Source organism: Dermacentor albipictus, chromosome 3, assembly GCF_038994185.2.
Source record: "Dermacentor albipictus isolate Rhodes 1998 colony chromosome 3, USDA_Dalb.pri_finalv2, whole genome shotgun sequence".
Classification (NCBI taxonomy): domain Eukaryota; kingdom Metazoa; phylum Arthropoda; class Arachnida; order Ixodida; family Ixodidae; genus Dermacentor; species Dermacentor albipictus.
Window position 1 is genome coordinate 46206213 of NC_091823.1, and position 121896 is coordinate 46328108.

The 121896-nt window shown below is 45.8% G+C and overlaps 4 protein-coding genes and 1 long non-coding RNA gene across 7 annotated transcripts; 2 read left to right on the forward strand and 3 right to left on the reverse strand.

The window, feature by feature from the left end:
- Positions 1 to 7196: 7196 nt before the first annotated feature.
- Positions 7197 to 46747, reverse strand: LOC135898086 (uncharacterized). The gene is made up of 3 exons (XR_010563257.2): positions 46559 to 46747; positions 46195 to 46383; positions 7197 to 7279 (listed from the first exon to the last, which is right to left on the reverse strand). It is a non-coding gene; the product is annotated as an uncharacterized lncRNA (long non-coding RNA).
- LOC139057845 (uncharacterized) lies at positions 17799 to 20012 on the forward strand. The gene has a single exon (XM_070536591.1). The coding sequence runs from the start codon at positions 17872 to 17874 to the stop codon at positions 19972 to 19974; it is 2103 nt and encodes a 700-aa protein (XP_070392692.1). The 5' UTR covers positions 17799 to 17871; the 3' UTR covers positions 19975 to 20012.
- Positions 46748 to 57737: 10990 nt separating the features above from the next.
- On the forward strand, positions 57738 to 86363 carry LOC135898175 (uncharacterized). Its single transcript, XM_065426986.2, has 7 exons — positions 57738 to 58070; positions 58528 to 58736; positions 61242 to 61416; positions 64467 to 64727; positions 65923 to 66026; positions 76201 to 76374; positions 78966 to 86363. Exons 1-7 carry the CDS (start codon positions 57980 to 57982, stop codon positions 79284 to 79286), a joined length of 1335 nt encoding a protein of 444 aa, XP_065283058.1. The 5' UTR covers positions 57738 to 57979; the 3' UTR covers positions 79287 to 86363.
- A 4204-nt stretch (positions 86364 to 90567) lies between these two features.
- Positions 90568 to 113086, reverse strand: LOC135898085 (beta-1,4-N-acetylgalactosaminyltransferase bre-4-like). The gene is made up of 7 exons (XM_065426828.1): positions 112963 to 113086; positions 109478 to 109752; positions 105180 to 105412; positions 101066 to 101256; positions 97986 to 98108; positions 97264 to 97359; positions 90568 to 90855 (listed from the first exon to the last, which is right to left on the reverse strand). Exons 1-7 carry the CDS (start codon positions 112974 to 112976, stop codon positions 90705 to 90707), a joined length of 1083 nt encoding a protein of 360 aa, XP_065282900.1. The 5' UTR covers positions 112977 to 113086; the 3' UTR covers positions 90568 to 90704.
- Positions 113087 to 116595: 3509 nt separating this feature from the next.
- On the reverse strand, positions 116596 to 121622 carry LOC135898083 (uncharacterized). Of its 3 annotated transcripts, none has more exons than XR_010563255.2 (3): positions 121464 to 121619; positions 120460 to 120734; positions 116596 to 117042 (listed from the first exon to the last, which is right to left on the reverse strand). XR_010563255.2 is itself a non-coding variant. In XM_070536592.1 (3 exons), exons 1-3 carry the CDS (start codon positions 121609 to 121611, stop codon positions 117029 to 117031), a joined length of 303 nt encoding a protein of 100 aa, XP_070392693.1. In that variant the 5' UTR covers positions 121612 to 121622; the 3' UTR covers positions 116596 to 117028. The 3 variants fall into 3 exon arrangements, 2 of the variants coding, with proteins under 2 accessions (XP_070392693.1, XP_065282899.1); XM_070536592.1 differs by having other exon boundaries at positions 121598 to 121622; XM_065426827.2 differs by having other exon boundaries at positions 121420 to 121619.
- Positions 121623 to 121896: the final 274 nt, after the last annotated feature.

Genomic DNA, 121896 nt, shown 5'->3' on the forward strand with positions numbered 1-121896 from the left:
GCAGATTCTTTGTTCGGCTGGAGAGTTCGAACTGCTGTGAAAGGACTGCACTCTGCTCGTTGTTGTTGTTTTCTATTCGTTGTCCGTTCTCCTCGGCCTCAACACCAATTACGGCTGCACTCGAGGCTTTTTGTGCGTGACAAAGCAAGTGAAGGAAAATCTTCAGTGACATGTGAACTGAGAATGGGAGAGTTGGCGCCTAGCGGAAAAGAAGAAATGTCTTAGTACACACTGTCGGCGTAATGAACGTTTTGGCTCAATTTTCTCCGGGGCAATGACAGCACAACAATACGTTTTCGTAAGAAATGTACCGTCACAAATCTCGAGCTAAGCAACGCTACACAGGGAGTACGAAAGACGCCATAACGGAAAAGAGCGAATTATAATTTTAGCCATCCAGAGCTCTTCAGCGGTGGTTGGTTGGTTGAATAGTTTCCTTCAACATGGGGCGCCCGCCCACTGGGCGGGATTGGACAAGAATCGGATAGAATTGCAAAGTTAACTAGATAAGTCTAATAAAAATCACTAAGGAAAAGTTAAGAATATCAAAGGCAAAGTAAAATAACGTAAACTTCTCATAATCAGGCAAGGAAATCGTCTTGAATCAAATAGACATTGCTCAGCGGCTGCGCACGCATCCTTTTGACAGATTTCTACGGGGCAGCTTTCCAAAGACTGAATAGTATGAATGGAGAGAAACAACTCAATAAGGCGGAAAGGTGCTGCTAAACTAATTTTCTCGTAAGGATGTGAAACGGCGACGTGTTACTATATATATATACATATATATATATATATATATATATATATATATATATATATATATATATATATATATATATATATATATATATATATATATATATATATATATATATATATGTATATATAGCATTAAGCAAAGATAAGCAGTAGACCAGCTCTCTGACAGACTGCTGAACCAGCACTCAATGCCAGTTGACGGGGGGGGGGGAGGGGGGAGGAGGAGACTGTCGCGTCCGACTGCTTCGCACTGACGTCTGCAAAGAGATGTGGCGAAAGCGCCATGTAACGCCTTTACCTACAACCACGAGTAGTGTAGCACTTGTAGCGCGTGCATTATAGTCGCTAAAAGTGACGTATCACATGCATCAGCGCGAGTGAAAATAAACAGATGCCGTCCTTTCCAAGCATTTTCTTTCGTCAGTATCATTGAATTCTTTGGTCAGTTTCTCCTGCACCCCCCCCCCCTTTTACTCGGCGTTGAATCACGTCCCGTCTCCATTATTATGACTATACCATAGATGACCCCATTAAGTGCAAAGTGCTGTCATATAATTCAGCCAAGCCCGTGGAGAAGCCACATCATTCCAGGCCGAATACAAGGAAAAAAGGAGAAACTGACCAAAACGTTTATTTTAAGAACGTCTGCGGACCAGTGAACATTATGCTGCTGTGGATATGTGTATCTTCATGCATGTAACACTTACCGGATGTCTCTTGGGGTTGTATAACGTTGTCAATTTCTTTTTTTTTCTTTTTTTTTTAGTCCGTGACAGCCTATAGAATGCATTCTTAATGTTCATTGCAAAACGCTGTCCATGGGTAGTGCACGCGCTATTCCCTGTTCCGCTTTATCGCGCTTCGTATTTGAAGTGTGGCAACCAAGATGTGGTCAAACGAGTCCAAAAAGTGCTACTTGCCTCCAGGCGTTAAATTGTTTCCTTTAAACTACACAAAGCAACCCTCCCAATTAAGACGCGTTTAAGGCAAGTAGTTCTGTACCATCGTCAACAAAGTTCTGCCTATGTCCGCATACATGGACTATAAAATGCTATTTTATAGTCTGTAGAGATACCATCTTTTTCTGGGCAGTCCTTCAAGGAAACCACAAAAACGATGTCGATATTAACACCCCTCTCAATTCCTTTCTCCCATTTAAGAGAACCCTGAAACACTCCCAATGGACATGTTCACACTAACTGGACTCGATAGTCTCTGAAAATGTACGATGTGCGACTTGCATGCCGAAAGACCGCTGTCTACGAAACCCTTCCTTCTTTTTCTGTTCTTTTTTTTTCCTGAAACTGTGGCATACGTATGCAAAGACCACAGTCGGAGCGAGTGTGTTTGTTAGCTGCACGTCTGCTTGTTTAAGTATTACCTGCGCGTGTGTATAGGACTTATACAATTGTTCAGCTGCCTTTTAGTTGCTGTATTTTCGCGCGAAAATAAAATAAGAATGCTGCGCGACAAACCAGTTTGATAGCGCGTTCTGCTCCTAAGTACGCATTTCGCACAAAAATAACAAGGTCTTTCTTTTATTTTCTTCTCTTCAGTTTGCGCCATGGTATCTGATGCCCGTTCGAGCAAACAGTCTGCCATTGAATTAAAAGGTTGGAAGTGCGCGAAAGTTCCGGGTGGACTGACAGCAAACTCTTGAAGCGGCCAGTGGACCAGGTGCGCAAATCCTCTTGTATTGCAGACAACCTAGGATCATTGTACTAACACCATATCGCGGCCCATGATCAAGTACTCGAGGAAATCAAATATCAGATTCTCGGATCCCATACTTGAATTTGATTGAAAAACAATTCTATTCATTCTCGAAATGTTGAATAATCGCAAATCTCTATACCCATGGCTGTACGCTTTCATCTCGGATGCCCCCAATTACGTGGATGTTTCCCTTTATAATTAAAAAGTTTCCTCTTATTTGTACAAAGTTTTGCTCTTTCGGTGACTACGTAAACAATGTGCAGCCGCATCCGCAAGCCCATTAAACATGCCCGATAATTACAAATGTGTCCCTAAGAAACACGGCCGTGCGAAGGATACGAAAATGAAACAGCGGTAAACATGTTTCTGCTTCCTCTCATGTCATTGCGTTCGTTCATCGATTAGTGCGCTTCATTGCCCATTTCGTCCCTTGTCTTCAGATGGCGAAAGCGTGAGCAAGCGAGAGACACACTGCATCTGATGCTCAGTGAACAAGTTATAAGTACAGTTCTCCCAGCGGTAGGGAAACGACTAAACACGTTTTCTTGCAGTGTCCCGCGTTTATCGCGTTCGACTCATAGAAAGCGAAGAAACTCAATGAGAGAAATTCAACAAGTCTGAGTATCACCCCCGTTTTTGTTGCAGTAATGCGGTCTAACGGTGTAATTTGGGCCACTCTAAAAGTCGTTTTCAGACTTCAGAAACGCTCCGTGGGCGGAACCGGTCTCACTCGTTAAGTGTGCCGCGCACGTCTCCGCAGAAAAGGAGCGGCTGAGAAGCCATTTACTGCAACTGAGTCGTCTTTCGCAAAGTTCAGACGGTTAGAATGCGCCCGTCAGATGCGGAGGATTCCCAACGAAAGTTAATTATACCACTGAGGTCAAACTTGCTAACGCACGCTCCAAATTAGTTTGAGGATCCCCTTACGCATGAGCGGAAGAGGCCCTTACACTGCAAGCAATTACTGTACCATTTTTATTGCTTTCAGCCCCAATTGTAATTAATCACGAAAGGTATTGTTTTGTGCTGCTGTCTGTACAGTACGGAGCACAAAAATGTGCAGCAGGCTTTTAAACAAGGACAATGCTCGAATCCAGGCTTCAGAGAGAGAGAGAGAGAAACGCCAAGGAAATACAGGGAGGTTAACCCGAGATTATCTCCGGTTGGCTACCCTGTGCTGGGGGAGGGGCAAGGGTGTGCAATAGGTGAGAGAGAGAAGGATAAAAAAAGAAAAGAAAAACCTAAACACACACATGCACGTACACACGAACTGTTTCTGTGGGCACTGTCACGGAGCCCGCAAAGGCGTTCCTAGTCTTACGCAGTGTCACCGTACAGTCCTACGTCACACAGTGTACAGTCACAATTTGTCAGAAAGTCCCGTGTCTTTCAAGTATCGCAGCAGCGCCTTCATAGCAGATCGTGCTGATGTTGGCGTAGGCCAGTTTCCAAGGATCTTGTTTTCTGACATTAGGCGCTTGTCCAGTTTGTCTAGGGTGGCTGAGAGGATCGCTCTTTGTGGGTTAAAACGAGAGCACTGACAAAGAAGATGCTCGATTGTTTCATTGCACCCGCAGACGTCACAAAGTGGGCTGTTGGCCATTCCGATATGGAGAGAGTAGGCATTTGAAAACGCTACTCCAAGCCCTAGACGGACAAGAAGGGTGCAGTCACGTCGTGGAAGCTCGGGCGGAATACGGAGCTGTCAATTAGGGTCCAGGGTATGAAGGCGTGCACTTGTGAAATCCGATGAATTCCATTGGGCTAATGTCAGGTCACGCTCAAGTGCGGAAAGTTTTTTTCGATGCGTCGGCTCTGGAAAGAGGAATGGCAACGCAGTTGACGCTGTCATAGGCAGATCGGGCAGCTGCGTCTGCTCGATCATTGCAATGTATGCCACAGTGACTAGGCAACCACTGATATATTATATCGTGTCCTTCGTCAACTAGGTGGAATTCTCTTATCTCTGCGACGAGCTGCTCATGTGATCCATGGCGCAGTGCTGAGAGTCCACTCTGTAGGGCTGCCTTGGAATCACAGAAGACGGACCATGTGTGGGGTGGTTCGTCCTGAATGAAATTAAGAGCCGCACGCAGGGCTACCAGTTCAGCAGCTGTCGTTGATGATACATGTGACGTTTTTTGCTGTATTTGGACGGGTCGTCCTGGTATCACCACAGCGACAGCTGCACTTGCAGATGTGACTGAACCATCGATGTAAACGTGTACGTGGCCACTGTGCACATCATGTAAAAGTTGTAATGTGGCCTGCTTAAGGGCAAACGACGGCATGTTGGCTTTCTTCATGATTCCTGGTATGTCGAGGAGTATTTCAGGTCTGTGCAGGCACCATAAAGGTGAGAATGGTCTTGCTGCAGGCATGTAGTTCAATGGCAATGAGGTACCGTTGGCATCAATTATACGACTGAAAGTTGTGTGTGGCCTTTCTGCGGGTAGAGTGGAAAGATGGTGAGAAGGTAGTCGGGCTACGTGCCGAATATGCGCCCTGAGAGCATCGGTTGCCTAGTACGTTGATAATGGGTGATCTCGAGCTATCACAATCGTTGCCGCTGTAGACGCACACCTCGGAAGACCGAGACACGTCCTTAGGGCTTGAGTTTGTAATCCCTGGAATACACGCAGGTTTGTTTTGCAAGTGTTACCAAGCACAGGAAGGCTGTATCTTGCGTAACTGAGGAACAAGGGGTTATAAAGCTGCAGCATTGACCGCACCGATGTGCCCCATGACTTTCCACCGAGAAATTTGAGAGGTATTATTGTAATTCACCTCTTTAGGTATGAAACATGCGGGCTCCATGATAGGTCGCGGTCAATAATCACCCCTAAAAAGCGGTGTTTCCGTGCATTTGCAACTGCATGCCCATTGACATTTACAGTGTAACGCTTCATTGCCTTCCGAGTGAATGTAACAAGGCAGCATTTTCTATTTTCGCAAGTACAGTGATGTTAACGTAGCTGCCTTTTGTAGCCGTGCTCGTACCTGCAGTCGTGTTACAGCAGATGCCCAAATGCAGATGTTGTCGGCATATATTGATACTTGAACTGTGTTGGGCAAGCATCTGACTAGGCCAACGAGCACTAGGTTGAATAGCATCTGGCTCAACCCTCCACCTTGCGGTACTCCGCGGAACGTTTGGCGTTGAGTCGTGGCGCCATTCGCGGTCATCACGAAGAAATGCCTGTCGGTCAAATAACTGCCCAGCCACTGAAAAGTGCGGCCACCGATTACGGCTTCATTGGCAAAATGTGAGCCCAGGATGCTCGAACGTTGCTTTTAATTCGGCACGTTCACGTGAGGAGTTATTTTGACCGAGTTAAGCATGGGCTCCATGTTAAGGCGCATTTCCGAATACGGGGGTTAGAATCCCTATATAAGAACTATGACAACGCTTTCCATGATGACATGGGATGACGAGATTTCATATGCAATGGAAAACTTTGTAGTAGCGCACGTGCGAAGAATCAGTTTAAACATATCAGTCAGTTGATACGTGTTCTCGAAATAAAAGTGCCAGCAACGCCATATAGTATGAAACGCGGAAGCGAAGATGCGTACAGTAAAAAGGAAAGAGACAGCAAACGAGGCAATTCATATTTTATGGCACGCGAAAGGGACAATAGGAACCCTCCCCAGCTAGAGAACGAATACAGCCACCGAACACGCGAGCTACTGAATGTTTAGTCTGCGACAAAGCAAAGCAACCATACGTCGAAGATATCTCAAGCCAGAGCGTCAACACCGATGCCTCAAAGAATTGGGCCTATGTCAACGACGTTTCAGAGAACCCGCGTAGACAGCATCCGCCCTTAATGTTTCTGCAGCAGATCTTCCACAAGGAAGCAAACAATGCCGAGGCCAACGCCGTAGACAAGTAAATGCAATGTGCAAAGTCAACATTCGGTCTCCACAAGACCCCCTGGGGAAAATCACGATACCTAGCGTGGCAATCTAGCATGGAAAAGCAGTAGATTTAGCCTTGTTGTTACGCGTGATTCATGTAGTAAAAGGACGAAGTGACTCCGGCGTCTGTTTCCCCACGGTATTTGTAAAGTCTTGTTGATTGACTTGTCAATCAACCTGCATAAAGAACACTTTATATTTTGTTACTGTACCGTGTCTTTGTGCCTACAATGCGGCTGAAAGCGTTGCTCCTCAGGCTCAATCCTTTCTCTTTCCCGAGACTGTCAGTACTCCCCTAAATAGATAAAGGCTTCCTGCTATTTTCCTTACTACCACATACGCATGTGCTAGCGGAAGTTGCTTCTCCTAAGATTGGTGCCTTCTGTACTTCCGGCTTCTCATAAACGTTGTGTTGATGTTCATTTTGTCCGGACGGCTTATAGCGGCAGTACCACGGCGCGCATTTCCCCAGGTACCATGTGGCTACAACAAAAAGAGGAAGAAGCCTGTTTGGGTGTTGCCATGTAAACGTAAGAAAGTCGCGTGCACAGCGGAGCAAATATCTCTTTCCCAGAACAACAATGGAAACTCTCCGAAAGATAGGAAAGAAAGTACAAATAAATTCGAACGTGCGCAGTTTCTAATATTTTTTTATTATTATTGCTAAAGTAGAACAGCTGATCAGAGAGGTTATATCGCTAAAGAAACAAACGAAGAATTTAAGAAGCAGAGGTAGGAAATGAACAAGGCGTTGAGAGTAGAAAGCGGCAGTGTGGCAATAGCTAAGCCGGTGAGTAGAAGTAACAGCCAGGAGGAAGCAGGCACACCAGCGCCCAAAAGGAGAGCTGTAGTCTCGAAAGTGGAATCGATGTGCTCGGTTCTCGAGGAGATTAGGAATGCGATTAGGGACCTAAAGGACACGGTAGACAGCGTTAACCTTAAGGTGGATAAAACATGGAAGCGAAAGTTAATAGCCGAGAAAATGCTGAAAAGCTAGAGGCCCAATGAGAGCATGAAGTACATATGCCTTCGGAAGCCGAAAGCGCTAGAACACTCCCAGGAGTGGTAGGTAGTACAGTCAAAAGAAAAGTGACAGGGGGTGGCAAATCAGGGGGTAGCGGCAATAATAATCGATAGCAGAAAGAGGCAGTGGAACTGCAGAGGATTTCAGCAAAAAAGGAGCGTCACTTGCCCCGATAATCAAAACGGTTGAAAATAGGCTGAAATTAATAATGCTTCAGGAAACTTTAGCGGAGGAGATGGGGCTGTCCGGCTTTAACTCGGTCTGCAAAGGCAAGGAACAGGGCAGAGAAATTGCCACCCCAATTGACAAGAAAATTCCCTACATAGAGCATGATTTAAAATTAGAGTCGAGTAAAATTGAATACATATTAATAGAAATGGTCCTAAAAGCACAGAGGTAAAGCGCAAAGCTTGTTCTGCCTCAATATATATAGCAGTCCCAGAGAGATAAGAAAGAACTTAAGAGCAATTTTTAATAAGGCCATGGGGTTAGCCAAACTGCGCCCCTCATAATAGGAGGGGACTTCAACGCCCCACACCAATCTTGCGGTTACCGCTGGAGTACTAAGAAAGGGGAAAGAATCTGGCATCTCGCCACGGATTTAGGCCTCTCTCTTATCAAAGACCCAGCCTATCCTTCTAGGTGTGGCACTTCCACGTGTAGGGACACTACCCCGGACTTATCTTTCACTTATCAGTTATAACTTACCCAGGGCAGACTGGGTCAACTCTGGCGCGGATTTAGGGAGTGACCATTATATACTGCACATAATGGTGGAAACGATGGGGGTGGAAATAAAGTATTTCGCTTATATGGATTGGGAGCAATTTAGAAAAATCAGAAAAGACAAAGCAGACAGAGCACCCACAGATAAAAAGGGGCATCAGACTACCCGAGTGTGTGGCTCAGCTTAGGGACGACTTGAATGCAGTAACTAAGGCTATAGAGACAGAGAAAGAGGTCGAACGTATTGACAGTAGATTGGCGCATTTGATCGAAGCCAAGCAATCGATTTTACAGAGATAGAAATCACAACGCCTAAACATAAGACTTAGGGAACGAATTGTTCAGCTCAATAGTGATATCGAGAAGCATGCACAATATTTGCAGAAACAAAAATGGGATGAGGAGTGCAAATGTGTAGATGTGCAAATGGAAGGATAAAACGTGGAGGCAATTGGAGTCTACTCAGGCATCTGCTCAATGAAGAAGGCACTAAGTCGAATAGACGTACGGCAGTGGCTAATCTGGTACGCCAGGAAAGTCAGACTGCAAGCGCAGGGAGCATAATGGAGCGATTGGCAGCTAAATACTTGCCTCTCAAGAAAGAGGATCAGGATGCAAGTTATTCCGATTACTTAAGGGTAGAATGCAACAATATGGATTAGGAATTCACTGAAAGTGAGGTACGCACAGCACTGTATAATTTGAATAGTAGGTCAGCAGCGGACCCGGATGGCATCTCTAACAGATCGCTTAATAATTTGGAATACGAATCAATAAAATACCTGACCACATAGATTAATGAATTATGGAAAGATGGGGTACATATAGAAGAAAGGAGGATGGCCACTACTATCTTAATACCAAAGCCGGCCAAACAACTCCACTTGGATAACCTCAGGCCAATTTCGTTAACATCATATTTAGGGAAGACAATGGAGCATGTCATATTGAACGGGTCAACAAAATGTGTGGAGGACAACGACATCCTACCGTATAATCTGATTGGTTTCAGACCAGGCTTGTCCACACAAGTTGCCATGTTGTTAATCAAACATAAACTGCTATTAGCCTAACCAAAGAACACTCGAGCTCTCTCGGTGTTGCATGTTGAAAAAGCTTTTGACAGACTTAAGCATAGAGCAATACTTGAAATCATTTCCCAACTGTGATTGGGCAGAAAACTCTATGAAGTGGTCAAAACCTTTCCTGTCAGTCGTTCAGCTTACCTTAGATTCGGAGATATTAAATCAAAGAAGATGGATCTCGGTGACAGAGGGGCCCCATGCACAAGGGTCGGTCTTGCCGCCTATGCTTTTCAACCTGGCCATGTCAAAAGTGGCGAAGGGATTAAAAGGGATATAGGGCATTTATTTTACCATTTATGCAGACGATGTGACTATATGGACCGCTGAAGGAAGTATGGAGTATGGTTCAGACGGAAAGTGGACTTCAGAAGAGCATTTATGAGGTAGAGTCCATTTTACAAGACATGGGACTCAAATGCTCTGCTGATAAGTCTTGAGCTCCTTGTACTCAATAACAGGAGAAGGGGTAGAAAACCGAGGGGATATGCTCCCGAGGAAGGACCCAGGTTAGTACTAACCACGAAGGCAGGCGAATCTATTAAGGAAGTAGAATCCATTAGAGTCTTAGGGTTATTCCTGGAGGCAAACGGGGCAAACGGAAGAGCAATACAACACATCACAAGCAAGAATGAGGAAGTAATAAGATTGCTAAGAAGAATCACTAACAGACACAGAGGGTTCGGAGAGGAGAGCGCCATGATACTGGTCCACGCTTTCGCCTTGTGTCACTCCTCATATGTAGCTGGGATGCTCAGTTGGACAAAGACAGAGCTAAACAAGTTGAACAGATTCATTAAAAGGCTTGTCAAAACAACAGTGGTGTTACCGATTAAGACGGCGGAAGATAAATTAATGGAACTGGGCCTCCACAACAGAATAGCCGAGATAATTGAAGCTCAGCGAATTGCCCACAAAGAGAAGCTCTCTGAAACAATGTCAGGTAGAGCAATACTCGAAGAGATAAGGTGGTGCCCAACGAAATCCAAAATTTCAAGTTAAGACACAGTAGAATTAGAAGATAGCATAAGACAGCTAATCAAGACGACTCATTTCCCCAGAAGTATGCACCCGCTGCACAACATGGAAAGACGAAAGGAAAGGGCTAAAGCTCTCCTGCAAGAGATAGAACACGACAGAGAACATGCGGCTTTTGTGCTGCATGGGTCAGAGGAAAGAAAGGCTTTACGGCAGTAGTAGTAGATGCAGATGGTCTCACTCAGGATGCTGCTATTACAGGCATGGCTAAAGACACAACAGTCACGGAACAAGTAGCGATAGCAGTGGCTTTAAGGAATAAGTGGACGCGAATTTACAATGACTCTAAGATGGCTATTAGACACCTTACCAAAGGCTTTGTAACCAAAAGTGCTGCCCAGTTGGTCGGTGAGATGGACAGCCAAGAGATCGAAATCCGTTGGTTTCTTGCACACATGGGGTCTGTCGATCCATCTCGGAAAAATTTTAACGAGATGGCTAACGCAGCTGCACGAGGACTTGCTATCCGTGCACTGCGTGACCAGGACCATAATAATATACATGATGAGAACAGGGACCAATTACTTACATAAAATGAAATCACGAAGCATTACTACGTGAACAGAAGGGAACTCCCAGTGCCACACGCTAAGCTCAATAGAGCTCAAGCAGTGACTCTGAAATTGTTACAGACAATAACTTATCTGAGTCCAAACTTTATTAACAAGCTATATCCAGAAAGAGAGGTACCAATCAATTGCGAGAAGTGTAATGGCATCTCTGGATCATATGTTTGGCAGTGCCCTGTGTCTTTCACAGGTGCCTGATATCAGGTCAACCTTGCTTACACCGATGTCAATTCATGTCGGCACGTGAATGCCTTCTATAGTATAGTAGATATAAGGCCTCAGTTAACATGAGATGGAGCGCCATTCTATGCACACACCGCGCACGTGTGCATTTACTCAAAAACGAGGTAAAACAGCCCGGTCGACTGCAGGATTCACACACGATACAATATTAAACGCACAACAAAACAAACAAAACAAACAAACTAAGCCCGTACGAACCGTGGCACCCGTGCAAACTAATGGCATATTCGGGCGGACGTTTGAGAGCGCTCTGGCAGGGCTACGAAAAACAGAAAAACAGCTTTAGAAGTGTATTAGGTGAATAACCAGGTATGACTTTTCTTTCTTGTTTTGCCGGCAAAAAAGCTCGGGTGCTCTTGTGCGCAAATATGTAGCGCTTTCAGAGAGATCTGAAATGAACCCCCCCCCCCCCCATTAGCTGAAAGCTTTACTACTAGGCGTCATGGTGGCAGTGAATTAATGCGCACAGCATAAAGCAGCGTTTGTTCCTATCGTGTTCACTTGATGAAAAGGAAGGTATACAGGGATCACTCGAGAGTATCAGGCTACAAAGTAACTTCATAAAATTATTATTCACTGCGGGTACTTGATATTAAGGATTTACTTGGTCACTATCTATTAATGCGCAAAGCATAAAGCAGCATTTGTTTCTATCATGTTCACTTGATGAAAAGGAAGGTATACAGGGGTAGCGGCGTGACTATCGCCTCCAGCGCCGGTAAAGAAGACGGCTCACGTGTGGTTAGCGCAAGAATAGAACACGCACTCGACCTCGGCCGCTCCCGAGATCCCGCGGCACCATGGCTGGCCGGTCTAAATGAACAGTTATAAACCTCTTCGCGCTGCCTCCCACAAGTCGAATACCGAGCCCAGCCACCTCCAGTGTCAACTCACCGACTCTACAAAGGCAAGAGTGACGTGGCTTCACGTGGCCCGGCAGACGTACCGTGGTTGTAGGGTGTCCGGTAATTCTACATCGACATGCCGGGCGTCTAGTTCATCCAGCTAGACTACCACTTCCGTCTCCACAAGGGTCCAGGCTTCGGCTGCCGCCCCCCAACTCCGACTTTCACTAGGACTTGCGGGCATGCCTCCTTGTTCACTATTTCAGGTCGAGCGCTCAGTCACAGCAGCTCTCGCCATTTGAAACACCGCGTCATTCCGCGTTTGGTCGTCCCGCATGGCCAGCGTCCACCCGTGCCGATCGTCAACACGCGCCGGCCGCAACATGAAGCCTTTGCTCGGTCCGTGAGCCTTCTCCCCATCTCAGAAGCAGCAGCACGACGACTCTTTCCAGCGAATTCACTGTGCCAAACGCAAGCACTTTCGGCTACCCTACAGCCCACTGCTCTCCTTCATTGTGCGTTCACGCAAGTTATTCGTTTTCCGCTCGGTGGCACCTCACTCATCATCCGTTCAGAGGCTCTCACACCGGCTCCACTATACAGGGGCAAATTGCACTCTCGCAAGCATAAACTTCACGATGCCGTCAGCAACCATCGTAACCCTGGTGCTATCGGCATTCGAGATTCGCCGCAAGCAGCAGCAGGCGAGCCTTCCTATGTCCTGTGCTCGCACTTTCCGCGGATGCGTGGCCTACAGAAGTTTTGCATGAGTAGCTCTGCCATCTGGTTTGTTCAGCTCGAGAATCACTTCTACATCAACACCGTGAGTGACCAACACTTGCGCTACCTATACAGAAGTCGCGCGCTGCCAGACGGGCTTCTTTCGGAGCTCTGGCTTCTACTAGGCCCGGGCATCTACGAGGACATGCGGAAGGTTGAATTTTCGCACTACGGCATCCCTGTGGCTGCGACTTACTCACAACCTAAGCTGCCGGAGCTGCCTGGTGCATCTCCAGTGGCCTGCGCTCTCAGCACTGGTGATCTGGCCCTGTACATCCCTCTTGAATTGCGTGTGCTCAACACTACCAACGACGTCCTCAGCGCACGATGCGCCCTGTGTCGAGACTTGGTGTTCCTACGGCACCGCCTGCACATTTCACCTGGACTCTTTAACAGACGCTAGCCCGCTAAGCGAAATCGCGCTTCGCACTAGGAGGGGGCCCTGGAGCGGCGCGACTATCGCCTCCAGAGGCGGCTCGCGTGTGGGTAGCGTGAGAATAGAATACGCTAGAGCGCTGTTGCGACTGGGGAGTTCGAAGACGCGGAATTCACTTTGCTCGTGGAGGAGTAAGTGAACGTGAGGCTGCGTCTGATATTCAGGGCGTTTGACAAACACGTTTATGTTTACATATTTACAAGAAAGTTCAAAGTAATACAGAAGAAAAGTTCGTGATGAAGTTGTAGCAGCCGATGAATCCCGCCGGCCGTTGCTCCTTTTATGCCCTGCGTGGTCATTGTTCTGTCACTTCCCCCAATCCGGCGTCAGGGGACCGATGACTTCAGGTCCCGCCAATCCGGACCTCGGTTGTCCTTTACCTCGGACCTCGGAAGGGAGCTTTGTCGGAAGCGCAAGCACATCACTGGGCACAACCAGGGAAAGGGGTAGCGCATGCTGACTCCGATTGTACACTGACTCCGTCCCCGGCATGGTCATTCCTATTTGGGCGGCTGACAGCTGATGGCCGTATCATTGCGCTAACCGCGTCTCCGGAGTGGACATGCCAATTCGTGCGGCTTACAAGCGATGGCCGTATCCCTGCTAATTGCTCAAACCTCTCTTGAACGAGGTAGTCCAGCGCTGGTCATAAATCATCCGTTTTGAGAACCATTTTGACGAAGCCGTCGATCCGTTCCCCATGATCGCGCGAGCCGTGACCGGAGTGTGTCGCGGGGCGAACGGCCGATCACAACAGCGCTACACCTGAACGGCCGCGGTGTCGGCCGCTTCCAAAATCCCGCGGCACCGTGGCTGGTCGGCCTAAATGAACAGTGGCCACGGCGCCTACCTCTTCGCGCCGCCTCCAACACGGAAGTCACGCGAAAGATAAACGTGGCAGGGGAAGAAAGAACTTCATAAAATTGATCAGTGCAGCTATTCGGCGTGAAGGCTTTACGCGGTTGTGATCCATTAAAGTGAACGAGTCCGCGTATGAGAAGATCCTTTGAAGAGCTTTAACATCAGCCTAGCATGTCGGTGTACATAAAAGCTCGAACGCTTCCGGTATAGTTGGAGCGAGGACTGCTTTCAGAAAGCAGATATGCTATCGGAGGAGCATGCTGTCGATATGCGTACAGCCCATGGCTCGTCGTAATGCAACAGTTTTAGTTTGAAGGGCACAGAAGCCATTAGAAACTTTACTCCAGTACGCTTGTGGCGGAAAAAGGCAGTTGTCGAGTCTAGAACTACCACCCCTAACACAGGAAGGTCGACGGACTAGGAAGACATCGGGATTATCCCAGGTGGGCGATTTTTGAGCCACAAAGGCAGTTTTAATACACTGCCACGCCGGCGGCCTGGCTAACCCTAACTAGCTGGGTCTACGACGCCACTGTTCCCACCACTTCGGCGGGAACGCCGCCTGACTCGGGTGCGGGCGGGCCCCCGCTTCGCCACGAGACGCGAGGATGGACGTCGTAGAAGTGGAAGGGGAGCCAATTTCCCCGGAAGAATATGACGACCAGGGCTGGATTGCGGCTCACGAACGCCGCAGTAACGCCAAGAGACGCCCAGACCTCGATGAACGATCGAAGAACATCGGAGACTCGCCGGTTTCAACGGCGTGGAAAACCAAGAACGCACGAATTCTACAGCGACCAATGGCCCCGAGGCAACCGCAGCTACCGGAGGAAGACTACAAGGTCGTGATCCGCCCGAGAGGTGGGCTCGACATGGCGCAGCAACGCATTGCGTACATAAAGGATGGCGTTCTGCTGGCAGCCGCATTGACACCAGAAAATGCCGGAGAAGATACGCTACGCATCAATCCAAGACAAAACACCATGATCATGAGCACACCGAAACTGGAGAATGCGAAACGCTACAGCCAGATACGGGAAATCCAACTTGGATCGAACACCTACACTACGGCCGCTTACATTACTGCGCCGGAGAACACCTCCAAGGGAGTCATACACGGTGTACCAGAATACGACACGTCTGAAGACGTTGAAAAAAGCCTGGTGAACTGCAGAAACCCGACTATACTACACGCAAGACGCATGGGACGCACCGATTCGGTTGTGATAGTGTTTGAAGGTACGTACGTACCACACTACGTGTACTACCGCGGAGCTGAATATACTATATCGCAAGCAGTACGAGACATGTACCACATGTGGCCGCCTCGGCCACCGAGCTGATGTTTGCCCGACACCGAACAGCAAGAAATGTCGCGGGTGCGGAACTCTCAATCCACCCGAAGATCATCAGTGCGAGCCAAGATGCTTCATGTGTGGGAAGGGACACCTCACAGGAGACAAAAAGTGCCGTGAACGGTTCAAGACCCCATATCTTCTCAGAAAGAGGCAGTGGAAACAACAACAACAACAACACCAACAACAACAACGGAATGAACATCCACCGCAGAAAGCTATGGCGGACAATCGCCCAAGTCGGTCCAGGGAGCGGTCGGGCAGCACCGAATCGCACAAGGGATCGACATGGACCAACAGCCACGGCAGCAGACACCGCGACAGGAGCCGCTCTAGTTCTTTCCCAAGACTCCCCGGTGGAGGCGGTGGCGGCCAGTCCAACTCCAAGTCCCGGTCCAGGTCCCGGCCCAGGTCTGAATCGAGATCGAGAGGATCCCCACTACACGGAACCCCGGAGGGCTCTGACGGGTCCGACGGCAACAAAACGCAGGTGAGCTGGGCAGACACGGTCTCCGGCGCTGCTTCTCCGTCTAATATAACACCTAATATAGAAGGGTCCGCCCTGGAGCAGGAAATGATCCAAATTAGAAAATTGCTAGCCCAAATTACTCGTGAAAATGCTAAGCAGAGGGAGGAAATTCAACAATTAAAGCAAGAAAACGCTAGGCTTCAGCAGAATAGGACACACGAGCCAAGTCATACGCCTACCGCCAGTACGGCACAGACGCCTAGCCGCGAGTCAACGCCCGCTCTCGCGCAAATGACAGGGACGCCGCCCCACAAAAGAAAAGCCGAAGACGCGTCAGACGCGCAAAGCTGCGTCTCAACGCACTTAGAAAAGCAAGTAGAGGGAATGTTTGTGGAGTTAACTAAGACGCTACAACAACAATTCGCCGGGTTACAGGCACAGTTCGTGGAAATTATACAAAGAATAGAAGGCATTGACACCCGATTAACAGTCGTTGAAAACGCGCAAAAGGACTTGAGGCCTGCGGGAGTGGGACCGGTAAAAGCGACCACCAAACCATATCATCGACCCGTAGTGACAGAAACCAGTAAAGTCACCGGGGAGAATCAAACAATTAAACATGGCTCCGCGTAATAAATACATAATATGGCAATGGAACTGTCGCGGGTATCGCAGGAAACGGGGACACCTACAGCAGTTCCTAAGTAGCAAGGAGGCCCCAGACGTCATCGCCCTGCAAGAAACGGGGGGACTGGCTAAATTATCCGGTTACAAAGCATATGGTGCTTCCGACGAGAAGGCGTCTGTTACAACTCTCGTACATAGAAACCTTACGGTCATAGAACACACCACTGGCGTGACCGGTGTAGACCACGTCCTGATTGAAATCATTCCCACGCGCAAGGGAGAAGGAAGCCTTTTCATCTTAAATGTATACAGTAGCCCTCGACACAAGATGAGATTCGGCCCGCTTTTTCGTAAATCCTTAAATTTAGCAGAAAGAAATGCAATGGTAATTGTAGGGGACTTTAATGCACCCCACGCGGCTTGGGGATACCGTTTGGAGAACGTCAAGGGTCGTAATCTATGGCTAGACGCTCAGCAGGAGGGTCTCACTCTCGTAACGGATCCACAGGCACCCACTAGAATGGGTAACAGTGTCAGCAATGACACCACACCAGACCTAACTTTTACTAAGAACACACCTGATGCAAAATGGATAAACACACAAGAAAATCTGGGTAGTGATCACTTCATTGTAGCAACAACTGTACACGCAGGCCCATCACGAAAGAAAGGCAGGAAAATAACAATTGTCGAATGGGACTTCTTCCGTAAAATCCGGGAGGAGGAAGCTGATGAGGTCATACAAGACATCGATATTTGGACTAAAAAACTTCATCAAAGTGTGATACGAGCCACTAAGACTATTCCGGAAAAAGCAGGGATAGCGGAGGCGGACAGCAAACTCCTACATATGTGGGAGGCAAAAAGCAGCATGCAGAAACGCTGGAAGCAGCAAAAACTTAATAGAAACCTGAGAAGGAAAATCGCCATGCTCAAAAAGGAAATAGAGGACTATGCGAATAGATTAAGCCGTCAAAATTGGGAGGCCGCGTGCAACGCCATGGAGAAACAGATAGGGCTACCTAAAACCTGGAATCTTCTGCGTTATCTTTTAGACCCGGAAAACAGCAAGTCCACACAACGACACTGCCTGTACAAAATAATTCACAGATACAAAGGCACGGAAGAAGAACTTTTACAGGAACTACAAAGGCTATACGTAGGAAATACAACCAAAGAACAACAACATCCGTATACTGGTAAGGAGAACCCGTATCTTGACAGCCCCATAACCGAGGCTGAAGTTCGAGCGGAACTCATGAGGCTCAACACGAAATCCACGCCAGGCCCGGATGGAATCACCAACAAGATCCTGAGAAATCTCGATGATGAATCTATCTCGGCCCTCACCAAGTACATTAACACCTGCTGGGAACAGGGTAATATTCCACGTCAATGGAAAACCGCTCGGGTTATAATGATTCCAAAGCCGGGAAAGAAACTTCACCTTGAGAATCTCAGGCCTATATCGTTAACGTCGTGTGCTGGCAAGCTCATGGAGCACGTCATCCTCACACGTCTAACTAATTACATGGAAGATAACGGCCTTTTCCCGCACACCATGATTGGGTTTAGACCAAAACTGTCTACACAAGACATTATGTTGCAAATAAAACACCAAATAATAGACGCGGGACCTCAAACACTAGATACAAAAGCTATCCTTGGTCTTGATCTTACGAAGGCCTTTGATAATATCACCCACAGGGCTATTTTAGAAAACTTACAAGGCCTAGGAGTGGGCCAACGAACCCACGCGTATGTTAAAGACTTTCTCTCCGACCGTGTTGCGCAAATCACAATCGGTGAAGTGAAATCCAAAGAGATAAAACTCGGAAGCCGGGGCACACCACAAGGATCAGTCTTATCTCCCTTTCTTTTCAATGTAGCTATGATTGGCCTGCCAGCAGAACTAGAAAATATAGAAGGATTACATCATAGCCTGTACGCCGATGATATCACCCTTTGGGTAACAGGTGGAAGTGATGGGCAGATTGAGGAAGTCCTCCAAACAGCCATACATACGGTTGAGAAATATGTCATGGATAAAGGATTGAGATGCTCGCCGCAAAAATCAGAATTACTTCTATACCGACCGACACGCAGGGGCCGTAAGAGTTCTACGGGTAAACCAAACATCACGCTTTTTGTAAATGGCACCCAAATACCTATTGTCGACAGCATTAGAGTCCTCGGACTCCACGTATCAGCGAACGGTCACAACGGGGAAACAATCAGAATACTAGAAAACAGCGCACAACAAACACTGAGATTAATTAAGAGAATAGCTAATCGCCATTATGGGATGAAAGAGAACAATCTGGTACGTCTAGTCCAGGCGTTTGTCATCAGCCGCATAGTATATGTAACCCCTTACCTAAATCTCCAAGTAGCAGAAAAGACAAAAATCGACGGCATCATTAGACGATCATTCAAACAAGCCATAGGTTTGCCGATAAACACATCAAACGACAGGCTCCTAGCCTTAGGTGTCCACAACACGCTCGAAGAACTCATAGAAGCCCATACGATAGCGCAATATGAAAGACTCTCACAAACACCTACTGGCAGACACATACTTAACAAGCTTAAAGTAACATACGCATCACAGTATGGCACTAAAGTAGACATTCCCCACGACATAAGAAAGCAGCTTATTATCCCACCGCTACCCAAAAACATGCATCCTGAACACCACAGGGAAAGGCGGGAGGAAAGGGCAAGAGCTATACAGAGGAGATTCCAACGCTCTCAGGACGTGGTGTACGTCGACGCGGCAGAGTACACGGCTACTCAGAATATGTGTATCGTTGCAGTGAACTCGCAAGGTGAGCGTAAGGTCAGCGGATCTATTAAAACTAACAGAGCCGAGGTGGCTGAGGAATCGGCCATTGCTCTCGCAATGGCTTCCACACTGGCCACGATAATAGTCAGTGATTCTAAAACCGCCATTTTAAATTACGCAAAGGGACGCATCTCGCCGGAATCACAACGTATCCTGGCAAACTTTCGCGGTGAGCGGGTGGTCCATATCATCTGGGCACCTGCGCACTCCTCTCTCCCCGGCAATGAGGCGGCCGACACCGTGGCTCGAGGACTCACAAACCGAGCCACCGGGGCGCCGCGGTTGGGGCTGACAGGGGACCGGATGGTTGGCTACAGGGAGATAACTAATCATTACAGATTTGGGAGGGTGCGTTTTCCTCCCGCACACCCATCACTTAATAAGCAGCAGGCGGTGGCATGGCGCCTCCTTCAAACAAATACATATCCGAACCCGGTGTCTTATAATCATTATTACCCAGACCAATATTCGGCCAATTGTAAACTTTGTCAAGAAAGGGCGGACCTGGATCACATTATCTGGGCCTGCCCTCAGGCGCCACGACAGGGCCGAAAAATTCAGGACCGGAAGCAGTGGGAGACCGTGTTGCTCAGCTCGGCCCCCGAAGACCAACTTTTGGCTGTCCAGCAGGCCGAGGATGCCGCTAGAGCTCAAGGGCTTCTGGCCGCCATCTAGGCGGGGTTAGCCCCCCCACGAATCTGCCGGCTATATAAATAAAAGTTATTTCTCTCTCTCTCCAGTACGCTTCATGCCATCCTTCTCTACGCTGTTTATTTATATTTATTGGTTTGGGGGAAAACTTGCGCGATGTTTCTGCGTCAACGCGGAGATTCAGATTACTCGTCACGCAAATATGGTAAATTTTTCTAGGTTCGGCATACACTGTAGTAATTACTGGAAGTTTTCCAAATTCCTGGATATCGCTTCACTACTGCAAAGAAAGCAATCGCAGGCGATAACAAAGAGGAACAACATAAATTGCGCAAACACGTTACGTATCATGAGCAAAGAGAACAAATGACAGCAGACTGGTGCTAGCCGTGCAGGATCAAAATTCAATTTCCAGCGAAGCTGTTTCGTGCGAGCAGATACAATAGCAGTTACAGTTGCCCATAATTAAATCACGTGCTTTAAAACGTTGCCTGTGCATGACTGGTCTGTTTGGAAGGCAGCCCGCATATAAAGCTTTCGAATACTTGTTGAGGAATTTATACAAGGGCAGTAATTGATGCACACGCATTTTACTTCAACAGAACAACGGCCCTGAAGTTCCATCCATTTTCGCAAACTCTGATCCTGGTCGCGTTTACAGTTCCCCCGGGGCAGCAGATTCTGAAACACATTTTGAACGCTGTGGGTAACGTGCGCACGTAATTTACCGCTAATGCCGTAATTTGACCACATATGTTGAACTTAGTTTACACATTACCTATAACCTGCCACTAACTTTAAAGAAATTCTCAAGTAATTAAAGTGTGTACTAAAAAAATATTTATTGGAAATCAAATAGTCTGCATAACAATTTGCCACCACCCCGTTTCAAGGAGGATGCCAACAAATCATCATCATCATCATCATCATCATCATCATCATCATCATCATCATCGGGCACCCGGACAGACCGCGGACGGAGGCTACAGGAGTTGTGGGCGTGCGCAAGGGTTGACTGCCATTATCGGCATGTGAACATTGTCGGCACATTGCCCACATCACCGCCCCCGCTTCTGTACAGTGTTAAAAAAAATTTTAACGTGCGAAAATTTCGAAACAACTACGACGCGGTGTTTCATTTCCAGGCTCACCTGCATTTGTAACAGCCACCTGATTCAGAATTAAAAAGGTGCACTTGGGAATACTCCATCGTTAGGAAGCGGCTACAGAGCGTTTACGTAATTACGCGTTAAAAGGCCTGCGTTGCTGTTTTTAGCTGCTAGCGTTTTCAGTTTTTTCAGTTGTACATTCCTATCCGTGTGGTGACAGTACGCTTCGCGGAAGTTACAATGCCGAGAACTTGTTGCGTGCCTGTGTGTCGCTCGAGTTGCAAGGGCACTCAAATAATCTGACTAAACTAATAACTACTTTTTATGCTAACTAAGTAACTAAATGTACGAATACTAAACGTACGAATTAAACAAACTAATTTTGTAACTAACACTAAGTAATAGCTATCTAATAGCTAACTAAACTCACTAATACCGAACTTAGCTAAACTAAGTATTACCTTACAAAGCTAACTGCTACAATTACTTAATTATATCATAACTGAGGTAACTAACAAATTAAATACGCACACCACGCTAACTTATAACTAATTTCGCATAACTAAACTAACTCACTCACAAACCAATCAATCACTTAATTAATCCATTTTTTATTCTTTCCGATATATATAATGGCATGTTATCTGTATACAGGTGGAACCCCAGAACCCTAGCAAGAGTTGTGGCAGAGGTTCGTTCTTGAACATAAGTGGTCACAAATTAATAACAAAGCAAAAAGTACAAATATTACTGTAGTTTTGTCATAAATGCACGCAAAACTTTTTTTTCGTTAACATGGTTACTATTGCATCTTAAGCAGATCAGCGTGAACAAGTTGCTTATATAAATAAAAGTATTTAGATGATGTGATGTATACGATAAAGCAATCCACAGTTTCGCGGAAATATAAGAAAATGAACGTAATTCATAGTTAGCCCCCATGTAGTGTATGCATAATGGTACAGTTGAGGTAGAACGTAGTGAATCGGTTTTAATTTGTTAACGTTATTGACGGGCATAATACAGCGTTATGTAAGAGTTTGTAAGCAAGTAGCAAAACACGAGATAATAAGCTGCTGTGAGTTGTATGTTTAGTGATCCATAAGCGTATCAAACTGAGTCGAGTTTTCGTACAAAAAGAATAGAACGTGGTTCTGTGTTCTGTGCTACGTTAAGGGGGGTTTCAGCGTTCTCTGGTAGGTTAATCCTTATATTGCTATAGCTTATATAATAAGTGAATGTATGAAAGAATAATATAATTCTAACGATGTCTTTAACGGGAGAATGTAACGTGACCTGTAAAGAAGAGGTATTTTTCTGTAAATCTTAGGTGTTGTTTCATGTTGTTTCATTTCTAAGTGTTGTGTGCCATGAAAGCTGTGCGTCAAGTGGACAACGAGAAGTTTTGCATTACTTACTCTTTCTAAGCATGTGTTAGTCATTACAAGCGAGTTAGTAGATGTAAAATGAGTGTTTTCAGGGCCAAAGATAACATAGTTACTATTAGCGGTATTAGCGAGAACTTTATCTGCATGAAGCCAGAATTATAATTTTGTAGGGCTGTTGTAGCTTTGCCGTATACTTCATTTTCGTTTCTCGCTGTTGTAGATATGTTCGTGTCGTTTGCGTGACGGATGCATTCTTCACATATAACGGACGGTAGAATGGCCCTATAATTGATCCTTGCGGAACACCACTACTCATTATACATCGTGACGATGACAAATCGTTTACATGTACATATTGCTCTCTGTTAGTTACATAGACAAGAGCGTTAGCACACTCCCACGTATCCCGTATGTGTCCTAATTTGGTTAGACAATACATCATGGTCAAGCACATCGATCACTTTCGTGAGGTCAATACAAATACCTTTTGTAAGTAATTTATTTTCTGTATTTAATTTTGTTTTTTCAACGATACTAAGCATATCGCACGTTCTGTTGATTTTCTCGTCCTGTAGCCGTATTGCTCAGGTGTGTATAAGATGTTTCTCAAAAAAATTATTGATCCTACGATACAATGTTCCATCGAAAACTTGGGTGAATGCTGACAGAATGGCGATTGGTCGGTATTTCGCGAGTTTTATCTTGCCACCTTTGTTAAAGACTGGAATTATTTTGGTGACCTTTAATTTCGAAGAAATCCAGCCCGTTTCAAAAATATCATTATAACATGGATTGAGTGTTGAACTAAAAGTGTAGGTGAGTTCTTTATAACGCTTGCAGAGGGAAGGAAAGATTAATTCCCATTTTTCGCGCCTGGAAGGCAAGTGCACGTGTTGTTGCAAGAAATTGTGTTGTTGGCAGGACCTGCGTTGGCAGGCTACCAACAAACCAATGTCATGAAACAAAATACCGACAGCGCATGCATTTTATATTAAATTTTCTCAGACCGAAATATTAACAGTGTGAAACAATAAAACAAACCAGAATATGAAGTTTTTTTTCTTTTCTTTCTTTTTAAGCCGCGGCTGTGCAACACTTCCGGGATCGGCCCACGCAAGAGGCCGCGTTTCTACCAGAAAGCTCGTCTTCGCGCATAGCATTCGCCGCCGGCGTTTCCCGACAAACATTATGGTTACATAAGCTACAGTTGCCGACAAGCGTGAGGAGCAGTCAGGGATTTTTTATGCTACCACCTCCCACTCTTAAAGGCGAAGCTTAAAATTTTCTGGACATTCTCGAATTCCGTCATACTGTCGAATTTGCGATCTGGTTGGTCAGTTCTGATTGTCCCACAGGCCTCATACCGATTCTGTGATTAGCTCAAATGTCCCCATTACAGCATTTGGCTGTGTGGAAAAATTTGACAATGTCCAGAATAGTACCGCTGGTCAGACGCCCGCTTCGGAGCTCCCGCGCAGGCAGCGCTCCCGGACAACGCCGTCAGCTTTCGCCACCGCCACCTTCCTACACCACCGTCTTAGCTGAGTGCCTACGTGTGGCCAGTAGAAGTATCATCATCATCAGACTATTTTATGTCCACTGGAGGACGAACGCCTCTCCCTGCGATCTCCAATTACCCCTGTCCTTCGCCAACCGATTCCACCTGGCGCCCGCGAATTTCTTAATTTCACCACCGCAGCTAGTCTTCTACCGCCATCGACTACGTTTCCCTTCTCTTGGTAGTACCCATTCTGCAACCCTAACGGTCCACCGGTTATTTAACCTACGCATTACATGGGCTGCCCAGCTCCATTTCTTTCTCTTAATATAAATTAGAATATTGGCTATCCTCGTTTGCTCATTGATCCACACCGATCTCTTCCTGCCTCCCTCAACGTTACGCCTAACATTCTTCGTTCCATCGCTCTTTGCGCGGCCCTTAACTTGTTTTCGAGCTTCTTTGTCAGTCTCCAAGTTTCTGCCCCATATGTTAGCACCGGTAGAATGCATTAATTCTACACTTTTCCTTTCAATGATAATGATAAGTTTCCAGTCAGGATATGACGATGTCTGCCGAATGCGCTGCAATTCATTTTTATTCTTCTGTAAATTTCCTTCTCATGATCAGGGTCACCTGTTAGCAATTGACCTAGCCAAACGTACTCCTTCACACACTCTAGAGGCTGACTGGCGATCCTGAACTTTTGTTCTCTTGTCCGGCTATTAATCATTATCTTGGTGTTCTCCATATTAATCTTCAACCCCACTCTTACACTCTCTGTTAAGGTCCTCAATCAAGTTTACAACGAAGGCGCCGAATAAAACAACGCAGGAAGGAAGACAACCACGTAGGCGGGCTATATCGCTGTTTTCTTTGGCGCCTTCGTTGTAATCATGTATAACCAATTCGCCCACCAGCATGTGCTCAGTGACCTCAATCGTTTGTTCTAAATCGTCCCCAGTGTTGCTGAACAGGACAATGTCATCTGCAGATAGAAGTTGCTGAGCTATTCGCCGTTGATCCTTGCTCCTAAGCTTTCCCAATTTGATTGCTTATATACTTCTTCCAAGCACGCAGTGAATAGCATTGGAGAGATCGTGTCCCCAAGTGTGACTAACAGGTGATGGCTAAAAAAGTAATTTATTTCAATTTTGAAGTCTAGGAATTAAACGCGACTTCCTGCTCCGGATTCGTCGCGATAGCCATCGTTAAAATGGCCTTCGTGAAAACAAAATAGTGTAACGTTAAAGACTCCGATGGCGTTTCCTTATGGCAGCTCGTGCCTTTGTCGAAACACGGCGGAGAGAGACGCAAGTGTGCGTCTCCCACTTAGCTCCGCTCTCGAAGAATGCGGACGCACGTGTTGAAGTCATGCAGACGACGGATTAGTTCATTGTTGTTAACGCTTTGGTGGGTCCACGTAAACTCGGTGACGTAGGGTACTCCTGATTCACGTCACTGAAACGTTATCCACCCCTGCTGGCGGGAATCTTGAAATCTGAAACAGTGTGACGCAAATCGCGTGATATCCAATTACTGCGGCCACGATCCTGCATATGCCGGTCGTTATTATGGTATACCCTAATGCTACGCGTTAACCAAGAAGAATAATCACCCGATAATTGGTTGTGTGCGCTCGCTTATTCGACACCTGCAGACTGCATAGAAGAAAGCTTCTCGATTATAAAGGCCTGCCGCGTGCACGCGCTTTCACTTCTAAACCTAACAATGTTGATCGGTGCTTTCGTATTTATGTCTGTATTTTCCTCATCTCCAACTATATATACTGAGCGTTGCATAAGTAGGCGCGCTAACAGTACAATATTAGTCGTGCTAAACCACACGCTGACCTCCGTTCAGATATCGCACGGAGGTTTGCGTCAAGTTTATTATAATACCACGTTTGCGGGCATCACTGCCAGTTCAGTCTGAACTGGGCGTCACCTTCGGCGTTGCCACTAAATTTTTTATTCGATGTCGTTGCATTGGAACCGTGGTGCCGTCTTCCACGGCTATAACGAAAGCATGGCGTTCATCGTAGCCATGACAGAATACGGCACCATTCCTTTGTAGTGGAATCGGCACGTTTTTAACTTGATGGTTGACGTGGATGAGTTAGCAGCGACAGATCACCCGCCAAAAGTCTTGCCGACCGCTCTGATTCGCTGTCGCGGCATTAAAGCTGTCTATGCGGAGTGCGCCGATCTCGCAGCGCATTCTTCTAAAGCCAAGCATGCAAAAAATTGTGCTCCGCTACATCGTCAAAGCGAAATCGACTAACACCCTCGGAGGCAGGTCAACCGTGAACTCATCCGCTGCAATAACATAATTACGACAGAAATAGCTGTATTTGCAGAAACCCATAGATTTGGTCACTTTTCTCCTTATACATCATACTAGCGTTATGCAGCTAAGCGCTGATATAACTTATTTTACTTCAGTCGCACAGGAGTACGTTGTCAAACATGTCGCAATGTAACCTTTTGCTCTTCAGACGCCCCCATAAACCAGCTGCGGGAAAACGTTACGGTGATGTCCGTTCGGTGCAAATGACGAACATTCTTGGCAAGCTCCACTGGCGTATGTTTCCTCACAACTCGGATTAACTGGAGAAACGTTTTAAAAAGTCATTTCACGAAGCTTACTGTTCTACGGTCCCATAGGCTAAGAAGAAGGCGCGGGCTACCGACGTGTTCATCTGCTCTTCTTGGCTGAGCTAAGCGGACCCCAAGTCACTTAACAAAGACGCGATTTGTTTATACTACCGGCAGGCGGGTGCAGTATTATCCTAAGCAAACGGCCATGTGCCGCAGCTACTGAATAGACGTCCTAAGTGTTTCGTCTACCACGAGAGCATCAAAGTGTCTGCGGTAGAACTTCTTTCGCCCCACCAAACCACTTTGGGATCCCCGCACCACGAAAAGCGCGTGAAATAAACGGCGCGAACTGCGGCACTCGTTTTGCGCAAGCGTCAAGGCCGTAAACGAAACAGTGCGTGGCGATAAACACGGCGCCGATCGAAATCTACAAACACCGAGAGTGGTTTCGCCACCACCCTTTCATCTAGCGCCGCAATGCGCTTTCGACAACTGGTCAAAGAAAGTAGGCTGCATTCACGACGTCACGCGCATTTCTAGCTTTATCGGCTATTCTGCAGGCGACTGTTCCCGCAAGCCGCGCCACAAGAAGAAGGAAGTCGAGCAGCGCTGAGAGACGGTTGACGCTTGGAAATAAACATGTGAGTGGCGTCGATGTGGAACGAAAAAAAAAAACGTAGTTAGAGAGGAGACGTTTGCCCATATAGCGTCGCCAGCCAGCGTCACGTGGGCACAGCGAACGCCAATGAAAATGCACTATAATGAAAAGAGAACCGTGGTAAAACAAAAATGTTGAAATGGTGAAAACTAGCGAAAAGGACACTCGAATGCAAAGAAACGATCATAGGAAAAGAAGGTGGCGATAGGGAGGGCAGAGAAAGAGAAGAAGAACTGACAGGCGCCTAACTGCATCGAATTACCTAGGTCTTTGTTTGGACTCCCGAAGCGAGGCATATGCTGGGGGATTTTCGGAGTGATATTCTGTCCGAGCGAAATGCGTATAACCACGTTATACGGCATTTATCGCAAAGCTTGGAGCGAGGCTTCACGTGTCACTTTGTCTCGGGACAGCTGTCGTGGTCCCTGGCATATAATTACGCGCCGCCACCCGCAAGGAGACAAAAAAGAAAAAAATAACTATGCGTCAAGACGAGCTCGACAGCACTCACTTCGATAAGTGTATGCACATATCCCGCTTTCGATACGAATAAAATGCGCCATTTGCGGCATTCGAATATAAGCGACAGCTGTCGAGTCTTCGGTTCCTGGACGCGCCGCCCCTTGTGTATCGTGTACGAGCTCAATCGATTTCAAGAATGATGACCAGGTGAAACGCGTAGCTGGCAATAGGCGATGCTTCCCGATATATGCAACAACGAAATGATATATAGATCTCCACACCGCTTACATATGTAATACGTCTGAGCGTGTACATACAGAGAAAGAAGCATAAAACGAAATAGCACACCATTTATTTTACAAGCCGATAGCTGTAGACCTATTATAGCAGAAAGACGATAACCTTGACACAAGGCTCCATAAACAAGTTCTTACGCATTTGAGGAAGAAACATTCCTCCTACAAAGGGTTTAACCTCGCATGGCAGGTTCCATTCATTTCTCTCTGGAACCTTCTTAGATGCAATTCCCTAACTTCTTTTCTTTTTTTTTCTTGTTCTTTTTTTTCATACTCCTGCCACCCCCTTCTTCACATCAGTGGATGAGCCATCCTGGCAAAACAAATGGTTTATTCATTCGCATCAGCGTCGTCTGCCGTCGCTTGTTGCTATTGTGCAGAAAATGGTCGTTCCTTATAGGTCGCGGAAAGAAATTATTTGCCACAAAAAATAACATTCCAACGCACATTGCAGCATAGCATATCGTGCATGATGAAATACTCTTTCTAGAAACATACGTTGCCAAACAAAAGAATTTATTAGGTAAAACAGAAAATTCTAAAGAGCGCCGTTTTTGCTGCCAGTTGATAAAAACAGCAATAAAAAACGATATATACAAAAACATTTATATCAAAGAAAATTCAGAATATACATTTCAGAGATAAATAACCGAGGAATAGTGTCTGAAAAAATAAATGCTCAGTACACCTCCGTTCTTCGGACAAAAAAGAAAATAAGACCAGTTAATTGTTCATGCCATGCGGTGACGCAGTTCCTGGTTTTTTGTGAAGCATAGGCGCACTCCGCACTTTTCTCACAAACCATCTGGTTTTTGTTCAACATTGCGTAAGACATCTTGCAGTTCCAGTTTTTCGCAATCTTCTGAGGATGGTCCGATGAGAAGTGCAAGGAATACTTCGCTAGTTCGTCTAGATCCATGCACCTCTTCCAGGACCGATCGCTCTCAGCGTAGCTCCGCATCTACAAGATTGTGCATCCAAGCATATTTGTTTGCATTTTAGCAGATTGTCTTTATCACCTGTGCCGAGAAGAAGAGTAGAACCATATATGCCGATCGATGTTCCTGGGGCCGGGGGGCGGCCGTCTCTTCCCCACATTATGTGGGAATGCATATATTGGCCACCGAACATAAACTCGCCCCTGATGCTGGCCTCCGTCATGGAAGCCTTGGGAGGCCGTCCTCGCTCGAGATGACTTGGAGGTCCAGAAGGGCCTCTTAGACCAGGATGAGCGTACAGCAACGGCCGCTGGAGTCCTGGACTAGGGACCCACCCTTTCAGCTCCTTTGTCTTTCCTATTTATTAAATAAAGTTTTTCAATCAATCAACATCCGCTGCTTCACCTGTGCACGTAGCGCAGTGTCGTAGGCCGACACTGCACTACGTTCGGGGTCGGGCTACGTATGGGGAGTGCTTAACGCCAGCTTCACTTTCGCCGCGGGTCGGCCCGGTATTTCACAACCTTCGGGACCGGCCCGCGTAGGAAAAATGGTTGGTCTACGCGCGGACACGATCCGTCATATCCTAGCCGTAGACAGATTCGCTGTAGAAGTGCCTTGAAAAAGGCAATTCCACTTGTCGAAACGATGGCTCCTGTTTTATCTTGTTCTCGTTTTGCTGACACAGTACATACGACACTTGACACACATATCACGCGCATAACGCAACATACAGCATTGCCATTGAGCTACCTGGTTTAGACCAGCGCGTCTCAGAGAAGTTAAGAGCGCCTTCGTAGCAAGATCACATAGTCGGCGCCACTCCACGGTCCAACTACCGTACAGTTCCGAATTGATGCGCTGGTGATTTCTTTTAAGTCCGAGTTGATCACCGTTGCGACTTTGCTTTTCTTGTGGTTTTTGTCCTGAGTGTAGGTAGCGGCGTCTACGTACACTGTGTCATGTCTAGTTGCCAGTGTTCTTTGTACATACTCTGCCCTTGCTTGTCTTCGTGCCATGTGTAGGTTCGGGTCCATATTGCTGGGTATCGGTGCTACTTTGATGGTGTTTCTGTATTCGTCCGGTATCGTCTCCGTGCTTTGTGTCTCCTTTATGGTAGCTTCACCGCCGTATCTACTCAGGAGTCTTCTGCCCATTGCCGATAGCCTTAGTCTTTGCATTTGCGCGATTATCTGCGCTTCTTGGAGCTCCTCGAGACTGTTGTGTAGCCCCAGGGCCAGGAGTTTGTCGGTCGATGTTGACTGCGGTAGGTGGAGCGCCGTCTTGAGGGCTTTCCGCAGGATTGCGTCCGCTTGTTGCATTTCGTGCTTCGTACAGTGGTAGTACGGGAGGCTATACGTCACTCTACTGACCACCAGGCTTCTGACCAGTTTGAGTGTGTCTGCTTCCTTCATGCCGTGTTTTTTCCGTGAGACCCGCGTTATCATGCGGGCCACTTGGTTGGCTGCAGTTTTAAGTAGTGTTAGGGTGTGGGTACATCGTTGGTTCGATTGTATCCACATTCCTAATATCCTGATGAGCGTCTTCTCCGGGATTGGCTGTCCCTCGAGGTGGATGTTCAACTTCATGTTTACTTCCTCTGGGACGGTGCGATTCTTCTTGCCTCGCCATACTCTTAGGAGCTCGGACTTCTCCGTTGAGCAGGCTAGGCCTCTTGCCTTGACATATTTCTCTACGCATGTCGCAGCTTCTTGTAATCTTTCTTCCTTTTCCCTGAGTGAGCCTTTGGTGACCCATACAGTGATATCGTCGGCGTATATGGCGTGCCGTACGCCGTCGATTTGGTCTAGTTGTTGGGCCAGTCCAATCATAGCAACATTGAACAGGATGGGTGAGATGACCGATCCCTGCGGTGTGCCTTTGTTTGGGGTGTTGAACTTTTCGGATCTCAGCTCGCCCAGGCCGATTGTTGCTGTTCTGTTGGACAAAAATGCCTTGACGTAGCTGTGTATTTTCATGCCGCAATTTAGGTTGTCTAGTCCTGTCAGGATGGCTTCGTGGCTTACGTTGTCAAAGGCGCCTTTGACGTCCAGTGCCATGATGATGTGCTCTCCGTTGAGCGGGATATTGCTCAATACCTCTTCTCTGATTTGCAGCAGTACATCTTGGGTCGACAGCCTGGCTCTGAAACCAAACATGCTGTGGGGGTACAGCTCGTTTTCTTCCATATGATTTTGTAGCCTCCTCGTAACCACTCTCTCATAGATCTTGCCTAGACATGATGTAAGAGAGATTGGTCTCAGGTTTTCCACCTGAAGTTTCTTGCCTGGTTTCGGGATCATGATGACTTCCGCGTGTTTCCATTCTTCTGGTACTGTTCCCGCTATCCAGTGTCTATTGAGATATTCGGTTAGCTTTTCGACTAGCTCGTCTCCGAGGTTGCGGAAGAGGCAGCCGTGGCTCTAGCGGCAGCGGAGGGCTACCGATCCAACAGGTCCTTAACCATACTCACAGATTCACAAGCAGCATGCCGCAACTACCTAAACGGCAGAATCAGCCACAGCGCGCTCCGCATCCTCCGCTCAAGTGGCAAAACCGTCAACAACCAGGCCAAACACACAATAGTTTGGGTGCCGGGACATACCGACATTACGGGAAATCAGGAGGCCGATAGGATAGCTCGAGGGCACGCAACAAACCGAGCATCCAACATTCCCGACCCCACTGAGGAACCCGAGCCGGTAGCCCAAAGCTATTCAGAGATACTCAATTACTACAGAGGCATCAGACGAAAATACCCACCCCCTCACAAACAACTAAACAGAGAAGACGCCGTAGCATGGCGACAGCTACAAACGGGAACATTCCCGTGCCTAAACATGCTAAGCAAGATCTACCCCACGCAGTACGAGAGCAAGTGCCCATGGTGTGGAGACAAACCAACCCTATATCATACCACATGGGCTTGCCAGAAAACAGAAGGGCTAGCCATAATAAAAAACCCGAGTGCGGAACAGTGGGAGAGGATGCTATCCAGCGACACCCTGAAAGTCCAACAAGGACTAGTAAGGCGTGCACGCAGGGCAGCTACCCTCAGCGGAGCCCTGGACTAGGGGAACCGACCCTGGAGAGAAGATGGAAGACTCCATCTGATGCCGCAAACATCACTGCAAAATAGAGCATATAAACGTTTTTCATCATCATCATCATCCACGGTCCAAGCAAATGCTGCACTGAACCCTGAGGTCCATTTACTGCGTTGTTTAGTATACGTCCCTTTGGAGTGAAAAGAGGTTGCAATTGCAGATAAATTCTGCTAAGTTCTCTGGTACATTACACGCTGGACACGTTATATCCGCCCAGATAGCTTCGTATGTAAGCAAGTCCCGTTTTTTTCTCCTTGCCCCTTTTATATAGGGAGCGTGCGTCTGCATACGCTTACTTGCCTTATCTATATATAATGTGCCCAGGAGTCCTTACATTGCTTAATAAATAAAGTACGCATTACAAGCACGCACTAACGAAGCAACAGTATCGTTCCCAGGAACTAGCCGAACAGAAAACAGGAAGGATACACGCCAAGCGACACGTGTGGGTCGTTTTTGCTTCCAAAGGTAGAAATGAAGCAAACACCGCCTGAGCTGTTTTTTATTGGCGCGCAATGGGTTTCCGTGTAAACGCAGACCATCGAGAAATGTCAATGTGGAAGGCGGCCAGCATGATCAAGGCGTTTTACGAGCAATTTGTCGAAGCGCAGTGAGCTGGAATCGTCGCCGTTGCTACGCTTTCATTCTTTTTTCAACGCTTCCGTTCGTGTTTTGTGTTAGTCGCGCCAGCTCAACGTTACCCACATGATACTAGCTCCTTTATTTTTCTTGCACCGACTAGACAAGCCTCGTAACCTACGTTATCTTTGTGAGGCGCCAACGTCAGCAGCAGCGTTTCTTGTTTTGCTGCATAATAAGCTCACTCGCGTACTCTGCCGCTTAACTATCAGAAGCATGTTTCGTTTATTTATACGAATGTTTGCCGATGCGACGACCAGCGTTCTCATTTATACACACGTATAAACACATCCGGTGTGCTGGCGAACGCCACTAAAACAACAAAAGCCCCTACGGAAGTGGGAGTCAAACAATATATGAAGTCTGTCGTATGACCCCATATAACTTGCTGTAGGCAAGCTAGCTTTGAGAAGGATTGTTATGTGTGTAAGGAACACTTCGAAGCTTTGTCAGCGTTCGAACAAACAAGATGTAGCTTGTAATACCTTGAGAAAGTTGGAAATCACGTTATTTTATCTGATCATGGGCATTGAATATAACGAATGCTGCACCTCTCTCTCTCTCTCTCTCTCTCTCTCTCTCTCTCTCTCTCTCTATATATATATATATATATATATATATATATATATATATATATATATATATATATATATATATATATATATATATATATATATATATATATATATATATATATATATATATATGTATATAATCTGCTTCTCTTCAATGAGATCCGGCAGTTATCTATCGTTAGAAATTGAGTTTATTTAACTAAATTGTTTGTTACGTGCCAAAACCACGATCCCGCATTTTACCCTCAACGAAAGGAGGCCGCCACGGCCTCGAACTCAGCGGCGCAACGCCACAGCCACTAAGCTACCGCGGAAAGTTGAACATCCATGGTCTGGACCGCAAATCCACAGATGGTAGTTTTGTAGGCGGCTTCTGTGTAAGGCGCTTTCGACAGGTGGTGGCGTCTTGGCTGTCAAAATACAGGATAATACCACAAGAGAAAGAGAGACAAGAAAAGGTAGGCGGGTTAACCACACGTGCTTCTGGTATGCTACCCTGCATGGGGGAGAGGCGCAGTATCTTTACGAGAGCAGCTGGGCGAAAACAGAAAAGGAAAATTGAGCCGAAGTCAGGCCGATGGTCCAAAGGCCAAGGACATGTTGCAGCTGGCATCAATACAGCACCAAGGGAGCTGTATTGACGCTTAGCGCAATCTCATTGTGGCGAGAGAGACTACGCAGGTATTCTGATCCACGCAGATGTATCAATGCACTTAAGAAAAGGCGAAGTTTTTTCTTGGAGCCACCTGGGCCATGGGTGTGACGAGAAGAGCGGTAACGGTTCTGTGGCCGAAGGTTTACAACTTGCTGCGTCTGTCTAAACGAGTCCCGTGAAATGCAGATGAGGCATCGCAGTTCACGGGAGTGTCGACACTGCGGCATATGCGCTTTGTCTGCGATAGGCCAGGGAGTTCTTCATTACCCGGGACAAAGTAGTGAGTACAATTAATTTCGATGTTTTTTGTAACGGTACCAGTCACAACGAGAACAACGCGTCGTATATGGCATGTCGCTTGGCGAACAGAGAAGCGGGTGCGAGGAGAACGTGGTAGTGACGTGTTTGATACGGCTGGATCATGGGATGAGAACCTATGTGGAAATAGAAACCACTAGTTTGGGGCGACAAGTGGTTTTTTATTATCAGCAAAACCCTGAGGTTGGCCGTTATCTTCAACGAAAGTTGTCATTTGGGGAGTTGGTCGCAATTTCGAACTTCCAATACGACTAAAACGTTCACAGTCGCTTAGTCACCTGCGCGATCATGGTGGAAGGCTGCAAAGGCCGTCTGGCGAAAGATATGCATGTATGCCTTATAAACGTTTGAATCACTGCGTTATTGGAAAGCATGAGACGGAGTGACGAGCCTCGCTTGTGAAAGGTGTGCTTCGCTCAGCCAGAGCACAGCCAAGACAGAAACCGCAATATAGAGGCCTAGAGTGCAAAGAGGCTTCAGGCGTGTGGAATAAGGTGATCATAAAGAGTAAGGGACAAAGGTTGGTTCTGCAGCTGGCGGCGGCTCTTACGATTAGATACTGAAATTGGGGCTGTTATTTTTTTTTTTTTTGCAATGAGGACTCTCGGCTGATTTCCTTGCACCAAGAACTTGTCGCATTTAGAGCATTTTCTAAAACAAATCAAAGCAAATCAAAGAAATTTTCAAATCAGTATAAGCGCACTATATTGAGATAGCATTGACGTAAACTTGATAGGGCCTCTTGCATCCAAGCGAGCCAAGTTGTGTAATGTTGAGCAAAGCGGAGCGAGCAAAGAACATTGTGGAAATACTTGGCAAGGTGAGAAGGGACCGACCATGAAATATTGAGGAAATAACAAAAGTAGGCTTCTCCTCACAAAGCTTCTTAGTGCAAAGAAGCCAGCTTTCAAGTGCATGGTACATTTATGCGCAGTCACCTCCGAGCTCTTGTCGAGGTTCGATAATAAGAACTAACGTATGTAATGTTAAAGTTTCATCGATATCAACAATGTCATATGGGAAATTATGAAGATAACAGGTCTGAATAAGCACCCTTGCCGCACACCATCCTGATGCTTCATATGTACTAACAATGTCATGTGGTAAACGAAAAGGATAATCGGACTTTATGAGCTCCTGTGCAGTATACCCTTTAATAAGAGGAAAATTACTGTTGCTCTCCTACACGAATTAAACGTTGCTGTATTCCTCAATTTATGTTACGGTATATCCCGCATCCAACAAGATTTCAATATATCACGGGAATTAATAATAATAATAATAATAATAATAATAATAATAATAATAATAATAATGATGATGATGATGATGATGATGATGATGATGATGATGATGATGATGATGATGATGATGATGATGATGATGATGATGATCAAAGCAAATCAAAGCGCACTCTAGGCCTCTATATTGCACTCTAGGCCTCTATATTGCGGTTTCTGTCTTGGCTGTGCTCTGGCTGAGCGAAGCACACCTTTCACAAGCGATCATGATGATGATGATGATTTATTTCCATCACCATTACATTGATGGAGGGGATGGGAATAAAAGCGATTGACGCTTGTCTAAGTTCCCACCCCCCGTACAGCAGGTCAGCAGTGGCATGCGACGGCACTTCTGTCACGACAGCAAATACGAAGTCAAACAAAGCATTAGTACAAAAACAATTATGTAAAATACACAATCACCAGTGTGTGCGAAATAAATATAAATGGATCAAAAGGAAAGACAAATACAGCAACTGAGAACAAAAACGCTTATGAAACAGCAAAATAACAATAACAGCAACCAAAAATACGCTTATAAAACAATTAGACACAGAGACGTTCACAGATGCCTAAATGTTGGACAATCAAAGGGACGCATCAAGGAGAAAGTAGTTGCGAAGGGTAGAGCAGCTAATGCTTCCTAAGTCTATATTTTCATCAATTAATTTTTTAATTAAGGATGGGAGTTGAAATGCTATAATTTGGCGCCCATAGTTTGTTCTTACTTTTGGTAATATCCAGTGTGGTTTATGACGGCGTTGATATGTGCAATGAAATAATTCAATTGGGGCTAAGTCAGATACATTACTTATGCATCTTCTTTGTTCTACTTTGTAGGTGCGTAGTAGTCTATAAGCATAGAGGCTGAAAACGTCATAATAATAATAATAAGGTTGTAATAATAAGATTTACATCACACGCAAAAACAGACTTCACGTAGTAACAATTGTACGTTCTTCAACTGAACATTATTACCGAAGTTAGGCTCTCGTATATTGCGATGACGTTAGCGTAAAGTTAGTAACAGATAGAGAGAATAGAAAATAAAGCAGAGACTACCTACAAATATTTTTCTAATAGTGTAGACGCAACGTATTACAGTCCATGAAGGACGTCAGTGGAGATCAAGATCCGCCATTTGGAGCTGTTTAACATGCCCTTAAACCGAAGTCCAACAGGTTCCTTGCATTTTTCGGCCATCGAAATGAGACCACCGCGGTTGCGATTCGACCCCACGACCTTCCGTTCGGCACCAGAGCCGCACAGCCACTGGATCACTGCGTAACGTAGCTAAATATAATTCCGGTTTACCAGTCAATGCGTGCTCGGCATTAAATACTGAGCTGCTCAGCAATGCAGTATGCATACAAAGAACGAAATAAAATAATTAAGCCACGAGGGGCAGAAACGCATGTTATAAAACATTTACACGGACATTATTAGTTTAGTATACGTTACCCCGAGTATTTCCAAGGTCCCACAAACTCAGAGCTCTATGATGAGGTCGTAAACACGACAAAACAAGTTAATAAGTACAGATTTAGGAGCATCGGACGCAAGGTGCTTACAGAGCAGTGGCGTCAGCCGTATTTGCTCGTGCGCAGAACTTTGCCCAAACTCTGCTCTTCTTTCGTACAGAGGAACGGCATAACAACCACTAACTTTGGGACCGCTATATTTTGAAACGGCTCATTAATACAAAGCCCTTTATTTTGCCCCAGTGCAAGAAAGCTCGCTATGTCGGCAGTATTTGATTAGATGCTCAGCGCAATATCATTAAAGCAGCGCATCATTCCTTGCCACATTCTGGGGGGGAGGTGTGAATATGCAAACCCCATGCACTGGGAATCGATGTAAGATACGCTTTGTCTGCTGTTTTCGTTCATTGACGTTATCTGGCGGTAATATATTCATGGCATACGACAGTCGTGACGTGATGTCGTGACGTGATGTGAAATGTTACCTTGCCTGCTCCGCTTGTGTTTGTTGTTCAATTGCTCTGCTCGATGCTTTATGCGAGCCTTCGTCTCCTCGGCACTAAGTGCACGCTTCGGCGCCATTCTGCGTTGATAGCGCTGTAGCTCACAAAACTGCCTCCTCTCTCTCTCTCTCTCTCTCTCTCTCTCTCTCTCTCTCTCTCTCCATTCACTCGCTAACATCCTCCCCACATCCTCCCTCTACTGTCGTAAAGTGCGGCAGCTCCTGCACTACATTTGTGGGGGGTCATGCCTATAGTTACGGCGTCCAGTGGGCATTGTGCACATTTCCAAGGTAATTCCAAAGCCCCGCAAACTCAGAGCACTACAATGACGGCGTAACCGCGACAAAACAAGTTAATAAGTACAGATTTAGAAGCATCGGACGCAAGCTGCTCATAGGGTAACAGAGCAGCGGCGCCAGCCGTATTTGTTCACGCGCAGAACTTTGCCCAAACGCTGCTCTTCTTTCGTACACAAGAACGGCACAACAACCACTATCTTTGAAAAGGCTAATTACTACAAAGTCCTTTCTTTTGCCCAGTGCCACAAAGCTCTCGGTGTCGGCAGTATTTAATTAGATGCTCAGCGCATTGTCATTACCGCAGCGCATTCCTTGCCGCATTCAGGGGGGAAGAAACTATGCAGATCCCACGCACTGTGGAAATCGATCTAAGCGAAGCTTTGTCTGCTGTTTGCGTTCATTGACGTTATTTGGCGATGATATATTCACGGCATACGACAGTCGTGACGTGATGTGAAATGTTACCCTGCCTGCGTCGCTAGGCGCCAATCTGGGCTGTAGCCCAGATTGGCGCCCGGAATGTAGCTCAAACAAGTGTCTCCTCTCTCTCTCTCTCTCTCTCTCTCTCTCTCTCTCTGTTCCCTCGCTAACATTCTCCCCACCTCCCCCCTCATTGCTGTTGCGGGTGAGCACGGAGACAAGTGCGGCAGCTACTGCACTGCATTTGTGTGGGGCGTCACGCCAGTTATACGGTGTCCAGAGGGTACTGTGCACATGCGACGTATCGACGCCGCGTCGCTTGGCGAATAATCATTCTGAACCACAACCGCGCAGGCACTCCACGGGGCGCATACCCTTTCTCGCATTCTTTACAAAGTTATTCCTGGGACTTTTGAGAATGACAGCTCATAAACAAACGTCATGAAGGAAAACACAGACAGCCCGTGGCTTTCATGTTATTGTGAGGTGGCCACGTCTCAACCACGTCCTGACGTGGCCTGCGTTAGCGGCGTGCAAGACGACGACGACGACGACCGCAGCAGCAGCAGCGGCTGCGGCGGCGACGGCAGCAGCAGCAGCGGATAGTCGAAGAAAGAGGCAAAGAAAGCTTCGTTTTTAAAAAAAATAGCACCATTTCAGTTTCTGCTGCCGCTTTTTTCTGCTTTAATTCCTACGTTGTCGCCGTCTTGACGCCATTGTATACAGCGAAGGAATGGCAAACGAATGTATGTTCTTAATTATGACAAACGAAGTATGTTCTAAATCTTAATTCATTCCAAAAGCGCGGCTAGACAGGCAACGAATCTGAAGGACGGCGCGCTACCACCCGGAACGCCTCGATAAAAACGCGAGCGCCAGCGCATCCGTTGTTGCTTGGGCCGGAAAAGCGCATCATGCCTTACGTGAATAATCAATTGACTAGCCACGTTTGGCCTTCAACATCTGACAGCAATGATTTTCTTTTGCTAAAAACTAAAGTCTACCGTAGCATTAATAATAAGCGATAGGCAGGACACCCTCTCCTAACTGTGCCCGCATGCGCCGAGGGCATGTGTAGGGATGATTTAGGACGCTTGCCGGGTTCCTTCGGTAAACACTTACGTAGTGAGAGCTTTGCTTTCATGTACTGTAGCAAAGACGGCCGCATTTTGCAAGCAGAAGTATTCACAAGCCTGGTTAAAACTTAGGAAAAAGCAACCACCATTTCTACCCGCCGTGGTTGCTGAGTGGCTATGGTGTTGTGCTGCTGAGCACGAGGTCGCAGGATCGAATCTCGGCGGCCGCATTTCAATGGAGGCGAAAACACCCGTGTGCTTAGATTTAGGCGCACGTTGAGGAATCCCAGGTGGTCTAAATTTCCGGAGTCCTTCACTACGGCGTGCCTCATAATCAGGAAGTGGTTTTGACACTTAAAAGCCCATAATTTAATTTTTTTAACCACCATTTCTCGTGCTAGTTATCCACGCGGCGAGCTTGATAGTATACAAATGCGAGCTTGCCCTCAATCGAAGTTTAAATTGTAAGCATTGAGCTTTTGTGTGTGAACTACGGACTGATAAGAATTATCCGCGAAAATATGAGCAATATGAGTGGTCTTGTTAACCGTGGTCTTTGTTATATATATATATATATATATATATATATATATATATATATATATATATATATATATATATATATATATATATATATATATATATATCAAAGTTTAGATGACAAATATTGAAGTCTCCTGTGTACTATCCTGCATGATGAAGAGTCTTGGAGAAAGCCAAGTGTCAAACAAAGGGTCCGAAGCAGAGGCGAGCGAGGCCCACAGGAGCGTAACTGCGGTACTGTTAGTTTGCTTGAGGAGCGCGGTTACCGGATCCACAAAGGTGAGGCGAGGAACAGTGGGAGAAATAGAAAGAAGGGAGCAGTTTGCGCTGAAGTGGAGGACACCCGGAACGCTAACGCTAACCTGCTTTGTCTTCTCGGTGAAGTCTTCCTTGTTTTGTCTCGTTTTCAGCGGCGCTTGCTTCCAAAACATGCATGAAATATAGCTCACCAAGACGCACCATTAAAGCTCCCGAAAATCGCGTCCCTGCAGATGAGGCTTTCCTTGGAGCCAGACGCACGTATCCGTAATCTGCCTACAAAAGTGAACCCGGCGAAGTGGGTCAATGGCTTTGGCGACGAGTTAACTGCGCAGCGCGAGTTCATGGGTTAGACTGCCGACAGCAGACGTAATCCGACGGGGTTGCAATGGCAAATCACCGTGTACCGAACCTTGGGCGTGTGTTAAGGAATCCCAGATGGTCCAAAATATTTCTAAGTTTTTTTGCTTTTTTTTCGCTACAGCGTGTTCCGAAGCTCCCGAATTGCTTTAGGGCGTTGTGGAGAATCTCTACCTGGGGAGCTCCGATATACATAAATACATGGGAGCCAATAGTAGTTTGTTTTGCACGGCATCCCCTGATGAGGTTTAACGAGGTTTGCTGCACTTAAAAGAAAGGGTTTGCTATCGACAGTAGGGAGCAGTCTTTTTATTTAAATTATTTGTTGTTTTTTACAAACAGTGTTGAGAAGTGAAAAATTTAGAAACACTTGAGCATCGCGTTTAAAACTAAGTAATTAAGCAACAGAAAATGATGTAACAATTTGATGTAACATTTTATTACTGTGACTAAGTTTGGTATGAAGCGATTATTCACTGCGTTCTTGCATATAGCGAACAACTATAGCGAACAGTACACTACACGCACATTTTCAGATACACTGGAAGCATGAAAGCGCCTTATGTTTTCATTTTAACGCTAATCATAGATAAGAAACGTAAGCTATAGAACGAAGTAATAGCATGCAAGTATGTGCCTACGTGCATGCATGTGTTGGAAAGGGTGCAAAATTAGGAGAAGGGGGGGGGGGCGTACGAACTGTAATTTATCTATGTAAATAAAATGGGCGGATGTAAATAAAAGCTGTTAGGAGCCTAAGACCGTAACCGGGGTGACAGTGTCAGGAGCAAAGCGGAAAAGGGGGAAAAAGAAAGATCAAAGCATGGTATAACTTTTATGCAGTTGTAACACTGAGCATTGTGTCATTCTGGTGGGGAATTTGCGTTATCTGTCAAAGAACAGAATAGCCCTGTCAGGCTGTTCTGCCTTTTCGCCGATCACCTAGGCAACTGTACATTTCTTTTTCTTAGTTGCTTGAAACGAACTTCAAACTTCATCGCCGGGAAGCCGACTAAAACAGCGACACTCACCGTAAACAAACCAAAGTCTTATATAATATATAGTCTGGTTAATTTCACGGGAAACTTCGTATTTAGGTAATACCCGCATCTTTTTCTCCTTTAGCGCATGCTTTGAAAGCGTAGCTGCCAAACGCCGCCCCTTGGGAATCTGGTGAGCTCGTAACCATGGTCTACGGCCGGGAACTAGAGTGTACGCTTGCATGTGCATTGCGCGATGAAATCGAAGCGAAAGTTTAATCTTCCGGTGAACGTGCTTACCAAAGCAGTATTGCGTACTTTGTTAGTTCGTTAGTCCGTAGTTCGACGAAAGCTAGTCAGGCGAGGGCGATACACTGTTTGTTCCTATATTGAAACTTCCATTGGTCCTCTACCCAGCGTAGGCTAACGCCACCTGTTTCAAGCTGACCTGTCTACATTTTCTTGTGAAAATTTTCGGACCATGGATAGGAACTCTGTAAAAATCGTAAATAGGTTGAAGGCTGCCCTCGGCGGGCACTCGCGCGGATGTTGAAAGCAACTCTCTGATGTTACTGAAGGAGTAAGCCTGTTATCTCCAAACGACAATTATTCTTCGCTTCGTCCCGAGTTAGTTCTAGTAGTTGCTTCGAGCAAAGCTTCGAGGAAAGCAAATAACCTGTGCCAATCAACGGGAGTGGCAATTAATCACTCGCGTGATTTATCACCTTGGAACTTGCTGAGCCGTGCTCCCTGCGTGGAAGGAATAGCCCGTTGTGTGTGTGTGTGTGTGTGTGTGTGTGTGTGTGTGTGTGTGTGTGTGTGTGTGTGTGTGTGTGTGTGTGTGTGTGTGCGTGTGCATGCGCGCGTGTGTGTGTGTGTGTGCGTGCGTGCGCGCGTGTGTGTGTGCGTGTGTGTGTGTGTGTTTGTGTGTGTGTGTGTGTATGTGTGGGGTGTGTGGGGTGTGTGTGTGCGTGTGTGTGTGTACGTGTGCGTGTGTGTGTGTGCGCGCGTGCCATCTCTCTCTCTCTCTCTCTCTCTCTCTCTCTCTCTCTCTCTCTCTCTCACTGGCAAACCTTTCGTTTTATGGCTGCACCATACAAAAGAAAATATTCTCCCGTATACCCTTCTCCAGGCGTTAGCACTTCACCGAGTGTGAGCTTCGACGCATGGTGCCCAAGATAAACCTTCTCCTCTCTTTTAGTCCCTTGCTGCACCCCACCATGTGACGATATCATCAAACGCTTCCTCTATTTGAGCATGCACTCCGTGCTCATATTTGCCGACAAGCGGTCGTCCGAGATTGAAAGGTGGGGCAACTCTCTGGGGGGCCTCGATGCAGTCTGCACATTTGCGTACCCTCGCCCTCGCAAGAAAGCGACGCTTCGACATTCACATGAGCTGCGCTGGTGCTGCCATCAAGGAACAGCTTTTCTTTACGCACGCTTGTTCGTTTGAGCAAGCCGCCGGCCGATGGCGCAAGTGCTAGGATGAATGATTTCGACACGTTTGGAACCCTTCTTTTTCATTGGGGTGATATCCATGCTGTCTTATAGTAAGGATTGGAAGACGGCCGAAAATAACGCCGGGCTGACGCTACATTACCACTGGCACAATAAGTTCTAGCGTCTTAAAAGCAGCAGAAATAGCGAAGTTCGCTCCCCCTGTAGGTTTCGATTTACGAATGACTCTCGGCCTGCATGTCTAGCGTACGGGTCTTATATAGTCTAGAAAATCGACTAAATTATTACCGACATCTATGGCAGCTATTATGTCACCCTGAATGAGTGTTTTAGCTGACAACCTTCTTTATGTAAAATTTAACTTAATACAGCCAAGGAAAACTCGTTCTCAGTGCGGATTCTCGCTCTCGCGCTACCTTCGTTTTCCCGTAACAATATGCGGATGTCTCGGGTCGTATTCTCGATCACACTGAAATGCTCTGGGGCATTGAGAACAGTTTTCGGCATGTTTATGGGCATCTTCCTTCTAGTGTGCCTTGATTCGCTAAGAAAGCAGAAGCGTACACGGCCACAGGAATGATATACCTTCGACCTTCGATGTTCGCACGTCGCATCGTTCTCGAGTACATTGACTCGATGTGCGATGAGCTTTTCGAGGGGACGCCCTGGACCAGCTGATGTCAAGGGAGTGTGAAATTATCTGCCGAAGAGACCGCTCGAGAATCCGGCCCCACTTCTCACCTCGGATGTTATTCTGGACGCCGTGAAAGAAGTAGCACTGGACCCTGTGGTTGAGTTCGCCATCATGTGAGCTCCGATTGGATCACGGAAAGCTAGGCCCTCTCTGATTGGTTCAAAACACAAGCGCGGCGGAAATCAAGATGGCCGAACCCGACCCTTTCCGTAAGTTCACTACCTGCGTACGCAATACTTTTGTAATCAGCTTGTGTGATCCCCGTCGGTGACACGCCGTGCAACGGCGCTAGTTTCAGCCCACACACATTGGCACAGTATCAGAGGACAGTTTATTTCTCTGTGCGCAAAATGAAGTACATTTCTTTCAACTATTCGACGACTACTAGCGTTTAGAATAAGCAACAGTTCACGCCGAAACATCAAACTGTTTAATTCATGGGGACGTTCTGTTCGCAGCGTTGCTTTGTACAGGGTCAATTGATAACAGTACACAGAACGGCCATCATGCCACTGACGCCTTTGGTTTGCCGAGTACACACTGGTCGTCGACTTCGTCACCGGGATCGGGAGGATGTGCTTCGGTTCCTCACCGCACGGTGGGCTTTATATGAGTGCTCGCAAACAACGCTGCTCTCCCACAGTGCGTCCTTTTCGTGCACGCTATATTGGAAAAATCGCTGGCACCAGCACCAGATCTCTGTACGCGCAACCACGGTCGCGCTCCTGTCAGTAAATGGAGAGGATGCGCTGGCGATCGCTGCCGCTGAGGCTCCCAGCATCACAAGTACGGATGCTCGAGAGAAGGCCGCATTGAAGTGACCCAGCGTACCAGTAGGCCACGCGAGAGCAGCCGCCGACAGAAGCGCTAAATGCCGGAAACAGGAAAGAATCAGTGTTCGAAAGCGTGCTCTAAAGAAACAGTTCGGTAGTTATCGCTACGGAACCGGTTTGCATCCCCTGGGGCCGTATTTTGTAAGAATTCTTTTGGGTTTTTCTTTTTTCCTTCGGCAGTTGCTGACATGATGTAAAACCTTCCTTACTGCCAGTGTCGGCCTCTATAGCTCAGATAGATGACAAGATATGAACGGAATAAACGGAAAATAATTCTTACCATTACGGCCCTTGATGAGATGATGCGATGCGCCATATGAGTTCCCACATCTCCAACGGATATTTTCTGTCTAAATTATTCAGGCTGAGGGCAATATTAGTTACAATATACGCTTCATAAATATCTAGACACTGAAACGTAGCGGTTCTTCTTTATTACTTGAGCAAAATGAGTGCGCGTTTGTCGTAGACAGTTCATGGAAAATAAATATTCCTGCACAACGGCTTTTAATGACGATCGTGTGCGTCTCATTCATTCATGATAGTTTTATAACAATTATATCGGCGAAGCTTGCAACTGGAAATTCTGCGAGATGTCAATGTTCGTTTCCTTTGAACCCATTAGGCCACGTGACCTGGCATGGCAATTGTATTTGTCACGGATAGAACATCTCGCATAGTCACATTCTGAAGCTCGCCCATTCGTGTCACAGCTCCCACTGTGGGTCAATTGCACATTTTCCTGCATGTTTCCTGGTTTACCTAGGAGGCAAAAGTCTCGTGGCCGAACTTGAAAGTACCAGCGAACACCTCTATGCCCCACCTACACCTAACGATCATACTGGAGAGGAAGAGAACTTACAAAGTAATTGAATACCCTTTAACAAGACCCCACTGCAGTGTCAGCATGATCTGCCGTCTGCCGATTCTGTCCTCCATCCATCCACCCCATCTTCAGTCTATGCCGAATGACTAATAAATCCGCACAACCAAGCGGCTATGTGTAGAAAGGTTGCGGGCCGAAACTCTGCGTACATTGAGTACTGCGTACAATGCCAGCCAGTCCCATGTCTGGCAAAAATTCGACAAAGTTACGCGCCATGAATGGTGGCGTGGTGGCCTTATAGCTTTGCGCTGCTAAGGCCGAGATAGCGGGATAAAATCTCTGCCGCGGTGGTCGTATTTCGATAGGGGAGAAATGCAAGGACGTCCGTGTAACTGGCACCAGTTGAGTGCACTTTAAAGAAGCCCAGGTGATCAAAATTATTCTCTAAGCCCCCAACATGGCGTGCCTCATATTGATATGGTTTTGGCACGTGGAAACTTGGAATATAATTTTATAAATTGTAAGTTGTCACGAAACAATGAAGATGCGTGCGGGCGCGCTCGTGTCAACATAAAATTCGTTGAAGTCGCACCCCGGTAGTCATGCGGGGTTGGGCTTGTACACGTAAAAGAGGTTGCTTGATACAAGTAGCTAAAACGAGTAATAGCGCATACGCCGGGATCATCGGTTTCCTCCTGTCTGTCCTGTTCCCTCTATCTATAGCTCGTTAACATATTTACGAATTCTCACGTGCAGGAAACCAGAGGTATTGTAATAAAAACATCCGCATGCTGAGTAGACAAAGCGCACAGCGGTGTAAGTGTTGATGCTGACGCCGTTCTTGATGTCTGATGCATGTTCTACTGATAGTATATCTATACTAAATGTCTACTACATTAGCTAGTTTTCTTCTTTGTTTCTTTAATAAAGATGGTCGTAACAACCTCCACCCCTTTTCCGCTACACAGGGTCAACTCAAGCTCACCGGCGACGTTCTCTTCCCAGGCTGGTCCGACAGCACCTGCATGCCCCGCACACGAGGCCCAGTGCATAGCCGAGCAACAGATGCTGGGCGCACCGATAATAGCGGTAGAACGGCGTGACCAGCACCAGGACCACTGCCAAGACGTAGCTGCACAGCAGGCGCAAACTCCGGCGGACCGCGATAGGGGACCTGCAGTGCACGGCCTGCTCCGTTATTGAATCTGCCGTGAAATCGTACACTTCGCACCACCAGCGTGGCGTGGGAATAGTGGGAACAATATCATTGAAGGAATACATGAAGTGCACTAATCAAACAGGGAAGATGAAGAAGCAAGCACAGAAGATTCAGCGGATCGACGCTTTACCGGAGCACCGAGAACGATCCCCGAACAGCAGCGCTGCATGGTCGCGACATTTTGCGACGCTATATTCAACCAGGTTGAGCTGCAATGTTTTGCTGCACGGCAAAAGCATACTAAATGCTCACTCACACTAGGCCGACACGACACCGATTTCAGTCTGCCGACTGTCGGCGACAGCCTTTTTTCCTTCGTGTCGGCGCATCTGTCACACTGTACCGACGCCGACAATCTGCCTCCGCTCGGCGGAGAGCTCCACGTCGGTGAGGCGCCGACACGAAGGTAGAAAACGCTGTCGCCGACAGCCGGCAGTCCGAAATCGGTGTCGGGTCGGCCTAGTGTGAGCGAGCGTTAACTGATATAGGTACAGCTCGACCGATTCGTTAACAGTATCGCGTGAGCGTCGACTGGCCGGCGGGTCAGCGATTTCTTACAGCGCGAAGCAACGAGATCACCAAGAGTAGCGCATGCGCACCAAGTTACAAGAAGCGCTAGTTTCGTCCGCTAGGCTCTTTCCACCTAGCGACACGACACAGCCCCTGGCACCACTAACTAGGTGCATGCTTAAATGTCCTCCTCGCCCACCGCTCCGCAGCAGCGGGCGAGGAGGACATTGAGGCACCCTACCATTAACTCGATGTGAACTCCCCAGCTTATCGCAGACAACGGCTTCCAGTGAACTTGGGTGTGCGTGCGCTACTGTTGCTCATATGTTGTCGCTTCGCGTGATTAGAAAGTGCTGAGCGGCCATGCACGCGCCGCTGGCGCGGTTCTGTGTATTTACGCCACTGCGGAAACCCTGACGCTGGATGGTATGAGAACACAGCGGCACAACTCAAAGCGTTGTCATCCACACTGCTTATGGTATCTTCGACTGGTCGCCTGTATGCCCCGAAGCAGAGTCGGGTAGATCGGTCGTTTCCCGAGCTCAAAGGTAGGGGACAAGCGCGCAAGCCGAACGTGCGACTCGCTCTCGGAGGAAGAAATTGCTGATGCGAAACCACGTGACTACTGCCAACGTCCGATGTTTCGCCTATCCAAAGCTTCCGGCACTGCCGGAAAAACCGGCGGACGTGCCGGCGGGACGAACGTTCGTCGAGATGCCAGCATGCAGTGGCCTAGGTTGCCAAGGTTACGTGGGCCGTCGCCAACAGCAGCGACCCGGCGCTGCGATGACGTTGCAATCTCGATGACTGCTCCGACGACAGGGCTTGGAGCGCCTCAGAGCGCTCCAAGATAGAGGAGAGCAATCGAGAAGAACAAGCCGAACGCAGGGCGCGCACCCTCTTTCAACAAGCCGAAGACAACGCCGCTCGCGAGAGCGCTCCAGAGCGCTCAGAAACGACCAGCCGAAGATAGCATTAGTTTAAAGGGACCCTGAAACGATTTTGGCGATTTTCTACAAACGTACTGAGTCGTTAGAGTAGGTTCTTCTGATCATTAATTGATGCATCTAAGTGCTCTGCGTAAAGCGTGTAATTTATTATAGGGTTTTAAAAATACCCATCGCTGCCGATCGCAGCGCACTGCTCGGCGGAGTTTTAAGCCGCCCCTACCCATATGATGCAAATAACCCATATTACGTCACATGGGCGAGCTATCTGGCTGACCAGGGCGCGTGGTCGGTAATTTTTCCAACTTTATGGTGAACAAATGATGCTCGTAATAGTTGGAATGTTAGTTACTTTGTTTTTGTAAAAAAGAAAATAACTTAAAGAGAATACACAAGAATAGTTTTTTAGTACACTTCAGCACTTCCGGCACACAGCAAGTGTCGTCTGCTTGTGTTACAACGTACTCCATTTTGACGAGAGCTCCGCGGTCAGAGTCGGTCTCAGTCTTTTCGCGAGCACTATGATTCGACTTTGTTGCCTTGTGGACTGCAAACCTAGCGACCTGCAAACCGCGAGTCCAGTATTAGGGCAAACGCAAGCGCAAGGGGACAGGGTCTGGCCGCTTGACTGTGCCGGGATGAGCCACTAGATGAGCAGAAGGGCAAATGTGAACGGTCTGCACGGTGCAGCCACCTGGTGGCACAGAGCTCAACCATACACAGTAGCAGCAACGAAGTGTATTCTTTGCTGCTGGTGTGTATTTTTCGCAGGAGTGTAATCATCAACACGTTGATTTAAAAATGCTTAAAATGCTTTACACTTGGTTAGAGCAATATTAGCGCTTTGTTTGACTGGTTAAGCGCTGCGCCAGCAATTGTCTGGACCGTGCAGACCAATCAGGCTGCTCACGTACGTCTACGCTAAAGTTCCTTCATCAGCTTTAGTTTATGCCTCCAGTCATTTGCCGAAATGACCAGCTTGCCTGTTTTTAGCGGAGTACCGGACACGTTCGGCGCTACGACAGAATGCTCGCAACGCACGCTGCTTCGATAGCTCTCGGTACAGTGCTCTAGAATATGGGGTAGTGGGTTCAGGAGCCGCCGCGCTCCGTGCGATGCGGTGAGGCGGCGAGTGTCGACAGGTCCCGGATCTAAGCGGTGGCGCTGTTGTAGCGTGGGCTGTAGGCTCGGCGCGCCCGCCCGCGCGGCTAGCAGTCCTACCCAGCTGCCTGAGTACACAGGGCTTTAAGTAATTAATGACATCGCGCTTGAGCCAGGATCTATTGGAGAACTTTTTCGGTATCGTAAGGCAGTCCTGTGGATCTAACGATCACCCTACACCAACCCAATTTTTTGATTGTAGTGAATTGTCTTTCGTTTTATAATCTAGCGAGCGTAGTGAGATCAGGAAACGCCGACAGCAATGAGCCACTTAGTTCCTTGCTGGATAGATATGATGCCAACAGTGCAGAGGAAGACATTGACAAACTCATAGAGTCGGGCAATCTCTCATTGGCTGAAGGCAAACTACGCCAAATATCTCCAGATCACAGCGGTTATGTCATTGAAAACAGCGATGACCTGCTAATACACTACATGGCAGGTTATGTAGCGCGCAAGTTCATTGCACGCAGTGACTGTGTCGAATGCAAAAACTTGCTGCTACAGGCGCCAAATGAGAAAAGCCAGGACAATGAGTTCACTGCAATTTGTGACAAAGGAGGGTTGCTCTACCCGTCCCGCGTGCTTTTTTTGACGGTGAGAAGGCTGGAAAACCTTTTCACAACTTTTTTTAGTCAGGAAAGCCTGTGCAGTAACAGAATAGTAGATGTTATGGTGCTGGGCAAATCTCAGATTTCATGTGGTGTAGGGTGCAGCCAGCATTCAGAAGCGCTCACAGCCAGCATTGTCAAGTTTTATGTTTTGACAAGGTTACATTTTTATGTTCAATCAATCAATGAGTCGCGAGAAGCTCGAAGGAAAAAGAAGCTTCATGCTAAGATGGGCAAGTGCTCATAGTCGCGCGGCTAAATTCAAGAATATGTTTCACATTGGGCATAGTTGGAGCGCTGCAATAAAGGAGTGCTTTATTTTATAAAAGTTATTTTGTCTTGTCTTGCATTCATCAGCGTTTATACATCGGCGGCAATTGACCCTTCGTTTTGAAGAAAAAGAAATGCATGCATCAGAACAATTAAAGCAGGGGCATGCATACCACACTTAATATTATCGCATTCGGATATAGTTCGCGGTACACACAACGGTCTCTAAGTGAAGCGTTTTTTTTTTATTGCGATTTCTCGTTGCCCCGCCCCTCTACTAAAACACTTCCGATGGCTCAAGCTGGAGTACGCTCGGCCACGCTTGCCGACAGTTTCGAGTGGGCGGCTGGATAACCCCGATGATCTATAGAATGTTTACTCCTCTCCCTTTACTCAGCCTTTCCTATGGGCGGCGATAATACTACTATGCACTAACGTTGAAATATGGGAGCCGTACCTGCAAAAGAGCGCGATCAGCGTTGCGAAGGATCAACGGGGCCGCTCGTCCGCACGACCGCGCTATCGGCTGTTGGCTACTACTATATCTAATTCTCTTGATTCGCCGACAATATCTGTGTACAGCCTCACCTATTTGTAGGACCTCTTTTAAAAGACAGAGCCTTGTTTATTTCTGCGACAATTCTATACACAGTGCGCAGCCACGGCGCAGCGCGCCGCATCTCATACAGCCTATGCTCTGGTGGCGCCATCTGGTATCGTCGACACAAGCCGCCTCACCGGCGGCCGCTCCCTGAACCCACTACCCATATTCTAGAGCACTGTACTCTCGGTCGACGGCCAAGCGGCTAGCGGAGAGGTCTCGCGCGGGAAGGGGCGTGCTCCTAAACAACCGGAAGTGAGCGATGTGACGTCGCATCGTGACGCTGAACCAGTGAAGGCGGAGCTTAGCGCCGCTCGCTCGGCGAGCGAGTTGAGGAGGAAAAGCATAGCTAGGGAGGAGGGTAACTTCTAATCGCTTGCAGCTCCATTAATACGTAACGCTTCACTTAAATTGTGGTGCGAATGTTGTACTTAATCTGTACCCTACGCGCCTACAAAATTTGTCCGAACCGTTTCACAAGATGCGAACGCTAAAATGTTGCCGGCGCGCGCGCGCGTACACGCGTTCTTCGAGCGCCAGTGATTGGAGTTGCGCCAATTTAACCGATGTTCTGTCGGTCTTAGCGGAATTAAGCGGAGCGCCTTTAAAGCGCGGAGCTAAAGGACGCCTCTCCCGAGTAATTTGGTTTTCAAGACGGTGCTTTCAATATTTCACTTAAGAGGAAGCTTTAGCTCGGGTGATCCTATCTAAACACATGTAAAAGGAGAATTCGTTTTTCTCGACAACCACTGCGCCAAATTTGACGAGGTTTAATGCATTTGAAAGAAAATCTTAAAATATAGTGACTGTTCGTTTCGAATTTTTGATTTAGGTCGTCAATGCCTTGTTAAAAATTGGCAAAAACCGAAAATTTTCAGGAAACGAAACAATCAACTTTACAACTCTCTAACTCAGCAACGAAAAATGACAATACAATTCTGTAAATTGCATCTAATAGTACATCTAAAGCGGACAAAATTGATATGTTACACATGAATCTAAAAAAAATTCAGTATTATGGAAATACAGCTTTTGCAGAACCCTTGAACACGAGGTAACAAATTGACGTATTATATAACATGACATACTGAATTTGTGCGATTTCAGTGATCTAATGAATGGCGTTTATAGAACCGCGATATCTGTTCTTGGTGCAGAGCTATGAATTTGTAAACTTCGTGGTTCTATTCTTTTTTTTTCAAGCTCAGTATTATTGAAAATCTTTTTAACGAAATACAGGACGTAAAACGAAATTCCACTACCAACAGTAACTATAATATAACTTTCTCTCGCGAATGCAGTCAATTTCATTAAGACTGGCCCAGGGGTTATCTCAGAAAAACTTTTCTGCGTTTTACATGGATTTGAATAGGCCGCGTCGGAGGTGGGATATATATATATATATATATATATATATATATATATATATATATATATATATATATCTTTCCAGCCGTCGTCCAACGTGCCCGCCTGAGCGGGAGTAAGAGAGGCAGCGAAGGAAGCAGGCTGGACGCAGGACCCAAAACGGTGCGAGCCAAGATGGCGACCTCCTGGAGGCATACGCTGCTCGTGGCCATACTAACGTGACTGCCGCTCTCTAGGAAGGCGGCCAGGCGCCGGAGCCTGCAGCCCGACAGAAGTACGTCTTGTCCCGAGCCACACCAGACATTCCTTCTAGGAAAGCTTCTGACACCTGCAGTCGTATATTGTATCCCCGGTAAACTGATATCGACGGGTGCGTTGTAGCTCGCTCTTGACCCGCCACCCCTTTGGTGTGATAAACTTAGAGCAGCACAGAACCAGCAAAACGAACTGGGATTTTGCCCTGCATTTCAGCTCGCACAGCGCGCACCGCTTCTGTGGCGAAAAGCGGTGACGGCCGCAGTGCACTCGTACAAACATGGAAAGAGTGCTAGCGACACTATACAGGGAAGTAAGTTTAGCTGTATTAGTAACTGTATCACTAAATGGGTGTTTTCGCATTTCGCCCCCATCGAAATTCGAAAACACCCGTGTGCTTAGATTTAGGTGGACGTCAAAGAACCCCGGGTGATCGAAATTTCCGGAGTCCCCCACTACGGCGTGCATCATAATATATCCTTAAAACCCAATAATTTAATTTTGTTTTTGTTTCGATATGTGAAATTTGGAGTACCCAGCTGGCCAATAAGCCCTATGGTATGCTGGAGGCATCAAAGTAGGCAGATTCGAGATGCAATAAGCAGCCTAAAGTACTCCATCATTACTTTGATTACGGTACATGTAGTGATTGCGACACTAAAGCTGGTCACTCCTGGAGGCTTGTATATTTAGTAGTAATTCCAGAACTATTCGTTAAAGTTGTTCTTTCAGAGCGAAGGTTTCCCTGCCTCTTATCCGGGCGCTGCTACTGTGGTCTTGCTCGTGCGCGCCGCTGGGTTTCTTTCAACACCACCCACATCCCAGCCGCGGGCCGGGATGCGTAGTTTGTGCGTATGGCATGTGCTGCGCTTGCTTTCCTATGCGACAAAAATACAGGTGCTGGGCTGTGGAGGTCGTGTGCTGGGCTGTAGTAGTGTAAACATTACCATCGTCCATAGCCTGAAGAAAGCGCTTGGGTCTGGCGTCTCAACAGGGAGTACCCTGGTCACGTATGCAGGAGGAGCACGTAAACACGCGCCAGCAAAATGGCTGCAAAACATGCACTGAGCGTCGAGGACACCGAGGCCCGAAAGAAGCGTCGCGCGGAACAGGAGCGTCTTCGCTACGCAGCGAAACATGGTGCAGACCGCGAATTTATGTATACAATGTATTAGAGCACTGCAGGGGTCTGATCTTCCGGCCCGGGCTCGGGCCGCTTTATGAAGTACGAGCTCTGCTCAGGCCCGCGATACCAAGCCCGGGCCCGGGCGTTCAGTACTACGCTTAGCTAGGGCCCGCGTGCGTATGACCAGGCACGGCCTGTAAGTAATATATATATATATATATATATATATATATATATATATATATATATATATATATATATATATATATATATATATATATATATATATATATATATATATATATATATATATATATATGTATGTATATATATATATATATATATATATAAACGAGGAGAAAGGGGGTTAACCGAGGGACCCGATAATTATTAGTCATATAATGAGAAGCCAACAAACACTGACACCAAGTACAACATAGGGGAAATTGCATGTGCTTAATAAAGGAAATAAAGTAATGATAAATTAATGGAAATTAAAGTGGATGAAAAAACAACTTGCCGCAGGTGGGAACCGAACCCACAACCTTCGCATGTCGCGTGCGATGCTCTTTCATCCACTTTAATTTCCATTAATTTATCATTACTTTATTTCCTTTATTAAGCACGTGCAATTTCCCCTATGTTGTACTTGGTGTCAGTGTTTGTTGGCTTCTCATTATATGACTATATATATATATATATATATATATATATATATATATATATATATATATATATATATATATATATATATATATATCTTAAGCGTTCAGGAAAGCGGTACAGGAATGTTGATCCAGTATCAACAAGTTCATGAAACGTCGATACACGGACGCCTTAATGGTGTTGCGTTCAGAAGTGAACGTCAACATTTATTATGGGTATCTTGCGCTACCACGAAGTTACCAACTGATACAAAAAGTTAAAGGTGCATCAGTTACTACCTTTTGTTAACTTCGCTTATCAATGTAAGAAAGTATTACCCGTGGGTAAATTTGCGTGCGCTAAAGCTTCACGCAGGCGACACAAAGCTGCCGCGGAGTGACGCTATAGAGCGATCGAAATACTCTACCGATCTTACTCTTGTCATCCGACAAATTACTGCGCAGCAATTTTAACACAGCTCGAGCGAGGCTCTTTTTAAACGTCGGCAAGTTAACCGAACGGCAAGAAGCTTCGCGGGCCCGTTTCATATACCCCAGTACATTAAACTTCAACACACGACGGACACGTTTATTTTTTCCTGCCTGGAAGTGGCGAGGTTTACCACGTGTCAGCATCGATTATACTTCCAGCAAATGTAGAAAATTCTACCCATAGGAGTTGACGCGTAAAGTTTAGCTGTATAGTTGGAAAATTCACTTTATTAAATATTTCCATTGGTGGTTTAGAAAGATGAGCAACACAGCATAACAGAATAAACGGCTGACGAACTGATTTTACATCGAATTTGATTATTTCTGTAACGCACGCATGATGGCTGGCTGGGAATGCACTCTGACGACACCTGTCTCGATTGTCGCATGTGGGTCTGTATTTTTTTTTCTAATATAAGCATATGAAGATCTGTCTCGTTGTTGTTGTTGTTGTTGTTGTTGTTTTTTGTTGTTGTTGTTGTTGCTGCTGCTGCTGCTGCTGCTGCTGCCTCAAAACATGGCTCGCACCCACAGGGGGATTGACTACACTGGGTTGATTGAAAAGTGCATATAATAAAGTATCAAAAGGGGGTAAAGGCATGCATTCAAAACGAAGCATTAGGCAACTAAATGCTAATAGAAAATTATAGATGACCTATACATAAATTTAGGATAAAATGAAAATTAAGCAAATCGTCCCAAAGTCGGTACCTTAACAGCGAAACCTTCCTGAAGCTTCAATGAACTTATGTGTAGCAGTAATCATTGACCCTTGGCTTGTGCCTAATTGACAAGCGCCAAAGGACAAGATTCCAGGTGCAGTAAGCGCTATAACACCAGCTTACCAGTTGGAAATAAGAGGATCATTCTGCGGAGGGAGGAGAAGCGGTGGCAAGAAATAAACAAATGGTTCATAGTTTCTGGTACATTGCAAAAAGAGCAGAGGTTGGTTATGGATAAACCACATCTATGGAGGTAAAAATTTAGGCGGGGAATTGTACAACATAAGCTTGTTAAGGTCATCTCGCATTGCTGTGAAAGGCATTTGCACGTGTTCCATCGCAAATTTAGGTGTCCGAAATCACCTGCGGAAAGTAGAGATGAATCACCACAATTTGAAAATTAAAAAAAAAACGTTTAAATCTAGCACCTGTTATCTGGCTCCTGGACCATTTAGTCATGAGGATGCGAGCGAGTGAGCTGATTAATTTGAAAAGATTCCACTATGACAGAGGATCCAGACAAAGCGAACTTCAGACAAATAGTTCGGGGCAAGCGTCGAAAATGTACTCAGAAGGTGTGACCGATTATTAGAAGTTAAATGAGCACAAACCCAAAACGCATCAGTAACAACTATTACTTTAAAACTTTGTGGAGCCAATTTTCTCATAGCGAGAATAACTGCCAGAAATTCTGCAAGAAATATTGGGACCCTTCAGATACAATATTTTCGTAAACTAAGTCCTTTCTTGGCACGAAATAAGCATTGGGAGGTTTCTCTAAAGGTATTAAAACAATCCACGTCGATTTAGTATTTGCCTTTAGTGTCTGTTCAAGCCTTTAAGCCTCAAATTTTTTTGGTCATCAATAAGTTTTCAGACAGTCACGGCGACCGAGGTTAAACATGCATGCTTTAAAGCTTTCGTGATCTACCACGAAACGGATGTTTTGTAATTCGCTGTTTACCATGAACCATAGAATTTCTTTCGGTTTTGCTATCCATTTGATATCTTGCACAACGTATTTCGCATGTATGAAAACGAGCAATAGTGAACAACCTAAAAATTATGGTCTCCAAGACTGGCTAACGCCACACAGGCTTCATTGCCGGGCCAAGGTCTCGGAGGTCAAGCAAAGCTGCTTTTTTCTACGTCGCCTTTATGAGTTTGCATAATGTTTAACAAGAGTTCCCCAGACTAACTTTCTACCATGAGCACGGTAAGCCGTAGCATAGAGCTGCACAACGTCACAATACCACGGCTACGGTGGCTGCCACGGTGCTTCGCCGTGGAACCGAAACTAAAACTACATTGGGCATTTCTCGAATATTAGAAATAAAATAAAATGCATGTAATCAAAGTAAGCCTAATTTTTATAAATATTTATTTATTTATGACTATACAAGATATATTTGTTGATTTTTTATATTTTCAGCCATGGGTAGCCAAAATCTAAACCAGCGCATGGCCAGCGTGTAAGCCAAGAAAAGCCCAGTGCTCCGCATGGATGTGGTTGTTGCTGTGCTGCCGTCAGCCTGTCTACTACCGTTATAGCTGTGCTGTTGACTCTCGTGTTCATTGCCGACCGGCCTTGCGCCCGAACTGTTTTCCTTTGCTAACTACGCTCACTCATTGAGCACACCCTGGTCCACTGCCTTCATGTCTTCCATATCGAACTACGCCAAAAGGATGGCGCTGCTGGGGGCGCGCATCTTCGGAGAAGTTTCTCGTCCTACGAACAAGAAGTCCATGCGCGTTGTCCAGTTATTCAGCGACGTCCCGCATGACCTGAACCCTGAGGTCGTGGACTGGTATCCACCGCATCACCAGTTGACCACTCTCATGTTTCGTCTTCGAATGCATGGCTTGTACAGAGACGAACATCAGGACTTCAAAGAAGAAATGAGACGTCTTCGCAGGCTACGAGGCAAAGGAAGACCGAAGAAGGGCGAAGGAAAACGAGCAATGTTGGCAAAGAAGTGATTCATGCATTGAACTGCACAATAGAAAACAATTATAGCAAATATAGTTTTGTGGCTGGTTTTCGTCTTTGTCTTTCGTTACTTTACCGCGTGCATTCTGTAACACGGACGTTAACTTCTGACCAGAAATAAACACTAGAATCCGTACTTCCGGCGTAGTAGTCTGCATTAGGAAGCCCACCCTGTGTTTTTTGTAAAAACAGTGATGCAGTGAAAATATCAAATAATATTATTTACATGTCCGTATACGTAACGAGAGTTGCACTGTTGTAATTGCGTTGATTAGTCCAATGAAGCAAAACAAGTGGGCTGCTTTACATTAGCACAAAAACTTAATGCAGCTCGGAAATGCAACAATTTTTCTACTTAATAATACCTGAAATGGCTTTTATCAGCACATCACACATAATTATTGGTTACCTACGTCGTACGGAGCGAAAATAAAACTTACGGTGTATGATTACACAGCTGCAGTTCAAAAGGGTTAATCAAGAAGCATAAGAACAAACGAGGATACTAGAACACTTCTAGGGGAAGAGTTGTTTAGATGACACGCCGGTAGATCCATGCAAGAATGGTCTACCCCTACGGAACGGCTGCACCACAGTACACAAAAACGTCGATTGTCACGTGACAAGGGTAGCTGTTCCTGTTCCTGTCAACAGGACGCAAAAAACAAGCTGTATGCTGTTTCTGTTGTGAAATCTGTAAAAGTTCACCGCTTCACTATTAAATGGCTGAGCTATCAGCCTTTGTAAACTAAGTACTGCTAGTCACAGTGCTACTGCTATTTTCAGTGTTTTGGCCGCGGGCTCAATCTTGATCATCTGTGGCGCAACCTGCAACTTTGGTCCGAGGTCCCGGCATGACGACGCTACGGGCAGACGTGGTGGTAACTGCACCAAAAAAGCCTATTACGGATGTTAAAACACCACGACAACGGACAACTAAGCTGTGTGAGTAAGGGAAAATATTCGCTATGGTGTGATCTGAGTGGAGACTTGTTTACTGGTTCTGGGCGCCGCGCGAACATTTGTTGCGTGGCTTGATTATGTGATGCCGCCGCCTTTGCTGCGGCGAACGTGACTTTAGTTCAAGCCGTTAACAGGCTGAGTTTTAGAGAAACCTTGCCAAATGATGTCAACGATGTTGCGCTCAGCTGTGCCCTGAAAGTTGCTCCTCGTGCCATTTGCAGCTGCGTTTTCCGGCCGTTGTGTTTCAATACTGATAGAATTCTGCACATAGTACCGTAGTGACAGGTGTTCTGTGCACGTGAACAAGTTCTGTAAACGTAACTTTTTGTACCGATTTTGTCTGCGATCGGTGCAAGTCAAGGACTCTGTACTTTTTCGTTTTTGAATTCTTGAAGAACATCAAATGCGAACGCAGTTTGTGGTTAACCTTTTAACACAGGTGATGACCTGGAAGCTGAAGCATTTCGTGAATGGCGGCTAGCAAACGATCAGCTGCTGCACTTCTACAAAGTCAACAAACATTGGCTTGACGAAATTGATTATGGAAAAGTGGCTGCGTCTTTGAGCCCCGTTGTGGCATCCTGCTTCCCTGGCTCATCATGGAAAGATTTTGCTTGTGCTTTGGGTATTCCCGCCTCCGAACTGGAGGTGAGTGTGTTATTCTTTACGCTTTTGCGTGGCGTAGAACTCCGGCCCTCTGAGCTCAAAACTTCATAATTTTTTCTGACCTGCGTACATAACCTGTGACAGTTGACTTGACCTGTAACAATTACTTTCATAACCCTCCTTACGAACTTTCTTGATCTCTGACTGGCTGTATGCCATAATGGTGATCAGACGACAACCCAGAGTGACCGCCCCAAGTTGGCTTCTTTGGAAAATATCTTGCAAATGATTTGGTACCAGTTTCTGTTCAAGTCATTCATTAAACGATAAGGTTCGTATTAGTAGATGAGCATCATTGAAGTGACTGTCTGCCCATGCCTTCGGCATTCGATTCCATTAAACACGATATCTTGTTAAAAAAGTTAAGTGAGTATGGCATTAGGGGAACTGCTCTTAACCTAATCTAAAATTATTTAACCAACCAACTACAGTACACATACATTTGTCATTCCAAATCGGCAATGGGTGAAATCAAATACGGTGTTCCGCAGGGGTCCATCCTAGGGCCACTTCTTTTTTTATTATACATTAATGACATCACAAACGTGCCTCCAACACCTGACATAATTATGTATGCTGATGACACTAACATCTTCTTTTCTGGTGGAAACTTGCTTACTCTTGAGGAAGAAGCAAATATTTGGCTCAGTAATCTTTCAGACTGGCTTAGAGCAAATAAATTGGAATTAAACACTAAAAAGTCAAAATACATTATTTTTCGGCCTCGTAACAAAGGTATTGATGATAACTTAGTCTTACAATTTCGTGATGAGGTCATTATACGCTCTACGTGCCAGAGGTTCCTTGGTGTTACGTTTGAAGAAAACTTAAACTGGTCCAGTCATGTCGGCAACATTAAAACCAGCATTGCAAGATCCATCGGTGTTGTTAATAAATTTAAACGTCTATTACCTTCTAGATTAAAAAAAACAATTATACTATAGCCTAGTGCATTCGCGCCTCCAATATTGTTTATCTGTGTGGTATACCACGACGCAAACTAACATCCATAGTTTACTAACCTTACAAAAACGCATGATTTGGGTAATTGAGAATGCGCCCTATAGAAGCCACTCCACTCCTCTTATCAAGAAGAATTGTATTTTAACATTAGAAAACCTTATTAACAAAAAAACAGCCATTGCAATATTTAAAGAGGTAAGACACAATGAAAGCGCCTTCTTTAAAACATACCTCCCGAATGAACATAAATATAACACAAGGCAATTAATTTACAACAAGGGCAAGATCCGTACCAATTACGGCATGCAAAAGCAGGCATTCATAGTTGCAGATTTTTTGAATCATCACCCTGGCTTACTCACTATAATAAATGAATCACCGTCCCTAAACATTTTCAAAAAAAAAGTGAACATGTATTTGCTGTCGCTTCAGGTATGACTGTTCATTCTTTTGTACACAAATCAAATTCAGTATTTCTGTTACATATTTCATGTACTTTTCATTTTTTTGTGTATGCATCCACTTTGTGTACCATGCTTACCCTGCGTGCTTGAGTGTTTTGTGCACTGGGAATGGGTCGGGGAAGGGGACTGACACTTAGTCAGGCATTCGTGCCTTTTTGTCAGCCTCTTTGACAGAGATTCTTTGTATTTTATTTCTGTCAAAATAAACATTCATTCAAGACTGGTGAACTCATTTACGTTCTCCTATTTACTAAAGTTCTGCAGAAGCCTGAAAAGTGGAAGAAGGTTCACTTATTGACATCCACTTAAATACAACACAAAGACAGATCTGTGTTTCTCTACTTATGTTGTTTAATTCGATTTTGCCTCACCGTCTTCTGCTTTCCTGCTTAGCTAAGAAAGAAATCTAGTGCAGAGCTTGAATTCCAGCCCACATTTAACAAAACATTATATCTGCAAAGCTTCTTTCTCATTAGAACCCCTTTTTGGTTTTCTGTAGATATTTAATTGGCTGGTTAATTAGTCTTTTCTATTTTTATATCTTAACTAAAGCTTCAGTGTCCTTGCAGGCCTTACATGACCAACATAATTAATTGGATTACGTACCCCCTAAATGTGGTCATCTCTACACTCCTAGGACTCCTGGTCAACATTACAATGTAGGTTAACTGATAAATACATAGCACTGTGCTATGATTATTTCATTATTTCAGCATATTTCTGCATTTTCTAACCTGTATGTGGCATGCCTTCTGTCTCTGAGCTCCCAAGTCATTGCTTGGTGGGGTAGGCATATTTAATTACTCCTTATTTTCCTCACTGGTATCATGCATAGCTAGACATGTAGTCATGATTGTAGCCCTAAATTTTATACAAACTATCGAAGACAAATTAAAACAAAATAATCAGATGCCAAAAAAAAACAAATGTCAATGAAGCAAGCAAGTTTATAAAGGCTAATAAAAATGAATGAGATAAGTACACTATTGCATTTTTATAGGAGCAGTTGTTTAGTGTACTTTAGCTGTAGCTTTGACTAATGATCTGTCTCTGTTACCAGGGTGTGGAGCAGCGGGCTGAATGGTACAAGCTGATGCCCCTCCAGGTAGCATTGCAGTACTTATACCCCGCTCTAAAGGCCTGCTCAAAATGCTGCAGTCTCGGCCACCTGGTTGACATCTTGAGAGAACAAGGCCGCTTGGATGTCCTCAATAAGATCTCGCAGCAAGTTAAAGGTGCGGGAGAAGTGCTGCAGGCCATTAGGCTGTTCTTACCTTGCTACACATAGCTTCAAGCATAGCCTTCCATCCATTGTTTCGCAGTGCCAGCCCTGTTTCACTGAAATAAAATAGGACCCAATGACCCACCATGGTGACTCAGTGGCTATGATATTGTGCCACCAACCATTTGGCTATAGGTTCAATTTCATGTAGTATTTTGATCGACTGGAACATAAATGCTCTTGTGTGGTGTGCCTTGAGAGCGAGAAGTTTTAATTAAAAGTGCAGAGGTTGGCCAGAGGAGCATGTCTTTGGCCTTCACACAGGTGTAAAGGATGAGGAGTGATGATAGAACAATAATTACTATGTGCTTTGGATGCACATTACAGAACTTCAGGTGGTCCTAAGCACTGCATTATGATGTCTGTCGTAGCCGTTCGGTTGCTTTGTGAGTTGAGCTTCTTAAATAAAACAGTCATTGGAGCCAATAGTCGGTGGCAGACATCTTATACCTGCCATCACCAGAGGAGAACAAAGGAGGGACAGTAGAAACACAGTGAGATCATAGGAGCAGCCTGATTGGTTGACTTGAGCACTGACATCATTAACAAAATACTCCTGACAATTGGAGAATCTGTGCACGCCAAGGAGGAAAAAGAGGGCAGTACATCTGAGCATTGTCAATAGCAGTGGTACCACAGACTGGAGGGCGTGCCAAAATAGAAAGGGAGGGGAGTGGAGGCAGAGGTTAGCACCACTGTTGCTGAGGTACATAAAGAGACAAATCAAGCTACAACTACATCACATAAGCATATAATACCACTTGTATTGTGGTTTCAAATAGTTACTCTTACAAAAGAAAAAGCTGAACAAAGAGCAATAATCCGGCATCATGTACATGTCAAGGTGCAAGGGCAGCTTAATGACTGTCAAGCTTGAAGGTGCACGTGAGCATACAGACATAGCACTGCACAATGACACAGTGCCGTGCCTGTGTGTTCATGTACTCTTCTCACATCCTCATCTTGTTTTTTGCTACAATAGTATTCCAACACGGCATGTGAACAAGTCTGAATTGCTATCCTACAGTTACTGTCACTTGAGCCAACATTCAGAAGCCCAGAAGCAATGGATGTTGCAATTGGCTAACTGTACTTGTTATTGCTGGCATTGACTTATTACTGCTAGCAAAGCACCTTTGGGAATAGTCTACATGAACAGAGAAAGGGCCACCATGGCTGCAGTTTGTTGGTAGTGGCCTGTTGTGGCTTTGACAGCTTTAGGAGTGGTAACATATCAGGTTGCTACCGAAACATGGTGATAGTGTGTCCAAAATGTTTGTTAAGATCATGTGGCTTGCACAGCCATTGCTTCTATCAGCAAGGCGGTCTCTGCTGGTAATGCCACAATATATTAAGTTAGCAGGGGTAATGAAAATAAAATGAGCAAAGTTCTCTTAGTGTATTCGTGCAAGATATTGAACAAGAAAACTTGGTCATAAGAAAGTTGTTGCTCAAAACATACATAAAGTCCATATTATGTAATTGCATCATCATGAAACAAGATGCAAATGACAATGTAATAAGCGTGAGTGCCCAGCACAATTGCATTTGCTGAAATCAGATATTGAGTGAGGTTAATTTTCAGCGACATAAACTTTTTATTGAAGTGGAAAAAGGCATTTAAAGTGAAAATAGACTATTTCAGAAATACATTGCCGCAAAAAGTACTTGAATGCATTCAAAATAAGCAGAATTATAGGCAGTCAAACACGGCCTTTGCTATGCTCCTGTTCCTTCTTCAATGCTTTGTACCGCGAAGGCAACGGCAGAGCGGGATGTGCCTACAACACTCTGCTTTCTAAATGTCGCCGTGGCGCGCAGTTAAAATTTCATTCTGGATGTTACTGTAGATGCCATGACTTTCGATTTTGGTGCCTACAGCGCAATAAACTTAAACCAAACGCGGTTGTCCTCAGCAAGCCTTAGTGTGCTTAGCCAGTAGACTCATGGTGGCACGCTGTGGTGGCCGCAGTATCTACACTACGTAGCCGATCGCAGCTGCCAATAGCAGCCACATATGGGAATCTGCTTTGTTATGAAATAAAGCATCCATAAGAGAATGACGAGCAGGCTTCTGTTGAAAAGAGTGTGTTTGGGAGAAAGGTGACTTTGTGCTCCACTTGCGAGCACGCACCGCATACAACAGCAAAACTTGGCTGAGATGTTCACAGCAGCATATGCTACCCACGAACTATGTTATTTCACCAAGCCCGAGGGGTGGTTCAGAGCCCCTTTAAAGAAGACTGGCTGTTTTATTAGAGAGTTTTAGTGTAGGGGACGCAAGGCGTTGGGGCCCCTAGTGCTTGAGTGCGTTTGCGTTTGCGTACGCAAGCAGAAACACGTTATAGGTTAGCGGCCCCAAACGCAAGCCGCAGTGAGGTCGCATGCGCTCGCAGCGCCATCAACGTCTGATCTTTGCTGCGTTATCATTCGTTATCATTCTTTAAAACATGAAATCAAGCATATGAAGTAAAGCACATGAAACTATTCTTATTGAAAGCAGTTAATAGAGAGGTTTACAGCGTGCGGTAATCGGATAAACGCAGGCTGGGGCGTTGGGGCGGAGCCATGAACTAGAGCGGCCTGCATGGTGCTGCAACCTGGTGGCGCAAAGCTCAAACAGACAAAAACAGCTCATATTGCAGTAACCAAGTGTATTTTACTTTGCTGCTGGTATAAATTTTTGGCAGCAACATAATTACGCCAGTGCCGAAAATTTACACCAGCAGCGAAGTAGAATAGACTTGGTTACAGCAATATTAGCCGCTTTTGTCAGTTTGAGCTTTGCGCCGCCAGGTAGATGCACCATGCAGGACGCTCTCGTTTATGGCTCCGCCCCAACACCCCAACTGCGTTTATCCGAATACCAGACACGCTAAACCTCTCTAATACATATAAAAACGATGTCTGTTGACACTCTGGGACTCTCTGGGACAGTGCTGCTTAGTTAGACTGAGGGATGATGCAAGAGTTAAACCTACATTGCCACTTCCTGTTATGCAGGGTTTCTCATGGAGCCCCCTTATGGCATCTGCTATTTCGAGGAGAGGCTTCACCAGAAGTTAGAAGACCTGCAGAGCCCGCTTTCGTCAATCGATTCTGGTGTATCCAGCCTGGATTCAGAAGTTTGTCTCAGTGGCACCACAGTCAAGGATAGCATCCTTATTGGGCAAGCTGCGCTGCCTTGTCCACCAAATTCAAGAAATGGAGTATTTGTTCCTGAAGCATTCTCTCCTGAATACAACAGTCACACTACACCTCCAAGTAAGTTTAGAGTGATGTAAAGCTGTAGTGTGGCTTTTCATTCTTGTTTTTAATATATTATGTGAGCATCAATTGCTTATTCGGTTTTGCCTTAGGATAGCCTGAAGCAGTGAAATTAGTGAGAATAGTTGCCAACTGATGTTTAGCAGATCGGGGGGGGGGGGGGATGAAAATGTTGGAAAAAAACTGGGCAGTTTAAGTAAATGAATCTTAATAGTCTAGTTATATTGCCCATCTTTTTTTCACTGCATTCTGCTTAACTGCAAGAATGAACACTTTGTGATGCTCAAAAATGTGAGAGCATCTTTCATTCGCCAGTTGCACACCCCAGGGTATGTCGCCATGCAGTGTAGCCATCACTCATGCAACCCTGACTGCACAGTGCTATCAGTTTTAGACTGTGTTGTGTGAAATCAGTTTAGAGATCTCTGGCCTGCATGCGAACTTGCACCGCTTACCACCAGATGCCCACAGTGTCTGCAGAGCTGTTATTTAACTTAGCAAGGTGGTCGACTAGGCTAGTTCATAATTCATAGTGAGCCCATACAGCACGAGAGGCAACATGGGGACAAAAACAAGATAGGACGAGTGCTGACTTCCAACGGACAATTTATTGGTAGGTACGTAGTATTTATACATGGTTTACAAAAGATTACACGAAACATTTTATATGAAAAACGATCTAAAAAACAACAAAAGACCCCTTATCAGTCACTGTCACCCGCTGCACGTGCTTCTTTCCTCGAATCTTGTGTATTTATCAGATAAGGCCGCCGATGGCTCGCTCACACATACGCACTGTTCCCAAGCCACTTGTGCTGCTTCATTAATCACGCGTTTGTTGCTGAACTCGCTTTTCCCACTCTGCACTCCAGCATGTGTGGCTGTGCAACACACTTCAAGCCCACTTTGAAGTGTGGACACTTCAAACCGTGCAAGATTAAGATTTGAGATAGAGATGAGATTTAAATATTCAAGAAAGTAGACCGAAACACAGAAACTGCTTTCTTTGGCATTCATTAAGGTAATTGGAATAAATATGCTGTCGTGCTTTGGGGGGGTGCATCGATTTTGCTTGCTAGTCATAAAACTGCCATCTTGATTGCAAAGTTGTTCAAACAACAGCTTGACATTGTTACATCTCATGTCTTGGTTAAACATAAAAGCTAATGCCTGCCACTATTTTGTGCCTTAGGTTTCACAAATCACAACACTGACAGTTCACCTCTCAGCAATGGTGAATGCAACCAAGATGAGGAATCCAGCTGTGAGTCTCTGATTGATAAGATACTGCCAAAGGTGAGCACTTGCATCTTTGCACCGATAGGGATTCCAAAGACAAGCTGAAAGGGTATGTGAAGTTTGTGACAGTTGTGACTTCAAGTACTCCTTCTGTTTCTTTATTTTAACAATGGGAATGTGTTGCAGGTTTGGTGTCATTTTCTTTTTTGTGAATATGGAATATTTTGATATGATTAGCAAAAGAAGTGCAATGAGTTAGTGTTGTTTTCAGGTCTTACGTCCTGGAAAACATTGGCCAATGAAACAGTGAGAGTGTCAGTAAAGTAAAGCAGTATATGAAAAGAAAAACTTCATAGAAAAACATTTTGTTTCATTTTTACTTGGCCAACAATTGAAAGGCTCAATAGTGCACGATGAACTTGAAAAGCGGGGTACCAGTGAATACACAAGGGACGCGTACACAAGAAAGAGGCATTTGACACGGGTGTACCCTGGACTTTCAACTGTGCTTTATTGGAATATACATTGCCACACAGATGCACCTCTTGCTCAATCTTTTGCTAAAATGCGACAATGTTTCCTTGCATTTTTTGTTAATTACAGTAATCTAATGCTTTTTGTCATGTCTTGGTGAGGTATGGGCTTTGAAAGCTACCCTACTGTGAGTCACTGTCAGTCTACAAATTCATCAGAAGCTTGTGAAAATGGACAAGGTGTTACCACAGTCCTTAATACTTTTCTGCTGGTCGTAAAACTTCAGGCCAAGTTTGCTATAAGGGACAGCAGCTGGCACTAGGGGAGCCACTGCAGATGAGGCTACGATCACTGGTGTCATCGGCTTGCTTTGGTAGTTTAGAGTAGTTTAGATAGGTTTATTCCCAATCCCACTAGGCCAGCAAAGCGGTGATTTTGGTCTGTGGCTGAAGGCAGCATCAGCAGCAGTGGAATCGTTGGCAGACAAGTCAGACGATTTTGTTGCTGCACTGCAACGACACAATGGCCCCCTGCGCCAACACAGCTGCCACCCGTGCTGTTTTTTTTTTTTTTCAATTCTCAAGAAGGCATTGAGCATATTCACGGCAAGAAACAGTTAGAGTGCGTGCAACTTTCAGTGTTTGAATAGTACCGGTTTATCTGAGCAGTTTGTTTGTTCACACAGGCACATATGACCACAGTTGGTTGTTTGCTTCAACACTGGGTAAACCACACAGAGCTGACATAAAATGCTGCCAAAATATTTCAAAACATGTTGATTTACGAATATGAGCACCATCACATCACACTAGCTGAAACAAGCTGCTTGATATGAGCGACCAGGTCTTCAGCTAGGGGCCCCTTTGAAAACAGCAACTGGGAGTCGGAAAGCTGTTATTGATAGCTGGTTCTTGCATTTTTTTTTTTAAAGGTCTTCATCGTACACTCAGTCTGCTCGATGTAGTATTGTTAAAGGTTACTCTGCGCTTATAAGCACTCATTTAGAGAGTGTGTAGCTTTCTTTGAAAACATCAATGCCGGCTGGATACTTACATAACTGAGCAAGGCACGCTGCAGTATTGTGGGGGCTGTCACTTGTCCATTTGCAAAGAGGCAAACAAATGTATCGGCATAGGGATATCACAACCTCCTTCTATAGGTCATGAACAGTACTTACAGAGCTACCACTATACCTTCAAATATCAACATAACAAATCGCACAGGACTGCCGAAAATTGTTTGTTGTTCGGAAATGTTGTTATAGTAAAAGCCCCAAAATTAACCATTCCGCCCATCAACCCATCAATTCGTAAGTTTTCACTGTTTGAACTCTCAATGCAAATATCACTTGGCTCTCGGCCCATGCTGTTGCTATTTTCCATAAATTCTGCAGCCACACACCACTGAAGTGCGGTACAGTAAGAGTGACATGCACAAAGCAGACACTGACGCTTGGAAAACTACTGACAAAAAAGAAGCTCCGTGTTGCTTCAAAGTGCAACATTTCTTGTTTGTTTGTTTTCACATTCCTTTCCGCGGATACCGCAACTGTCTCACTTAAGGCAGACACCTGAACTATTGCAGAGTGCAAGCGCGCATAAACAAACATCGTCCAGAACGTGAAAAGTGCGACCATGTGGCATCCCTGCTGGTTACACTTCTCCACGCGGACAGCTATAGTACAGCCACAGAAAGAAGCAAGAAAGAAAGAGGCTTGCATAGAAAGAAGGAAGAGACGCACCTCCAATGCTAGGCGACACTCGCCTGGACAGAGCATGAGCTCACAAAGCCCGATGCATTGTTGCCTCCGAAATAGATTTTGAAAAAATTCTCTGTGAAAGAGAAGTTGGTTGGCAATGCTGCTGTGACCGTGAAACTATGTTGGCTACAAAGTTCGACTTTTCGAGATTCGAATTTTCGCCATCAATGCCTCTGTTATTGCTGAAGGGTCGCCTAATGACTGTGATGAAAACAACATGGAAAGTGACAGCACGGGTGATTCAAGCCCAACAGTGGCAGATGCTGCAAGTTACGTCAGCCTCATGCGGGTGTTCGGCGATAAGAGGGAGCTGGTGGAAAAGCTGGCTCGTAGCTTGAGCGAGTTTGAGGCCGCCGTCGTCACTGCTACCCCACTGCGGCATCAAATGAAAATAACATACTTTTTTCACGTGAAGTGAATAAATACTGCATGTTTCCTGCCCTTTCATCTCACTCTGTCGTAGTTCCATTTTTGACAGGTAAGTGGGCAATCTCTTGCCATTTCAGTTGAGCAGTACTACCGTTCATTATGTTTTCTGAGCTCCATCCAACTACAGTTTAACAAGGTTTCACTGTAATCATATCTTGCATCGTGTTTCTCTTTTCCTTACCTTTCCTTTCTTTGTTTTTTTCCTCTCTATGGTGTTTTCTTTCAATGGTCGATTTCACTAAAGCTGGCAGCTTGTTTCGTCCGTCCCTCTGTAGCCAGAATGACACTGCAGCGCACGACAGGTCGACATCGTTCTTCAAGCTCCTGAGGACTAGTCGAGCTTCTGTGCACATGCTAAAAGGCAGAAGGAGTGCTGTAAGCCGTTGCAAAAGTTACGCAAGCACCACACCTGCCAGCTGCTGCACCGCTTGCTCGGTACCCTTCTGAACTGGCGGTGCCACCATGTGGTCACTGGCGGCAGCGTATGAAGCTCTCCCATCATGGGGCAGAGAAGTTAAAAAAGTATCAAAAGACTAGTGTTACTGTTGCGTGATTTTAGTGCATGAATTAATTTACGGCTAGTGCTGCGCTGCAGATTGAAATTTCATTTGTAATAAATGTGACAGACATCTGTTTGGTTTTTGCAAACTCAAAATTTAAGAATCCTACAGGTAATTGCAAACATGTCTTATTACGAGGCTACGTCATACTTGTTCAAGAAATACAGTGTAGTATATTAAGGTTTAGCTATTTTTGTACTGGTATAAGCTAACCTGAGCCCAAAGCAAAGAAACTTGGATGTTCACTGAAATTATGAATTCAGAAATATTGTTTCACCCATGAGTCAAGGTGTAGGAACTCTGTAACATTCTGACTTGACATTCCATGAATGGTCTGCATTTGCTCTACAATAATTTGCAGCATCTGCTGAATGAATGTGATATATTGGGCATGTACAGTCAACCGCAAAAGTTTACGGGATGCAGGATCTGCCAAGAAGCCGAATTCTCGCGAAGCATGGTCACACAGCCTGGAGTTAAATGCTCCAGCATGTAGTAGCCTTCGCCACCTACACAGTGATTCATTGAATACGAAGTGTCATGACTTAACAGTGCAGTAATTCCCATTTCAAGGGGAAACCGCATCCCGTAAATTTTTGCTGTTGACTGTACATTACAGTGTACAGGCTACACGATTTAGCTACATTATTTATTAATTCCTTTATTTTGTTGAGTTTTTCCACTGTAAATATGTTTACTGTGCTGATCACGCTAACACACTAGAAGGTGCTTTTTTAGTTGCTGTTTATGAATGTTTTGACTGTTTCCCTGTAGCCATAACGTGTGTCATTGAATGTGCTTGGTGCTTCATCCCTGTAAATCTCAAGAAGGTTGAAATCTGTGCTTGTTACTGAGCACCATCATCTGCCCCGACCTTTTGTGATAGTATGTATGATTGTTTCTGCCAGGTAAGGGTTTTTTCCCGGAGCAGCAATCTTTTTTGTGGGCAAATTTAATTTCCCCAACGTCTCCTGGTCAGGCATGTGTCCTTCATTAATTTCGACTTCCACAGAAACGAATGCATATATATCAACATATGTACAGATTTCATTCAACTTGAACAAGGTTGTTACTTCTCGTACAGTCCTAACAGGCACCACGTCATCTCTTTTAGATCTTGTTCTGACGTCATCAACATATATATCTAACGTTACACACTCACCCGCTTGAGCGATCACAATGTCTTGCATTTTTCCATTAGCCTGACAATTCTACTATTGCATAACAGTCTTAAAACCATTCATGACTATAAAAATGGCAGCTTCACCGCCATCGACAACGAACTTGCTCTTTTTCTTGATCCTTTCCTGCTTGATGTAAGCGAGCACTCACTGGGTACTAACTGGAATAGTATATACAAAAGAAAAATTCACGATCTTGTCTACCAGTTATCTTGTGCATTTTCTCGAATAACAATGCTTCTTGGTATACTAAACTTTTGAAACGCCTAAGAGAAAAAAAAATGTCTTCTTCACACAGTTAAGTGGACACAAAACCAGGCTGAATGGTCTGCCTACAATGAATCTGCTGTGGCCTACTCATCTGCGATAAACACTACTAAATTTTCACTTTTCAGTGCTATGTATCCTCCCGAACATGCTTATAAATAATTCAAAAGGCTTCTGCAACGTAGTAAGGCCTAGTGAATCGAAAATTATATTGCTTAGCACGTCTTCCAGTGAACCTGTACCACGGCAGTACCACGTTCAGTAGGCAGACCATTGCGGGCATGCCCTGCTCTGCTGTAGCCTTCGCAGTGCAAGGCATTGAAGAAGGAACGGAAGCACCACGAAGGGGATCATATTGTCACAGCCTAGTAGGAGACGGGAAAGCCGATGTCGAGGACATGTAAAAGCACTTTATGAGAGCAGTCAACGCGACGTCGTTGTCGTCTCTGTTCTACTCGCACGCTACTTCAGCGTCATTCTCATCGCCTGGCACATACTCGTGGCGACCATATAGGATGTGGAATTTGCCCCTCCTTTGGAGAAAAAGGCATCGTCCCGATGCACTGATCTCCGAAGGCTGTGCACAGACGATGCTAAGTTGAGGTCATGAGGAAAAGTGTGGCTTCATACGAAGCACGTGCACAACCTCGGGCAGATGCCGCCGGCGTTTGGAGCAGTTATGACTGTCAGGAACAACTTCATAATTCACATCGCTGATGCGGCGCAGAACTGTGTAAGGGCCGAAGTATCCTCGCAGGAGCTTCTCAGACAGCCCCCGCCGACGAATAGGAGTCCAGACCCACACCTGGTCATCGACGTTGTATGTGACGGGTCTGTGTCGAAGATTGTAGTGTCGGGCATCGTATTCCTGTTGATCTTTGATTCGCAAATGCGCAAGCTGCCTGGCTTCCTCTGCGCATTGCGTAAATTCCTCGGCACCAGTCTCGTCGTCACCGCACTTGTGTGGCAGCATTGCGTCCAACATTGTTGTCACTTCCCGGCCGTAAACGAGGTTGAAAGGTGCCACGCGTGTTGTATCCTGGCGAGCCGTGTTATATGCAAATGTAACATATGCTAAAATCTCGTCCCAGTTCCTGTGGTCGACGTCGATGTACATACTCATCATGTCTGCCAGAGTCTTATTCAAACGTTCGGTCAGCCCATTGGTTTGGGGATGATAAGCCGTGGTCTTTCGGTGAGTGGTGCCACTTAGTCGCAAAATGGTCGCAAGCCACTGTGACAAGTGGTACCACTTAGTCACAAGCGGTCTTCTCATGGTCTCTCTCATCAACTTCTATTTGTCAGTAGCCGCTTTTCAAGTCCATTGACGAAAAGTAATGTGCGCATCATAGCCTGCCCAGTGAATCGTTGATACGCGGTAGCGGATAAACGTCTTTCTTTGTGATTTGGTTGAGTTTTCGATAGTCGACGCAAAAGCGCAGGCTACCGTCCGTCTTTTTCACCAATACGACAGGCGATGCCCAAGGACTCTTAGAAGGCCGAAGAACTCCGTCCTCAAGCATGGTCTTCATTTGTGTTTGTATTGCCTCGCGGTCTTTAGGTGCTACACGATAAGGATTCTGCCGAATTGGTCTGGTGTCGGCTTCGAGGACAATACGGTGCTTAGTGAGCGGCGTCTGGCTAACTCGTGAAGTGGATGAGAAGCAGCTCTTAAACTCATTGATGAGCTCAAGAAGGCTGTTGCGTTCCACGGGCGATAAGGTGGGGCTGATACCAACTATAGGGGCAGGCATAACCACGGTGGCCGTCGCGTGCTCCACTGAGAGGCAGTCCTGTATTGAAGTAAATTCGTCGAAGCAAGCAACAGCCGTGCCTTTAACAATGTGTCAACGTTCCCTGGTGAAATTCGTCAGCAGGAGTTCAGCATGTCCGTCGTGTACGTTAATTACGGCCCTGGTGATGGAAACCCCTTGACTCAGTACCAGTGCGTCGATGTGTTCAGCGATGCCAGTCCCGGTGTTCAAGTTGTCGCAGATTACAGGTAGGAGGGAACAGCTTCGCGGCGAAAGCATGACATCGTCGTCGGCGATACGTAAGCAGGGTCGCTGGTGTTCCGCGGGGTCGACGTCGTCTGAGCTCGTAGAAAATGTGACGAGGAGGTCACGGACATTAATCACTGCACGGTACTCTCTTAAGACATCCATCCCCAATATAAGTTCCTTACAACACTCAAAGAGAATGACCAGGGTGGCGACAAAGGTTTCATCGGGGATTACTATCCTTGCTGTGCATTTTGCAATTAGCGTCATCAACTGGCCACCAGCAGTTTTGATGTTGGGCCCGGTCCACGGCATCTTCACTTTTCTCAGCCTATCGGACAGCTTTTTACTTATTATCGGCGACCATATAGGATGTGGCAATATGACACCTTTGATTGCCGATAACTCTGCTGCTGCTGTAGGCATTAAAATACTTTTCATGGCAAGGTATTTCTGAAATAGTCTATGTTAACTGGAAATGCATTTCTCGGCTTTGATAAAAAGTGGTTCAGGGCCCCTTTAAACTTTTCCTGGTTGTTGCCATTGCTCTACTTCCGTTGATTAGCACATAGACTGCGTTTTAAGCTTAAGAATTCTTGTTCTTGCTGCTTAGTGAAATGTTGCAACCTACTCTGCGGATTGGCCATGATTCGAGTGTTGAAAAGACTGTTACAGTCAAGACCACTTATAACAATATGCAAGTGCCACAAAAATTCCATTGTTAAACCGATAATTGTTATAACCAGGTTGCATGAAAAAAGGAAGCTGGGGGGATGGCAGAGCTGTCGTGAGAAAACTATAATGGTGGAATGGCGGGTGCCCTTCCCTACCACCTTCCTCCATCCGGCTGCTGATTGTATTGACTCGTTTAACTGTATAACTTTGCTTCCTGCACGCTCCAATCATATGTAACAAGCCGTGGCTGTCGGCGTCAAGACTGGCACTGCAGTTTAACAACTGCAAAGAGGGGTCACGGAGGGCAAGTGACATGCAAGCTCTGTGAAGGTATTGCTTTGGTGGCCCCAAAGGGGGCCTTTTAAAACATGCAAGAAGGTTGCTGTGGCAGCCTCTCAGCTCGAGAAATCCAGAAGAAACACTCGGGTGAGATCACCACAATCATCTCGCCACATACTTCTTAGTGTCTTGCACAAGAAAACCCCATGTCTGTCAGCCTTGCTTGCTTTACTCAAAGCTTGCCAACACCTTTCTCCAAGGCATCCAGGTGCTCCACAAGCCCTGGAGGGACTGAATCATCTGCAGGGCCTCCTGTGAGGACAATGTTGAGGCAGCCTGCCCTACCACGCCATCGCTGCCATCGTTGTCGCTATCCGATGGAAGCACGTTCACGAGATCGCCTCATTGGTTAGAATTTCTGATGTTGATAATGTGTCATTCGCATGTAGAAACTCTTCGAGTCCTGAAGCACCCTCGTCAACTGCAGACCAAAATTCAGGTATCACTTTTGATGGAAGATTCGCAGGCTTCATAAAGGTCACTGCTGCCTCGGACAAACCATGCTTTCCTAAAGCATTTCCGCAACATAGAAGCACTTACTTTGGATCACGCACCAAAGATAAACTGCACAGCCATTAATAGATTGATTTCCAAGTCTGGTCACTCCCTGCTTGTCCACGTGGCCATGTCAATCAACAGGACTAACTTGTTCAGGATGCAGCAACGACACAGGACTTTATAATTGGTGATTACGTTGGCGTCTATGGGCTCGAAGCCTGCCGTCATGTTAGGCGCAGGAAAAAAACTTCTACACTTGAGAGCTTAGACATAGACTGGTGGGCACTACAATTATCTAGAATGCATGCCACCTTCCTCTTAGATAACTCGATACGTCGATCAAACTCCAAGAGCCACTCATGAAAAAGTTTGTGTATTGTCTATGCCTTGTGGTTGTGACGGTAGCCCACTGGTATCCTGCCAGCACCGCGGAAATGGCTGGGAATTTTTGATTTCCCAATGACAAATGCAGGGCATTTGCCGCTCCCATCCAAGTTGGTGCACAAAAGCGCAGTAAGGCGCAGCCTGCTGTTTTTGCTGCCCTTATTTGTGTCTTCTTTGAGTGCATACATCTTGGATGGCAACATTTGGAAGAACAGTCCTGTTTCATCGTCACTATATACATTGGTATCATAGTTGTGGAGGATGCCAGGCAGCATTTTCTCCACCCACTTCTGCTTCGCCTCCGCATCAAGCAAAGCTCCCTTGCCAATGACAGCTTTGTAAACAATTGTGTGTCTCTCTTTAAAGCACTGTACCAGCCACCACCTGGCTGGAAGTCCACATTGTTGAGGAGTAGGGCAAACTGCTTTTCCTTTGTAGCCAAAATTGGCCCGGTGATGGGCAAGTTCATGGCATGGGCACCGAGAAACAACTCATAGAGAACCACTTCCACCTCCTTATAGGCACATAGAGAACCACTGCCACCTCCTTATAGGCACCTTGTTGAAAGTGTTTGTGCCGGTTGTCCAGTGAGCAGCTTTTCTTGTCTAACCTCTCTGCCGAGTGGATAATTGTCGACACGGTCGGGTGTGATAGTCCATACTTCTTCACCAAGCCGCACACTTTTTTTACTGTCTTTGTAGTCATTCGCGATACTGCATTTCATTTCAAATCTATACCAGTGCACTTTCTTTACACCGGCAACCTTGTGCATTACCGATGATCAGCGGGCGGATCAGCCATCTTCCGTTTCGATGGCAAGTCACATGAGGTGGAGGAACTGCATGACCAGGAACAACATTGACGCAACCAACAAAGACGAGCATGTGCAACTTACTCCATTGGCAGAACTGCACAGAATGAGGGGCCAGCGGACCAGCAAACAATCTGGGAGCAGTGCTGTCAGCCAAGTTGGCGCAGTCCATTTGTGTTTCGGAGGGTGCTGCAGCATAGAGCTATGGGTGCAGCCCATGTTTGGAGGGGTGGGAGAGAGACAGGAGCGAAGCCCACTAGGCTAGAGGTGCCGAGTAGGCTGGAAAACAGGTACTATATTGTATGAGTGCACTGCGGCCATTGGGGTAGTGGGAAGTGTGCAGTGGAATGATTTCTTTTTTTTTTTTAAGGATTTCACATTTCAATACCTTTCAGCATGGACACCCAGAAGCCAGACTTCATGGTTATAACCGATAATGTGGCATGGGGGCATTGCAGTAAGCAAGTTATTTCACCATAAAAAACATACAAAATTTGATGGTGCAGCAGCTTCTCATTGGTATAACCGATATATTGTTAAAACCGGTATAATTATAAGTGGGCTCGACTGTATTAGCATTCCTTTCTTTTTCTTCTTCTTTTTAGGTAAGCTGAAATGAAATAAGTGTCTTGTTTAACGTTCTTCGCGTGCACGAGTGTGTGATGCTTTTCCTGTGCTTGGCACACACCAACAGAGGGGATCAGCCAAAAAGCATGTCTTTGTGTTTATTACGATGATGATATTATTATTTTAATAATATGCCATATACTCACGAGGAGTAGGCCAAGAAGTGGACAGTACATATCTTGCCAACGCCAGCTATATCTTTTTTTCCCCTTTTACTTCTGTTGCAGACGAAGCTTGACAAATTGACAGTCCTTGTGTGCCATGTCGAAGAGGACATTGATCTGGCTCAAGATCTGGCCAAGACCTTGGAAACCGAACATGAGTGCTATGTCCTCACACAGGCTGAGATCCTGCCTGCTATTCATACGGATCCCACACTGATTGAGGATATAATTCAAAAGGTTTGTGAAATTTTTGCATTACATAAGGTTCCCTTTTGTGCTTCATTTTGTGTTCACAGCACTGGATGCACCTGCCTGCTGCATTCTACTTGCAGACTATCTGCAAAGGTCAAGATATTTTCTTTTTTTTTTCTAACGGAGGAGGCAGAGAAGGCTGCCTGTAATGTAGAAAGCATGAAGACTCTTGCAGCATGATTCCAATTCATTACTTATTTTGCTGAGCCATATCAAAATTGTGCTGCTTAATGATTCTACTTGACTCATCTAATACTGTGCCTAGAGACCGCACTCACGCTGCCAGCTGCTACAATTGGCTGACACTACAATGTATGACTTTAGAAAGTGGTGCTTGCCATCAAGGAGCCACTGGTAAGGCATTATGAGAATCTTAAGCGAAGCCACTCTGTCATTTACTTCACTTACAGCCTTCACTTGTGTAGGATGTGCCTCATCTAACTGGTGTCAGGCCTTTCTTCTACTGTCTTAGCTGAGACAAACTGAGATGGCTCGGACTATATGCATTACTGAATAGTTTTCTTCTTCTTTCAAAATAAAATTTCTCACGCATTTTTGCGTATGGTTACTCACCAAATAACACACAAAACAATGCAAGGTGGATTCTTTCGTGTGTTATTTCTTGAGTAAACATTTGCAGTTCTGAATAACGAGTACCAATTTTTATATTTGCAATGGTGATTTGTAATTTTTAGTCTTGGTGGCATGTTTTGTCAGTTTGCACGGAAATAATGCTGTATCTTTTTATGCGTGTAGTGCACCGGATGGTTGTGCTCATGTCAATCCTGTTTGTATAAATATATGGGTGTTTCTATATAATAAATTCAGTTGCAGGTTGGTGCTCCTTCTGTCCCTTCCGCTTTCCACTTAATATTTCTGCACCAAAGCCCACATTTTAAATGCAAGCCGCCACACCCATCTTCATGCCACACACATTCGCCACACACCTTCATCGAAGCACTCAAGCAGCCATATGACCTCGGCGTCTGTTACCGACGCGCATCCGATGCTGGTGTTGGTAGAGCCGGTGCCACACTCAGCTGACTCACTTGTTTGACGTGCTGACAGTGCGATTTCAAGATGGGTTCACCTTGTTTCTGCATAGACACTGCAAACTCTTGTTTTGTGTGTTTAACAGTCTTTTGTTACTGAAGTTAGTCTACAGCCTCTTAGGGTAGTTGATTGGCAGGACAGCAAGCAACAAACACTCACCAGAATATGTGGCTGCAATTTTGCATTTGAGGACTGTGTAAAGCACGTTATGGTATCAGGTGTGTGAAAACTCGAAAGGGCAAACTAAAAATACAGTAAAATACCAATAGGTGACACGTGAATGTTTCAAATCAGCTGCTGTAAAAAAAATGAAATAGATTTCTATTTCCCATATAAGAAAATGTGAACAAAACTCCAAGACTACTTCCAGCAGCGGTCAAAGAGGTACATTTTGGTTCTATAGCCTTCACTTCATAGCCAAGACAAGGTGTCTCCGAGTATAGGAGTTTGTATGGCTGCACTGGTGAAAGCTGACTCCATTGTGCTGGAATGTTGCCTGTGTGGAGCCTTCACTAAGAGCAGCCAGCCATGACTTCGGTTTTTTATATTTTTTGGTTAATTCAATACTTACCAAAGGTTCCGGCCAGCACCCATGCCTTTCTATTGGCCCCAAACTTTCGTTATTTCAATCCTAAAATTGGCCTTCGCCTGAGAATTAAAATGACTAGTCAGTCTGCATGCACTTGTCCCCCTATGGTGATCCCAATAGCGACCCCTTTGCTGGCAACGTCCATCTCAACTGAGCATAGCAGACAGTGAATACACTGAAGACATCATTTCCCATTGAAAATGCTTATTTTTGGCCTCTCTTAGAAAAATTTTCAAGCGAAAACAGTAGCGTACAGCCGTCTGATTACAGCACGCCCCCCCCCCCCCCTCCATGAAGAAGTGAAAAACTGCGTTTGTGGCATTTTAGGCTTTGCCGCATAGCACAGCTGTAGTGCGGCAAAGCTAACTTTAGGAAACTGGACGCCACTTTGTAACAGATATTAGACCCTTTCTATGTTTTGTTTTTGTTTTTCCTAGAAATCGAGTGCATGTTAGATGTATACTTTGTTTACGTGTGTTAACATTATCTTTATGTTAGTTTTCTACTTTGGACACATAGAAAGTGGGTGCACATTTGATTTGGGGGTGTGTGAGAATACGGCAAATACTGCCAAATGAAAGAGCGGTGTGTTTTCATGTTTTTTTAGCATCTTGTTCAATTCCACCTGCCAGATAATTTGATCAATTTCGCTGGTCCTGTCAGCATCGAATTAATGGAAGTCAACTGTAGTTCTGAAGGGTGCGAGAACTCACTTATACAGCTTCATTTTCTTTTATCTAACAGTTATCAGATTGGCACACGTCTGAGAAGGATGTTCTTTTTTTTTTCCTTTTCTTCTCTCAGTAATTCTCACAGACTTAATAAGCATGTAGCCCTGTAAAATTTTACACTTACAGCGGAGTGGTAGGGTAGCAGAACTTGGGATTTACTGGCAGCTGTTGATTCAAGGGTGTTCTCTTTCTTTTTTTGACAGGTGAAGGCCATTGTGCCGTTAGTCTCAAGAGCTTACCTGGAACATTACGAGCATGCACGGCGCACAAACGACCTAAACTCTGCGGACAGCATGCTTACACGTGAAATGTACTCATTGTCTCTTCACCGGCTTGTCTCAAGCTCTTGCCTGTACTACATGCTGTTCCCGGTGCGCACGCCTGACGTGGAGTACAAGGATGTCCGCCGCCACCACATTTTCTCCAAATCTAAGGTTCTGTGCAAGAAGGACTTAGCTCAGCTAGTGAAAACCATGCATGCCTGTTACAAGCTAAGGCCAGCTAGTGAAAGGAGAGGCTCCTGAACTTAAGAGGCAGTTGTGTCGTCGGGACAACAGTGGAAGCGAAGCGTGTTCTTATACTGTGATGGGACAAGTCGGCAGCATGCAGGTTCCTGCTGTCATGGTTTGAGCAACCAGGGGAGTGTTTTTTCATTCCACTGTGACGAGAAAGTGCATTTTGTTCGATTACTTATTCAGAACTACTGTTACACGTTCATATGCAGTATGCTTTTCTTGCAGCAAAGCTGCAACTATTTCCTCTCTATTGGGGTCACGAGTTCGATTCCCAATTGTGGCAGCCCCCTTCTTTATAGGTGTGGGATGCCAAACTGCCCATGCAGTACACTTTGGTAGTGCATAAGTAATCCCAGGTGCTCAAAATCAATCCATATTCTTCCATGAAAGTGCCTTTTATAAAAAAAAAAATCTGCAAGTCCAATGCCCGTGTCAGAACCATGAGAACTCAAACCCACCCGCCATGGTTACTCAGTGGCTATGGTGTTAGGCTGCTGAGCACGAGTTTGCGGGATCGAATCCCGGCCACGGCGGCCGAATTTCGATGGGGACAAAATGCGAAACACCCGTGTACTTAGATTTAGGTGCAAGTTAAAGAACCCCAGGTGGTTGAAATTTCCGGAGTGCTCCACTACGCCGTTTTGCACGTAAAACCCCATAATTTTTAGAACTCGAACCTCTCAAAGCATTTGTGTGAATGTTCTTGCCTGACACTGGTGCGACATTGTTTGCTGCATGGTGCCAATGTTCTCCTTCAGCTTTGCACTTCATTAGAGGTCTGCCTATAGCCATCTCTGGTGGTCTTGTCTTACCACTGCTCAAATTTGTACGATGTAATTATTCATGGACACTTGCATGTAAAAGCATTGCTTGTTGTGATTAACGCATTGATGCTTGAGTTTTTTTGTATGTGTTGGGTGGCACTCTGTGCACTGTGCTTGAGAGGTGCCAGACAGCCACTACTGAACAAACTTTGTAGGGTACCTAAATAAAGCTTCACTTTAACATCAGTGTTGCTTTTTTGGTACCAAACCCAATGAACAAACTGGTTATCAGAGTACAGCTCTTTTGAAAATGAACATGTCTGTATGGACTATTCTTAAATGAGAGCTTGGAGGGAGGTATGCTGGAGCGCCATCTCGTCTACATCTTATGACACATTTGGTACGGTGCTTAAACATTGTCCCATTGACAAAATATTCCTAGCTTCCTGCCATTGTTAAACAGTGGCAACGAAGTTATGCGTTAATAGCCTGTTATGTATAGGCTTTCCAACTTCATGTTTAAAGTGCATGTATGTATGTAATATATGGTCACTAGCCTAGTTATTGTAGTAGTCATTTTTAACGCGACAGCGTTAAGGAGCTCGTGTCGCCGGAAAGCCGGTGTCGTCAGCGGCGTTGGCCGTGAGCAAAAAATGGCGGGAGGCAATTCATAAATAAAAACAACTTGCAAGATGGGCTGGGTGGGAATCGAACCAGGGCCTCCGGAGTGTGAGACGGAGACGCTACCACTCAGCCATGAGTTTGATGGTTCAGTGTGGGACAAAAGTGCCTCTACTGAATGCGGTGTTGCCTTATAAACGTGCCACAGAAAGTTATACTGCGGTGTGTATCGGTAATTATGAGCATGTAAATTACAGAAGTCGCAGTTAAATGAGTAGCAAAGTACGTTTCCGCTACATTTCTTCTGCGCTTGGCGCACACGCAGAGCCATCTTGCGGCAAACACAGAAGACCCCCTCCTCGCAATGTACGGCGCTGCTTCAACAGGTGGCGCGCCACTCGCCCGCTTCTCCCTTTCGTCTCGTTTGAGCGCATTGGGGCCGTGCGGGGATCAGTGCGAGGATGACCCAATACCCTAGTGTTTAATAAGCTTTCTCGCTCTCTCCCCTTCCAACTTCCACTGTGTGTCACTCGAATCCTTGTGTTTAGGCGACACGGCTCCTCTTTCCACTTACAGCGCGATTCCTAGGTGCAGAGTCTGATGCGGGGCGCCTCTGACGTGATCGCTGCGCTGTAGTGCGTCTGGTGGGAAAGCATCCTCTGCGATGTATGTCGTGCTGCTGGCGAGAAGTCATGCGTCTGCATGGTGCTCCCAAGCGAGATAGGGGACGATCCCATCGAAGCATCAGCCCCATGATCACGTCTGCCTTCATGGCGTGTCGCGGCCCGGCTGTCCATGCCGATCACGACGTTTGGCTCGCGTAGATGGTTTCTCCCTCCGAGACACTGAGTTCTTTGTTTCATTCCGCCTGCTCAGGTGCACGTTTCGTTGCCGCGCCCAATGCTGCGTTGCTCGGCGCTCACCGTGTGATTAGTGAGTGCAAAGAGCATGCCGAGCAAATGAGTGGGCGGTGCGAACGGGGTGTGATAACGCTATCGCGTTCCACTCCTGAAGGCGAAGTTTAAGTGTTCTCCAATTTTTTTATATATATATAATATGGATGCATGTTTTTGCTTTCATTAAAATCGGTTTTTGGTTCCCACACCAACATCTTTTTTTTCCACTTGGGTCACCACGTGGCTTATACCAGTATGAAACTAAATATAAGCATGCATGCCTGCTTCATAGAGATACTGCAGCAGTGACTTATAAAATGTGTTGTCCATAATCCATCTTTCATAGTCTTCAGCTTGATCGCTGTTCAGTTTTGCACCTTTCAGTACACTTTCACCAATTGTCTAGAGCATGTTCATAGTAGGAGGCGGGCATCCGCTGCAGACGCAGGATCGGCCCACTTAGGCCACTGGATGATGTCCTCTTATGGTTGACCCCAATCGCAAGTAATGGCCTAAAGTCTCCAGAGAGAGACTTCCTCCACCCAAGATAGATTGTGGGGAAGGGAGCAGACACGCGGAGCAATGAAGGCACGCATCTCACATCGAAGGATGAGTTTTTGGGCAATGAAAACAGAGCAGCAGACACAGTAAAGGAAAAGAGGAGGAGTTACGGGTGTTGAGAAAGAGTGAGCAATACGGTCCTCAAGGTCGTTGTTGTCATGACCATGTGCCTGCAGCCAATAGGCATTTATGTTCACATGGGTAGAATTGTGAATTTTGTGTACCTGCTCATAAATACACAATGTTTTCGTTACTTGTTTGAGATTCTTAAGTGCACTGAGCCTGTCAGTATAGATTTGGGCTTTGTTGATGTTAGACAAGTTAACAAGGATTTCTACTGCATCATGTATAGCCTGCAGCCCAAGTAATAAGGGGTCTGAAAAATGTAGTTGCGAGTGGGTTGGATCTTGGGGTGCATCGGACTTGAGAAGGCTACTTGTCCTCCTTTTGAGCTAACTGCCACATCTGTGCACGTCGCACATCGTCCCATAAGTACAGTCGTTTTAGTCGTTGCAATTGGTTGAACCTGCTGGTGGAGCTTTGTCGTCTTGTTATTGGCTAGTGATGTATAGTTCCATTGTGGAAGATTGTCCAAATTCTTGATGATGGCACAATCTCCATAAAACTGGGACCGGAGTGCCACAACTGTTATTATGTGGCATCTTTTAAGCTTTCTTGCTTGCTGTCGCTGCTCAATGAGCTCAGAAATGGTGTTAAGCTGTGCATGCTTTTGCAGCATTGGTATAGGTGTTAGATGAGGAAGGACCGTAATTGCTCTCATGGCACTTCTGTTGATAACCTCCTAGTTTGTCCTACTGTTGAGGAGTCAATCTTAGGAACTGTGCTTGATATATAATACTAAGCCGCAGGACGGAGCTCACGAGGCAGTAGACCACGTTGGTGCGAGCCCCACTACTCTGTGGCAAAATTGGGTTGCCCACTGCAGCTTCTTTAGGGTCACTTCTACTATGGTAATAATAGTGGTAACCAGCTTTGCAGTTAAGGTGATGATGGCTTTAGAAGAAATATGCATGCCAACTAATTCTTTAGTGTTACTGCTACTGCTCTACGACCATTATGAGTGTTGAAGTAATATTTTGACAACCTCCAGGCATATATAGCAGTTGCAGTTCTGGCAAAGACCACTACAGTCTACATCCTCCGCAGCACTAAAAGCAAGGTGGACCAACGTAAGGTAGCATATGTCGTCTAGACTCGGTGATGCATGTCTAGAGTAGAAATGTTATTAGAAAGATGCTTCATGTAGTTGCGGAGGGGTGAAGCATCTATACACACACAAGAGTTTTCCAGGCAAACTGTAATGGCATGCCTGGGTTGTGCTTTTTGAGATAAGCTCGTAAAAGAAGCTAGCTGGCTTCGGTAGGTTTGCTTAGACGAATGCCTCACCTTACAGATCCCAGCTACGGTTGCTGAACAGTTCACCATTTCTCACTGACATACCATTTTGCTGCTGAGCACAATGTCCCAGGTTTGAATCTCTACTACAGCAGCCGCACTATGACGGGGCAAAATCCAGAAATGCTTGTGTGCTTACATGTGGGGGCACATTAAAGAACCCCAGGTGCCCAAATTAATCCAGATGCTCAATTGTGGCACCTCTGTTGGCTTACGTGTTGCTTTGTGATGTCCCACTTGCCTCTCATTTCTTGCCTGAAATTAGCTTAGTGGACCAGAGTGACATGTCACCCATTTTAGGCAAGGTACCACTCCAAACTTTTGTGTAATTTATCAGCAAGACCTTCACTTAGAAGCTGCTGTGTATCAGCATGTCCTTTGCAATTTGTTATGGTGTACCTATATCCGTGCGCTATTTAGCCTATATCTGTCAAACACAGTTCCTTTGTAATTTGCAAGTTTAGCTAGGAGAGTGTGCAGTACCTTTTTAAAAAAAAAAGCAATAAGTAAGTCAACATTACTGCATATCACCCAAAAGCGTTTTTCCGAATGAGAAGTTCTTGCTTAGTTTTTTTTTTTTTCTGTTCCGATTGCATTGGGAGCCCTGTCACTCGCTGATGTGACACAATGGCCATAATGCTTCATCCAGTCATCTCACAGTCCTTAGGTATATGCACGCAGATATTATTTCCTGCCACAAGATGATGCCACTGTCTCATCAGTGGTGAGATGTTTTGTTTTGTCAGGCCTTGCTGCAGCTGCTGGTAGCACATTCTTGCCCATTTTGAATCAAGTATGTCATTAGTGCTGCTCAATTTGACTGTCAACAAGCTACACTTACAACTTTATTTCACTCGGCTGTGGGCAGAAGCATAGCTCAAACATGTGCTTAAAGCTTCCTGCTATTAAAAAATACCAGTGTTGGGAACAGTGGTATGACAGCGCTGGCAGGTACATAACTGGAACATGAATGCACACAAACACACCAAATGCACACACACTGACGCACTGAAAAATAAAATACAAACACTAGAAATTTCATTGTCTACTGTGGAGGAGGCAGCATAAATTGAGCCAACCATCTTCATTGAAAAGGTCAGAAATGCGTTAATGTCGTCCTTTAGTCTACTTTTTAAGACTACAGACACTACCTGATACACAGGAAGATGGAGATGGCATGAATGTTAAGGAAAACCCAGTAGTAAAATTAATCCAGAGTCATTATACAAAAAAGAGGTGAGGCGGACACAATGAGCTTGCGCTGATGAGTTTTGTGTCTTCTTTCGCCTCAGTGCTCCCTTCAGTTGATAGTCGGCGTTCGTGTTGTCCACTTCTCTACTCTTATGTCTTGTCTGCACCCCTCACCTCTTTTTTGCATAATGAATCCTTGCCATCAAGCTCAGCTTTCTGTCGTTCTAAAATCCAGAGTCCCCTGCTACTGTGTGCCTCATGATCACGTCATGGTTTTGGCACCCAGAAATAAATTAAATCCCCAGAATTAAATTTAAGATTGATGTGAAAAATAGTTAAGCAAGGGATGACGCTGGAGGCCCTGTAGACATTCCTTGCTCAGACATTGTCTGTCACTTATGACAGACATAACCACCACAATGAATGAGGGTAGCTATATAGGTTTGTTGGTAGGTTGTTGCCCAATTTTTTTTTTTTTTTTGCAGCACAGACACTACACAGATATAGCAGTGCAAGACAATGCACAGCGCTGTGTGTAATCTCATGTGGCTTTATGTTCGTGTTGTTGTGCCAGCACTACAACAAATTAGAAATCACTGGGGTGGCTCAGTGACTATGGCGTTCTGCTCCTGAGCACGACGTCATGGGTCGAAATGTAGCCACAGCAGCTGCATTTCGGTGGAGGCAAACTGCAAGAACAGCCATGTATTCAGGTTTAAGTTCATGTTAAAGAACCCCAAGTGGTCAAAAGTAATACAGGGCCCTCCATTGCGGCATCTCTCATAGCCCAAGTGATGCTTTATAGTATGTTAAAATACGAAAAATAAAAAAGAAGACATTTATTACTGTTATTTGGCAGAAGAAGTAGTAGTTTAATGACTGCAAAATGTAGAGAGGTCGGCCAGAAAATGGAGAGCATAGCACCAACCAATAGCATCGTCGTTGGAAGACGTTTATGCTCTCACCAGAGGCACTGAGTAATGCCTAAATGAATGTGGCCAATAGCATTCATTCTTGGAATGTCGCAATAAATTCAAAAAGGGGCGGTGATTTCAATAAGTGAGAAAAGTGCAGGTGGTCTTTTCAGTTGAAGCTGTAGGCTTCTTGTAACATGTACAGTCACTTATTTATTCATACTTCAAGGATCCCGGAGAGATGTCACATGAAGGGTGAGGGAAAACAAAAAAGGGCAATGGTTCTCAGTTAACATGTTAAGTAATGACTCTCTATGGTTGTTTTAAACTTGGTGCAGCCTGTTAGCATAGCAATGTGGGTAGGAAGGTCGTTCCAGTCTTATCTTGTGTTGTATGTAGAGGAACAGACCTCTGGAAGGCGAATTTCATGAAGGGAGTGAGTAAGTTGGGGTTTCATAACAGTGGCCGAGATGAAATCCATGCTGATTAGGGAAAAAAAAAAAGTTTTTAGTAGACAGAAAACACACTACTACAGCATACAAGATATGCTCCATTACTTTGCAGCATAAACTGGTGATGGATAGGGGACGATAATTGTTTGGTGATGACCGGTTACCTTTCCTGAACACAGGAAGGACCTTCCCATCCACCAGTCTGCTGGAACCAATCCTGTATTGAGGTGATTGCTGAACTATGAAATAAAACTTGTTACTTGTCTGGTGATCTTGAGTACTTTAGTGTTTATACCATTCCAGCTGATGAATATTTTAGTTTGTCAATGATGTTAGCAAAACCATTTTATCAAACGGTGATACAGCTCATGAGGGGACGCACAGATAATGGGAATGAAGGTAGGTTCTCAGAGGATTCGCGGGTTAAGACAGAGCATAACATAGTATTTAGAATATTGACGATTTGATCAAGTACAGTGCAGCCATTACTATCACATAATGAAATTCTGTTTGTCTACTAAGATGTAATTTCCAGAAACGTTTGCGATTGTCGTCTAGCATAAATGGCAGGTTTTATTCACTTGCTGTGACAATAGCGTCGTCCTAATGACTGGGCAGATTTTTGTACTATGTTCAAGAAATGTTACAGGGCCTCTTGTCTATCCAATGTATGATGGCCTTCTCATGTTGAATAAATTTTGTTACAGAAACTGTCATTCATTTGCAGTGTGTTCATGTCATTTAGTAATGTCTTTTGTATGCTCTTGTAACAGGACATTTCAAATTTACTTGCAACTTACGAAAATCTGCACACCTGGCAACAAATTGTTCAGTACTAGGGTACTTAGAAACTGAGCCACAGCCTGTGCTCTAAGTGCACTGCCACATGACCTATCGGGAATAGGCAAGTGCGATTGTAGTGTTTGCATGTTCACATACAGGGTGTCCCAACTATCATGCACCAAGATTTAAAAATATGCAAATGCCACGTAGCTGGACAGAACCAAGGTAACGTTATTTGCTGTCGCTTGGAGATACTCAGATTATTTTTTGCATTCCACCTAATTACATAATTAGTCTTCATTAATTAATCAACTTTTCAAATATTATAATTAGATGAAAAGTGTCCATGAGAAAATTGTAGACCAATATGAAAAACTCTCGATGCAGTTTTCTGTTGCTCAATATGGGCGCAATCTGCATGGTTTTAAAGACTTGTTCTCTTCTTATTTCGTTGTGTCACTATTCGCCACGTGAACAAGTAATGGCATAGCTGCCTTGAAGCCAAATAGCTACTGCCATTTGTGAGTGGCGATGCCAGCAATAACAGCAACATGGCAGCGTTTGAGCTGCGAGGTACATTCGAAGCAATGACGAAGTTCAAAAAGAAAGGAACACGGTTCGTTAAAAAACCTGGCCTATGAACACATGCTGTTAGATGCAGAGGGCTTTATGTTGCTTTATTCAAGGAGATTGCATGCAGTGGCTTCTCGAAAAGTATGGTGCGCCAGTTTTTGTGAAAGAAATATGTCTATTTGTAAAGCATTACACGTGCAATATTTGCAGTACGGCAATAATGTGTGCTCTCTCAACCTCTTTACCATGCTGTGTATGCTCAAGCATTGTTAGCTGTTTTGCATTGTGCTGAAGATATGTGTTTTCATGTTTTAATTGTGTGTGGAGCCCTTACCATAGAAAGTTCCTTGTTTCTTAGCATTTAGAACAGTGCTTCCTTGACATCTTTTTGATGACATAATTAATACATACATTAATACCAGATACATTCACTGTGTTAGATCAGAAAAATATGTATTGCACAAAGGAACATAGCATCTACATTCAAAGGCTTTGAAGACTCCAGTATTTCTTACCTTCTGCTTCTGTCATTCTACATATTGTAGGAATCTCCACTATTCTTTCCTCAAAATATTCATATGCATGTGCATTCAATAATGATTATTAAAGGGCAAATTTCCAAGTATCGGAAGACGATTGCAAGGCTTCCAAGATTGCAAGTGAGAACCCCCAGCACAGTCGAAATGTTTAATTGGCTGAGATGCCTATATCTTTCAGCTGTTTAATGAGGGACTCGCTGAATTGCACATTAGAACTGATGTTGGTGCTTGCCAAATTGTTTATGCAGCCATTTTATTTTGGCACGCAACCATTCGCATAATTTTGCTACCTTAATTCACCCTCCGTTATAGAATTACAAGAAACAGTCATATTTATTCCTTCTAAAACAATCCTATTTTAAGTAAACTATGTGCTGGCTTGTTTGCGTTTTCTTTATTATCTTAATGCTTGCAAACACGTGTTGTGTGTGTTATGTTTGGGTAAAACTTATTGCCATCATGCCATTCATTTCCGAGTATTCTCCATTACTTGCGTTTCGCAGTTTACTCCCGTTTCCATGTGCTGCAATGAATTCTTGTCTGCTATTTTTGTGTTCTTGGCTGTCCAGCAAGCTGATCGATATTGCAGGAACATGACACCTTTATTCATGGTACTCCTATTGGTGTGAATTATCTGAAAGCACAGTATCACAAATGATAATGCTCTACTTCTTCATTAATAGCTGGCATGATTGTTGCGCTAAGTTACAGCTTGAAACATAACAAATATGAATTTAAATAAAACGAACATAAAGTGAAGCAACTCCTTTGTGTGCTCGTCGCCGCAACATATAAACAGCGGCACAAGCACCTGCATGAAATCGTGCCTTGATGCTTGCAACATTACCGGTCACAAAAAAAGAACTGTAAATGAAATTATGGCTTCCAAGATTCAGCAGCATACGGCAATCATCTTGAAGGCTGCTGTGTTTCGCCAATTCCGCTAGATGCACTGAGAGCTAAAGTTGGCTGCAGGGGACAACGGGAGTGTCTACTCTACATTTACTATATTACTCTATGGTCCAACCTCTGAGCTTTTCTCTTATAATGTCTCTCTCTCCTGGGAATGCTTTTAAGCAGCCTGCATGGGGTTAAGGAATGAAATCTCTCATATAGACAGAAGTTTAGGCCATTAAACACATATTTCTGTCTATGCTTTATTTTAACATTAACAAAATATTTAACATTGCCTGTGGCACATAGCATAGATGTGCTTATTAATCTGGATCACTCGAGGAGGAGGTCATTACTTAGACTAGAAATTAGAATTTGACTAATTAATGACATTTTGCTAATCAACTTTCTTCTTTAGGACACGTATCACGATACACGAATCGAAGCCAGTGATTTCACAAGGCACTTCCACCTGGTATGAATCCCGTAACTAGCACCAGTTTTGAGAGATCTGCAGTTAAAATTGTGGTAAAAATGCGCTGTTGTTCCACTTCATTCAACAGAACTGCTTTTTATACATTGAAGCTCAAAAGTTACTAGAACAACACAAATTCATCACAAACTTTGGGAATGCATATCTTGAAACTGGTGTCATCCTCAGAATTTATTCCAAGTAGATATAACTTTCAGAGTAATCAGCTACAATTCATAAATTGCAGTATGTGCCATAAACTTATTTGCTGACTGTCTCTGATAGTATTCTATCTATAGAAGCAGAATCATGCTGCATGGCACGGGTAATATAAAAGTTATCCTAACAATAAAAAGATACCCTGTATAAGGGACTCATATTACACCTACTCTTGCGATTGTAGCACACAAACAGTATTTTAGGGCTAAATAATATACAGTTTTATATTATGTTACAATTAGTCGTTTATGTCTAAATGACTAACAAGTAAAGGTCACTGGGAAGAAGTCCACAAGATGGTGACCAACTACTTCAAATGGAACTTCATGGCCATTTTCCGATGTTGATGCCAAAAAATCAGCTATGAGTGATTTTTCATTTTTTCACTGTCCCTGTTTGGAGCGCCTTCCCCAATCTAGTGAGCAAGGTGTACATTACAATACAGCCCTTCTCTTCAGGGCACACATTTAGAGAGTTTTCAGTGTCACTACAGATGTTTTAACAAGAAAACAAGGGAAGATTATGGAAGAAAATTTCAAAAATAAATTCATAGGGAATATAATGTGCTAAGTGCTGCGGCGTACACATTGAAAGAGCAAGGCCCGCTCATTCTATTTACTGTATATGTTCAATTTTAATAAAATAGAGAGGGAAGTAATGTCGAATTAATCGTACAATTTTTAGTTATTGCTCATTACATTCATGGAGCAGTAATTCGTAACTGTAGTATATTTTTGAAAGAATTTGTTACTTCTTTCTGTAAAATGTACAAGTCTGGTTCGTCCTGGGCTCTGTCTGGCTTTTCATTTTTTTTTTTCATTTAGCCATGTGTAACAACCATACATTGCTACCTTCACTTATAAGTAACACACAATTTTATTGGTCTTTTTACTTAATTGTGCATGTGTGTGTGCACTAAAAGTACTCTGTCACATCTATAACAAAAGGTAAACCCATTCTAGCCTTGCAATTAGGGCAATAAGATATGACACTACTTATCGAAAACTATATGTTTAATAGTAAATAGCAATGGTGAAAGAAAAGGTCATTTGCACATAAAATTTGTGCAAAATGCACCAGTTCAAGAATCCTTGCATAAGCAGTGTGCTCGCAACACAGGTGAAAAGCGCAATCATTCAGTTGGCCGGGTGAATATTTTCTGAAACAGATCCACTTTGATGTGGGTGAATAGCTTTTTGAAGACTATGTCATGCACCCTGTACTTGAGTGTGTTCAGGCCATCCTTGTAGATGCGAAAAAAGGACCGTCTGATCAGTCTCATCCTGGCGAGAAATGGGAAAGAAAAGTGGCAATGTAACTGGCATGCCTTTTGCAATACATGTAATGCTAGATTAGGCACTCATCACGCTGCTGTCCGATGTCACGCCAAAGAAAGGCTTACTCTAGCCGACTTTGCTGTGAAGTGGACTTGAGTAGACTAATGAAAAGCGTGGACCAATTGGTCTCAGCTAGTTGAAACCGACATGATGCATTTCTTCAGAACTTTATAAAAAACCAGCAGGTTTGGAAACACTTATAAGCTGTGTATTCTCGCAGCTGAGGTGCTTTGCAAAACATGGTAATCATGCACGTTTGCAGCTTCTAAATTTGGTCTGGGCATTCATACTCTTTGTTGAGCTTTTAAAAAGCCCTAGCACCAAGTCTTGTCAGATATGGCCACACACTGAAAGTTTTGAAGTGCGGCAGGGAGGAAAGGAGCATTTTGTCGCAATTTTTTTGTTATTCTGGCAGAACTTGTCTGATAATGACTGCCCACGTTAATGCGATTAGTATTCAAGCAGTGTGGTGACACATTGCATTGCCGCCAACGAAACGCATCATGTATGAGCCGTGTACTGCAGCTGGCCTTTTCTCACGTCTCTGATGATGATGATTTATTGGCATCCCTTTTGAAACAGGGGTGACAATAGTCACCTAGACTGCTTTATTTAGTCAAGTATGCTTTACCTGTTTTTCATTCTACTATTTTTGTATACATTTCCATAATCCCTTTTTTTTTTCCCTCAAACCTTGTATTGCCACCTATGCCTGCAACAGATCCGGTCGTATCAATCTCTTCCCTGCTTTTTTTTTGCACCAGTGCTCTATATGTCTGTTGCTTATCCCGACTGCTGACCAAATGATGCTTTTGTCCACTTTAAGTACTAGCACTTCTGGAAGGTGTACGTTCTACGGATCTCACTGGTGAATTCCTTCGCATTCCATTAGGATGTGCTGAGTGGTCTCTGGATCTTTGCTGCAGCATACACATGCCTAACCTTGTTGTGAATATTTGCGTGCCTCTAGACATGCTGCGACATCTAGTGATGGGTGCACGAAGTCCCCCTCCTTTTGCAAGGCTTCCGAGATAGCACCGGTGCCGCGCTGGTGCATGCTAATTCCGCCTTTCTCATGGTGCAATGGCACATCTGCCATGCCCTAGCGGATTAGTCGCGTAACATTTTGGAAGGGTAGTGTACGCAGCCACACGGCTCGATATAAGAGGAAAGTTCCCCAAGAAAAAAAAAGGAAAGAAAGAAAGAAAGCGCTCGGATGCATGCTTGTGTTAACCTGTGCTGAATACTAGGAACCATTGAGCCCACCAATCTTTGTGTAAGCAGCTGCACCTTCCTCTGAGGTGGCACAAAGACTCAAGTTCCGTACATGTGATCTCATTGACCAACTTTCTTCATGGGAGTCTGATTTGTCAGTAGAAGATTGCAACAAAGTATTCCAGGGTTAAAACCAAGCCTTTTCGGTGAGCAGAAATAGTGGGCCTACTAATCAAAGCATAGCTCCAAGGCCGACAACAAGCTTTTTGTGGTAGGCCAGCCACAGTTCAGTTGTAATTCCAATTGGTAATTTTTGAAAGCACTGCAAATCAGTTTTGTGTGTGTGTGTGTATGTGTGGTGTGACAATGGGCTGTTGGATGTCTGGGATGTGTGGTGTGACAATATAGTTCTTGCATCCATAATTTAGGCAAAATAAGTCTTTTTGGTTACTGGAAAGATTCCTTCAAGAAAGCATTGTGAATTCACCTTTGCTGCCTTTTAAGCTCATAATTCTGTCCAAGTCTTAGACTGTTCTTTCACTGCGCTGCTTGCTTTATTTGAATATAGTGACCACTACATTTAGTGATGCTCTCAGAAAAGCTAATTGGTCCCTGTACCCATTTTTAAACATTTGAATTACTATTGTAACTGTGACAACTTTATTTTTGTTAAATTGATAATTAATTTTCTAAGTTCTCTGCAAAGAAGTATTTAACAAGGACCCACTATATTAGTCATATTCATAGCAACCATACTGAACAACATTTGTATTTATGAAATAAATAGCATTTTTTTCCTGCTCCCTTAAGCATCTATGAGTCACCATGGAAGGTTGTGTCTGTGTAGAGCCAGGAAACAGCCTTTTCTGCATGCTGTTTTAGCTTGCTTAATATGCACTCTCCACGTGCTTCCACCCATTTCTGCTACCGTGAGTACTGCATGCAACCATTTAGAGTGCAGTTTGCCTGAAATGATACTGGTATTTATTGGCTCTATTTGCTTGTTGAACTGGCATATGTGACTTTTGCATGTGGATCCATGAATTTTCACACCTGTGCGAGTCTACTGGCACAAGGTGCACATGCAGTGCAATCTACTCATCGCCTGAGGAACTAGGGAAATAGAATCGTACATTTGCTGCAATATTTCAGACAGACATGCTTATTAAGCACACAGTTACAGCCAGTATGCATGGTATAGTATACTAATACTGATCCACCACTGTCACAAAACAATGGTCCTTTTTGACTCTGAACATGTAGAACTATTTATAGGCATTGTGCTCGAACATTGAGAATGACTGATCAAAATGAGCTGACTGCAATGTGTTATGCACACTCATTGTGTGCTTAGGCTGAACTGCTACACTTTTTTTAAGCTGCATCCTAAATTCTTTAAAATAAGAGGGCATAATGTAAAGTCGCTTGTTCTGCCGTTCGTGTGTAGTGGCAGATGTCAGATGTTGCATAAAACCCTTCAATAATGTCTTATTACCAACTTTGGTACACATTAAAGTTGGTGAATGCTGATGCCATGTGATCACTATGAATTCTTATACTTGCATAAGCTTAGGCAACAACTGTTGTCTTTCATCAGTTTAAAAGGAAGGTGTGGGAGAACAATAAGTAGAGCCCAAATACATTTCTTTGTGAATGTTGGGATAACTATTTCAGTACTGGTGCTATGTATTAACAAAAAGATTTTGTTACACTGTATTTATCACTTCTTTCAATGATTATCAATTTAGTATTTGTGCAATATTACAGTGGCATGAAATCAAGATTTTGACAACAGCTCATCTGGTTGAGAATTAACTTGGACCAACCACAGTCTAAGTGAGAATTTTACTGTGGTTGTTGCCTTTCTTGTGCTTTTGTAGTAGCATGCAAAATAACATGTCAGTACAAACAAATGTAAGTAGAGCTAACTATAGCACCTGCGAAGCTGAAACAAGCTTGAAAATTAGATATCTACACTGCACCTACAGCAGTGCTTCCCAAGATGGTGACTAACTGTAAGTGGAGAGAGCAATAGCTGAGCTACCAGCTGGCTTGTATAGGTCTGGGTCTTGAGTACATCTCACAAAAGAAGGCTACTAGCTGTGGCCTTAGCTAGATCAAGCTGGAAAGTAGACATCTACTAGCTCCGTGAATCCTGGGTATTTGTGCACTGCAAGCAGTGCACAACATTTCTAGATACTTTTAATGCATTAGGATTCTTGGGCTACGTACTTCAGATACCTTTGGGTGAATATCTAGCTTGTATCTAACACTCTTCCTGCCTACCTAGGTCGGTGGGGAGTCTGTGGTGGTCGAACATGTAGTGCATTGGACTGCTGTGCTGAGTCAACAGGGTTTGAAACCAACTGTTAGACCAGCTTGAGTCACTGAGTATGTAGCAATGTGTACATATGTGCCGTTCTTCAACAAACATCTTGCATGCCAACATGGGTCACTGTAGATGCAAAACTGGGTACGTACTGCTGTTCAATGAAACTGTTTGATGCCGGCTTGGAGCACTGATACGTGCCACTCAGTTTGCGCTAGTCTTCAATTAACCTCTTTGATATGTCTACATGGGTTACTGAATATGTGCCGGCCGGTAGGTGTGTGTCCCTCTTAATAGACATCTTTGACGCCAGTATGGGTAACTATAGGTATTTGCCACTGTAGAATTAGTAAAAAAGATCGTTTAAATTTCTCCAATGCTGGGTGGAATCAAACCCACAAGTGTCCCTCAATGAAAGCAACCCAATGCTTTAGCAGGCTGCGCCACAAATACACTGGGCATGGGCCACTTTTCAATGGACACCTTTCATGCCAGCACTCTAGCGAGGTGAGCCATAAATGCACTGAATATGAGTGTGCGGCAAGCGAGGGAACAATTCTCAGCGCTCACATGCAGCGGCGCACCACGCTTGTCCCGAAGGCCAAGTGCGGGCTTCTCTGCTACGCCACCAGATGGCGCAGGGTGTCCAGAAAAGAAACGCGAGAGGAGCCTGGTTACCACGTTTCTCAGCGTTCGCACGCACCGGCACGCCATGCATTTCGGCGGCCACGCGCAGGCTTCGCGGCGGCACCGCTAGGTGGCGCCGAGTGTTCTTGGTGGAAAAAAGCAGGGAAGAAATTGATACGATCGGATCCGTTACAGACATAAGTAGCGGCACAAGATAGAGAAGCTTGAGGAATAGAAAAAAATCAGAGATGTATACAAAAAAACATTCGCAGTTTCGCCGGAAAGGCGAAGCGCCGATTGCGATAGCAAATTAGTGGATAGCTGTACGGAGTAAGGATAGCAGTTTTATCGGCCGTATAAACTTGTAAAACATTCGCTAACTAACTACAGTGACAATGCATAAGCGTAACTCAACGAGGACTTTGAAAGAAACAGACACAAAGAGAGAGCGCTTTGTGTGTCTGATAGCAAACTAGTGGATAGCTGTACGAAGTAAGGATAGTAGTTTTATCGGCCGTATAATCTTGCAAAACATTCGCTAACTAACTACAATGACAATGCATAAGCGTAGCTCAACGAGGACTTAGAAAGAAACAGACACAAAGAGCGCTTTGTATGTCTGCTTCTTTCTGGTCTTTGTTCAGTCGCGCTTACACATTCTATCATGGATTCAAACCAACTAGCCCGTCGAGGTGCTTTAATTAATTTAACCACCACGGTGTCACACGCGCACAGGTAAACATGAACACACATCGCTCGATGACCACGGAAACTGTCTGTGAAAACGCTGGAGTTAGGAATCGCGGCAGCGGCCGCGAGCCAATTGACCTCCGTGCATCTATTGCTTTAATGCTTACGAAACGTCGAAATTACAGCGCACACGAATCTACCAACGCGCACTATGCAAATATCGCTAATCGCTTTGAAGATGTCGCCTTAGCCACGCGCACTTTAGCCACGTCGCAGACCGCTTTCAAAACACGAGCGCCGGCAACGCGTCCCTACGGCGTCCGCCAAAGGCGTCTACTACAACGTCCTCGATTAGCGTGGTCAACGCCGTGGTTGTCTCCACTCTGTACGGAGCGGCGGGTGAGGAGGACATCGAGGGCACGCGACATTGAACCGCGTTCGCCTGCTTACCTTCACACGCTTTCACTCATACGTAACCTCACGGCGACGGCAGAAATGCGCCTGGAGGGTCCACATAATTGCTATCTAAATAAAATACTAAAACGAAAAACATGTCTAGCACACCTGGTTAACTCAAGCAAGCCTGGTAAATATATGTCAGCGCCCCGTCACAGAGGGATGCCAATAAATCACCATCACCAAAGCGCGAAGGACGAGTCCCGCTGCAGTACAAGTCCGATAATTCATTTTGACGGTGGCAGTATATGTTGTGTCGCTATATTTATTCTGTGCTGAACGCGTTGCCATTGACAGTCATCGTGACATGGGCTCTGTCGGTTTTTTTGTTAGGCGGCACCAGCGACGCCGTCGGAACTCGCGGGAAGACCACTCGGGTGTTTGTTTTATTTTGAGGTTTTGCAAAGTGCTTCACTGTAATACTCTGCCGTGTATTTTGCATACACGATCATCACCGCTGTATTTACACGCCGCGCTTGTCTGTCTGCAATACCCAAACCAAACGAGAGGCCCTTCAAGTTTACTAAGATTACCAAATCACTAATTTTGATTTGCTTGCAAGCCATATATAACCTGTCAAGGCAGGTGACATACCCACAGAAAAAAAAAAAATCAGTTTCTCCAGGTGGCCAGTTTGAGATTACCATTTACAATCTTAACTCGTCGCCGATTGCGAAATCTGGTGTTACAATGAATGTGCAACTTGCTGCATTCTGTGTAGATTTGGGCCACACGTTATGCTTGCGCTGCTAGAACATAAGCCTGCCTTTACGTACTTGCTGTGTAACTATGGCTAGTACATTGTACTGTAACATTCGAAAATGCTCGACCTAACTTCGCCGAAGTGCTTGATGGCCTAGACGAAGCAGCGCCTCGACCTCTGGAATCCTTGTGGGCTGTGGCGAAGTTTTCATGTAGCGTCCTTCATTTTCCCTAATGTTTTTCCATAAGTATAGCGCTGGCCTTCTGCAGAATTGCCCATGATAAAGGTTGCCTCCTGCCCATGAAACCAAGTCACGTATTCCTTTATGACTTACCGTCTGGGATTTGCTCGCTGGGTGCCATGTCTGAGCGCGGTGTACCGGCCAACAGTGCAGTTATTACGCACAATGTTGAAGCCACTGAACCGCAGCCTGCAAGAAAGTTAGGTCCATCTTCATTGTGTGTATATATGCTCTGTCCGAATTTAATCATGTGGAATTAAGATATGCATGTTTCATTCGACGATCGACGGCGTATCGAGTTGCCTACTTTCTGATCGCCGAGCATCCGTTAGGTCATGAAGGAAACAAATAGCTTGGAGGACTTTCAAAAGAACAAAATTATAATGTAAAGAATAAAAGCTTCGGAGCAGGCTAAACATGGCTACACCATGCTGAAAACCAAGCCAGATGGTTCCTTATTCTGTGACTCTCTGTTGGGCTAATGGAGCGATCATCGCCCGTTTCGAGAAGGAAAACTGTGCATCGACATAGGAGTGCTATTCTGGACATAGTCAAATTCCTCCGTATTGCCAAATTTGATAATGGCGGCAGTTTCAGCCAATCAGAGAAGCCGTAGCAATCCTCTGGGCCAATCAGAGCTGACATGATGGCGACGGAAGTCGACAATATGGCAGAATTTGTGAATCTTCCTGAAGACCTTCGCATGAAAGCGTTGCTTGCTGAATGACGACTCTAGTGCAAGCATGCGCATACTCATCACAGCGCTCAAAATGGCTGCGTCTGTAATTGTCTCTAGAATGAAACGGTCAGCGCACCTGATGGACATGTCGTCGTCCTCGCCACCCCATCCCCAGAACACGTTTGAGAAGCCGTTGACCTTCTCCATGTGGTCGCTGCGCAGGGCGCACGCGCCTCCAAAGATGGTCTCGTAGAACGGCCTGCGTGCATCGCAGCGTATATGCTTCAATGCGCTTCGCTGCGCCTGTAATAAAAGGACGCTAAAGAGTAACATTTAATGAAGTTCGAAATGGCATGATTTGAAAACTGTATTCATTCACTGCGCGGGATAAGATAACTGGTCGATAGTAACTTGTTTCTAACTTATCGCCAAAATCATGGAGTCGTTGTTTTACAGTATGCATTATTTGCGTCGTTTTAGAAAAGGATGTGTTATCGAAGTTTTCTGCTTTTATTTTTTGGTTTCTTAGGAATGCAGTGTAACCCTCCCTTAACAATAAGAATTATATCTGAGCATACGCTGTAACTTCACGGGGAGCTATTGGTTTCTTAAAAATGCAATGTAACCCTCCCTTAACAATAAACAATACTTAGGTCTGAATGGGCGCTGTAACTTCACGCGCAGCTGGTGTGGGAAGGTGGCGTTCGCACACGCGTGTAGTTTTTTTTTTTCCGGGTTGCAAAACTTCCCGCACAGTAATTTTCCCGACATTACTGGAGTTTATCTTACTACTACAGGGGCGCGATCGGAGATCTTTGTTCGATACGCGTTCTGTTCGGTTGCTGCAACGTCACTAAGTGGCAGTATGCAAAATTTCTGAGAACGGGGTGGAGAGAGCAGCCAATCGGCAAGTGGTGAACTCCCCGGAAGTTTACTTCCCGCGTTTGTCGTCTGCTTGCAGACAGTATAGTACAAAACTAAATGTTTCTCGTCTCCAAATGAATGAAATCTTTACCTAAATTTTGTCTTCCCCAGCTTAAACACGTTTTCAAATAGTAAGTGTGAACACTACAATTTATAACTATTAGTTTCTCTGCGTCATCCCTAGGTGGTGTCGCGCACAGCGAGAACAAAGAAAGAAAAAATAAACGACGGGAGCAGTGGCGCACTTTTCAAGAGGCAGCAACAACATTCCAGTGGCTCGCTGGCACGGATGATGGGGTCGACTTCGCCGTACAACCAACACACTATTTGTTTCGAGGAACGAAAGCGACGCCAAAATTCGCTTTCTGCCATTTCTTCAAACGCGTTTCGCAATGACACCCGCTCTCCTTCCTCCTCGAGCCGAAGTTCCCAATGCAAGCGCCATTTTTCTCGAATTAAACTGTGGATTGGATCAGCTGCCGAGACCACCGTTTGGATCCAATCCAACCGACCAGACGCGCCATGTGAAGCCGGTTTCGTAACGAGCGATGATCGCTCCAAACTTCTCAACTCCCACCGCTTCGGCGCCTAGCAGACGAAATGCTCGGTGGGCGGATGATTGACAGGAGCGTGTCATCATTTTGAAGTCACCAAAAACGCGGCCGCGCCCCGCGGCTGGCGACGTCGGCGCGGAGTAGGCCAATCGCGCGCGCCGGTAACCGAACGAACGCGCCGAACAACCATCTCCGATCGCGCCCCAGCTTAAAGGGACACAGAACAATGTGGCACCGGGTTGGTAAAGCATATACTTGTAGAAAAACAAGAAGGTCACTTAACAGGAACCAAGAATCGATAAGCAAAAAAAGAAGCTTGGAAGTCGCTTAAGCTTCGCCTTCAAGAGTGTAACGCGATAGCGTTATCGCACCCAGTTCGCACCGCCCACTCATTCGCTCGGCATGCTCTTGAGTCACACAAAGACGAAACGTGCGCCTGAGCAAGCGGAACGAACCAAATAACGCGGAGTCTCGGAGGGAGAAACGATCTACGCGTGCCAAACGTCGTGATCGGCACGGACAGCCGGGCCGCGACGCGCCATGAAGGCGGACGCGATCATGCGGCTGACGCCTCGATGGGATCGTCCTCTATCTCGCTTGGGAGCACCACGCAGGCGCATGACTCCTCGCCAGCAGCACGCACACATCGCAGGGGACGTTTTTCCACCAGGCGCGCTACGGCGCAGTGATCCCGTCAGAGGCGTCCCGCATCGGGCGCTGCACCTAGGAATCGCGCTGTGACCGGAATGAGGAGCCGCGTCGCCTAAACACGAGGGTTCGAGTGACGCACGCTGGAAGTTGGAAGGGAAGAGAGCGAGAAAACTTATTAAACGCAAGGGTATTGGGGCATCCTCGCACCGGTCCCCGCACGGCCCCAATGCGCTCAAACGAGACGAAGGGGAGACGCGGGCTAGTGGCGCGCCACCTGTTGGGGCAGCGCCATACATCGCGAGGAGGGGGTCTTCTGTGTTTGCCGCAAGATGGCTCTGCGTGTGCGCCAAGCGCAGAAGAAATGTAGTGGAAACGTACTTCGCTACGCGTTTAACTGCGACTTCTGTAATTTACATGCTCATAGTTACCGATATACACCGCAGTATAACTTTCTACGGCACGTTTCTAAGGCAACACTGCATTCACTAGAGGCGCTTTTGTCCCGCTTTGAAGCATCGAACTCACGGCTGAGTGGTAGGCGTCTCCGTCTCACACTCCGGAGATCCTGGTTCGATTTTCACCCAGCCCATCTTGCAAGTTGTTTTGCCTTCCGCCTTTTTCGCTCACGGCCAAAGCCGACGACACCGGCTTTTCTGCGACACGAGCTCCTTAACGCTGTCGCGTTAATACGCTAAAACGATTGCCAGATAACGACGCCACCTTAGTTGTTACCGCACGATGTGCCTTTGACTTCATGGACTTTTGCATCATCTGTGCGGGCGAATAATTACATCCCATTGCGAATGCATCAACGAATAAACGCAGCAAGCTTTGACAATTTTCTCTGCACAAAATGGCTCAAAGACACAATGTTGCGGTTTAAATTTATGACGTCACGTTGACGCTCCGTCGCTGTGGTTTGCACACGAAATTCAAAAGGGCAAAGTGGGCTCTTTCACTTTTCTATTTTACGTTCTAATAGGTCAACTAGATAGCTACGAATAAACTTCTTGAAAGAATAGTTCACCAGTGTAAAATCGATCTTCCGTCGTTCTTTATCTCAATGACTCAATGCTATATAGCTCACTTGTATTTCTGGTAGTCGAGGCAGGTGGTCATGTGGAGCGGGCCTCCGTGCTTGCAGGCGTACTCGTTGCGCTTGTTCTCCGGCAGCAGGTCGACGTCATGGAAGATGAAGCAATCGTAGTCGTCCATCGCCTTGGCTATCTCGTAGCCCACGTTGAGCAGCTTTGCGCGGTTGAAGTCTCCCATGCCGTTCTGCGCGAAAGAGCGGCGTTGAGTGAGCGATGACACGCGTAATGACTGCATTTGTGTTTTATAGGTTGCCTGACTCGCGTGTAAATTGCATTTTGTCATCCCCCCCCCCCCCGCCCCCAGTACATTCAGGCGTTAAGAACAGCATTATTGACACCAGTGGTGCGATCTTGTACGCGTTCCAAAATAGAACGGAGGCGGTCCGTTCCACCGAGCCGCACACGGTTGGTCAGTTTGAACGGTGAAGAACGCCATGACGTCAATTGTGAAGTGATATCTGCTGTCAATCATTCCGTGTTGTCTGCTATCGGACGAACGCAACGGAACGGACCGCCAATTTCGCGACGGAAAGAACGGACCGCCTCCGTACGAGTTTGGAACGCGTACAAGATCGCACCCTAGCTGTACTGAAAATACTTCCTAGAAAAACACCGCCACTTGTTGCGCGCCTGTACTTATGGCCAAGAGTAATGCGAAAGGTCACCAAAGGAGTAGTTCGTTTTTGCGTGGCACGGCACTGCCTGGCTGCGGGCTGGCCTAGTGGTTCTATAACGCTCGAGCAGTGGAACGCTTGCGGCTTACTCCACGGTAACGCAGGCGCACCAGAGCTCGCTATGCGTAGCCTCCGAGATTGCTTCGGAGTGCCCCAGCGATCTCGGAGACCATGTGCGCTAGTTTCCCCAGCAGCAGACGAGAAGCACCCCACATGCTTGAAAAGGGGCATGGGGGAAAACGTAGTGTCCCTGTACACATGTGCCATACGCACGAACACTATAGGAAGGCGCAATGAAATTCACTACTATAGTAGGGGTGTACGAATAGCAGTTATTGAGACCGAATCGAATACGAGTCGAGTAGAACATCAAGCGAAGCCAATCGAATACTTTTCGGATAGGTTGCGAATAATGTACAGCCTTCTTATCATCAATATAAAACAATTTTAACATCCTAGTATTCACAATAGATAACTTCAGTCATTGCACTGCACATTACAAAGCACGCTTTATGAAGAGTGCAAATGCATGCAGCATTAGAAACAACTAAGTAGATAGTAAAAGAATCGGGGCTCTCAGGAGAATTTGCGGCCATGCATCATCATATAGATTTAATAAAGGTAATTTTATCGCGAATGATCTTGCTTAGCTGGCAAATTCAGGCTCACTTGGCGACCCAGCGCGCTCCAGTACGCTATGTCTAATGTGGATGGCACGAAAAATATATCATTTTTGCTCTAATTTCATGTTTTATCGCGGGCAGTCGACGGTATAGAGTATTACAAAAATATCCGTATCTTCAAGTATTGACTATTCCATTCGAGGGCCTTGTCGAAGGATGGCTACTCCATTCGAAGAGCGAGTCGAAAAGGACGATGTTCGAAAATATAGAATATTCAAGTTGCTCTATGTGATAGTAGAGGAAATATAGCTGAGTCATTCAAAGGTATTGACCGAGCAAACTGAGTGAGGCGAAGTAAGACTGATGAAAGAAGATAATTGTCCCTGAACAACCTCCAGTGGAAAAAGGTGAAAGAAAAAACACGAACTGTTCGCTAACCGGACTGAAAAGAAGATCGATTAAGCTAATTAATAAGCAGGAGCAAAAAAAAGGGGAGCACGTCAGTGTTAGCAAAGCTACTGGAAACATTTTATGGGACAAATAGGCAGGGGCCTAAAAAAGGCAAGTTAGCGCAAGCAAATCTACTGGAAAAATTGTACGGGACAAAGAAAACTCAAGTTGGTGGAGAAGAATTAATATAATTTACGAAGTATAAAGAGATAGGACCAACAATAAATCTTAGAGGCCGATTACACAATATCGTCAGTAGTATAGAGGTTAACAATGCAAGCAATAATATTGAAGTTTCTAGAGTGGACAGAAATTATGAAACGGAAAACTACAATACGGTTTTAATATAGGCAGGCTCTTAGAGGACAGCCTATTTGCTATGACAGAGTCGGTAGAAATAGCCAGAAAAGAATACTGACCTTTATACTTTGCTTACGATGATATTAGCAGTGCATACAACAAAGTAAACTGAATTTCTCTTGAACATTTTTTGGGAAGAATTTCTTGGGGAACACAATGCTTTAGTAATAGAAATTTACGATATTACAAAGTAGAAATATAGCACGGGACGGGTTAACAGGCGGTGAGACTATCGGCATTCAGAAATGCTTTCGCAAGGGTCGATTAGTATAGACTTCGCTCTCTATGATGCGGGTGATAGGCACGGAAAGGAGGCTAGAGTCAAGTTAGGTTAGGTTAGGTTTGGTGCGTATAAACGACATGGTGTGGAAGCGGCTAAACGCTCGATGTTTGATGTATGCAGGTGACTTTTTTTTTCAGCCAGTCGGTAAGAAATTGAGCTTCTGGCCGATAACTGCGAAGAGCGACACGCTAAGACATGGGTTCAATGGAAGGAACTCAACCAGGCCTTATGGTGCTTATGGCTATATTATGATCACGTGTGTGATCAGATAGTCACAATGCACGGAGACTAAATACTGAGTTGATGAATACGAATACTTATGTATCGATTAAAGCATGGAAAAAAGTGCGCATCAAAGAGGAGAATTGCATAGAAAGGAACATGAACAAGACCACGAAGGGAAACGCTCGAGAAATGTATCCACCATTAAACATGAATGGGGACACGGCAATTATAAGGTATTGCGAGGCATGCGTAAAGGAGTTTTGGTTTCTCGACGTATGTACATATGGAAACTCGGTGTTGCATATAAAATCAGAAGCGCTAACTGGGCTATAAGTATAAACCAATGGACAGTTGAAAGGCTAGGATGCTCGTGAGCATGGCAAGAAATCTACGAGGATACGCTGGCCGGCATGCTCCTTCGAAGTGCAGAGCTTCTATAGAGTCATCTGCTTGAAAGAAACGACCGTGATATACAAAGGACAATAAATCGGCTGCTAAGGCTTTCAGGCACCTATATAGAAAAGCGTCGACTTACAGCGGGGAATACGAACCAGGAAATCGACTAGAATATATTACGTCAACGGCGTTGGCAGCGACCAGGAAAATGGGGTTAAACGTAAAGTTGGGGAGGCAGGAAGAACATACCGGATAGCTACGATGGGGACGAGAGTGATGAAAATATCTCCAATAACCGAAGAATGAAATCAGAGCCTACAGGTATTACCATCTTTCAAATAGCAGTGTGTTGCTGTTCGAAAACCATATCAGGATTTCTGAAAGCACGGCGTTATAGGAGAAATTCGCTGGTGGCGACTGAGCATGCATAGCGCCGATACCATAGGGCATGTTTTGTTAGCTTGTCGCAGTACAGTATCCATTCGGAGGTCAGCGAGGACGTGGTATTCCTGCCCGAGGTATTGGACTTTGAGGGCAATAGAGGATGGATTAATGAATATGCAATATAGAATTATAGCTAGGTGGCTTGAATATTGGTAGCACAAGGGCACGAAACAAAGAATAGATTTCCGGAGACTCTCATTTGCATACGATGGTTTGTTAACGCGATGGCTTTCAAGGCCGATAGTAAGCGCAAGGAAAGGTAAGAATGACGAACGCTTTCTCATCCGTAAACACCCAGTTCCAAAAGGGAACCTCATATAATATCCGTCCATCCAGGAAGCTGGAAAGAAACAGTCTACCGAATGTGTACTTATACTGTGATTTGATTTGTCCTTACAAAGAGAGGAAAAAAAATTCATTATTGCACTCGAGGATCGACATGACCAGCGAACCTCGCTTAACTCCATTTCAACCAAGTTCCCATCCTTGTTCCAATAATAGAGTTTGGTTCCAACCGACTCACTCACTCGCTCGTGCCCACTCTAAGAATATTCCATGTATTCCGCATTGTTTCCGTCATAACAATATGCGGAAGTCCTATTGTACTTAGTGGACTGCGTATGGAACGTTCCCGTTGAACGGCGGTGCCGACCTGCTCCACAAGGTAGATGGCGTAGTCGAGCTGCTGCCTCTGCAGGAACGGGTGCATGTGCTGCAGGAAGGCTCGCAGGTTGTCCAGCCTGTCCCGGTAAGGCACCACGAGAGCCACACGCTGCCTGGCCTTGCAGTGGGTCGGGAACCAGCGGCCGCCGGGCTTCAGATGCGGCATCGCTTTCTCCAGCTCCTCGAGCGGTGGGCCCGTCCTCTGGATCTTCAGCATGTCGCCTGCGGTGAGTGGCGCCGATAAGCGAGAAAGCGCGGGATTGGGCGAGACGGTGGATGCAGCGTTGAGCGTCATCATTACAGAGCACAAAAAAAAAAGTCGCAGTTTGCCGTGGGGCCAATTATAACGCATAGAAGAAGAAAAGAAAATGTCGCCGTTATGCCCGAAGGGCGAAGCATTGACAGCGATAGCAATGTACATATTAAAATATTACAGGAAGTAAGACTCGTAGTTCTGTGGACAGTATGTAAGAAAAAAGAAACAGAGGCGATATAGCGGTAAATGAGAAGTGCGTTAGCATTACGTTGCACGTGTTTGAGGTCCAGGGGCCCTATAACGTAAAACTATTCCAGTATGTTTCTATTCCAATTTTCTGACGTCAAATTTGCGTAACCGCTGACGCAAGCATCGGGTGGTCACCCGTAGGGCTGTCTAAGCAGACAAATCAAACGCTCTCCTCGTTCATAGGAGGTTACTTTTGTTTGCTTGAAAAACGAATAGGCTTGTCTTATCTAATTGGCTGACGAGAGGCGAGGAGCACGCTGAAATTGAGAGGGATTCGATGAGGCCGAGCCACTGCACTGAATATCGATAACTGGATGAAGAGGGTGGTGCAGGCGTCTGCGATTGGTCCGCTTTCCCTTGCTTAGCTGGCGGTGGCTGGTCGAGAATCGCGGCGGCATTCAAAGGAAGCTTAAGAATGACACTAAAACGGATCCTCACCAAATAAGAGTTGGCAGAACGCGGTCGTAAACGTTCCGAAAGTGCTCGAAAACCTTACACGGCTACGCAACATGTTTCATTATACGCAAATAAACTCATTCTTTCCGACAGGTGCGAGTTGCTAGTGCATTAGCGATTGGCAGCAGTCATCTTTTATTCCTTTCGGAACGGGGCAGCCAGTGGTTATTCGGAAGAAAATTCAGTTTTGTTCGGCATACTAATGCATCTTTGACACGTACACGTCACTCTGACGCGGTGAGTTTTTGCAGATTTGTGACGTGTCGTGATAGGCCGATGAAGTGGGTGCTGCCCGAAAACTTTTGACCAATTGCCGAGGGCTAGTGCTGAAAAGGCGTCGAATCAGAAATAACTATTTTTCTTTTGTTCGGTCAAATCATGCGTAATCAGTGTGTACACGTCATATCAGATGGGGAGCTATCGCGGTTTTCGTGACGTCGCGTGACCTACAGTTGAAGTGGGGGTGGCCCAAAAAGTTTTTGACCAATCGCGGAAGGCTGATTACAGAATTGGAATAGAAATGTTTGGAATAGTTTTACGTTATAGCGCCCCAGGATCCATTATTTCAACCATGATTTCAATATATATATATATATATATATATATATATATATATATATATATATATATATATATATATATATATATATATATATATATATATATATATATATATGCGCATAGTCATGCACACTGGGTTGCATAGTGCATACGGTGTTACTCGGTTTACAGAGGAGGACGATTTCAGGTTTGCACAAAGACTGTTTTTTGGCTTCGCGCTGCACTGCCAGGTTGTGCCTTCGCATTTGCAAGAAGGGTATGCGAGGGGCAATCATGCGCCCCTCTCTACAATTGAGCGGAGGGAGGCGGACTGGCTTGGGCGGATGTTTATACTCATTGCGCACAATGCACAAATGCACTTTAATTTGGGCGAGCGAAGGCTACACACCTTAAATGAAAAGAATTCAACGTCGGGAAATACCAAAGCCAAGGTCGCGTACATATGAGGGCCGTGACGCAGTCCATGTACTCCTAGTGCCACAGTCATACACAGAACACGCACAAACCAAACGGGCTGTCGATGTATACCCGCTTGGAGATGGCCGTCGCAGCAGTTGCCGAAGGCAGTACGTTCCTTGACCTTGTGATTCTGGCATGCAACGTCCACAGCTAGTCGGGCTTGTCGTTCAACCGTTTCGGCAGCGCGCATGGCACGCGTGGGCAATCTGTGGCTCTCCAATCGTGTCTGTCCTTCATCGGCAGTTTCGTTGGCACGTTTCAACGCCATAAATTGTCTTTGTTGCAGCAGTCGCAATCGCTTGGCCACATCTTCGCCGGTCCCGCTGTCCCTGTCTCCCGCTGTCTCTGCCGCCGAGCTCTTTGCTGTTCGCTGCTCTTGGTGCGACTAAGTAGAAGAGGTTGCACACGCGAAACGCCCGCGATGAAACGTGCGAATGGAGAGGCTTCACACAGAGGCAAAATCTAGGTTGGTAGGCTAGTATGGGCTTTCGCACTAAAAAATGATGGCAGCCTCACTTGAAGGCCAAGCATTGAAAGCGATAGCAAGGTTTCGCGTTGGCGCTGAAGGCGTCTTATAAAGCTATCGTGAAGAGAAGCACCGTCAACGGCGCTGCAAAACGTCGCATCTCCATAGTGCATGCAAGATGAGAACGAAGGAAAACGATCGGCATTCGTCAGCTACCAAAGAAGGGATTAGTTATATCAATACCATGACGGTTTACTACCCGTTCCACTGTAGGCCAGTGTATGCATCACGGTGTGGTTTGCCCTGGGCTATTAAGCAGAGGAGCTAATGTGTGTGCGCTCAGCGCTCATGCCAGCAGCGGAAGCCTGAACGCAGCCCTGGCTCTTGCAGAGCCGATTGAAAAATGCCTGACTTCGCGTCCGCTCGGCTTCGTCGCTTTTGCAGCCAAACGCACTGCACGACTTCGGAGACCTTCTGGCCCTCTGAAGTAAATTAAATATTTTTAAACCTCCTTGGACTCTACCCGTGCGCGCCGCGCGTGCGCGTAAGTGTCGAGACTGCACGACAACGCCAACGGCGGTGGCGAGAACGTGCCTAGAGCGTCGGTATAATTGCTGTCGAAATAAAATTCGCTTACTAACTGAAGACGCACATGCACTGCAGCGTACACACTGTGGGCATTCGTGGTCACAACGTTAAAGCGACAAGAGTTCCGGCAGCGTAAAATCAGACTCTTGTTCCGTGCTGCTCCACACTTTTACCATTTAACTATGCAACGATTCCGAAACTGAAGGGTCACGTGACCTTCAAGGGCGTGCGGAAGAGCGCGCAATGTCTTCGCGTGCCCTCGCATGCCCGCAGACACAATCACGTGACCTCGACCACGTGACGCGAGGGCAGCCATGCGGTTACGTACGGCAGTTACGCTTGGAAAGGCCGCTCACGCGCCATTGCACCGGGGACAGCACGGCAGCGTCAGCGACGGCGCAAACACACGTCGACTTGTCCGTCTGATTGCTAATGTAATAAACAGGTGAGACGTATGGAAAGCTATAAAAGATTTGAAGCGTTTCTAGCTTGCAGGTGCAAGGAGAAAGTTGCCCCTGCAAAACGGATATTTAGTCGGAGAGTTCCTTCACCAAATCTTGAGAACGTGTGGTGCCCCATGAATTAACCACATTTTGTAGTGCAGTCATGCGAAACAAATGACGTACAATGTACGTAGGCTGCTCTTAAATTGACTGCAGTGCCGCAGAATTTTCATGGCATCCTGTTTCGTGCATTGTCTACAGACGGCTGCACGCACGAGCGCCTCCAGCGGACATATAATTATTAAGCTCAATAAGTCAATTTATTATGGGCCGTCTATCGGAAGTTTCTGGACCTATGTCACCTGAGCCAGATAACCTGCCCCCTGTATGACTGTTTGCTTCAAACCTTCGAAGATTGATGGTGGCATGCTCATTTTCCAATGCTTAAGAGCGTCATGTAGGTTTCAGGAGGTTGTCACTCACACCTTGCACAGATCTTGTCACTTGCGGAGCGACATCGAAATGTTTGATAAAGCCAGTGCATCAGCCGTGTAGTCCACAAACTATATCTGTATTATTAACGCCGCTCGATGAATACTACGATGAATAGTGAAGCTTGAGAAACGAATTTTTCCGCGCCAGCGTCATTAAACAGGCGCTGTAAAATGCATGATTATTAAATTATAAATGTATAATCGCCCCGAAGGCATTACTTGAACGCTGCGTCGCCAAGGTGATCCACTTTCAGTAGTCGATCGAAGCGGCCGGTCAGATGGTAGAATGTTTATTAATACGGATGCTAAACTTACCGCCTTGTCCCCAGTCCACCGAACAGAACTCGGAACGAGGTGCGGCCTGCTCCCTGCGTGCGAGTGTCGCATGCCGCTGGCCAACGGAGGGCTCGACGACGTTGTGGCTCTGTCGTGCAGTGACCGCGTTGCCGAACGCGACGGCATCGCCGACTGCCGGGGCTGCACCGACGCATGCGATCAGCAGCTGGATCACGCCGACGCCAAGCACGCGGGACGCTAAGCTCCTTACGCCGCCCATATTCTCTGCAGTCTTGAACACCAGCGACAGGTGCCTGTAAGATGGTAGGGCAACAACTATTTACTCTTTCAGCAGTAGAAATGTCAAAGTGGGAAAAAGTATGTGATGTGTGGAAAGCCAGTGTGGTATATGTATATACTGTATATATATATATATATATACTGTATATACTGTATGTATATATATATATATATATATATATATATATATATATATACTGTATATACTGTATGTATATATATATATATATATATATATATATATATATATATATATATATATATATTAACAGGAGCATGTGGCGAACGCTGTTCAGATCATGGATGGATCCAGGACGTCAAAGAGGTGCGACGTAACGCATTTCTCTCGCAGTTACCGCTAAAGCGCCACTGAATTTTACGTGCAAGCGTACGTGCCCCATTTGTGAAATTAGCGAGATTATGTGTGTGTCACCGCGAGGGAAGCGAGCACCGGGGAAGGCGCCTGGAGGTGGAGAAGAGAATCGCGCACCGGGGAAAGTATGGGCTAGCGCGCTAAGCGCTGAGCTCGTGCCCGGCGCTTGGCGGCGACTTCGGGGTCGGTGGACTCGCGCTCGGCCTGTTTCCGCCTGCGTCATTGCTGCGCCCTTCTCGCTTGGCGCTCGGCCTCTCGATCACGAGACGGACCCGGTACGTCCATGGCGCTTACAGAATCCGTAGCAGCAGCCAGATAAGTCAACCCAGCGCGCCTCCGCCTACCCTCCTCCTCCGCAACGCTTCGCCCCCTTTCTCGGTCCCCGCTTTGCTAAATGCCACTTTGCTTTCCTCTAGGTGGCATTGCTACCTAGGTGGCATTGCTAATTTCCTCCGTGCTTTTCCTGGTGCGCGATTCTCTTCTCCCTCGCCGCGACACACATAATCTTGCCGATTTCACAGGTGGGGCACATACGCTTGCGCCTAAAGCTCCTAGTGGCCCTCCAATGTGGAGCGCGCAGCTTGCGTGGGAGCCGTCATTAAGATGACGCCATCCATAACAGTGCTCTATAACGCAGCTGCATTAGAGCGCGTTCATGGATCCCTTGTTTGAACGCAGCTGTGTCAGAGCGCGTTCGTGGTTGGTTGTTTTTACAGGCCTCTGTATATGACTAAGGCCCCGGGATTTATTCGTCTCCACACCCAAAAACTCAAACAATCATGGTGACAGGCGCGCGCCGCGTGCGCCGCTGGGTTCCTTGCAGCAACCCCAAATGGTGCTCGCATCCGCGACAGCGGTGCGCCGGCCGTATTGGGGAAAGCAAAGAAAGAACCAGAAAGTTCGCCTTCGCGCGTAGCTTTCGCCGCAAGCGTTTACCGGCAAAGATTACAGTTACATGAACTGCAGTTGCCCTGAAGCGGCAACCATAGCATACGAAGCAGGGAGTGACGTAACTACACTTTCATATGTAAAAGAAGAACCCGCTTAGCAACTGATTTCATTTGTGTTCTGATACCGCTATGAAAAGGCCACACATAGTTAGGACTCCTGAAAAGCAGCGTGAATGCAATGAGCGGCGGCGGGAACAGCAACATCAATGTGCACAGTGGCGTCGTGCTCAGTCTAGGCAGGACGCAGCCGTTCCTGCCCAAAGCAAGTCAAGCACAGTTAGGACACCTGAAGAGCAGCGCTAGCACGACGAGCGACGAAAGGAACAGCAACGTCAATATGCACAACGGCGTTGTGCTCAGGCTCGGCAGGACCCAATTCAAGGCTAGGTCACGTTGGTCTATCTGACAAGGTGATAGCACAACTTCGCTGACCAACTACTTTCACAGCGTGGATTGCAGCCCATTTTGTTTGTTTGTTTTTTTTATTTTCAGCGACTTCTCCTAAGCAGGCTGCATTGCAACCACGGCGTCAGCATCCCTGTCCCAGCCGAATAAACTCTGACCTCCAACGCCGAACTGGTATAATGCGATGTGCGAAAAAAAATTCGGATAACTCGTTTAAACAACCGCGCATTTAAGTTGTCTATGCGAATGGGACGTACACGAAGCTTCCTTAATTTGCAAGCCTTCCCGTACTTCCCTAATGGTGGCTGGGAGCTGCTGCCTTGCTGCGAATAGCTCATACGCAGGACAGCACTATTACGTTTACTACCCCTAAGGTTTCCTGGCTGCTGGCCTTGTTTTCTACGGAATTACTCAGCGATAAAACAAATGACAGCTAGATATTCTCACTGCAACAAATATGCGAAAGAGAGGGTACAATTCCTTTCATAAAGCAAACTTTTCCATGCCTACTTTACTAGGGTTTGGGGTTTGCCCATCTGCTTGGTCGGTCTTTCGGGTTGCAGTTTACTTTTGCAATATTTCCAGAGTCGACCCACTCTAGTCGGCGCGCCAACCCTGGATGCAGTGTTATAGCAAGTGGGAGAGGTGGGGGCAATCCCAGAGACAGCATAACGCGCGGTCACCACGGTCAGGCCGTCGCTGGTCTCGGCATCTTGCTCGTTTCACTGACAGGGAGGTAATTATCATGGTGCAAAACGCTGCGCAGAATATAATCAGTAGCATGCGATTTGTTTAACCGCTTCACGAAAGCTTCGCTTCTCAGATTCCAACACGTTGGTTTAATCTGCATAAGATGTTCTTTATAATCACTGATCACTACATCTCAAAGGAAATTCAGTACTCCCGAGCCACACGCTGCATTGCATTAACATTTGATATCGGCCACGCCGTCCAACGCCGGCCTTCACCGCCGCACAAATAACCGTCGCGGAACTCCCCATAACAGCTTCGTTCTAAAAAAGAAACACTGCGCCAAATACTGCGCCAAATACGGCTTGTATGAAGGCTCGTTAGCAACAATAGTGTAATACAACGTTGCCAACCTATGAACCGTGCCGGCAGAACAGTGGGCCCAGGCTTTCAAAGTCTCGAGCACTGGGTTCGCAACGCATCACAGTGGCAATGGCATTGAACAGCTGTTAAGCTAGGCACGCACACCTCAGTGCCCGCGGAAGCAGACTGGATGGCTACGTAACGTCTTGACAAGCTCGGCCACGGCTGTGCTGGGACAGTGCCAGCGTTCCAGCGCGGCCGTGGCTCAGCAAGCAAGTAACCGCTTACCCCTGCCGCCAAGCGCTTCTGACGACTCTGACAGCTACATGTGAAGCCAGAGTCCAATGGAATGTTCGCCCACTTCTCCCGACGCAGCAACTTGCAAGCAATATATAGCGTTCTTGTTTGCAAACAAAGAAGAGGTGTGTATACAAGGAACGTACCTGGACATAAACATCTGGATACGAGCTTCGCAATTTCTTGTTCTTTGGAGTGGCTGCTTTCGTTCTAGAGCGCACTCTTCTTGACGTCTTCTTCTTCGTCACGTGGGCGTGAAAGCACGTGCCCTCGAGGAGGTTGTGCAAAGGCGATCACGCAGTGTCATCCATCGCTAAAGTAGCCACGTAGCTACCCAAATTTATTATTTAGAACGTTGAATTGACCGATTTTGTTTTATTTGTTACAAGAACGACGAGTTGCGGTTAGCTTAAGAGCGTTAGGTGCGTCCCCTGTCGGCGTGTTTGCTCGCTGTCTTTCTGCCAGAGTAGCAGCATCGAGACGAAAGGCGGCATCGCCATTGGCCATCGCCTACCCCCTTTCGCCCCGGACGACTAAAGTGGAGAGGGAGCAGTCTTAACAGGTAATTCAAAGAGTTGACAGAAAACTGTTTGTGAGTGCGACTGTACAAGTGCTCGAAAGCGTTAATGCGTGTTTTCACGGAGTTTTGAAAGAACTACATGATTCACCTAGCTTATGTTTAGAGGAAATGAAGCGCGTATTAGTGCTGATATCCAGATAAATTTCAAAAGAGCACCGCTAAACCCTCGTTTTCTGCCTCTTTAGAAGCGTTGCATGAAACGCTTACAATGTTTCTCCACTGTCCTGCGAGACCCAAGGATGCCAGCAATTTTATATCTAGAGAGATTGTGGCAATGTCGTGGGTGACGCGTACAGTTTAAAATGTGGAGGTCAATTGTGTGTTTTGAAAATAATTACTTAATACTTGTTTTCTTTGTTTCTCCGTGCGTTAGAAGGGCACCTGGTTGGTTAACTTGGTTTAACCGTTCGGCTCGGTGAACTAAACGAGACACGTTGTTTATATTTCGTTAAAATAGGAAGCATGCTTTTTGGCGCTGCACGATAAAAGTTTAAACTGTGTAGCTGTGTAGTATAATGAGAAAATTCGTAGAAAGTGACATGTGCAATCATTTCATAACTTTACGAGCGCATAATACGAACGGCGTAGAAATTTTACCCAATATCGCGAAATAAGTCAACGTACCTCAAAGCTTACGTTTCCAAGAAATATGGGACATATCATAGGTAATGTGTGGGCAGGGTTTCAAGACTGTCAGTTAATTACGGCCTTTACAAAAAAAAAGAAAACAAGTGTTATCGGTCATTATCTGTGTTTCTCATGGAGAACTGTATGCGTTACCAGATCCCATTCCGTGGACTAGAGGGCCGCTTTAGCGGTGACGTGTGTGGAAAGTTAAACATTTATTACGTGCGTTGCAAACAATTTCTGAATACGTACTTCCTGCTATTTTTCATCATCCATTATGTACGAGTTTTGTGACAGGTTTTCGCCGATGTCCTCGATGAACTAAACGATGCACCTTGTACATATTTAGTGAAAATAAGAGGGATGTTATGGGTGATGCCTATGAGAAGTTCTGAGAGTGTGTGTTAATTAGGGCCTCTGCAGTAAATTGCGCATTCAAACGCTCCGGGGTGTTTTGCGAACGGCACAGAACCTAACCCGCTGTCTTGGGAGAACTATATACTTGTCACTGAAATCGAATTTAATAAAAATGTTTTTACATATGGCCGGAAGTACATATGACCTGATGCATAGGAAGTTAAGTGTTGGGGCATAAATTCAGTGTTTGTCAAAAAATCATTCAGGAATTAAGGGCTCGAAAGAGTACGTTCTACGGCTGTTACACTTAGCATACTCACAAGTGCAATTTGTTACAAATTAGGCAAGAAGAACAGACTGGTGGGATAATTGGTACTGGACACGCAAGCAAACGTGCCTACTTGCGTTATACGTTAAATTAAGCCAGTTTCTGGCTTAATTATGAGCTTTGCAAATAATAACTGAACCCATGCTTCCTGCCTGTTTTCGTGTGCAATTCACGAGGCACCAAGTATGTTCCACTGATGTCCGCGATGAACTAAACTAAGCACCTTGTTTATTAGGGTGGTTGCTTGGGCTAGTTGGTAATTCATGATCAAAAATAACGTACAGCGCAAAGGACAAGGACAGTGATAGACGACATACACAGCGCTGTAAAAATAAGCGGTAGGTTATGAGTAATGCGTATACGCAAATTTCGAATGGTGTGGGTCAATTGCAGCATTTTGCTGTAATTTTTGTAGCTTTTTGTGTGTTTTAAACGAACGGCTCAGCATTTCGCCCGCTGTCTAGAAAAAGCTATAACTGGCACCGAGATCAAATTTAGTGAATATGTAGGGAACCTTGTGGGCGTTGTCGATTCTAAATTGTATGTGTCTGCAAGTCTTTTTGGCATTTCTAGAACACTCATTCAGCAAGTGCTCGAATGCGTTCAGTCATCCGCTGTTTGTCGCGAGAAAACTCTACTTCACGCGTCAAGTTGAGATTAGGTGAGAATGGGGAGCATGGTAATGGGCGGGGGGGGGGGGGGGGGAGGGCTAATGTGTGGCGAAACTTTAACGTTTCTGAATTCATTAGGAGCTTCGCAAATAATTACTGCATTCCCGTTTTCTCCCTATTTTCATGCATTATACGAGACGCCCGCGATGGCCTCGGTGAATTAGACAAGCCTCATTGTTTATATTTCGTGGAAATTTGGGGTCATGTTATGCGCGCATGTAGCAAATTTCTAAGTGTGTTGGCTAATTGCGGCTTTTGTAGTAATTTACGTAATCGAGTGCTCCAGAGCGTCTTGAACGTAACTGCGTATAATTTATCTAGCTGTATTGAAAGGGCTGTACGAGCCATCGAGGTCAAATTTTGTGGAAACGGGGGAACTTTGTGATTGAGGTGCTCACAAAGTTAAACAAGTCTCGGCAACATAGGGTCATTGCAAAAATTTCTTAAGTAGGTGCTGGAAAGCGTTATTTGCGGGCAGCGTTTCAGACGGGTCATTTGTGGTCAACATTTAAAATTTTGTGGTTTCATACAGGCAACTAAAATTCTTAATGCAACTGCTCGAAAGAAACAGCTTCGCTCGAAATATAGATGTGATTCTGCAGTGTCGAACAAGTTTAGTTTGCTGTTTATGTCTACTGCCCAACAGTGAAGAAAACGCTCGCAGTGTTGCAAAGCTGTAAAGAAGAGAGAGAAAAGTGCAATATCAAAGGCGGAGAGGTCAGACTTAAGCGCAACCGCCTTCATACTTAACCTGAACACACCTTAAGTGCGTTCATTTATTCTGCTACGGGTGGTGCTAGTTATTCCTCAATGGGTTGCCTTGAATTTTCTAGACTAATTGGTAGTCTTTGCAAAACACTTAATATCTGCTCCTTACGGACACTGTTTGTCCAAGTTAAGCCGCTAGAAATGTCTTCTGTGTTCGACTTACGGCGGCTGTACATTCCTCTAGCCAGCTATTCTGCGGTAGGATAAGAAGGCGGAAAGAGAGAGGAACATGGTAGATTGTCATTCCTAGGTTGTCACGTACTCATAAGTCCTCACTGACTTGACTTACCTTGCGATAGTGTCAACAGCGCCACCTTCTTCGCGTATAAGGCCGTGACTGTATATGTTCTACGTTGTACAAAGGGATTAACAGTTCGCCAACAGCAACGTTCCGCAGTCGTTTATGCTGCTTCAGTCATACCAAACTGATGGCAAGCCAACGGAACCTGTATTCCTTTATTGTCAAAAACAAATCTGTTCCAACGCACTGTACAATTCACAAAACGCACGTTTGTTCTCGTAATATGACTGTATTGAAGATAGCACAATAAATAATATTGCAAACGTTTCTGTGTATGCCATCATACATGCGTGATAAAAGGGGTATCACAGCACATGGAAAAATAGAAGGGGAGGGGGTGTGGGGACACGAAACAATCGTCGACAAAACACTGCAAGATCCTCGCTCGCACGCGCTCGTCCTTCGTATAGCGTTGGTCACTTGTGCGTGCTTTCTTTCCTTGTTTCTTTTTTTGGCTCGGACGCCGTGTGCGCAGAGAGGTCCACGATGACGTGCGTTTAAAGCTTCTTGAAGACAATGTCGAGCACACTGTACTGAAGTGTGTTGAGGCCGTCCTTGAAAACACGGTAGAGGCTGCGCTTCAGGAGCCGGAACCTGAAAGGAATAAATGAAGAGAAATTAAAGTGAGCTCGTGCTCCGTCGAGTGATCGCAGCCATGCTTTTGCTTAATTCCCGAGAACGCCAAGTTTCTCCTCGTACTGCCCTGAAAAAAAACGAATTGCCTCAATTCTGCCACATCAACACCCTTCGCTGCTTTCCTGTATACCGTCTGCCTGGACGGTAACACTGCAGTTGGTAACGGTAATAGTAGCGCGTTTACTGAACATGATTATGGACCCGGCTCTTGTTCCGAGGACATATCTCAGCGGAATGAACTAGAGAAGTAAAATGGTAAACCAATTTTGGCATAGCTTGAATTACACTGTATTAGGCGTATAAAAGTTAAACAACGTCGAATAGCACTACGAATAGTAATGCGAAGTAATTTGTTATGCTTTACAGCAAGTGTGGGAACAAAATTTTATGCAATACGTACGGAGCAAGCGCTCGCGTTCGAAGATAACATAATTCGAACCGTATGATTCGCGTAGCGAACATGAGCGCATGTTTTGCCGTGTGATGCCGATATCAAAGAAGCCGTTGAATCATGCACTACTGCATTAAGAGGTATGTGTGCTTTAAATACCTGAATTTTGGCACTAGTTTTAGTTAGCGAGTTATTACTTAATTGATCAGAACTGGGCTGGGCTCACTGGCACACTTGACATATATATGCGCACGCGCGCGCGTGTGTGTGCGTGTGTGTGTGCGCGTGCGTGCGTGCGTGCGTGTGACCGAGGGGCCCGATTTTTATTAGTCATATCATAAGAAGCCAACAAACATCGACACCGGGGACAACATAGGGGAAATTACTTGTGCTTAATAAATGAAAATAAAGAAACGATAAATTAATGGAAATTAAAGTGGATGAAAAAACAACTTGCCGTAGGTGGGAATCGAACTGCGAACCGAAATTCGAAGGTTGTGGTTGGAGCGCTTCACCAAAAGGTCGCCAATATGGGCATTTTACCTGCCTTTCTTGACGGTTTAATGCTGCTCCCAACTCAGTCTCTCCAGTTGTCGCTGCTGCTACACCGAACATGACCTTCACGCCACGTTCTCGTAATCCAGATGAATGGCGCACGCTGGATGACCGGTCCATCTGCTTAACATGCTCGAGGATTGGGCACATCGCACGCCATTGCTGAAGCCACTGGCGCACGTTATACCGACGAAACTTTGTAATCGGTGGCTCCCGGAACGTGCACGATCTGTTCCGTTGTTCCGTCCTGGGGCCTCAAGTGCTGAACGTCTTTTTAGGGAAAACCGGACCAGCTGCTCATCATAACTCCATCGCCGTCAGTCCCGTTCACCCCAACCTCGCCGCTCTCGGTCTCCCTTCGACCAACTGCGAAAACTTGCCGCTGTAGCCCCTGGAGGTGACGCTGAATTTACGACCCGGCTTGAAAATCCTATGATTGTCCCTCCTACACTATGAAAGCTCCTTGAAGTTCTGTTGATTTGAAGTTCTGGCAGTTACTGCTCTTGTTGATATACCGGAGCAGAAATCTCTGTAATGAGCTTGAACCTCCGCCGCCGCCACCTCCAGAAAGTCCTGACGCCCACGGCTTCACCTACCGTCCGAGTAGCCGACAAGAGGACACCTGCCGTGCTTGGAATGTGCACTGAACGCATCGCCATTACTGGTAGCCACACATCTGTTCTTTTTGCTGTCCTAGAGCAGTGCCCCATGACCTTGGAATTGACCTACTGTCCACACACGCTGCCCTCGTCGAATGCTCCACGTGACTTTTCCGGCTATAACTCCCGTCGCGCTCCGGCAACATCGCTGCAAACGTCGTGGTCGGTGCTTGGACGATGACGACGATGGCTGTGTGGCTGTCTGGTGTGCATGCGCTATCCCTACCATTTAAATGATGCAATGTTGTGCGCCTACCCTTGTAAATATATCCTCTGTATATAGATTCTCACCGTAACAACATGCATTGTCCCGTTGCCGTGACGGCGTAGAATAACACGCTGCCAAAAGCGCGATTTGAGAATGTTAACTCTTTATCGGGCGAACCTGCGCCCCGCGAAACAAGTGGCCCTCAAAGCTCAACGACAACGGCGAGCACAGCCGGCGATCGCCGAAAATATGATCAGCGGGTCAAGCGTGTCGGCTTTTACATGACTGGTCGAAGGTTCCAGCATAATCGCTAGTGCCCGCTGTTGTGATTCGGGGATCCGAGCGGTCATTAAGTTTCCGTGGCTGGTGATGTGCCAGGTGCCGGGCAATCGAGAGAGAGGTCCGGGGCGACGTCCAAGAGATGAGAAAAATGGTTTACTTACAAATTGGCATGGTGATTGTTTATATGTACGAGCACGAGCACGTGCACTAGCACGATTATGAGCACGAGTAGGAGCACCCCTCTCCCCACGAAAGTCAAGGTCCACTTTTTAAGCACTTCTTTCTCCCCTTTCTCTTGTCGGGGAAGTTTACTGCTCTCGGCCAGCCACAATCGTTGAATCATTCGCAAAATCTCGCCATTGACATCGCACCGTTCTGCCGTACAGTTGCCCGAACGCCACCGCATACGAGGCCGCAACGTGGCGAACTGAGAACTTAATGTCGAAGTCGTTCCCACCGAAGTTATCGACGTTGGCCCCTTTAATCAATTAGTGGCCATACCGTGACGGTCCACTTGTCAGGGTCATCTTTCGGTAGAATGGTATTCACGGCAGTCATTGCTTCCACGAAGGGTGGCGGCTGTTGCTTTAGCGTGAGCGCCTTTATTTGTGTGTCACGGTCTATGTTGGGTCCAGTCTAGTTCAGGTGGGCGCTCGTCTCACCCGTCAGCTTTGGTGACGCTGATCTAGTCGCCAGCTCGCTTGTCCCGAGAAAACGGCGATGCAGCGTGAAGAGCCTCTCATAGCTGCACGCTTGCCGGTGAAGGATTAATCGTCGAGAGGGGATGCCAGGTATAAGAATGCTAAACGCCAATCGTAACATCGCGTTCCTTCCAGAAAGTACTACGCAATTCGCGTCGCGCATACAATCAGATTACGAAATTCAGTGACAACAGACAACGGGTAGGACTACCAACATCATTCAATAAACTTCTGATACATGCAGGCGCGTCCTATGCCGAGCGACAACATTTAACATTTGATAGCGGATGAAATGCAGTCTTGCAGAACAGGGTAAATAAGTACACCTGTCTTTATATATATATCAGGATGATGTAGGAGATCAATGGGCCAGTTGTAATTTGGAGGACAAGTCAGGCGTTGTTAACTTGAAGTTTGTCTGTGTCAATGGTTTCGAGAGTGCAACTCACTGTAATTTCAGCTGAATAGTCACCCCAAAGGCATTAAAACACTGCGTCGCCAAGGTCATCCACTTTCCGTAGTTGATCAAGGCGGCAGGCCAGATGGTGGAACGTTTATGACTACAGGTGCTAAACTTACCGCCTTGTCCCCAGTCCACCAAACAGAACTCGGAACGAGGTGCGGCCTGCTCCCTGCGTGCGAGTGTCGCATGCCGCCGGCCAACGGAGGGCTCGACGACGTTGTGGCCCTGGCGTGCAGTGACCGCGTGGCCGAACGCGACGGCATCGCCGACTGCCGGGGCTGCACCGACGCACGCGATCAGCAGCTGGATCACGCCGACGCCGTGCACGCGCAACACTACGCCCCTTGCTCCGCCTAAATCAGCTGCTGACTTTAAGAACAGCGGCAGATACCTGGAAGGAACGTAGTAGCGATTCAGTAAGGACCCGTATTCACGCAAAAAGAATTCTTAAGCCAGAACTGTTCGTAAAAGTATAGATACCAGCCAATAGCGATGTCGGACATCTTATTAGCAAAAGCGACCAGCCAATAGGAGAGAGCACTTGCGAATGAAAATGTTTGTAGTTTTGGTCCAAGGATTTTTTGTAATTATGACTAATCTGAATGTTGCGTCGCCCAGGGAGACCGCTGGCTCGTTTCAGATAAGATTTTGAGCTGGGCCGCATTTGACGGTTCATCGTTTTGGCCAGGTCACCGTAGATTTCTCCGTAACGCAGTACTTACACCAAGAAACTTCACATGAACCTTGGATCTTGGTCGAGCCTTATAAGCCTATAAGTCGTCGTTGCCCCGGAGCTCTTTAGCTAGACATATGACATGACTGCTCGATGAGAGCGCAGAGGAGCATTCGGCGTATACGAAGGCCGCCTAGCGCCAACCACGGTTTAATAGAGCAGAGCTGCCTGCCGGTATGCGTTACATAATCATGCCTAAATGAAGTTGTACCATTTTAGTGGCGCGCGCTCGCAGTTGGAAACATATCGCTGCAGCCAGGGACTCGCATCAACTCGCCGGTGACGCAGCTAAGCATACACCTCAGTGATGTCGGAAGCGGCGCGTGGCTACATCTTCACATACTCGGCCAGGAAACTCGTAGGTGAGCAAGCAAACGTTTCCGTCACCATCAGTACTTCTTTCAACGGACGAGAATCAAACGGAAGGCTCGTCCGCTTCTGCCGACGCAGCACCGCGCTGGTAACATATATGGTGTCTTAGTTTGCGGATAAGGAATACGTGTTTACAAGCCTGGGCTTACAGAGACAGAACCATCTGGGCACAAGCTTCTTGATGATGATGATGATGATGATGATGACGACGACGACGACGACGACGACGACGACGACGATGATGATGATATCTAGCACTCGTGTCCCTTTAATTGCAAGAGTTTCCATGTTAGAATACGAGTTTAGTTTTCCACCCATATGCGATACCCAGATACTTTAGCGACTCTACCTGTGAATGGTTATCTGATCATATACTGATCATAACTATCGTCCCGGAAAGCGGCAAGACAAGGACATCACTTTTGTTTAAGCTTAGTGACAGATGAAG

Excerpts from the sequence above, each read along its gene's own strand:
- LOC135898175 (XM_065426986.2), top strand. The coding sequence starts at position 57,980 with ATGACGACGCTACGGGCAGACGTGGTGGTAACTGCACCAAAAAAGCCT. Across the intron at positions 58,071-58,527 it reads ACAACGGACAACTAAGCTGT|GTGATGACCTGGAAGCTGAA; the intron begins GTGAGTAAGGGA and ends CTTTTAACACAG. Across the intron at positions 64,728-65,922 it reads CAGTCACACTACACCTCCAA|GTTTCACAAATCACAACACT; the intron begins GTAAGTTTAGAG and ends TTTGTGCCTTAG.
- LOC135898083 (XM_065426827.2), bottom strand. The coding sequence starts at position 121,466 with ATGGTGACGGAAACGTTTGCTTGCTCACCTACGAGTTTCCTGGCCGA. Across the intron at positions 120,735-121,419 it reads CCTACGAGTTTCCTGGCCGA|GTATCTGCCGCTGTTCTTAA; the intron begins GTATGTGAAGAT and ends CGTTCCTTCCAG.
- LOC135898085 (XM_065426828.1), bottom strand. Across the intron at positions 101,257-105,179 it reads CCATCTACCTTGTGGAGCAG|AACGGCATGGGAGACTTCAA; the intron begins GTCGGCACCGCC and ends TCTTTCGCGCAG. Across the intron at positions 97,360-97,985 it reads GACGACGACATGTCCATCAG|GCTGCGGTTCAGTGGCTTCA; the intron begins GTGCGCTGACCG and ends ACTTTCTTGCAG.
- LOC139057845 (XM_070536591.1), top strand. The coding sequence starts at position 17,872 with ATGATTCCAAAGCCGGGAAAGAAACTTCACCTTGAGAATCTCAGGCCT.